General features: G+C 36.0%; 2 protein-coding genes across 5 annotated transcripts; both read right to left on the bottom strand.

The window, feature by feature from the left end:
• Positions 1 to 70,497: 70,497 nt before the first annotated feature.
• On the bottom strand, positions 70,498 to 124,770 carry LOC121416135 (methyl-CpG-binding domain protein 2-like). 2 transcript variants are annotated; one of them, XM_041609608.1, is made up of 7 exons: positions 124,589 to 124,769; positions 113,807 to 114,107; positions 113,000 to 113,090; positions 111,984 to 112,081; positions 85,843 to 86,005; positions 82,896 to 82,948; positions 70,498 to 73,341 (listed from the first exon to the last, which is right to left on the bottom strand). In XM_041609608.1, the coding sequence occupies exons 1-6, from the start codon at positions 124,738 to 124,740 to the stop codon at positions 82,935 to 82,937; spliced, it is 819 nt and encodes a 272-aa protein (XP_041465542.1). In that variant the 5' UTR covers positions 124,741 to 124,769; the 3' UTR covers positions 70,498 to 73,341; positions 82,896 to 82,934. The 2 variants fall into 2 exon arrangements, with proteins under 2 accessions (XP_041465542.1, XP_041465541.1); XM_041609607.1 differs by lacking the exon at positions 82,896 to 82,948 and having other exon boundaries at positions 124,589 to 124,770.
• A 4,306-nt stretch (positions 124,771 to 129,076) lies between these two features.
• LOC121416134 (KH domain-containing protein akap-1-like) lies at positions 129,077 to 141,461 on the bottom strand. Of its 3 annotated transcripts, none has more exons than XM_041609605.1 (2): positions 141,007 to 141,461; positions 129,077 to 131,667 (listed from the first exon to the last, which is right to left on the bottom strand). In XM_041609605.1, exon 2 carries the CDS (start codon positions 130,714 to 130,716, stop codon positions 129,292 to 129,294), a length of 1,425 nt encoding a protein of 474 aa, XP_041465539.1. In that variant the 5' UTR covers positions 130,717 to 131,667; positions 141,007 to 141,461; the 3' UTR covers positions 129,077 to 129,291. The 3 variants fall into 3 exon arrangements, with proteins under 3 accessions (XP_041465539.1, XP_041465537.1, XP_041465540.1); XM_041609603.1 differs by lacking the exon at positions 141,007 to 141,461 and adding an exon at positions 135,708 to 137,235; XM_041609606.1 differs by lacking the exon at positions 141,007 to 141,461 and adding an exon at positions 135,012 to 135,130.
• Between the last annotated feature and the right edge of the window lie 2,718 nt (positions 141,462 to 144,179).

Below are 144,179 nucleotides of genomic sequence, written 5' to 3'. Positions count from 1 at the left end.
TGTGTCAAAGGCTGAAACAATGTGCAATAACACCCATTCCCCCCCCCCCCTTCCCTTCCCTTCTCTGAAATCCAAGTGTTTGAATTGAGAATAACATCGAAATGATGTCATACATAAATATAATTAGGTGGTTTCAGACCGCCTCGAAGTTCGCCAGTTCCAGGTATTCTCTGATCGGGAAATTTACCCCGATCAGAAAATACCAGGTATTTTGGTAATGTGAAAGCAAACTACACGTAATTTCCCCGAAAGAAAATACCTGCTAAATAGTAGGTACTTGGCGAAATTACGAGAACTTTCGTGGGGATTTTTCCAAGGTCGCAGGTATTTTGGCGATGTGAAAGCAAATTACGGGAACTTTTAGCCAAGCGTGTTGTTGGGCGCGGCGGCGTGGGTGGCTGCTGGGCTAGTGATTTTGAATCTCGCGCCTTACCTGCTTATCAGACCATACTGCGCATGCTCGTAACTTCGGGAACTTATCCCGAAGGATGTGTTTCGGGGCGGTGTGAATGCAGGAATAATTAACGGGTATTTTGTAGCCTTAAAAAGTTCTCGTAATTTAACGGGGATTCTTGTGATCGAGGCGGTTTGAAACCGCCTACTGATACCACAAGAAGACAAAGTAGCACATTGACCTCCAAACTTGCCTCATGTAAAGTCTTCTTAATCTAATAAAAAAGAGGTCATCATCATTGTTATTGTTGTTGTATAGTATTTTAATGGGTTTTGCCCTGTTTTTAATAAAAATTACAGATGAACACAAAAAAAATAGTACAAATCTTATTCCAAACTAACCAATTTACAATTTGACATTATGAAATTACAGTTTAGCCTTCTAATTGGAAATCAATGCCCATATCCCATCCCCATTTTTGCTCCTATTTCATCAACATCTGGATTTCTTTCTTTCATTTTTATCAACAAACATGTTACCATTAATGGTGGGATCCCTGGATTCAGGATTAGTGGTATGGAATGGGAGGGTAGGACATTTCTTTCATGGCTACAATAAATTGGCTGACACTTTCACAGGTTCAGAAGTGCAGTGGTACATAATGAAAGTCACTGCCTCAGATGCATCCACTACAAATCAGATGTGCATTTTGTATGTAGTTGTTATTGTCAGACACCTCTATTCCAGTGCTAAATTGTACGTTGCTATGTCAGGAAAACAATACAAGTAGTTGTGTTTAGATGAACAATTCCCCCATCTCTTCTTTTCAGTCTTTTTTAGTCTGAGGGTATTTTACAAAAAAATGTATTGCACACCCCCCAAAAAAAACATTGCAAATAATGACATCCAAATGAGAGATGTTGTTTAAAAAGCAACAACAAAAAGATCATATTTAGGCTAAGAATTTCAAAAATGATATAAGTGAAATTGGTTCAATCCAAAAGTAAAAATGAATATTATTTTTGGGGCTTAAAAATATCTGTTTGCTGGCAGGGAAGGGTTTATTGATGTAGGCTCTACTCTTACCCATTTATCAGCCATATATCACAAATTATGACTTTGATCAACCTTCTGTCCACAAATTCTGTCGTCAAGAACTCTGAAATTAATGCACCTCAGATGAGAAAGACATGGTCACTTTCATACATAGCAAACTGAATAAATATAAAAAATGAATGAAATAAAGTAGCAAAAACAGCAACCAAACTTATTGTAAAGAAAAATACAATGCTGATAAATATGGAGTTCAATGAAAACATTACGACAACAATTTAACTCAACATTAAGGCATGGTCACACCGCCTGAGCGTTGTTGGAGCGGTTGTGGAGCGGAGAGAAAAAAAATCATTCACCATTTTCGATTTCGATTGTTTTGTTTTTTTTTCAATTTTTCCCCCCAATTTTGAGAGCGAAATTCGACCCTCTTTCCCTACCGCTCCATGACCGCTCCAACAACGCTCGGGCGGTGTGACCAGGCCTTAAAGACCCAGACCGGACCCAAAAATGAAATTGACAAATTATATACCAATCAAAAGCTTATAAGCTACTAAATACAGCATTGTGAGCTTTATTCATTTTCACCCTTCCCAGCTGAGTATTTTGCTTAAGAATATTCCAATTATCGGGCTTCGAACCCGGCTTAGAAAATAGGCTTTATTGTGCTTTTCAAATGCCTCGAGACCATGACGTCACGTTGTGTAAGAAGCTTCGCGATTCCATAGGTTTGTACACAGAAAAACTGGGTTATTTTTTTGCTTTCCAGATTACGCATTTCATTTTCTTCACTTCCATCACAGAGTGATATCACATATATTTTTTCCTACATGCTTAAATTATGAAATCTACAGTTTTGAACTAGTTTTTGCCATATTTTATTTCCTGCTTATTTGGCGTAGATTTCAAATCTATCTGCATTCAGATTATGTATCACAACTTTTCCTGACATAGCAATTTAGGCCCAATAAGAGCCAAACAAAGAAGTCACAAAAAAGGCAGTGAATAGTTGTAGGTTTCCATCAATTTCAACAGTGAATAATTGTGAGTGCCATTTTCATCTGAAAACGGAAAAAAAATTGGATTCATAATATAGAAATGGAAGAAAATACCCAATGCTTTTGTACACAAACCTATGGAATCGCAACCCTCCAGACACAACATGACGTCATCCTTTCCAGGCGACGTGGGTGCTCAATCGAAGCGTACTTTGGAGGAGCAGTTTCTTTGATTTTTATCTAATATTTCTTAAAAATGGAAGGAGATGTATAGAATATTTTTGGTATATTTGTATTGTATGAATCATTGCCTTTCTTTTAATATATGATTGTTTTTACACCGGTCAGGGTCTTTAAATGTGACAATAGTAATGCAATGTATTATACAATACCTCTTTAATCCTGTCAAACTCTAACTCCACCCATCTGCCTTACCATTAAACTTAAATTAGTCCACCAGCGAAATGGCAATTAGCTATCATTAGTCAACCATGTCTGAAGTAACTGGAGCCTGGAATAAATATTTATGAGATTTATGGAGAGTGATCTATTGCATAATCACATAGGCCTATAAGTGGCGTAGTGGATTAGATTTTCACTCTTCGGATCAAATAGTCGTCTTCAATCAAAGGTGATCAGAGAGGCTGATTAATCAACTAAACAGGGAGCGTTAACTGCAGGGAAGGGATTAAAGTAAATAAACATATACATGTTTGTGTTAATGAGATGAGGTGGTGATGGAGGTGAAAAGGTGATGTTTTAACTGGAGTTAGGAGAAGTATAAGTGAGGTTTGGGGGAGTGGTGGGGGGGGGAGGAGTCAGGGTGGATAGAGATGAGGACACAGATATAAAATGATACATAAATAGAATGATGATGAAAAGTGGGAGGCAGACAAGTACACCCCAACAAAAAGTTGATTTGAGTAAAAAAAGAAAAATCCAACAAGCATAATGCTGTAATGCTGTAAAATAAGAGGTTTCGCTTAATTTCTCAAAACAGTAACATGCACATACCGGCTCGTATGCAAATGAGGGAACTGATGACATCACTCGCTCACTATTTCTTTTGTATTCTATTATATGAAATATTCCAATTTTCTCCCCATTATCCTGTGAAACAAAGTTCTATTTCTCCCTGAACATGTGGAATTACCATTGTTTAATATTTCATGGTTCGGTCAAGTTGGTCCTTATTATTAAATTTGTAAAAATTGACATAATTTATTGTATAATTCAAACGATAGAAAACAAAAGAAAAAGTGAGTGAGGGACATCATCGACTCTCTCATCTGCACGTGACTAAATTGTGCATATAACTATTTTTTGAAAAATAAGTGAAATTTCAAAATGTCTTAACTTTCTTACCTTACATCTGATTTTGATTAAATTTCCAGCATTATGCTTGTCTGATTTTTCTATTTTGATTCAAATCAATATCTTTCTGAGGTGAACCCGACCTTTAAATAAAGGACAGCGGAAGAGTATTTTCCACCCAACATTATTTTGTCCCTTAATTGTGAGACCTACCCCCTTTCCACCTTTTCATTTTCAGATTGCAAAACAGTACAGTGGGGAGGGGTGCACAGATTACTCCCCAATAAACGTTCAAACCCTATAGATTTTCAAAAGCTCTACCGTAGTGTGCACCAGCTCCTTCAAAATCAAGTTATTCATGCAATAACATAATCTGACAAATAACTTCTTTCATTTGCTTGGATAATAATACCTCCCCTCTTCCCCCTAAGGAAAAATCATATGTAAATGGTCATAGAAGAAGATGATGATGATGTAGTAGAAGAAAAAGAAGAACATATGGAAAAGTAGTAGGAGGGTGAGTAAGAGGAGAAAAGGGGAAACCAACACCATATTATATTACATGGAAACAAAAGATCCAATTATTTGAAAATAAAAGTCAATAAAAACTTACCATAACTGTCAGGAAAAAAGAAATCACAAGACAAAAGTGAATTATGTTTCCATAACTCCATTTTAATCTCCTGTAATGTGAAAATGTTCTTATAATTATTTTTTTAAGACATCAACCAACCTTCATTTTGAAGTCCAATTATGATAACTTTTGGTATTGATATTCTAGTGAATTTTACATTTTCAGATGATTACATTGATTGTACCCACCTAAGAATAAACTCTTTCAAAAAGATGGAGGGGGGGGGGGTCAATGATGCCTGTTGAGAGTCAGTGCAATGCAATTATTTCTCAGATCATAATATTTTTATTTCAATTTCACACCAGACGAGTTAATTGTAGCCATGGTGCTGCGGCTAAACTCAAATTGATCATGAACTGATTTGCACTTTTGCTGCGATGAACGGTGAACGGTACATGAAATTCAGCACAAGTGCTCTGTACTAATCGAAAGGGGTTGGGCCGAATTGCAGCATTGGGAATCCTACGCGGAGATTATCTTTAGAATTTCCCGCTGGAATTAGGGGCAAATGCAGTGCAAAGCAAGGGGGTGGTTAAAGAGACGTAAGGTTTTGTTCAGAAGGTTGGTGAAATTCATGGAATTTCCTATTGGCAGAGGTTCAACTTGTAAATCCAAGAGTCATAAACTGCAGTACAATATACAGGCCTATCCTACGACATTAATCCATATATGCCACTCTCAACCCAGGTGTAAAGGGTCTTGGCAATATTTTGCTCAGTTAGCCTTGAGGAAGAAGGACTCTGATATGACGAGGCTTACTTAGATGATCTGAATTATTGTTATAGAAGCGAATATGGGAGATGGATGAGTTAAACCCTTCCAAAGCTATGATGTCATTGTAGCCATAGGTGGTGATTTCATAAAATTGTTTGTCCAGGGGGGGGGAGGAGACAGCCCACTCCCATAGGCTCCTGTATAGAATGTGAAAATCAAGGAATTGAAGGTTTTGACATTTTAATTTCTTTCATATAACATGTGTTTTATTACATAAATGTATTCTTACTATCTTATCTGATATTGAATCTGAAAATGAATGAATTAAAACTTTCAAAATGAATATCTTTGTCCAGTGATGTGTCTAGGTAATAGGAGCCTGATACCCTTTTTACACAGGCTAAAATTTCCTTAACCCCGTACTATAGGTGGGGCTAAATTGCCATTTAGCCCCACCTATAGTACGGGGTTAAGCTTAGCCCACTTTCTTTTTACACAGCATTTTTGCAAAGTGGGCTAACCCCACCTATAGTATGGGATTATTTGGCCCTGCAAAAAAGCAGGGTTATCCCAGCAATTGCGGTGCTAAGAGCAATAGTACGGGGTTAAGATCGCTAGTGTAAAACGAAAGTGGGCTAAGCTTAACCCCGTACTATAGGTGGGGCTAAATAGCAATTTAGCCCCACCTATAGTACTGGGTTAAGGAAATTTTAGCGTGTGTAAAAAGTGTACGAGTGAAGTTCTTGTACTACGAATGATCGACAAAAACCACTATAGTCCGGGGTTAGCGAGTTTCTTGTGTAAAAAGCAAGCATTCCTTATCCGGGGTTAGCTATAACAATTTGGCATGTGTGAAAAGGAAAAAAAATAGTACAGGGTTAAGGATAGTACGGGGTTAGCGATAGTCCGGGGTTAAGAAAATCCTGTGTAAAAAGGGTATGAGGCAGGCGCTTAGATCTGCCCTTCCAGCTAATGTGTTTGCTTACCAGATGCAAATTTATTTTATTATTTCACTATTTCTTTGTTTCTTATATCCATTATTCTCTCTTCCCCCCCCCCCCATTAGATACACCATGGATTTAGATCCGAAACTACATATATGCTTTAAAAATTATTTGAACCCATGAATTGTTACATATTGATAATGAGGACTGGTATAGTATTTCTACTTCCATTACCTATATACATGTACTTCTAATCCATCAACTACAAATTGCATACAAATTACTATACTGCTACTATTTCTATTTGGCATTTGAAAAAAAAATATTGTGCAATTTGGAAGTCAAGGAACAACACTTCAGGAAAGGAGTATGCAAAAAAAAACCTCCAACTTCAAAAAGAAGGTAGTATGAAATGAAATTAAACACACTGGCCTGTATTCTGAAGTCGGGTTTAACTTAAACTCAGGTTTAAAGTTGTGGTTTAAGTATGGATAGCCAATTGTTACATAAATCACTAACGGTAGAGATATCATATTTCAGCTCATTTGGCTCTCAAATCATGCATAATTGTCTAGGAAGTAGAAATAGATGATTGTCTTCACCATCAATGAATCAGGAAAGAGCACAGTAAACATAAGAAACATACAACTTAATAAAAATTTTGACACTTTTGGCTTCCCATAATTTTAGCACAGTGTTAGACCATGGTCTAAGTTAAACCTGACTTCAGAATAAGGGCCTTCGGGTGGGTGGTATTCTGATAATTACACATTTTCAAACTACAACTTTAGACCACACTTATATGGAATTATGGGATTCATAAATCTTCTTCCACACCCATTGCAATTAAGATAATATACCAATTGCTCCTTTAAAATACATTATATTTATTTGCATTTTTAATAATTCCTATTTCACCACACAATTAAAGTTTTTGATAATGTAATAAAAATAATTTGTACTTGATAAATGATTTGCTACTGGCACTTCATAAAACTTAATTCAAGGTAAACTAAAACATGGCTATCATTATACAACCCACTAAAAACTTAAAATGTGATAAATGAACCTTTAAACACCAAGAAATGTATATATACACAGGTATATCTATACTTTCAATTTGTATTCTCGTAGCAATCTGTCAAATGCTGGAAAATATTCTGGAAAAATCTGTCAATCATACAGAATATCAACCTTTAACCTACATCACCATTATTCTACCATACAGGGAGATATAACGAGACGCCTGATTGGTCATCTCTCACAGCATATACCCTTTCACAACCCGAAACTTCTGATGTCGACTCAACTTTCAATGTTATATTGAGTATGCAGTCTACATAGTTCCAGTGTATCCAACGACATCCTACTGTCCCAGAACACGGTATAATGTTCCCAATACAAACACCGAGCTAATTTCCAGGGCAGCTTGCTATCACATTCAAGTGTTGTACATTATTATGCTCTACCGGCCAGTACATACATGCAGAGATGTTTTATGCATGGGCATGTCCTTCTAAGCATGAACTACAAGCAAGCTAGCGATATTTACAAGGAAATGCTTTACAGAGGATGAAAATATAACTATTATGTTTAGTCCATAGGCATGAACTCTCCTTATCGACCTATATTTAACCATTTTCTTTTACAGGATTGATATCTTCTCTCTCTCCCGCATATTTTGCCTATTTTTGCATGGTTTCTTTTATTACTTTATGCCTTTCTCCCCACCGGGGGGGCACTCGACCCAAAAAATGGAGGGGGTGTGCCGCGGGCGAGACAATAAACGGGGGCCTTGGAGCGGAGCGGGCTTAATGTAAAAAGGAGGGTCCTCGGAACGGGCTTCGGAACTACAAATGTTTGTGAAAACGGGGGTCCTTGGAACGGATCGCCAGCGTGTGAGTGCGTATGCATCCCTATGGAACGATCATGTGTGCATGATGCAGCTAGCGCGGCCCCGCCGGGTGCGCTCGCGGAGAGCTGAGGCGATGGTAGGATGGAGCTCTGCGGCCGCTTTTCACCAAAATTGCAGCTCGGAACGGCGTAACAAGAAATATGCGAAGCTTTGGAGCGCATTTCTTCCTTCTTTTTTTCGATAAGAAGAAAATGCTATGCCTTTGAGCGGCTTTCTTTGTTCTTCTTTCTCAATAAGACAAAAATGCTATGCCTTGGAACGGAAATTTGAGTGTAAAAAAAATGGGGGTCCCCTCCTCGGCACATACCCGCTATGCATTATACACTGAGTGCCCCCCCCCCCCCCCCGGGCTCCCCACTTGCTTTCTTTCATTCCGAGCTTCCATTTACCCTTTTCATTTTTAGATTGAGTCTCCATATCATTTTCCTTTGAACCTTTCATGTTTCTCATTTAATTGTGCCACATTATCTTTACTCTCCTCTGTCTTCTCCCCCCCCCCTCTCGGCTCCTCTTACTGTTTTCTTTTCCTTTAGGCAAAAATCAATGTATGGGGGTCAATCCTACCTGTAGCAAGGAGAAACAGAAATAACTTCACACCACTTTCCAAATATTGAAAAACATTGAAACAAGTCCTCTTTAAAGGTCAAGTCCACCTCAGAAAAATGTAGATTTGAAAAGCAGACAAGCAGAATGCTGAAAATTTCATCAAAATCGGATGTAAAATAAGAAAGTTATGACACTTTAAAGTTTCGCTTATTTTCACAAAATAGTAATTTTTAGTCACATGCAAATGAGAGAATTGATGATGTCCCTCACTCACTATTTTGCTTTTTATTGTTTAAATGATACAATATTTCATTTTTTACTGATTTGACATTATAGAAAAAGTTGAATGAACCATAAAATGTTAAACAATGGTAATTCCATAATGTTCAGGGAGAAATAAAACTTTATTTCACAGAAAAATGGGGAGATAATTAAAATATTTCATATGATAAAATACAAAAGAAATAGTAAGTGATGTCATCAGTTCCCTCATTTGCATACTGACCAGGATGTGAATATAACTGTTTTGAGAAATTAAACAAAAAAATTAAAAAAAATTCTTATTTTATATCCGATTTTGATGAAATTTTCAGTGTTATGTTTGTTGGATTTTTCTCTTTTTATTCAAATCAACTTTTTGTTGGGGTGGACTTGTCCTTTAAAGATGTTACAATTTTGTCTAACACTCACCGCAGAGAGGGACTAGTTTAATTCTGATTTTATTAACAAACAGGAAAGTGTGAGTCAATTATTTCTATGAATTTATCTGATATCGAAGAATCAGCATATAGGCCTAGATATATGCTGTAGGAAGAAAAAGGACTCGTAAAATATGAGGTCATCATATTGACAGGTTGAGATCAACAGCAAGAGAGAGAAGGAGAGAGATCAATCGATCTAGATTGCACATAATCAAGGATATGACCTACTGTCTGTAGATCTCTCACTGCTAAAAATAGCTTTCCATGTAAAGCGAGAAGAGAACGAAAAACAGCAGAGACATGCACAAGACATCCCATCAAAAGCAAAACATTTTAAAACTAGGGTTGAATAACATCCAGTGTCCAACATGTAATGAAATACTTGGAGCAATTCATTTTGTAATGTTCCATTTTGAGCTAGGATGTGGGTCTCCTCCTCCTGTCCTGTATTGATTTGAAGAGAGAAGAGAGGAAGGGAAATCGCTATCTCACTGGCGAGACATATCTTCCCTTTCCATCTTCGTCCTTTTCCTCTTATGTCGCTTTCATATGGATGAACAATGTGCTAAATAACTGTGACATCTCATTAATGAGTATTTATAAGAGAGGAGTAAGCAAAAATGGAAAAAGCAGGTTGCTCGATTTCACCACTGAATGAACAAATCAACCTGGAGAAAAAGCGTTTAGGACATTAAGCACCAAATCAAACTAGACTACAATTTCAAAATGATTGCTACTGACATGAAGGTTTTTTTATTGAAGATGAACTGAAGTACAAGAGAGGTGGGTGGGGAATGGAGAAAATGAACATTTATTATATGTTACATCTATCTAAATAGCATACCCCCCACTCAATCCATATTTCCAATTCTTCCAATCTCCCCCCTTGCCCCCCCCCCTCCCACTCAATCACTATTTTTTATTTTCCTCACATTTCCCCTCCCATCTCTGCCTTTCCCCTACTAAATACATTGTCCCAATTTCTCCATCTCTTCCCTCCTCCTCCCTATACTCTTCCTCTTTCCTTCAACCATCCTCCTAAACTGTTATAAAATGGATCACATTACCCAGATTTTACACGAAAACCAAAAAAAAACCACTTGTCTGAAAGGGTTCTCCATCCACTCCATCCCACAGTAGCAGTGGACCACTGTCTCTGTTTTCACACATCCTGGCGTCTATTTTTAAACAAAAAGATCGGTAGGATGAACCGCCTTGGGAAGAATAAAAGAGAGTTGAGTCGTTCAGAGGGTGAGGAGAGGCCAATGAGATGGATAGATCCGTGGCGGAAGAGAAAGATAGTCTGCGGACCACTGTATGTATGTCTGTGTTGTCTGTCTGGGTACATAATATCATTTGCTTCTGGCATGGGCACAGCTATGTGATGTTGTGCTATTATAATGGGGGGGGGGGGTGACGGAGGTGACACAATATGTCAACCCTCCCCCCTAAAATTACATTCAGTGCTAGAAGGGCTGCGGTGAGGAAAAACTCAGACAGGGTTGAATAAAACAGCTTTGTGCTAGAAAAAAATCAAAGAAAAAATATGACTACAATAAAAGAAAATCATTTTAGTTACCAGGGAAAAATTGTACTTTTGCTTTCAAAGTGTAAAATTTGAGGGTAAATTTCAATCTCCATATTAGTAAATCCATCAATCAGAGAAACAATTCAATATATAGAGAAATAATTGCTACTCTTATTTTGCACTTTGTTTTTTTAGCACTTGTAAGACTTTCAGAATTCTGAGCATCATATTTCGGTTCCCAAATCCCAGATAGAATGATTAATATTTCTTGAAGCCAATATATTAACCTCCCCATCATTTAGATTGATGACCATAGAATTACATCTTCTTTTCTAACTACCAATCACTCTCTTGTGAATAACATCTCCTCTAAAAGACTTCATCTTCTCTGCTACTCTTCAGTCATAATCCAGTGATCAAACTCAGGATTTTGATTAATTGTGCCATAAATCAAACGTTGCAATCTCATTTTCAACAAATCTATTTTTGTAACCATCATTTAGCACTGTCCATTCATAGTCTAATTAATCTTTCCCATTCAAACGTTAAGACTAATAAGTCATGGAATTAAGATACCAATAAAAATTCAATACATGTTTTGCAAAAGACCCCTATCATCATCATCATCATCATCAATGTCATCATTATCATCATCATCATTGTCATCATCATCACCATCATCACGATCACCATCATCACCATCATCATCATCATCATCCTTATCGATGTCATCAACATAATTATCATCATAATTATCATCGTTATCATCATCATCATCATCTACATCATCACCGTCATCATCAGGGGATATAGGAATATGCAGTGTTTTAAAAGCCTGATTCACAGGGGGGGGGGGAGGGGAATGCTTGCTTGAACTCAACCTACAAACTGATGAAAAAGTATGTATCTATGTACAAACCATTTCCTGCGTTCCGAATACTCTCATTCTTGAAGATATCACATCTGTATCAAGGGATGAAATAGCATTACTATGGCTTAGAGAGCTCTCTCATTAACCAGTGATCTATTACATAAAGTTAAGATCACTGATCTAATTGGGTATATAAACGATGATCTCTGTCTAGACATTACAGGTTATATTGCGGTCAAAAGTAAACTAGCAATGAAAAGCTGATGATAATTTCTGGAGAAAATAGAAAAAAGGTACGGAATATAAGTTGGGACACGCATGATGATGCATTTACAGCCGATCATGTACTGGTAAGTCGTTAAGTCAGAGCGGTGGGAGCAGAGAGAGGCAAATGTTTTGTGGTTCAGTATGTACATTGGTACATGTGTGTAACCCGGTTATGTTCTTTGGAATAGATCGAAGCAGCAAAAGCTGCCGAGTACCCCCCTTCCTTCATGGCCCTACAAACAATCGTTTACTGATAAAGCAATAACTTTTTCTTTCGCTTGTCAGATTCTTGGGGAGGGATTTTTCACCGTTTTGGGATAGATAACCTATTTCGGGGGCTTCTCAGATTTTATTTGGTGGAAAATAAATACTACTTTCATTCTTCTTATGATATATAATTGAATTGATTTAACTATATTCAATGATATTGATTATATTGATTTAAACTTGACATGTATGTTAATTTATATTTAAATCACTTTCGAATATGTATATCATTTTTTGTTTCAATATTGAATTTTGTTCATGCTATTATTTAAATTGAATCAATCTATCTTGTACTTATCTGTATTATTTTGAAGAATGAAAAATAAATTGAATTGAATTTAAAAAAAAGATGTGGATGAAGAGAACTACCCTGCTTAGAACCTGTACCTGTGTGTACAGGCTTATACCATGGACCTATTAGGTCCATGCTTATACTAATAGGTTGACAAGACTGCTCCTGCGACAATTCCTCCTGCGACAATTGCTCCAGGCTTCATTTCGTCTAAGATGTGGTTAGGGTTGCAATAGGGTTTTGTGTTAGGTTAAGTGTTAGGTTTAGGATAGGGCACTGTGTTAAACCCAGGGATGATTTTGGTCATTTGATTAGTGTGTGGAATTTGCAGTGGAGCAATTGTCGCTGGAGAAAATGTCATGGTACCACTAGAGTAATACTACTGAACCTGCTACAACAGAATGTGCATTCATCAAATTACTTAGGATAGAATCACAAACAAGAATATGCAAACACAAAATATGGTTAAGAGAATGTTTAATGCGCACTGTCATCCCCCCTTTTAAAGCCCATCCACTCCACAACAAAGTGATTTTTACCCAGGAGGTAATTTGTAAATCTTGGACGGTAGAATGTACAAGGCCCATTGCTGTTCTGCAGAATCGCCTAGTATTAGAATGTTCTGTCTTCATTTTTTTTTTTTTAATTTTGAGTTATAATCATATTTACGACTAGAAAAAAATTGCTTGAATGCAACCATGGTGTGAAATGAACATCTTTGAAAAACAGGTTTTTAGGGTGAAATAAAAATACTGGTGGAACACAGTCTATAGGACTGAAAGGGTTACATCAAGGAAAAGGGAGTGAGAGAGGGAGAGTGTGAGGAAGGGGGGGGGGGAGTGGGAGCAATAGGAATAGCCTGGAAAAGTGAGAGGTAACAAAAATAGCAATGTTCTAAGATTACCTGCAAGTTGAATGACCTGAACAAAACAACGCTGTTACACAACCCTCTTCTATCATCACTCTACTTCTTTTTTTTTCACTATTACTCTTGCATTCTGAAAAAAAAATCCTTGACCTGACATGCTAATTCACTCTGAAATTCAGATACAATCCCAGCGATATCCCTCCTACATGTGTAATTACACATTGTCAGACAATATGAAATATAATCTATATGCCATAAATGGCCCTAAGCCAAAGGCCCCAAATGAGATTTGTGAATTACAGGCGCTGGATATGATTTTAACAGTTTTCGGTGAAAAGCTCTTCCGGAATATAATTTAAATGACCATCAAAGGATTCTCTGATCATGATGTGTGCATGTAGAATGACATTCATTATTTAATTCACGATTCATAATTCAGAATTTTGCATAAATCTGAACAAAACTGAGTACAGTTATAGGCCTACTTGTATATGATCACGATTGCTTGTAGGCTTACATTACATGCACCTACAAGAGAAATAAAATCTTAAAGCAAAATCATAGTAGAGAAAAGGTAGAGCATTTAAAAAATGCCAGACATGGAAAGTGAAACTGAATAGGGAAAATGGAGGAAAAACGAATAAAAAATGGATCAAGAGAGTGATGGTTAGAAATATGAGAAAGGACTATGAATAGATCCAAAGGAACAACCAAAGAAAGAAGGATGGAAAGAATGAGATGGACAGAAAAGCATGAGGGTGAGAGAGTATAATGAAAAGGACAGGAGAGTGAAAGACAGAGAGAGAGACACACACACACACACACAAACAGAGAAAGGAAGCAGCATCCAGAGGGGGGGGGGGTGCAGAGAGAAAGAGCGAATAGGCAAAAGAGAGAGAGACCGAGACACACAGAAAGGAAGGAGAGAAACCGATTGAAACAGAAAGAAAAGAGGGGGAGAAACCGAGAAAGGGAAGGCTGTAATAGATAAAGCTGTTTAAAGCTACAATGAGGGAAAAATTAAGAGATCAATTTATACAAAAAATGAAAAGGCATGCAATGTCAAAGAATGACCGATGACACAAGCCTATGACCAATATGACCAATGCTATATGAATATTTAAACCAATATCTAGGGTCCTATAGACAGTGGCATGAGAGAAAGAGAGTGACCTCCGCAGGGTAATGAACTTGAAATACACACCTGATGGTCAGCGTCTGTGGTCAGCAGGACCCAACAAAAAAAAGGTTTACTGTAAACAAATTGAATGACCACTAGAGAATCCCCAGGCACCTGTAAAATGAAAGATCTATTGCAGGCAGTTGGCGGCTTTTCTCTCTTTTATTTGAAGCAGTGTGTTAATTGATGTGAAGAACTAAGGGCAGTCTGCAACTGACCCTTTATTGGGATTTTTACATAAATGACACAAAGCCCACCCCACCCCCATGATTAAATGTTAATTATTGTTGCATGAACAGTACTTCATGCTTAAATGAAGACTTCTTTAGAAAAAAAAAATGATGATTAATATACTGATTACACTCCTTTTGTGATTCATCGGATCAATGCACATCAAAAATATAATTATTATTGTTTGAAATATACATCAAAATTTTAAAAAGCTGCATCAAGATGAATAGTGACAATAGTGACAATTCTTTAAAAAAAATACCACATGGTGATGTGCAAGCTGGCAAAGTCATCATTGAATTAATTGCTTCAATGATTTAGTTTCAAGCTTATTCTCATTATCATAGTTGATAACTATTTGTGTTACTTTATTTCTAAAAAAATATTAAAAATCATTGGGGTATCCTTTGATGGAATAATTTATTAACTGTGTCAATGTTTGAATTGTGAAGTCTGTTGTGAAGTGATTGAGGAAGGTTATCTCCACAGCACCAAACTGGTAACAATGGTAAATATAGAAATTGCCAAAATGTGCAGAAACGAATGTATGGGGCTCCAAACATAGGGGCCCATGGGATGGTTTTGAAAGTGGGGAGGGGGATGACCATGTAATATATATCACAGTCAGATGGTAACTTTTACATTTTTGTACATTGTTTTGTAAAAAGAAAAAAAGTGGGGGCTGAAGCCCCGCACTCCCCCTTCCCACCCATGCACCAGTTTGGCTGCCTCTGAAGCATTTTGTATGTGGACTGTTAATTTTGGAAGGTTTAATGATCATTTCCCGAAATGATATCAAAGTGGATTAAATACTTATCAGCGGAGGTATTATGGAAAGGGGAAGTTTATTTCATACTTCAAATAAAACTTAATTTCTTCCTTTCAAGTGTCAATGTTGATTCTGAGAGGAGATGAAATGCATACATAGCCACTCACTTGCAATCTACACAACATGGATTTACTTTGTGGAATTGACTGTGTCCCATGGTGCATTCCTGGGGTGCCAAGTTTGTACATTTCATTAGCTTCCCCAGCAGGAATGAAACATACACATGGGACTATAATATGATGGATATTAAAGGACCAAATCAAATTAATGGTACTTGATAAATATCACAATATACTGTAAACAAAGCAAAATATACTTTCTTATACCTTACATAAGTCACAAACTTAAAGAACAGTCAATTTAGTACCTTTGAATTATTGGTTGGAACAGTCACAAGATATATATGACCTCACCATTTCAAAATATGAAATATATTGAGTACTAATAAAAATGACAGAACTGTCATAATCTAATGATATTGTCGCTTTCATTAATTTCAATTCATCTATTGGAATTGTATGACCTATGACCTCTATAAATTCATAAATTTATATTACAGAAAATCATGAGCATAGTGTGAGAAGGGGAAAATACACATGAGCGTTATTTCCATTGAGATCATGTTTTTCATACTTCCTGAAGTTGAAATATAAGAGAATGAAATGAATTTTCAGGATACCGCATGAAATAATAAAATAAGAAACAGCAAAATATGATCCCTAATTCAACTAGCAATCGCATCACTTCATGCTGAAATGCAAGTGATCAGAACAACCAAAAAATAATAAAAATGCATGACAAAACATAGTGGGCTGGGAGCCAAAAATAAGTCAAGAGTTTTCCTGGCTATGCAGTTGCAATTATATCTCTCAAGTGTCATTGAAAAAATAATGAGAGATCACAAGCCAATCATTTACTCACACTTCTCCTGTTTTTGTTATTATAAGACATGACATTTGTTATTTTAATTATTAATGCGGGAAATGACAATAAGCCAAGTCTATGATGTAGGTACATTGGAAGAATATAGTAGGAAGAAGTTAAACATCTGGATTTGGAGCTTGTGAAATAATTATATAAATGTGTAGTATTTCCTCATGCTCATCAACAACAGAGAAAAATCTGACATCAACATATCAGAATAGTTGCAAAATGTGTCAACTAGCACATCAATGATGTGGAGCTCATCCGGTATCTCGCAACAAAATTTAACACAATTTTAATTTCAGCCCAGTTGACACTAGTGAATTATTTCGGTGACATAAATTGAGATATAGAATTGAAATTGATGAAGAAATGACATAGAAGCATTTTTGTGATCTATGAATAAATTTCATATAAATTTAGCATAAATAATTTTCTAGTCAAAATTTCTTAACTCTGTGTAGAACCTTGGTGAACCTCAGGTAGCTGTCAGATGGAACAGCCACCATGCCCTTAGAAAAAATCTTAATGGAGACTACATCATAAATCTTGAATTATCATATATATTAATGTATGTTGGCATGAATAAAGATGGAGTGTATCAGTTCATTATGAAATAAAAAATATCAAGAAACATGCATTTGAATAACTAATATATCTCTTTGTGTATAGTCACAAGGGTTTATGTTTATAAAAAAAACAAGGTCAAATCCCTTTTAACGTCATATTTTCATTTAGACTTATTTGATAAGCACCTGCTGTATGGCTTCTCGTCTCTGATAGGTCACATGACATCAAACAGGTCAGGTGATAGCAGACATATCTTGTGACACCTTGCACAATGTGTATCAATGAATTCTTGAACTTATCTTTGGAGATGAATGGTGAAAATGAATATCAGGGGCAAAGAGGGATCACTGATAGACTACAATTTGGTGACAAAGTGACATACGAAATTAGAATTATGGATTGACATTTTTCTTACATATCAGATGGAGGAAAGATGCGCTGATAATAGTTGCCAATTTGTTTGCGATCTATTTCAAGATTTAAGGATTACTTTCCACTTTTATTGAGTGTTTAATTAAGTCATAACAATCTCATTCTTCTTCCTTTTTCGTACTTTTATTCAAGACTGTTTATTTTCCATTTAATATTTTAAATTTAAGAATAATTATCTTTTTATTTGATTTCTCTTATATATCTGTATCAACCACTCATAAACAAGTCGAACTAACCGATTCTAATACTAGTAGCTTATACATAGTCTTTCATCATAATTGGAACATTTCTTTAACAAAATTTCAACAATGCCAGTAATTCAACTGTGCTCTTTATGAAAATGTTTTTACCATCAGGTAAAGAACAATGAATGTAAATGCCTCTCTTCAGAGTACTCAAATACTTAATCATTTATGCATATTTTCACATTTGCTAACATAAATACATATTCTGTAAAATATGATATGTATATAGATGAAACATCTGTTAAAACTTTGGATAAAGTTATTTGATTTTCAGAAAATAAGGAATATGTTTGCTTGTGCCTGTGTTGAGCAACAAGATTTGACACCAGTCTTCATGGCTAAGAGGATATAGCAGAAATGTGGCTCAGTCTGGTGATTGCAAAAAAGAAAAGGATAGAAAATGGCTTATTAAGAGTGAGACAATGTACTATGAAAAAGATAATAATATGAAATAAATAGATATGTCTTGAGATAAATAAATTAAGATCAATTGTAAAGATTAAAAACAATGGTCAGTCAGTAACCAATGATATAGAAAAAAGAGACAGACAGAAGAGTCAGAGGGTGATATGCCTCTACCAGTGAGAGGGGGGGGGGGGCAGGGTGAAGAGACAAGATGAGAGGTGAAAGCAAGAGGGGAGGGGTGGGTATCAATAACAGGGGGAGGGGGGATTAATAGAGAAGAGGATAGAAATGTTTGCTGACGAGAAACAGAGAGTGTAAGTAGGCCTGTATCAATATGGGAAAAACTAGGGAAACGGATGAAGAGGGAAAACAGATGATATAAAATCATGGAAGAAATGCAAGAAAAAGGGTGGGGGAGAAAAAATAGAGAAGGGGTTTGAGAGAAAGAAGGGGAACATTGGCAGGAAGATCCATCAAAGGCTAACTATATTATGAAAACAAAAGAAAAAAGTTTTAGGCCCTTTCTGCCTCATCTCTTGAATGTACATCCGAACAAGAGACACAAGAAAGGGGAGGGAAATAGAGAGAGAGGGGGGGGGGGGGGGTGAGAGGGAAGGGAGATTATTGGGGAGTAAGAAAGCTATCAGTCTGAGGCTAAATATATGAAAACAAAAGAAAAAAGTTTTAGACCCTTTTTGCCTCACCTCTTGAATGTACATCCGAACAAGAGACACAAGAAAGGGGAGGGAAATAGAGAGGGGGGGGGGGGGGGAGAGGGAAGGGGATTATTGGGGAGTAAGAAAGATATCCGTCAAAGGCTAAAGAGACAAAAATGAAAGAGCCCCCCAAAAAGAGTTTTAGGCCCTTTCACCTCTCGAAATGGTACATCCAACCAATCAGAGTGAGTGTGATATGAAACAAGACCCCTTTCACATTGACTGTGGCAGTCCTGGTTTGACCCCGTAATGTCTGAGGTCAATCGGAACATGATACCAGTCAAGGAAGAACTGCCAGATTGAGGGGAGCCCAGATCCAACAGCTGGGCTGGTGTAAAATAATACACCAATGGATATAACATTTACTATTGGAGCTTTGAACTTGGGTGTGGGGGGATGAGTGGGCAAACTTTTTTCTTCACAGAGTCTGTGGGACTGGCAGAGAGAAGGATGTTTTAAAGTATAAAATGGTTATTTTGGAGTTTAATACAGGCTACAAAGTTATAATCTATTCTAGATATATCAAAATAAAAGTACATCCTATTCTGTATTGTTCGTCGACCAACCACTTGCACTGATCACAAAAAACCCCCACTAAAGTCACATGTTGGTGTGGGAGAGCAGCAAGTACATATTTTTTTACTGAGCTTGAAGAACCACTTTACATAATACCCCTTCCTAATTTATATCTTCTATAAGATTGGCATTTCCCCATTTATAATCCAATCCCTATTTATTCTGAATCAAATTTTTGCATTGAATTAGAAAGATCTTACAGGGGCTGGAGATCTTTCCAACTACAGGAAAGACTGGTTTGAGAGAGAGGGGGAAGGGGGGGGGGTTGACAGCAGTCAATTATATCACTTTTACACACAAGTTATACCACAGATTTTTGTTTTCATGCCAAATGGAAATTAGCAAGATTGCAATCAAATCTTGACCAAGAATACATGGGCATAAACATGAGTAAATCAACAAAACTCTATCAACATACACCTTTTATGCCCATTTTCTTGGAAATTCACCCCCCCCCCCACCCTCATTTTTTGTATTTTACACCATACACACACCACACCCATATTGCATTTTTACCTGAAAAGACTAATCTTTTTACAGGTTTTCTATAGCTTCGCATAATAGATGAGTTTGCACTCTCCCCCCTTCCCTTTTACTCTTTTGGTGGCATATCATCTTTATATATATATACATATATACATATATATATATATATATATAAAGGTTTAGATCCTGATGAAGGGCATGTGCCCGAAAGCTTGATGAGGACGGGTATTGACCTTGCTACGGCCCTCTCCATACTACTGATCTCAAATATACATATATATATATATATATATATATATATACTTCCCTTCCCCCTTGTTATCCTGCCAACTGAAGTTCTACATGCCTCTTTAGTCAGGTTGGGTAATCCCAGACTCAAAGATTTACACCAGGATATAAAATAGTGTTATGGCTACAACCAGGACATATTACAAGCTGTACTCATTAATCTTGAAATAAGATAGTTACTTTAGAAGACAATACGGACCTGTGTGATCTTCATGCAGCCAATACCTGTTACCTGGGGGCTATAAAATGTTATGGTTCATTAGCAGGATTCGAAACATTCAGGTTAGGTTCACACAACTATAACAGAATATCTTTTCTTTGAATTTCTTGCTTTTAAATGTTAAATCTTATGAGAGTGTGTAGGGGATGGCGGGATGCACACACGGATGATTTTACTTATTTCTCAACCACTAGTAAAACTTATGATTAAAAGAAAAGGCAACCTATTTTTTATTTTAAGCATGAGGTGACTAGGATGTGTAATCAATTGATGACATCCATGAAAAGGCCATCTCATTGCATCTTCATGAGGCCTTCTTATCAGCTTTACTTTGTTCTAATCATGGACCTGCTCTGAAACAGAAATAGCCTCCTATTTAGAGAGCGGATAAAAAAACTGATAAAAAAATGGTGATGGGCTGATTAAAAAAAAAAATTGGAGTTCACAGTCCTCAAATTTATGCACTCCTATTCTGCTCAGAATTTTCAAGATACTGTTTCGATCATTTGCAAAATTTGTTAAAACAATGAGGTTGTTATGATTATCATTTTAGGAATGAGAACCTTCCCATGTGAACGATATATCTATCAAGGTATTAAAATGTTATTGCTGTTTCTCTTTCCAGGCAATGATGTCTACCTAAAACGGGAAGTACGGCCAAGTGTCGCTTTCCTGGAATTCACAAAGATAGTGATCTTCCTGTGAGGAAATCAGACTTTGAGTAACCTGTCATTAGAAGGATAAATGCAGAAAACTGTTAAACAAAAAGTTAAAAATAATGTATATAATTTTACTGTTTTGAGATAAAACATGTGGGGTAGTAAAAAGTAGTTATCAACACAGAGACCATTTTTTCTTATAAAAGTGTAAACTACAGGGGTGTGTATAGGGGGGGGGGGAGTAACTCTCACACGGCCCCCCTGTCCCATGGATCAGATCCTGGGCTTCTTTACAGATTGGTGTTCACACAGGACAACAAGTTTACGCAATCACCTTCAACATAATTCCTAATTCACAAATTGGTTGCTAGGCTGACAGTAAACTTGCTTAGAAAATAACAAATCTTTGTGATAATTTGTTTGGATAATTGATTGGAAATCAGATAACTGTGATTTCTTATTCAAAGGAAACCCTGATGGCCAGGTACTGTTTTTTGTATTTTTTTATATGAAATATTCTAATTTTCCCCTCATTGTCAAGTGAAACAAGGATTAATTCCTCCCTAAGCATGTGGAATTAGCATTGTTTAATACTATATAGTTCAGTCAAGTTGGTCCTTATTGTCAAATCTATAAAAATGAAATATTGTATAATTCAAACAATAAAAAACAAAAGAAATAGTGAGTGATGGACACCATCGACTGACTCACCTAGTTGCGCATATCACTGTTTTGTGAAAAATAAGTGAAAATTTAAAATGTCATAACTTTCTTATTTTACATCCGATTTTGATGAAATTTTCAGCACTATGCTAGTTTGATTTGTCTCTATTTATTCAAGTCAGAATTTTCCTTGGGTGGACTTGACCTTTAACTTTCAAGGTACAGATGTACATGTATACCAGTGCTATTTAAAAAAATTTCTACTATCATTAACATATTTTCATTCTTTTATAACTCAGTCACTTTATAAAGAGAAAAATACAAATGCTTATTGAAAATGTTCAATCTTCAAAAAGACAAGTCATCTATATAAATACTTTTGCAATTTGCATGCATATCAAGTAACATTTTGGACTTTTAAAATAGGAGAGTAAAAAAGATCCTATTCTCTACAATGACACAATGATAGAAATGAAAATAAAAGAGAAAAAAATGTAAAATTTTGAAAACAGTTTTGTCTGTCATAATAGGAAAGTAAATAAAACACTTTGGCTCACATATCAATAATCCTATTGTACACAATAGGAATATCATTTTCATGCAGGTGGGTTTATGATTGAATTGAATTGCCCAAGGACTTCACTATACCACAAACAAATAGAGGTGATAGCATCTAAACAATACAAGTATTACAACATCTCTGAAAAGTAAATTAAATATTTTCATCATAGAGAAACGGATCATTAGTGAGTGTATACTGTCAACTGAAATAATTGATGATTCAAATAAGAATTTTGGTCCTGTTATCATAAAAAACAAATTATTTGATTGGCTGACCCCCTCCCCCAAAAACAAAACAAAAAAATCAATCAATATTTTAATTAGCTGCTAAGCCCCATTACCATGGCAATAAAAGCAAAGTTATAATAACATTAAGTTTTTATACAACAGCTAGGACCCATGGTTTGAAAATGATTATTGTTAATACTGTCAAAGCAGGAATCCAGATCAGTGGCAGATTAGCTGCACTGTAAAAACTGTGGTGTTAAAACTGACACCAGTTGGTGTTAATAGAAGACCACACCCTGTGGTGTTAAGCCAACACCCAATATATTGAACATAACACCAAAGAGTGTAAATGTAACAACCAAAGGTGTTGAAATAACACCTATAGGTGTTAAACTAACACTGTCAATTTAACACCAGTGTAAAATAGCTGGTGTGGTCCTCTATGTACACCCATTAACACCACACATTTTGCTGTGTGTGTATGTCAGTCAATTGATCATAATCACAATCATTTTTGGTCCACTGGAACCTATTATAGGAAGGAAAGGATGATAGTGATAAAACCTTGAGGGAACGACTACTCAAGTATATCTCACATACTCCCACATATGTTTTTTTAGTCATTCTTTTACAAATGTACATATACCAACTGAATATTATTTTTTCTATATATAAGAATACATTCCAGTTTAGTTTCATCATAATTTCTGGTAGAAAAATTAATATGAGTTTGCAAAATATGAATAAACCAACAAATTAATGAATGATTACAAAATGCCGATATAACTTGAAGAACTATTGATGTAGTAATATTGACTCAAGTACTCCCACAAAAATACATAGACACCTCCATGTTTAATCTTGAATTACCACTGAATGGTAGAATAATTGAAATGAACAATGTCGCTTTTGTCAAAGGGACAATCATTCACACAGAATCTAGGTTATATTATCAAGCTTTTGTCTGGCTTTTTTGGTAAGAATGGTGATGATTAATTCCATTTGTGTGATCTCGCCCACATTTTAATGTCAATACTATCGTAATGTTCCCACTCGTGTCTTTGTAAAGCGCGCCAAATAACGGTGAATTCATCAACTGGGGGAAAAAACGAGACAGGTTATATCTCAAAGAGGATTATGAATTTCATGACCTACTTATTTCAAAGACCATTTATGAAATTAGCTGTTAAATATTATTATTATTTCTCTAATTTTTTTAATGAAAATACTCAACCTCTATCATTCTGGATGCATCTTTAAAAATTAGTTGCTTAACTCCAAATCCAAGCCAGGAAATCCCTTCCTCATCCCCCCCCCCCCCCCCCGGGATTGAAATAAACATTATCTGGTATGAAGGTGCAGTATCATAAATGTTAATAAGATGCCTGCATGAATATTACAAAAATATTTCTTGGAAAATACTCTTGAAATGAAATACATTGGAGAAATCCCTTTTCAAGCCAACTCCCATTAAAAAGAAACATAGGAGAGTTCTTTATTAATAAGATTACAATAGAATTATATTCTGATTTCTGAAACTTTGAATAGCTGCATTATTCCCAAATATAGATAATGTATTCTAAGCTTTTTTAAAGACTTTTCAGTTTATGAAAATTAGTACTGTAAATGGATTTACTTCCCACTGTAAAGAAATTGAATATAGTTGAAAATGCCAAGTGACTGAATTGTCTCTGAAGTCATATAATCTCCTTCAAAATAATAGAAAGGCGTGGTATTATCAAAGTCCCTGGATAGCTGCTTGAATCCGCCAAACTTCTCTTACTTATTGGTTGAAAACACATGGAGGAGCACAAATACACTACAGATATTTCCCCTTTTTTACATTTTTATTTCAAGGAACTGTCAATCTTTGATATTCATATGACATCTCCAGCTGGACCTATTTACACAAACACCAGCTCTTTTGAACTGTGTCATTGACGTGTGCAAACAGGGATCATACACAAAGCTATATAGGGTTTTAAAAGGCTACAGTCTTTATAGCTTCACTATCTCAATATTAGCAAAAAGAGTTTATATTATTTTATATCCTACCACCTGTGAAGTAAAAAGAGTAATATACAAATTGTGCTATATCCTGCAGCGAAGCACAGCCATCACCTGGTGGAGAAAAGTTACCCTTCAATGGGCTAGGTGTGCAAACCGCCCACTCCTACAGCCACAAAGACACCATCACCAACAAAAACTTTGCCGCGCTTTCACGAGATCCGTTTATCTGCATCGCACAACTCAATGCCGATCGACCCCTCTCTTTTTTCCCTGGCTCCAATCCACCAATTTTCTATACATAATCGGTATTCAATCATTAAATATGTCTTCCATTGAATGCGCTTTTACAAAGCACACAAAGACAGCCAAGTGTTTATGACGACCGTTATGCCGTAACAGTGTACAAGCATTTTACTTTTATCCTCTGATGACAATGGTTTATGATTCTCAAAGTATTATTCGTATTGTGTGAGTCTATATTTGTAAGCTGAATGCCTCCGGATGTGGAATATTGTCAGTACGGAGTCATACAAAGCGGGGAAAAAAAGAAATCCATGGATTCTTTGTTGATGGAGTGGATTCCCTGATGATACAAAGATTTATGATACAGCTGCAAGAAGAGGAAAGAAGCAAAATTGTGTTCTGTTGATCGATAGCTGAAATGAAGCAATCGTCATGTTGGAACAAGAGATCGCCCATTACGAGGTCAAACTTATATCCTAGCTTTATTTTCCCAAAAGTAATACAGAAATTCTTAAAAACATCAACAGTAGCAAAGAGAAATGGTGTACAGCTTTGATTTTGATTTCCAGTTCCAGCTTAGGTCCTACAAGGTGAAATTAAAATTTGAGCAAGTACATAACTTGAAGGCGAGGGCGAGATTGAAATGAGGAACTGAATTGACAAAAAATGGGAAAAAAATAAAAATCATTACAAACACTGATTAATAATTTGATACTCAAAAGGTGGTTTCAAACCGCCTTGATCACAAGAATCCCTGTTAAAGTATGAGAACCTTTTCAGGCTAAAATATAGGCCTACCTGTTAATTATTTGTTCGCATTCACACCACCCTGAAACATACCCTTTAGAATAAGTTCCTGAAGTTATGAGCATGCGCAGTACAAGCAAGCAACTGAGGCGCGAGATTCAAAATTGCAAGCTTAGCAGCCACCCACTGCGCTCGCACCAAACTACATGGAAAAATCCCCACAAAATTTCTCATAATTTTGACAAGTACTACCATTTAGCGGGTATTTTCTTTTGGGGAGATTACGAGTAAGTTTCTTTCACACTGCCATAATTATCTGGTACTTTCTGATCGGGGTAAATTTTGCGATCAGAAAATACTTGGAACTGACAAACTTCGAGGTAGTCTGAAACCACCTATTTGGCAACAATAAATGATGCAGTGCTGTATGATCAGTGACCTTGAAATTATCTTACAACACATTCATACTACATGACTACTTCAGTATCAGGAACAGATGGTATTGGTCTGTAAGCGCTGGGGTTTTTTCCTTTGTCTTCAGGCAAGTTGAGGACATAAAACATGTAAAGAGTAAACCTTTAGGCTGAAAGGAGCCATAAGAGGAAATCAATTTCAAAACTGCAGTTTATACAATGGTAATTTATCATACTTTAGTCCATAAATTACGGAGACACATGAGAATGAACTTAAATGGTGATAACATGTAATCTTGTAGGAAAGTGCAGGTATCTCTTGATTATTAGTATGTGAGGAATAAATATGGGGACAATGCACTAGATTATTGAATGAAAGATGACTGAGCTAGAGATTCGTATTGAAAAATTGAACAAAAAACTTAGACTTCACTCAATGTGATGAAATTTTATTGAAGAATGCATAAGAGGAAAGGATCGATTTCAATCTTAAAAAATAAAGAGGAATATAATTTCCTCATGATTACTCTGACAATTCCATGAAGATGATACCGCTTTAGAGACCATAAAACCAAAAGTAATTGAAAAGAAAAAATGGAGAACACATTTTAAGCTGGGAAAGAAAAATTGAAATAATAAATATAATTCATATCATAGTTAAGAGAAGTTACTATAGCTGACAACTCATACTGCTCTATCAGTAAACCAAAGCTTGAGATGAAACTACCGCTTTCATGCTAGAATTTAATCTTCAAAGGAAAAATGTAATATATTATGCATGTTAAAATTTGAATTAAATGTGGTAATGAAAACAAAAAAATTAGAGAATGGATTCTACTAATACATCAATGTAGTAGAACTCCATGATACCACATGAAACCAATGCTCTTCTCCCCATCCCCTTCCTCTGTTCCACATACATCCCATTCGCCCATTCCTAACATGCATCCCATTAAAACATGGCCATGTGGCCCGTTAAAGCATCACAGACCCAGAAACGTGGAGTACCTACCGATACGTCTTTGTCCAAAACCCAGTCACTGACCCTATTCCAATCCCGCCATTTCTTTGTTTATTTCATCTCTGTTGCTCCAGGTTCCACATTTTTTCCCTCCTCCGCTCAAATGCCTTTGTTCCTCGATAAACACAACTGCGTGACCGCTATTACTAAGGTCACACATTTTCTTTATTCCATATCTTTCGCTGAACTTTGGTAGAGGGAGAGAGGGGCCTAGCTAGACTTGAGTGTCAACACACGGCTTGAATAGGCAGGAAACTGGTTTGTTATAATGGGTTGATCAACAATAAAAGAAGAATGAAAACATAAGAAATACAGGCATTGGGGTAAAAATAAGTAACAAAGCATAAAACTTCTTCTTGTGTGTGTGTTGCTTGAATAGTATAATTTCAAGGGGGTTGGAGATTTAATTGGAATTAAATGGGTTGAAGGCGTCGAAAATGAAGTGCATTTGGTTTAATATTTTTTTCCTTCATTCAAACTTGTTTCAATAGAAATAGAATCATTTTAGGGTATAGAGTTTTGAAGCTTTTTTATTAAGAAAGTAAAATAACAGGAGACAGAGGCTTTATAAGCAGGAAAAGAACTTCAATGATTCTGTGGTAGTGTTTGGCAGATGACATTGATTCTTAGATTGTGGTTTTTAACAAACAGTTTTCTTCCTGCTTTTTTAAGTCAAATATTTATCTGATAGATGTATGCATGCTTTAATATTGTTTGGGTAAGGTCAATGATATTGGAAAGTATGGCAAATGAACTCCTGAAAATTGAAGAGAAAAAAATGTTGGTTTAATATTTCGAGAGAAGCATTTTACTTAAAGGTTTTTCCAAAATACACTCAACTTTACATTAACTGAAACATTCATGATGAAGAAAAGGGAAAAAAATATATATATTTTTAAACTGGGTAAATTTGAGATTGTTTAATTTTCACATTTTGCATTGAATGAAGAAATGAAAGGTTAAGCCTAAATCATAAATTCCAACATATATGCAAATTTGAGATGCTCATTTTGTAAAAGAAAGAAGGTTGTCCAATGAAGATTCTTTTGGTGGAGGCATGGATCCAGTTCTCACATATGGATCATGAACATTTTATAAGGATATAATCTTTGTATAATTCTTTCTGATAAAGTGTCTTTTATAATAAGAAAAAAAGTTAACTTTACACAGGGAAGGGACATTAGATCTAATCACAAAATTTTCACCAAAAATGTGTTAACAAAAAGATGTGATGGTCACATTTTCAGTAGCCTTGAATGTAAAAATAACATCCCAATTATTGAATATTAAAAAAAGTCTTTTCAATATACCAATAATTACTCATAAATCTAGCACCACTTGCAACTGGTAATTATGCAATGTTGTGGTTAAATGAGGACCAAAATTTGAACAGCCACACAAAGAAATTAATGACTCACTATGTTTTCTCATAGCATACAGTTATTGACTCATTATTATGTCATAATGATAAATGGTTAATAAACCCGTGAAATAATACTCTCATAGTTTCATTGAATTTTAATTAAACCTGTTTAGCATACATAGCATGCATACATAGTTTCATACTGAACCAGATGTTTTGTCAAAACTGCCATCACAGTGCAGCAACCATATCCCTAATGACTGATCATTAGGTGGTTTCAAACCGCCTCGATCACAAGAATCCCCGTTAAATTACGGGAACTGTTTTCGGCTAAAAAAAATTAATTATTCCTGCATTCACACCGCCCCGAAACATACCCTTCGGGATAAGTTCCTGAAGTTACGAGCATGCGCATAGTATGGTCTGATGAGCAGGCAAGGCGCGAGATTCAAAATCACTAGCCAAGCAGCCACCCACAGCTCCCGCGCCCAACGACACGCTGGGCTAAAAGTTCCCGTAATTTGCTTTCACATCGCCAAAATACCTGCGACCTTGAAAGAATCCCCGCGAAAGTTCTCGTAATTTCGCCAAGTACCTACTATTTAGCGGGTATTTTCTTTCGGGGAGATTACGCGTAGTTTGCTTTCACATTACCAAAATACCTGGTATTTTCTGATCGGGGTAAATTTCCCGATCAGAGAATACCTGGAACTGACGAACTTCGAGGCGGTCTGAAACCACCTATTAAAGAAGTATGATCAAAGAAAATTAGAGAAATTCTTTAAAATTTTCTGCCAGGCAGGGTAAAGTGAGTGCAGTCTAATCACTTTTTATGACCCATCATTTCCAATTTGTTTCTCATCCAACACAGTATAATTCTTTCATCTTAAATAAGATTAGTCTCATCATGGCTAATTGTCACCTGTAGACCTCATTTACCATTTCATCTTATATCCACTAAGGCTTGGCCCATTTTATATGATATCAAAACAAGTACAGAAGGTCCCAAAATAATAATCCCCAAGTAAAGACATTGATATAATGATGATAGACAGAAGTTAAGAACAACAATAAAAACAGTACACCAAGTAGGCCTAAAGTACGATCTGATTATGCAATTCTTAACAAATCTAATTTTAGTCATTACCAAAACTTGGAAATCCCACAAAGTACAATTCTTCAGGACAGATATGCAATAGAATTGCGGAGCAGAACTCACAAGGGACCTGTTATTGCTATCATGAATCATATATCATGTGGTTACAGTGGTGTATAGCTTGGGTGTGGTCAATTTTAAACTCTAACCAGTCGTCCTTGCGATTGTAACATCACATTCTCCAGGTCTTAATAATACGTATACATGATTTTTTTTAAATGGACTTAATGATGAGAGGATCCAAGTGATGAGGAGGGTGGGGTATATACCTAAATAAATCAATTTTTCAATAGTAAAGTGGTATAAATGTTCATCTTACTTTATGTTATTTGATAACAAAATACTTAAATTCATAGATTATACCAGGAGAAATTGCATGCTTTAACCAAACTAGAAATCTATGAGCAAACTGATGAATCGGCAAAGTCTTGTCCATAAATTTATGTTAATGTTAATGATATACAAATCGTTTTATTCAAGTAAAAACAGGTTATTGATTCATGACAATTTGTTACAAAATACTAATTAGCCTACTATGAAATTAAATGTACTTTGAATAAAGTGACTTTAAGAATGACTGGTGTACCTTTACATCACCACTAATCTCCAATGAACATTTAATGATAAATATTGTTTTTCCATAGAAAGTATCACCAGGCGTTCTTAAAGTCACTCTTAACTTACAAACATCTTTATGAAATAGCATCAGGACTCACTTAGAAGTTATGAAATTCAGAGTGCATACCGATACACACTTCTTGTACATCCATTTATGAATCAGAAATACAAATACAATTTATATAATATTCAAGTGAGTTTCAAAACATATCCAGCTCAGCATACACTTTGCACTTGTTCTGTCAAAGCAAACAACTCTCTCTAAAGCAAATGGTTGTGTTCAAGCAATAATTTAAACCCTTGATTCACAGTTTTCAAAGATGTTACGTCTAAAATATGCATAGCATAATTGCTTTCAACATATTTTGAGTGAAAAAGAAAGGGTCTTTCACAACCATATTCTGAAGAAAAAAGGGAATATTTTGAAATGTGAAAATGCAAATTCATGGTCGCTAAAATTTGCTTGAATGCAATAGAGATCTTAATATTCTACAATTTTGATGATAGGCCTATCACCATGTTGTGGCCTGGTCCGTTCAGACATTCTCTGCATAAACTCAAAGTTGAACTGGCTAAAAAAAGTATGGTGGTGTGCAGTTGCTTGTTTTGAGATGAGGGAGAATCGGGCCACTTGGCGATGAAAAAATTTGCATAATGCTTTCCCCTAGAAACAATTTTTGTGTTGGTGTCTTTGTGAAATCATGAAATCCAAGGTGAAATTTTACCACACCGGAGAGAAGCTTTTTTTTCAGATAAGTATAATTATGTGGGACAGTGTATTATCATTGCTTTGAAAAAGACCCAGCATAAGGCTAGAATGTCATGCCCATTTTGTCAATTTCACATGAATTGCACATTTCTGCCACAATCATTTGGCACAGATTTTTAATTCATACATACACGCACTTTAGTAGCAATTTTTCAGATTTGGTTAGAAAATCATTTTCAGATGGAACTGGAATTTATGTTTTATTTGTGATTCTGGTGTAAGAAAATTGTTTGAATGCCTCTTTGGATGGCTCTCACTTCTTGTGACAGCCAACCTTTCATCCCTAATCAATAGCAGGAAAAGACCACTCCGAACAAACTCATCTTTCCACTCCTTTTTCAAGTACAAATGAAACACATTTGTTATGATGAATCAAAGATGTATATGGATCCAAACTTAATTTTGAAATTGAGTTGCTTTTGCTTCCTCAAGTAATAACAGTAAACTTATTACTTTGCAGCAAAATTATTTAGTTTGAGAAGTTTTTTTTAATGAATCATTTTCACTCATGAAAAAAATGAAGAAAAAAAATATAGTAACATGTGTTACTGTTAGATAAATCATTAGCCATGTTAACAGGTCCATGAACAAAACTTTTTGGTAGGCCTATCAGGTATTTTTTTTTTCTTTATGCTTGTACTGTTCAGATTACCATTCTAAATAATTTAAAACAAGATTACTGTTTAAAAAACAACTACAGGTTTAAATCATTTTACTTTTTAATAAACAGGTTCAATACAAGGCTAGCAATCATTTTAAGGATGGGTATATATCACCACTACATATCAAACAATACAGTGATAAACCCCTTTATAAAAGTCAACAAAGAAAACTCCCACTTGGGAGTAAAGCCCCTTTTATGGTTTTAAGAGATAATCCTATGTGTATTTTTATCTTCAACAAGTCATACAATTGTTTACAATTCTAAGAATTGATTCCCACAGAGTGCATATGGGGTCATCTTACTGGAGTGATGCTCCATTCTTATCCCCCCCCCCCCCTCTCTCTCTCTCTCTTGACCTATCTTATCATTTTGAGATAATTACTTTCATTTGCCTATTCACCTAACAATTAAAAAAATTTCTTCATTTTAAGTTTTGATCTTGCATTTACATTACCAACCCCCTCTTCATTTGAAGTTTTGATCTTGCCTTTACATCCCTGCTCTCCTCCCCCCCCCCCCTCTCTCTCTCTCCCTGATGGCTCTTCTCCCACTAATGTCATATTCATTCTTAAAACCCTTCTATTGAACCCCCTCTAATACTGCACCACTCCCCTCCACCCACATTCCAAAGGCAACCACACTAAAATATAATATTCACATGACTACCCCCAACCCCCCCCCCTTAAACTGCACCACTCTCCCTTCACCTCTCCTCCAAAGGCATCCATATTGCAATGAGATATTCCCAGCATGAAGTACTCAATAAAGTGTGTCTATTCTATCTCCCTTGTTTGATCCCATCAAAAGTAAAATAATAGATTATATTCGACGTTCTGAAAGATGATATTCGTTTCTGTTTCTATTTATGACAGTTCCAACATAATATTCATTTTATTTTAAGCTGCAATACATCAAAACTAGTTGTTGTTTTTTTGTACAATATACTGTAATAATCTCTTTGACATTTTTATTCCCCATAGGACACAAATTAAAAAAAATAGAAAAAACAATTCAAAGTTTTTGTCTGTTTAAAAAAAATGCCACAAACATTGTAATGTCAGCATTTCACAGTAAATTAGTATATATTTGTAGTTTCTCCAGAGATTAAATTATCTAAATATAGAGAAATCAATCATATTTTATTTCAAATCAAAATTATCCTGGTCACAATAGCCCTGTCATTATTGAATAAAATGCTATGAATAGATTTAACTGTTTGCATTTTGAAATTACATTCAACGAATTCAAAATAGCTATGAATCATTAAATGTAAATAGATTGCTATTGTCCAAGATAATATGATGAAAAAATATCTAATCATTTACTGAAAATGAATAATGGAATATTTATTTGAATAAGTAAGCTTCAGCATTAAAGCATCAAATCATGCATGGCAATGTGGCTGAGAGAGAAAACAATAATGTGTTTATTAGGTTTGATATTTTCCAATAACCAAACCAAGATACAAACGGGGGGGAGGGGGAGTCAAATATATTGCTGTACACATGCGTAACCAAATTATTTCCAAACACCCCCTAAACAAGAGTTTTCTCTGTGTGCAAAATAACCCCCAAACAAGTTTTTTGCTGGCTTTATTTAAACATTCTGGCCCCTAAACAATTTGTTGACAGAATATGAGAAAAAGCTTGAGGAAAAAACATACCCTAAATCATGTTTGGCTAGTCTTTAAAAAAAAAAAGCTTTTGAAAAAATACATTCCCTAAATATGTATGACCCCGCAATTGACCAGTCTTTCAAAACCACCCTTTTTCTTGAAAATCAGTAATTTTAATACCCGTAATGAGTGCACGCGTGGCCCGCCTCCAAAATTGAAAAAACAGCACCCCTTTAAACATGTTTTTTGGGTCAAGCATGTGTACAGCAATATATTTGACTGCCCCCCCCCCCAGATACAAAATAAAAAAATTAACATTATATAACATTGTTTTTTATGAACCTTGCAGTGTAGTTGTTTATCAGTTAAAACAACAATGCTTAATTTATTGAGAATTAAACTTCGTTATTTCAGATTTCAAGCACTTGTCCAAACTGATCAAACTATCACTGTAAGGTTCATATAGCAACCAGTGTTTTTACTGCTAAGGATTGTTTTGCTTTTATTGACAAAAATGAAAGTGATAGTCAACAAAAACTCCAAGCTGCTTGGAATTCAAAACCAAGGTTAATAGGTAAGTTTTCTACAAGTCCAAGTCATTATAACGAAAAAAAAACCAATGTATATTTGTGTTTTTTTCAATTATGCTAAAAGCATTTTTATGTATTTTACACAAATTTTCATGTTATACATTTTATTAGGGAACTAATATTTTTGATATGCTCAATTATTATTAATTCTCAAGGGAGGAGAGGATGAAGAAGTCATACTTTCTGACTCAAAAATTACACACTCAATTTTTCCCAGTTCAAAAGTTACAGCATGCAATAATCAACTTAATTGGTACCCATCCCCCCCCCCTTGAATTTCTTAATGTGGGAAATGATAATTTTTTAGAGCAATCTATTGCTCGGATCATAACTATCAAAGGAGAATCCATGTCTGCAATGAGAGAATATTTTCAATCCACTATTCAAGCATGACAATTTTTTAAAGATAATTCTATAGAAATAAAGATATCTTTGTCTATCTAACTATCAAAGTACACTATCTCTATTGTTGCAAGTAGTCATGATTTGCAGAACTTCATTCAAACAGAAGATCCCTGATGAATCATGATCAAATTGGCCATTGTTATTTCAAACCACCAGAGGGAGTTTAGCCACAAAGACAAGCAGCATCAAAAGAGATTACCAAACCTCATCAATCTTTTCAATTTTCCAATAATAAGACTGTCCTTTTTTCCTATTTTGGGAATAAAGAGACGATTCTAAAAATAAAAGATAGACATCTGCCACTTCCAATGAAACAAATATCATTGTGATTTTAGCGCTAAACGGGCATTAACTACATGATGATGTATTGAGTTAAGGTCCTTATGGCTCCAAATAGATGTGTTTTCTTGTAATGTTCACAGTGGGACTGTGCGATTACCAACCGTTTCTTGGCTAATTCAATTCTTTCTGATGTCAAACCTTAGTTCAGGTCTGGATCATGATTTTGGAGAAAAGTTTTAAGGAGCTTTTCAAAGACATAAAATTTTTAAGTTTAAAAAACAAAGTTAAGGATAAAGTGATAGAAAAATATTGACACCTATTTTAAGCTCGAGCCATGGTTTGTTGAATACACAAGAAAAATACTACACCAGCAATATTGATGACCTTAAAATATCAAATTGGGTGATCACCCCCTGTATGTGAAATGAAACAAAATCGACAAATACCTATCCTTTTTATCGAGGGGATCACCTAAATCAAGCAATGGCAATGAGTGAATTTCATTTGCAACAGATATTTACATATCTTTCATGTGTATCAAGAAATAGATATTTAAAAAAAAGATAATCAATGTTTGTTTACTGAATGCAATCCATCTAATGACTGTATAAATTTTTTTGTTGGACATGAATGGGAATATTAATTTGAATTATAGTTTTCATAGGATATAATACTGAGATGTTCTATTAAATCTAAGTCTTGAAGTTTTAGTTGTCTTTTTCGACATGAATTTCAAACTTAAAGTCATGTAAACACTTCCTTGAAAGTGGAAGGGAGTCCACCACATTAGAACATAAAAGTATGACCTTTGACCTACTCACAGGATGTGTTTCAGTCTGTACATGCTGTTTCAGACCATGTTCAGACCATGGCAATAAACCTCCCTCCCTCTTAAGCCATGTTCAAACGACACTATTAGAATTCAAATGTCTGGCTACATTATGACGACGGGAGTGAATTTCACTGACAGGAAAAAATCAGTGGCAAAATGTTTTACGCAACCATCTCCTGCTTATAAAAAATCAGTTTTCTCATAATATAGGGCCTATTTGTAGTAAGGGAAAATTACAGTTGCCATTGAGAAATGGTGGTGCTATGGGGAGGGGGGGGTGCCCCTCTCTTCCTTTTTATAATTGAGACAGATAAGGTGGGAATAGGAAGGTCTAGTATTGTTCTTTATTCGAATACTTAACTACCAAATGGGAAAAAAATGGGGTGCTATACATACCTAAATTCCTAAAACTGTCTCCCTTTTCACCAAACACATCACTAATGGAATATAAAATGCAATAAATATGGAATGAATGCAGGCTTCAGAAATAGGAGTGTCTCCACTCAGCTTTCAAAAAACCCAGAGGGTCTGTAATTATGAGCTAAACTAAAATTAGGGCTGCCAATGACCCCAATAAAGAACCCCCCCCCCTGAAATATCAAAAGCTCCAAGTCTTAATACAGAAGAAATTTACAAAGAAAACTAAAGATCAGAGTAAAAAAAAAGAAACCTGATTTGAGGTTAAACTCTCACAATCCTGTTTAAAATTTGCACATCTTTATGTAAACATAGCACATTATTAAATCAGGATGTTATACAATTCTTTCCGCTTCCAACCGTTTACTTAATAATTTTTACCATAGCATAGATCTTATGAAAGTTATCAGAGAAAGAAGGTTTTAACACATTAATAGTAATTTTCTGGTATCCCATATCATAACGAAACAGTTTTTATATGAATGGTAAAAGTAAATGTAAAACCAATGGAAAATGCATGGTTGAACAGCACCACCATCATGGATATCTATCATGTTATGAAAGATTATGATCAAGCCTCCCATTATTTTGTAAAATACTGTTTGGAATTTTTTTTCTTCATTATTTTGATCATTAACTAAACCAGTCTGGGGTACATTGTAGAAAGCATTGTGATCAATCTCAACTCATAAAATCAAATGCAACTTGATTTTCAATCAACCACAAACATCATTTGGGGTTTTTACATTTGATTTTTTGGATTGTGTATGTTAAAGGACAAGTCCACCCCAACAAAAACTTGACTTGAATAAAAAGAGAAAAATTCAAGTAGCATAACACTGAAAATTTCATCAAAATCGGAAGTAAAATAAGAAAGTTACGGCATTTTAAAGTTTCGCTTATTTTCAACAAAATAGTTATATGAACGAGCCAGTTACATCCAAATCAGAGAGTTGATGACATCACTCACTCACTATTTCTTTTGTATTTTATTATATGAAATATGAAATATTTTCATTTTCTCGCCATTGTCATGTGAAATGAAGTTTCATTCCTCCCTGAACACGTGGAATTCCATTATTTTAACATTTTGTGCTTCAGGCAATGAGGTCCTAATCATTAAATTCGTAAAAATTGAAATATTGTATAATTCAAACAACAAAAAACAAAAGAAATAGTGAGTGAGTGATGTCATCGACTCTCTCATTTGGATGTAACTGGCTCGTTTATATAACTATTTTGTTGATTTTTCTCTATTGATTTAAATCAACATTTTTCTGAGGTGGACTTGACCTTTAACAAGTCTTTCTGTATTAGCCCCTGGAAATCAGTGGTGTAATGAGCCAAAATTTTGAGGGGTCACACTTGGTGTATTGGGCAAAAATTTATTGTTAAAATGTGAGCGAGAGAAGGGAGTGAGCAAAAATTCTGACATAATATTCAGAAGATAATATCTTACTTCACCCTTCTCTCTTTATTTTTGTTTCCATCTCTCTTTTTTTCTTGGTCATGAAAAATTGCAGGGGGGTGGGTAAGTGCCCTAAAGCTCCCCCCCATCTGTATGCCACTGCTGGAAGGAGTGTATAACAACAGCATATTTTTATCTCTTCCTTGAATGATGTACATGAGGAAACTATTTGATAACTTCCATTGAACTATATTGAAGATTGAGATAGATGTAAAAAAAAAGAATATGACTTATCTTTGATCTCATGGTTATATTCCAATTTTTTAAAAATTCAAGTTATTATGGATTTTTAAAATTGTCTATGGGGAGACGCATGGAGGGGGAGGGCGAGGGCTCAATATGCCTTTCCTCCCGAAACCTACCCTAAGCTTAAAGGTGCCCCTACAACAATATTAGTGGGACCAATGCACTCTGGCAGGGATCTGCTGAATAATAGGAGCTTATATTTTTTTTCTCTGGGCGGGCTTCTTTCTCTTGCCAGCTACCATGACCCGAACCAACTCCTGACACAGCAAAGGTAAATAATATGTGACACATAAGGTGATTCTACTCACATCTTAGTCGCCATATATCATCTCAGAAATATTCTCTGCATAAGGGGGTGAGCTGAAATAACATGTTGTGTTGAGCCCGAGGACTGAGTTGTGCATTTCTACAGCATGCTTAAGTGTTATGTTTCCATGCATTATTTAGGGGATAAAGCGATTGTTTTAATTTTGTTTTCAAACTTGAAAAAAAGGGAAAAACTAACTATGATAATTTGGACCATATGCTTACTATTCAATAGCATAACCTTATGATTAACATCCCATTAATGGGAAATAGAAAATTGCAATAATGTACCATCTATCATTTATTTATAGGTCAAGTCCATCCCACCAAAATTTGATTTGAATAAATAAAGAAAAAAACAATGAAAATAAGAAAGTCGTGGTGAATAATTATTTTTTCAAAAGAGATATATACAAATGACAGAGCTGATGACGTCACACTCACTACTTTGTATTTTATTATATGAACCATGAAGTATTTCAATTTTTGAAAATAAGAGAGCTCTTCATTGAATTACGGTAGGTTATGAACAGAGCAGAGATACTATTTATTGTTCAGTGAGCTACCAACACCTTCTTTCACATTATAATACGATAAAATAATTCTGATTTAAAATAATAGAATTCAAAGAGAGTGAGTGGGTGACATCACATATTCCCTTATTTGCATACAAACCAAGATGTGCATAAAATAGTGAAATTGAGTAATTTTGTTAAGGGGAAGTTAAAATTGAGTAATTTTGTTAAGGGAAGTCTACCCCATAAAAGAGTTGATTTGAATAAAAAGAAAATTAAACAAGCTTAACACTTGGAATTTCATCAAAGTTCAATGAAAATTTAAAATCTATGACATACTAAAGATTCAATTAATTGCATTATCATTGAAATGTATAATTCCTAAAATTAAAATACCACTACTATTTAGTGAAAAATGATCATTACAAAAAATGTTTTTGTCTCTTCTTTGTAAAGTTTTATTCTAACATGAATAAGCCATCTTCTCTGATTTTCTGCCATCTTTTTTTTAGAGCAAGTATCTGGTAAAGTTGCAAGGTTTTATTATGAATATTATGTGCATTTTCAGAAGGGCAGATATCTGAAACACCAGATCTGACTATGAAATAGAAGAAAATCAATGAAAATAACTTCCCTCTTCATTATTTTTATTGCTGCATAGTTACAGTGACACAATAACACATCACACATGTATGCATTACCATACAGGTGGCAAATATATTGAGTTTATATATAATTGTGTGTTTAAAAACAATTCAGACAAATTTTACTCTTTCCAAGGTCATAACAGTTGCTAATGAGAGAAATTTGGCTATGTTCCAGAAATCTGGTCACTGTTAGGTTATGCTGAGGGCAAATAATATTTACGGACTCCATATAATGATAGGTTTATACACGCAGGTTAAGAATAAACTTAAAAACATGTATCCAAATATCTCCTTTATCTATCTATCTATCTATCTAACTAGCATCCATCCACCCATCGATATAGGATGGCCTGTCTATCAAATTGTCCATCCATCAGGGTTTGAAAAAAAATACTTTTAGGGGCTATTTTTATTTTCACTTTACTTTAGGGCTATTTCTTTCATTTCAAGGGCTACTTTTTGTGCAACTAGCAATTCAACAAAACAAAGATATCATTATGCTGGTGGAAGGTAGAATATCAATTTCTATATATTCTTACAAATTGTTAGTGGCAGGTCTTCAGGCGACTCTTGAATAAATGGTCGCTCCAAAGCATTCAATTTGAGAAATTTTAGGGGTGATTCAGGCAGTCCGGGGGGAGGGGGAATCGCCAGTCACCCTCCTGTATTTGCTATCCTGCCATCCATTCATACCTATCTATCTTGTCATCAATCTACATCTACCTATCCATCCATCCATCTATCTATTAATCTATCTATCTATTTATCTATCTATCTCTCCATCCATCTGTGACCAAGTCAAAAGCACTTTAATTCTCCACTGACAAGTAAAATCCAAAGTTTTAGTCCAAAATTCTTTCACTTTCGCTCCTTTCTCCTCTTCCAATAATAATGGTGTTTCTCTATCCCTCAGCCAATTTCCCTTCTTCATCTCAACCTCTTCTTCTTTATATCCTTTATCCATCTCCTCTCCTCTCTCTCTCGCTCTCCATTAGCCTTCACGTACTACAAACCACTAGCTCTAACTCATGTTTTCGGTAATTTCATTTGATCCTTTCATCTCATTTGAAAATGATACCAGGTAGATAGATTTCTCTGGGGAAAGATGGAAATGGATTTGTGAGACACACAAAAAAGGAGAGGAAAAAATCCATGATCTTATAACCATCGCAAATCTGGGCCTCCAGTAATCAACGCATACCGGTTGCTCTGAATATTTTCTAGTTGTATCCCTGTTCAATACATGTAGATATCAATAAGGTATAAAATATAAGCTTATTTTGAATATGAAAGAGTGTAGGCCCTATTCATCTTATTCAAAAGTATACAACATAAATCTCATTTTGTTCAGTTGCAACGGTATTCACTAGGAAGATGGTTATCCAAAATATCAGACCACCCCAATGACTTTGATAGGCTTTCACACTCGCGCCTTAATTGATTATAAAAAAATACCTGGCAATAAATTTCATGCATTCACACATGTTGAAACAAGATTTTTTAAAGTTGTGCGAACAACAAAATTTTTGCATTCCTAAAAATAGGCATTTTCTCCTTGCCTCAAAAAAAAAGGTTGGAGTATTTTGAACAAAAGAATATAGACTTTCATTTTAATTTTTCATTAAACTCATAACCTGCTTTGGAAATGCAAATAGGAATTTAAGAAAATCCCTTCAGAAGAGGGCTACTTATTTGTTATTTTCTTTCAGGAATATTATGATAACTTACTCTCATACTGGCAAAATACAAGATATCTTTTATGATTGGTTGGGTGTAAACATGCCCAAGCACTCATTAACTGAAATGATCATTTTATAAATAATAATCATATACAGTTGTGCTCAAAAGTTAGTGAAACCCAACACAAAATGCACTCCATGTTGAGTGTTGAATGTAGGCAACAACACCAATAATGTTCCACGAGCCCATATAAACAATCTTTATTGAATGTAATATTTTATCACCCAAGTTCACAATTGAATATCTACTTTCTGATGGGTTCACTAACTATTTGCACCACTGTAATTGAGAAGAAGAGCTCTGGTTAACACTTTACAGTGAAACTCGATATTGTCAATATGTCTTGCATTGCCTGGAATCCAACAATACTACTTCCTGTAGAGAATTTCTTCCGTAAAATTTCTAATCATAAATTAGAATGAATAAGTAATATCCATATAAGATTATTTGCTATCATGCATTCAAAGGACACAATTATATTGAAATACATCATTCCAGTCTACATTAATTTTCCATGCATCCTTCACTAAAAATGACTAAAGCCCTCAAATGTTTTCTAAAAGCAAAAAAGCACAAAAGTGGTTTCATGCTAAACTATTGATGTACCAAAGAAAGGTAATTACGATATCCCATCTTCAATTTAAAACTTGAACATTATCAATAGAAAATTGGCCTGTAGGGCATTTTCTTTAACAGTCGTTGCATTGTATCACATTACTCCCTTGCCTGGATCTGATTGAATTCACTAAAACCAGTGTTCACACAAACAGAATCTAGTGTTCAGTTTTACGTTTTTTAATGAAGCTACAGGAGTCCTTATACTGGTCCATTTGCTCTTATCTGAATGCATCAGAAAGAAGGTTAATATCATCATTGGAGAAAATAAATGTTACCAAATAATAGTGTTGGATATTTGTATCTGGAAAAAAAAGCAATAATTAAAATGTGTGATTTTCTGAACATGGAGAGGGAGGGGGGGGGGGGGTAATTAAGCTACAGGGTTGATAACAGACAAAATTGAAAAGAAAGAAAGAAGTTAATCAGGCAATGTGTGTAAATGTGTTTGTTTGCGAGAGTGATTTTTTTTTTTTGGGGGGGGCTGTAACATGACAGTCTATACCCCTTCAATAATGGGGGGGGGTCCATTGGGCTGCCTATCATTTGTGTGAGCAAGAATTAAAAGGATCCACCAGCTCCTATGCATGTATCTATCGTTTCATAGCAATCATATTCCTTTAGCTTATGGTATACCCTGGTATAATAAATATATCTTACAGTTCAAGTGGATTAATATTTTATACCAAGTGAGATTATGGAGATTGAGCAGTGATTCTTACTAATTCTTCATATTGTTTTCAATTATCATTTTGCAATGAGTGTGAACACATGGTCCATAAATCACTTGCAAGGTTTTGTAAACTCATTGCCATTCACTCTCAGGTCATAACAAACCACCCAATCAATGCAAGCTTTTGTAGTCAGGGGCTAGCTGGAGAGTTCGCTGAACTCTTTGAGGTCTGCTATTTATCTAAAAGGACAACAAAAAGAACATTTTCACTGGTACTTTTGAGAAAAAAACATATCAAAGTGAATAAACAACTATACAGGAGCATCAACTTATCAAATATGAAGGAAGGTGACATAAAATAATTCATTTTACTTGACATAACAGTAAAAAAATTATCAAAAAATTAATAGGCCTACAAGCTATAAGACGATTTCCCACTTCAAAAAAATAAATAAATAAATATTTGAGAATCACAAAAAAAGACTCACTTGTCTACCAGAAGTGCCTGGAGTCTCGCTATTCCTACATTATATTCATGTTTATGCATATGCCTTAAAAGTTGCGTGATGGATATACAATCAAAATATGTTTCTATTGAATGAATTTTTTACTTAAACATCAAAATTAAATATCTGTGCATTATCCATTTTTTGACAGGCCTAAAACCACTTTTTAAGCATAGAACGAGCTGATAATATCTGAATATAATCTGTATCTGTCGCTTTTGATATCCAGTTAGAGCCTATAAAATTTGTGAGGTAGGAGCTCAAAAGGTAATTTTGAAGGAAAATAATAACATTACCAAGGGAGTACCAAACAATTTTAAATGTATCTCAGATCACTTACAAAGGCATTTTAAGGTCATTCTTTTCTATACTTAATGTACAAACTAATTCTCTATATCTTATTGGGGGAGGGGTAGGTTTGCCATCTGAGGTAAACCTCAAATTTGAACGCAGTAAACAATGAAAGTGAAACTACATGATCACAAGGAGTCTCTTCAGACCATAAAGATGAGATAGCTCCATTCACCTTGCACTTTATAAAAATATTGGTTAGACAAAGAAAATACACAAAGTTTATCTAGCATGAGAATATATAAACCGTTTCCCTTCCAAATTCTGCAATTCCCATAGATTAATTTAAGAATTTCAACAAACTTTGATCCATTTTCCTAACCCATATAATATCGGCAAAGTGGAACGATTCAACTTCAAAAAGCGACATCCATGGCTGCATTCCCCCCCCCCCCCACCAAAAAATGAAAACTTAATTTTTTAAATTAAAAAATATTGTCCAGATTGGGTTGTCATATTTTCTCTTGGCCAATGTGTTGATTTCTTTCAGATCTGGAGTAGGACAACGAAAAGGAATAAATAGATCCAACAAGCCATCAGATACATACTTTTTTGTGCAGTTTTGCCTGTCAAATTCAGTTATATTTTCTCATTCTATTTTTACTTCGTAGTGAGTCACTCACTATCCAAAAGTAGGTAGCTTTACTGAGATGACTCTTTGAAATGCACAAAGATAACAAATAGGCCTACACTCTTCCGTGAAATTGTTAGTTTATAGGCTATAGGCCAATATTCTACCAACTTGCCGCAGGTCACAAAAACCGACCATATAAGTGGCATATTGAACACATGCTGAATAAAAAATGAAACCTCCCATTTTCTACCAAAATACATGAATATTTCACAAATAGCGGCTATCCCTTCAATCGGTGACTCTTTCCTTTTTCCAACTGCAACTGGATATGAATTAGACATTGGTTAGACAGAAAAGTGGAGAGTGAGGGGCAAGGACTCTCTCTCCCTCTCTTGGGCTAGATCTGAGCGATGTTTTTTTGAGCGGGATTGCACGCTCTCTCCACCAGCACGTTTCAGAAGAACATACGAGATGGAAATCAACTCAAGGGTCGAAGCATGCTTTCTGGTATGAGTCACAGCGTGGCTTTTTTGATTGGCAGGTGGGGTGGACCAATCAGGGGGCGGCAATGGCATCTGCAGTTTTGCTTCTTGGCACACCCTGTTCTGTCATTGAAATTAACCCTTTAGAAACCAATCATAGAACACAGACCTATAACTTTAATTGTATGCCAATGTGTTAGTGGGTGGGTGAAGGAAGTGGGTATATTTCTGTTATTGTATGGCTTGAAACTACCATACACATCAGTCCTTACTGTCTTCATCATTGTGTGATAGGGGAATTCCCTATAATTAAAGGCTGCAAGCTAGCTTTGTTAAATTGAACAAAGATTTAGCAGGAACAAACATCATCCGTTATCATCACCATCATAACCATCACCATCATCACCACCATCATCATCATTACATTCAAGTAATTTTTTAAAAGAGCAGTTATGAGTAATAAAGTAAAAGAGCATGCTCATGATACACCCTAATTGACAAGGCATTTATTGTAAGGATCATATGTAGATAACCCTGAATTGAAAAAGACATATTTCCATTGCCTGACATAGAACACTTTCAACATATCTGCCCACCCCCCCTTTTTTTCAACAGGAATCAATACAGTACACCAGAATACTACTTAGTGTAAATACTTAGTTCTGGACTTCATGGAGCATCATTGAGACAAGAAACCAAATTTCAAACTCCAAGGGGGCTTCCCAGGTGACATGGAAGTGCTTTATAACAATCCACATTTTCATACATATCAAAAGAAGTACTGATGACCTGCATGAAATGACCTCTGTGACAATTACATCTTTACCAGCAAAGACCTTCCTCTTTCTGTGGTTTTACAATATTTTTCCTTGTTTTCTTAGATTCCTAACTTCAAACCACAATCAGGCATTTACTGAAGTTTTTTTGTTATTGCTGTAGTTATATCTTATGTGTAGGCCTGTAATATAAGTTCTGGTTACATGATTAACGAATTACCAGTTTTGAAATGTAACATATGTAGATGATGCCCTATACAGGCCTATATTGACTTCCATTGTTTTATCACCATCATATCAAAGAACATTTAAACATGAATTCTCCATATGTTTCTGAAGTTTGAGAAGCAGAAATCCCAAGTTTTTTAAATTTGCAAGTGACATCAGATTGGGTGCGCATCCCACACATCTCGAGAGCAAAGCGCTCCATCCTTGATATGGGGACAAGATTCTGGGTTGCTGGATGCCCTTGGGATCAATCTGAGCCTTGTTTTGCAAAAGTTGACATTTTTAAGAAACAAAACCACTATTCTCATGTTTTAACATAAATAGTACTAAAATATGTTCAATATGAATTTTAATGATTTTTTTCTGAGCGGATGGGGAGAGATTGAGGTGCAACAGTAAAAGCAGCAGTTGAAACCATTTTTTTCTTGGGGGTGGGGGTCTTACTATGGAATCAGGAGGATTGGCATCTCTGGGTCACTACTGTTCGTCCATATTAAAGAGAAATGCAAGTAGTTGCAGTAAACACTGATTTCATGAGAAAGTCTGTAAAACCAGGCTTGTCAGTATATCTTCGAGGATCTAGATATGGTACAGTTACATAAACTGATGTTTGTGAAATCTTGAAATCTACGCTGAAAAATGTTCACACTGAAGATAACCGACACAGATAGGCACACGTTGGACAGTGTATTATCATTATTGCTGGAATAAAGACCTGACGGAAATGACTGAATCCGCGCTTATTTTGCTTATTTCTCAGCAATTACACAATATCTTCCAAAATCCTTTGGCACATATTTTTTATTCATACAAACAGACACTTGGGTGGTCATTATATCAGATTTTGTAAAAAGTCATTTTGAGATCGTTACCAGAACTGGAATTTATCTTTAACATTAATGCTTCAAATACACATGTATTCTGTCTCTGGTGTCATCCGATATATTCTAGGCTGGAGCACTCCATAAAGACGGAATAAGAAAGTATTAAACTAAAATATGACATGACAGAATATCAACCACTTTGAAATAAATTTCCTTGCAATACGAGACATCCGACAAGTGCTTCATACTACGTGTACATGTATCTGTATATTTAGATCAGTGCTTCTCAACCTTTTTTACTCAAGGACTACTTAGACTTTCAGATTTTTTTGAAAAAAACCCACCACTGGTGGGTCGCGGCCCAACGATTGAGAAGCACAGTATTAGATGGTGCACATGTGTCAAGGACCAAAGTTACAGCTTCTAAGTCTGAAGGCACACCTTCAACAGGGCCAGATTGTGGCACTTTGCTATGTCTTACACCAAATACAATAATACAATGAAAGAGGTGACGTATCTATGTTCGTCAAGAAGTGATATTGGAAGAAACCCTTCAATCTCAATGAACACATTCAATATCCGCACAACTCTCTAACAAGTTAACATTGACTTCGTGTGAAAAATGCTTTCTGTAAACTTCTTTGTACGAATTACTCTCAAGAGCTGAAAAATTTCTAAGCATGTTCTGAAAAAGATCTGATATGTTGATAAATCATAAACATCACGGTGAATGTATTCAGGAATATTGATGAAAATCTTTTTTAATCAAAATCAGTTCAAAGAAAGATTGGAGTCAGCCCGGGTACTGTGCATGCAAATACCTGATTGAAATTTGATTCAACAAGTCGGTACAGAGACCAACCAATCTGAGACTCACACTGTGAGAATGAGCTTTGGGAGTTTAGGGTGTAAAATTTATTCAGAACACTATCCTAAAGTTTAAAAAAACAATATCTGGGAAGCAAAAAGGGCATAGGAAAGGGGTGGGGTTCAAAATAAATTCTTGCTTCCATTTGCATTGTCATCTCCATTTGAATACAAAATTATATAAAGGGTTATATGACCTTTTTCTATCAATACCACCCCTTAAGTTGCATGTTGGAATGTATGACCCAGTTAGTTTGACATTGGGAGTGTTCACATGATATCTACTATCCTACTCCTAAAATGCTAAAATTTGAATATAGGCATGTTACAGAGGGCAGGTTCTACACCTTTTACAACCTAATAAACCCTCATGGCATCTTTTCCTTCAGTAAGAAATGTATCCACATTGTTCTGCACTCAACCCAGGTGAAGATAAAGGTTCCTACCTTTATCCTTGAATGCACAATGGATGTAGTCTGCAGGCACAGACCCTGATTAAAACTTAAATCAACAAGTGGGTCCTCACACAAGACTAGCACATATAAAACTTGCTGTTTCAATATGAGGGAGAGGGCCTTGATAAGTACACAAGATGTAGGCTGCATATTCAGACCACTTGACTCGATTGAAGGGTTTGGACAACAGACTACAATGGATCCATGAATACACTGCATGATGCTGAAGAAGAAACAGCTCGAGCTAAAGCAGGAGTAATGATAGCTATGTTATTGTATCCTGTGGAATAAAAGACTATAATCAACTATCATCATGATCACTTTTTATTACCATGTTCACATTATAATCATACACATAAAAATGCAGGGGGGGGGGTGATACAGAAAAAACATTTGATGGGTAAGTTCTTAATTTCCTTATAGTCATCTATGTTGCTTCAACTGATCAAAAATTTATCGCAAAAATTCCTTTCCAATCAACTGGTCCCTACAACTGCCTTGAAAGTTTGCAATGCCATTCATGCAAAAAATTAGTTTTCTACTGAGCTTCACTAATCTAGAGTTTTAATTGCTTATAGAGGCAACATGAAAGGGATTCACTGCATCACATAACCGAGTCATTGGTTCACATTATTGCCTTGTAAATGGGATGGCTTCAGAAACACCATGTTAAAATAACAAGTGGAGTGCTTCTGGCAGTCTCACCTTCATCAAAAGATTCAATAAATGGCAAAAGCGCTGACTTGAAACAGTTAAAATAAATAATTATTAACACAAAAAACATTCATTCCAAGTCCATTGACTATAAATGACCTTCGACCTTTACAATGTGATCTGACACTCATGTAAGATGATCAGTAATACTTGATTACCATTATGTTCAAGTTTTATGCAATAGATTCATTTACTTTCAAAGTTATACTATTTCAAAATTTAACCATGGTTAAGATTTCAATGTTGATACCACGACATAGTCAAAATTCATTGCCCCTGAATGACCTTTTACCTTGGTCATATGACCTGAAACTCAAGCAAGATGATCAGTGATATTTGATTACCCGATTGTTCAGGTTTCATAAACTAGGTCCATATACTCTTGAAGTTATGAAGAAATAACCTTGGTTAAGAATCAATTTTGACTACAACGCCACCTTCGTCACCACCGCCACTACTGTTGCCACCGTTGCCGTTGGAAAAGCGGTGCCTATAGCCTCGTTCTGCTATGCAGGCGAGACATAAATTTCTATTTTGGAAAGGTGTAAAACATGATAGAATGAGGATTTTGAAAGCTTACGAGTTTTAAGACAAAGGCAACACTAAAATGCTTTTTTTTCTTTTTGAACATTATTAAGAATGATAAACGAGATGAAAATATGCAGTCTATTTCTTACCAGTATTCAAAAGGTAGGAGGTGAAGGCATCTTATGTATTCAAGATTGCTTTACTAGCATTCATATTTGATCACCCAAAAGAAGTTTTCAAAACCACTTCATGTAAAGTGGTCTTGTTAATATGGGAACGCTCGCGCGAGATTTGAAACTGCAGCGTAGGCATTCTACACACAGTGTGTGGAGTAGCACGCTCAAACTGTGCGAAGATCGCTTCCCGAAGAACGGTTGTGTCCTCACTAACACTACAACCAATTTTACAAGGCAAACGATCTTTAAAACTACATCATAAGGTAGTTTTCTGAACTAGTTTGAAAGATCGCTTCCAAGACCGCTTTGACCATTCTCATTACAAGTTAAACTAGTTTCCAGTAAACTAGTTTTAGGACAGTAGTGAGAACAGTGTCCAATTGTCCCCATTCCCCTGAATCCCATACAAGTGAACCTGCTCACCCACACCCCTTCCTACAACACCCTTTCCTTACACCCCCACCCACCCACCCTCCTCTACAACTCATCCACTCCTTCGATCATTTCCATTTCCAAATACTGTCCCTATCTTTGGGGCTTTATCCTCCAGCATTCCTCCTCCTACCACACCTATTTCTTCTACACCCTGTTACCAACACTCCTTCTCTCCATTCCAGCCCTCCCCTGGGGGCCACCTCTATTGACGAGTGGATGTGCGACCATGGGGTCTCGAAAAGCACCCTAAACGCGTAAAAATGCACCCCTTAACAAGTATTGGCATGTGAAACCCTACCCTTAACAAGTATTGGAAACAAAACGATACTCTTGCCAAGTATTCCCTGAATTAACTACCTAAACAAGTACAGCGATATTTTTATTGTTATGTCACGGACGTCAGTCGTCGGTTTTACCTGTACCTACATAATTGGGTTTAGTACAGCCCCACCTCCCACATCTCGTGCAAATCATACTCTAAACACGTAGTGTTGATTATTGGGGCAAAAAGTACATTCTTATAAAACATTTTAGTCTTAATTTTTTACACCATCGCAAATTTGACCCTAAACACGTAGCTTTCCTTGCGAAAATAGACACCCTTTTTTCATTATTATAGTGTTTTTGACACCCTTATTACATTACTCACATAACGTGCCCTATCTTAAAAAAAAGACATCCTTTTTACGTGTTTTTGGGGTCGTGCATGGTATCCACTTGCCAATGTAAGAGGCCCCTCTGGGACCCCTTCCTAAAATCCCTGCCATCCCTCCCTCTCCTTTCACCTTTTCCCTTCCAAATACAATCTCCATTTGCATACTTTTCTCCTTTCAACTGCCATCCTCCTCTATCCCTCTTCAATAAAGCCCCTCTACCACACCCCTCCCCAATCACTCCTCCCTCCCAACCCCCCCCCCCCCCCCTCTTCCACTCTGCCAACCCCCTTCAGTATAACATTTCTCTGCAGAAATCCTGACCTCATCTTATGGGAAACAATTACAGCCAGTCATGGGACATGTCACAAATTGAGATAGACAGCGGTGATTAGTCTGTAAATTTACAGAATAATTGCCTCTTCTCCTGATAAATGCTGCCACTTCAATGGCACAGTGGCTTTGTATACATTCATACAATAGCGGGGGAGGACAGTTTCATCTAGGAAATTCCCCTGTCTCTGGATTTTCAAGCCTGGGAATTACTTGTTCAACTTGCATCATGTTTCAACTTACAGACTAAGTCAGAATAGACGAGTTTAGCTATTGAGTTCCATTTTCAAGTACATTAAAACATTGTGAAGCAATTCTGAAAAGCAGATGATACCAAGGTGATCAAAATGTAGGTGGAGCAATATTGTATCGAGATACTGAAATGTGGAATACATAAGGCAATTAACTGCAACCACCACCAATAAATCTACTATTACCATCCCTGCTTAGCTTTCAGAATGAGCTGCAAATTTGATTAATTCTTTAAGGTTACTACTGCTGCTGCTACTACTACTGCTACTACTACTACTACTACTACTACAACTACTACTACTACTATTACTACTACTACTACTACTATGCTACTACAACTACTAACTACTACTACTACTACTACTACTACTACTACTAATAATAATAATAATAATACCATCATCACCACCACTTCCTATTACTACAATTACATACTACCACCACTACATACTACTACTACTTCTCTTAACCCCAATTCCTCTACTAAACTACAAATATAAAAAGCCCCACTCTTTCACAATCACAAATACATCTAATGCAATTATCAGTCAGCACCCCCTCCCCATCCCTAAATAGTGATAGTACATACATGTACAACAAAGGAGGTTTCATAGTGAAACAAGATGGTCTCATTTGCTGCATCTTTAATTTTGAATGTTCCTGGTAGTGAAAATAAAAAAATACTAAGACAGTGTGTCAACATCTACCATAGATAAACAATTGGATTTCATGAGCTATGTGGTGTTTATTACAATTACATCAGAGTGAAACCTGCTTATAAAGACCGTTTTGGATACAAGGGATATTGTTATATGCAGTTGGTCTTATTGCACCCGTTCCTTCGGTCCAATATCCATTCATGGATAGCTTAGTTTAATACCTTGTCTGCACACTGGGAAGTAAATATTAACTTATCTTCGAATCAGATTATCCTTGCAGAACAGCTAACAACTTCAGAGTTAATATTGAAGTAATTTCTTTAAGTTTTCCTCATTTATGTCTTTTGTTTCTTCAAACAAAGGAGATAGATATGAAATGCTCTTTCACATATAGTAAGACGCATTTCATGCCTGCAATATACATTGCATCAAATAGCACACATTTTTTAGCAAACTCTTTGTTTACAAACAATGGACATGTTCTGTCAGCAAAAGCTACATTTCTATTTGATTAAAGCCCAGAGCAAAATGCAAGATATCACCATTATGCAGATGGCAATGCTTATTGGAGCATGTATCACAGAATGAAGTCACTTTGCATAGAATGGTAATGACGGCCTAAGAACAGAAAGATGTTGGTCGGTTTAATGGTGGAACAAGCCAGTAGAGTGAAGCGACAATGCATGAATATTCAAATAGCTAAGGACATATACCAGATAAGACTTTTCTGTATTAAGTGACAAAAGAGGAGACAGGACGAAAATGCCTTTTGGGCTTTTAACACAAGATGTCGCCAGACGCACATTTACAAGCGAAGCAACAAAAGTGATCTGAAGGGCGCATAGTTAAAGTAATGGCAATCATCAACATGGCAATTAACAACATTGCTATTATGACTAAGTAACAACAGAGGACGAGGGGTTTTACTTTCTAGGCGACGATGCACGTGGGGTGAAACTTACTTACGCCGCAGGATCGTGTCTCTTTGTTTGGCTGCGAGTGTGACTAACCGGGGGAGTCACGTGGCAGATGGATGAGCGGCATGCATCCAGCACAATGGTGTTACAAGGGATGACATGGCAGCAGGCATCATACTCTATCGTCCTACAATGACTTCAATAGAAGGAAAGGGTGAAAGACAAGAGATGGAAATATGGAAAGAGAGGGGTAGGAAGAGGCGGAGGGACAAAACGATGAAAGTGGAGAGAGAGAGGGGGGGGGGGAGGGCAGCTTTTGATAGCTTTAATACCATCCAGAGTAGGCTTTGTTGTCCGGGCAGGCGCACCAAGGAGCAACGATGCATGGCAGGCCAGCACACGCACGGCACTCAACACCAAGCCGCACACAAAGACACTCGATACTGCTCACACTATTAACAAGTATCTCCCGGCTGCCACCGCTACCAACCCTGTCTCTTGCTGTATTTGCAAAGTGCAAACGAAGCATGGACTCCCGTTTCCCCCCTCAAGAGTCGGTCCGCTGAATATGCAAATGGGTTTCTAGTTAGTGAGCGCTGCCGGGGTTTTTTCCTGGCAGAGCCAGCCAAGGACTAAGGTGAAAAGCGGTGGATTTCTACTAGGAAAGGAGGAATAAACACCATGTGGTGTATCCCTAGGTTCGCTTTATATGGATGTAACCCAAGGAGAAAGAGGAAATCTACTAGGATGGTGTGAAGAACAGGGAAAATTCATGGAGAAAGGGAAATAACACATCAATTATTGTGGAGTGTGTTCATATCTTCAGAAGACAGACATCCACCAAAAAAAAAACTAATTCCAAATGAAGTGTTTCTTGCTCTGTCTAATGTTACATTGTCCTATCTCTCTCTTTCTCCGATGCATATTTCCCTGCTTTTTCTTTGTCTTTTCTTGTCTGCTTCTCTGCTACACTTTTTTCAATATTGAACTTTCTGCTCCTCTCCCCCCCCCCCATCTGTCATTCCCTCCCCATCCTCTCTCTCTCTCTCTCTTTGTTTTTTGTGTTACTTTTCTGACACTTTTCCACTCTCTCTCATTCACACAGACTGTTTACATTCTAATGTTTACCTTTCCTTGTTATTCTTTTCATTTTACTCTCTCCGTCTTCCCATTCTTTTCGCTTTTATTCCCTTTTCCTACGCTCCATCTAATTCAAATTATTACCATTTAATTACCTTTGGAAAAAAAATTGCCTCTCTCTGAATTATGCCTTTAGTATTGCTCTTTCTCTCTCTCCCTCTCTCTATCCCCTGTATTTTATTTCCTCCTTCAATTCCAACATCTCATTCTCACTCACTGTTTGCATTTTTAATAAGTCTCTGTCTACAGCCATCTTTCAATATACTATCACAGACATAACATTTGCAAAGTATTAAAGTCATTTAAGTAATTACTTTTGGTCACGCAAGGGCATCTATCCTGTTCTCCCCCCTCTCTCTTAATCTATTCTATCACCTTTTCTTCAAGCCCGTTATCTCTCAGTTTCAATCTCCATTTCATGCTATCATTCTGTCAGGCTTATTACTCTCTTAATCTCAAGCTGTCTGCAAGTGTTGAAACCACCTCAGAAATGTTCTATAAAGTGATATTTGAATGATTGTGGTCAATTCAAGGGATTTCTCTCTGTCTGTTTCTCTCTCTGTCTCATTCAGAGCCCTTTTAACATTTCATTTATCTTAACAGTGTAATGACACTTATAGAATACCAAATGCTAATTTCAAGATCGAGTTATCGTTTACAAATATTTATAGACATGTTGGTTTCAAAGTGTGGTTTCTAAATATAAATCCTTAAGAATAAACATTTAGTGGATAGTTTGAAATAAAACAAAGTTGACAGAAAAGGCATTTAGTAACAATTAATGGGTTTCATATAATCAAATCCATCCATAATTGTAAACTGCAGTATAAAGTTTCACTCTTTTTTTTACGCTATGACCTGACTCTAAAAAATATAGTGCATTGTATGTAAATCGAAATTTGTGTCAAAATGAAATTCAAAATAGACCAGTAATCCCATGTTCTTGAAAAGAAGTCCTGATGTATTCTCACAAGGTAGCAATTTGATGATTCGGGGGGGGGGCATGGGGCTTAAGAGAGGTGTGTGCATATGTGTACAAAAAACGAGGGAAGAAACAAGTTTGCAGAGAGGGGATAAAAGAGATAAAACCAGAGAGAACAGCAAAGGAAATACAAATGCAAACAGAGAGAAAGAACAATGAACATGATGTTATTGATGAAACAGGAAGTAGAAAAACAATGGATTTGACAACTTGCATTGTCAAATTAAGATTGATATATTTCCCCCAAGGGTTTCTGCATTCACTTACAGTGTTGAAGAACTGGGGAGTTAAAACTTATGACTTACATTGATTGTTAGATCAGGGCTCTGTAACGCAAGGTTTGCGATGAATTGCAAATATGAAAGAACTGCACCGATTGGCTCCCGGTCAGTATCTTACACAGAGTGAGCATGCAGCGATGATCTTGATTGGTCTTTGGTATTTAGCAATTGATTGCAAACATTTGTGTTGCAGAGCCCAGGACCGCATAACAGAAAGCTTTGCGATAGATTATGGGGGCCGATTTCTACAATTGATTGCATTACCAGGGGCCCGTAACACAATGCTTAGCAATGATCGTAGAACATTTATCTACGATCGACTGCATTGACTACAATGTACAATCAATCGTGAAAATCAACCTTACAATTAATCACTAATCTTTGTGTTATGGGAGCCTATTATGATCAATCATAGAAATCAACGGTCAATCGCTGAGCTTAATGATACAGGACCAGAGTAACCCATTGGAGATTTCACCATAAAGCCCCTGTCACAATTGGTGGTGTGACTGCTTACAACCATTGCGATTCTGTGCAACATGTATTGTGACCAAGTGATCGCAAACGTTCGCACAAACAATTGTGAAAGCCCCTAAACACATGCTTTCCATAGACTCTGACCGGCATAAATGCGTGCTCAGTCTCCAAAGAAGAGGGGGAAAGGGAAGTTCACCCTGCTGTAATTTTTTTTTTAAATAATCAAAAATATTGGTGAAGGTTTGTGGAAAATCTGTTGAATATTAAGTTATTTGAATTTCAATTTTTTGATTTGTGATGTCACATACGAGCAGCTACTTCTTTTGTTCTGTAATATAAAATGCATTAATTTCAAATTGTTAATGCTTCATGATAAAAATGTTCCTGTTTCAGGAGCAGGTGTGAAATATTTGTCTATTAATATATTGAAGGAACAATAAAATCTATATCAATTTTTTTGAGAACATGACATTTCATTGATTTTTGAAATTCATGACACATGGGAAGCTGCTTGCATATGATATCATAAATAAAAAAATTCCAATAACTTTTTAACTTATAAGTCTTTGATGAATAGTCCTCAAAATGTCACAATTTTACTATTTTTTCTGCTATTCTTACAATAAACTTTTTGTCAGGGTGAACTTTCCCTTTAAATGAAACAGTTTACATCACATCCAGATCTCACATTCTGCTCCGTAGTAAACAGAGCCATCAACCTCTAAACATCTCAAACAAACAGTTCTTGTCACCCCCAAATTATATTCATATTTAACATCCGCATTTACATCTCGCCCTGCATGTGGCCATCTTATGTTCAGTTTTATTATTCATGTTTCTAGATCATGAAGACCTGCAAACATAGGCCTATATATGATTATGATCCATATTATGCTAACATATAATAGGCAGGTGCTAGGCAGGTGCGTTCATATCCTTTATTGTCAACTCTATGTTTGGAGCTGTTGTATCAGTCATGCTCTTCAAACTGATTCAAACCCCCAGGCAGAATGACCCTGTTCACACTAATTCACTAAGTATACTTAGATCCTTTCAATTCCTGATTCAGATGGATATTTCCATTTGAAAAGTACTTAATGTACTAGTCTATACGACTCGATAAAATTCATGAACCAAAATTTCAATATAGGAAATGGCAAAATATTAAAAGCAACCCCCCCCCACAAAAAAATGTTTTTTTGCAGTAACTCGACTGACCCTTACCAAATCTGACTTTTATATAAGTTTGACCCCCTCTCCCACCAAAAAGAGAAAAAAACGCCTGACTGTCCCTTATTTTCATTGTTTTGCCTCCTTTTTTTTTCTAAATGGTGAATGGCATAGAAGAACATCAACAAAAACATGGGAGGGGGTTACAACCGTCAGGCCGCCCCCCCCCCCCCCCTCCTTTACCTCTGTCACAGCAAACAATTTTTTTTTTATTTAGACCTTATCCTTGGAAGGTGGATCCAAGTAATTCCCAATCTAGTACTAGACTACTCAATGTAAAAGGGACTATTCTATTTCACAGATGAGCCTTGTTTTGTTCTTTATGAACACATCACCTATGTCAAAATCTCTTTTTATCTGTATTTGACTATCTGTCCAAGTATTTGTCTAGATGAATCGTAAATATTGATTATTTGATTCAAGAATCAATTCAGAGTAGTATTGGACAAGAGGAGAAAAAACACATTTGCTCAGGATGGTTTAGGATCAAATCCAGTTTTGGTAAGCTAACTTGAAGAGAGAAGAAAATAGCCTTAAAAAATATTCCTACAATACTTTGAGATGAAGAAAACCAAGACAAAGCAAAACTGACTAGCTATGATTTTTCCTCTTCAAGTGGATAGGATATCCAACAGTTTAAAAACATTTTATTCATTCTTTCTTTTTATTTTTTATTGATTAATTAATTAATTCATTTATTAACATTCATTTATTCACCTATTCATTCATTCATGTTATTTATCTATTTTTATTTATTTTTTTGGAGGGGGGGGGGGGTGGGCAAGGGGGGGGGGTTGCAGCCTTCTAAACTCAATACAGGTCCTCCATACATAACCACAAAAAAAGTGTTACATTTATGTGACAACTGTTCACAGCTATGAGCAATATGCAGGGAATAACGAACATGCACAGAGCCTAGGAAAGAGCAATGTTACCTTTTCATTTGGACTATTTAAAATATTTACACAAACATTCCAGAGAAATCATCCATTATATCACAAAGTCTCATGTATGTATGTTTATCTGTATGTCCTACAAATAAAATGATAGCCTTTTATAAACAATCAGTTTCATTCCAATTATCATTTTGCTACCAAACCTGTACTTGACCTTTAAAGTGTGACCACTGGTGTACACAGGAAAATAAATCAATATTTCAGGTGTGTTGAAGTTAAAATCAATTGACATCCATAACAATCTGATTTGGGGTCTCACAAAATGATTCCTTTGATCAATATTCCTTTGACTTTTTGCCATTGTATAGTTGTACAGAACCGAGGTGGCAATAGGAGTTAGAATTTTCTGCAATATACTATCATACCATCAGCAAAGACAAGTACCCCTAATCACAATTAATTAATGATTGTTCATTTCCAATTCTGGATATGTGACCAAATCAGAACCGGTGTGTTGGCTCAGTTGGTAGAGCGTCCATCTCACAACCAGGAGGTCAGGAGTTAAAATCCCGGCTGCGGCTACCCTTTTTGGCGTTCAACGATTGAAGGGATAGAGCAACATCAATCTGGTGCTGCACAGTGGCTGCCGGGACCATGATCAATTGGGCAAAGCAAATTTTTGGAGCATATTTCTGTTTTAGATTTCTATTTTGAATAATAAAATATGGATTTTTATTTTCATTTTCATCTTCAAAAAGTTCTTGTGTAGATTTATTTAATAAAAAAAAGGCAACAGAAAACAAAACAAGTGGAATGCCTCTGGCCGTCTCACCTGCATCACGCAGTTCGATATAGCAGCAGTGCTGACTTTGAAAACTACTCTAACTCGCACAAGATGTTCAGTAATACATGGTTACTCTTATGTCCACTTTTTATCAACTAGACCAATAAACTTACAGAGATATGATGGTTATTCAACAAAAAAACCCAACATGGCCAAAGTTCATTGACCTTACATGACCTTTGACCTTGATCATGTGACCTGAAACTCGCACAGGATGTTCAGTGATACTTGATTACTCTTATGTCCAAGTTTCATGAATCAGATCCATAAACTTTCAAAGTGATGATGGTAATTCAACAGAAAAACCCAATTCGGCCAAAGTTCATTGACCTTTGACCTTGGTCATGTGACCTGAAATGTGCACAGGATGTTCAGTGATACTTGATTACTCTAATGTCCAAGTTTAACGAACTAGACCAATAAAATTTCAAAGTTATGATGGTAATTCAACAGATACCCCCAATTCGGCCAAAGTTCATTGACCCTAAATGACCTTTGACCTTAATCATGAGACCTGAAACTTGCACAAAATGTTCAGTGATGCTTGATTACTATTATGTCCAAGTTTCATGAATCAGATCCATAAACTTTCAAAGTTATGATGGGAATTCAACAGATACCCCCAATTCGGCCAAAGTTCATTGACCCTAAATGACCTTTGACCTTGGTCATGTGACATAAAACTCATGCATGATGTTCAGTGATACTTGATTAACCTTATGTCCAAGTTTCATGAACTAGGTCCATATATTTTCTAAGTTATGATGACATTTCAAAAACTTAACCTCAGGTTAAGATTTTGATGTTGATTCCTCCAACATGGTCTAAGTTCATTGACCCTAAATGACCTTTGACCTTGGTCATGTGACATGAAACTCTAATAGGATGTTCAGTAATACTTGATTAACCTTATGGCCAAGTTTCATGAACTAGGTCCATATATTTTCTAAGTTATGATGTCATTTCAAAAACTTAACCTCAGGTTAAGATTTGATGTTGACGCCGCCGCCGTCGGAAAAGCGGTGCCTATAGTCTCACTCTGCTATGCAGGTGAGACAAAAAAATCATAATCACTTTCATGGACCACTCCACATTGGACTAACTAAATGAACAATTGAAAAACCGGTTTAGAACAGGTTTTATGGTATAACTTTGCCATCTAATGGTAACTTACCATGAAATCCTTGGATTTGATTGGCATCGAAATATTGCTACCATGGTAGTTACTTATTGGTGGTAAAGTTTACATTTTTCTTGCAATTATACAATTGAGCCCCAGAAGTATTCTCCTTTTCTGAATCACTTTTTGACTGCTTGACCCATTCACACTTAATTGGTCAAGTGCGAATCGCTTTAGAAAAAGTGACTGTGAATTGGGCCCATCTCCTCACTATATAACTCATCTTGAAAGGATGGAGTATCATGTTCATAACACCTATATTTAGCTCACACATGCAAGCAATCAAACACAGAGATCTTCTCCTGGCTAGTCTAATAGTAGACTATTTTACCAATTCAAACACAAAAATCAGCCATACTTGTGTTATATCTCGAGCAGTGGCATATCTAGGCCAGGGATATGCAACAACCTAGGTTTGGTGCTTGGGCATAATGGGCAAACACTATGACTGGTGCCCCTTCCAACATCTGACACAAAATGGCAAGTGCTTGAATTGCCTACCCCTTCCAGCATTTGGCACTTGAAGCTGCTTTTGTGGCTCATCAGCTCTGTTCTTTTTCATATTTATTTTGTGTCCCCCTTTTCCATTTTTTTGTAGCCCCGAAATTGGCACCCGGGGCACATGCCCCCTTGCCCCCAAGACATGGCTCTGTTTTGAGCATAAAGTCAGCTGATGGTGCAAACCAATTACATTTTTCAAGCGCCGACGGGTCATGCTGACTTGAGGCAATCAGAACATTGTTTCACTAGTACAACAGATCGGGGAATGAGAAATAATCAAGAGAGTCTACAACTAGACTACCGTCCGGCTGGCTGGGGGAACCAAAACCAGACATGGCTCAGAGTCAATAATACAACATAAATGAGCTTCATCAAATCTTACATTTCTCACCTCCAACCAATGTAACTTTTGGCATTTATAGCAACAGTGGTATGAAGCGGGGATGTGCGAACCGAGATACAAATTTGATTACTTTCCTCCTTTTATAGTCAGGGACTGCAAAGAGGAGACAGAAACGATTCCCTGGAGTATTTTCGAAATGGGATGTCAGAGCAAATGTCTAATAAGGATCATTTTGTTGAGAATGACATTTATGTTTTTCTCCCTACCTCTCTTGTTTACCCATGTTTAACAGAGTTCCACAGTAAGTGGGGGAGGGGTCTATTATCTATATACCGGTATATATAGAGCTATGGAGACTTTAAAGATCCTGACCAGTGTAAAAACAATCATTTATCAAAAATAAAGGTAATGATTCATACAATACAAATATACCAAAAATATTACATATATCTCCTTCCAATAGTTAAAAATATTAAATGAAAATCAAAGAAACTGCTCCTCCAAAGTACGCTTCGATTGAGCACCCCCACGTCCCCTGGAAATGATGACGTCACGTTGTGTCTGGAGGGTTGTGATTCCATAGGTTTGTGTACAAAAGCATTGGGTATTTTCTTCCATTTCCATGTTACGAATCCATTTTTTTTCGTTTTCAGATGAAAATGGCACTCAAAATTATTCACTGTTCAAATTGTTGTAAACCTACAACTATTCACTACCTTTTTTGTGATTTCTTTGTTTGGCTCTTATTGGGCCTAAATTGCTATGTCAGGAAAAGTTGTTATACATAATCTAAATGCAGATAGAATTGAAATCTGCGCCAAATAAACAGGAAATAAAATATGGCAAAAACTAGTTCAGAACTGTAGATTTCATAAATTCAAGCTTGTGGGAAAAAATATATGTGATATCCCTCTGTGATAGAAGTGAAGAGAATGAAATGCGTTATCATGAAAGCAAAAAAATCACCCATCTTTTCTGTGTACAAACCTATGGAATCACGACGCTTCTTACACAACGTGACGTCACGGTCTCGAGGCAGGTGAAAAGCACAATAAAGTCTATTTTCTAAGCGGGGTTCGAAGCCCGATAATTGTATTCTTAAGCAAAATACTCAGCTGGGAAGCGGTGAAAATGCATAAAGCATACCTTGCTGTATTTAGTAGCTTATAAGCTTTCGATTGGTATATAATTCGTCAATTTCATTTTTGGGTCCGGTCTGGATCTTTAAAATGTTCAGCACATGACATAATTTTTTTTTTCAATGATCACAAAGTATAGACACACTACAATTATAATAAAAGAGGAAATAAAAAAAATCTTTAACACAATGGATAAAACCGATTGGATTAAGTCTAATAGAATGTGAGATGAAAAAGTTTTTGTTCGTATTATTCAAAGCAGAAAAGTGTGAGGTCTTTCAAATCTTCTATTGTTATACTGCATTCTGAAACAAATAAATGTACCAGAACACTGTTATTATCAAGAACATGATCAATAAGCCCCACACATAAACCTTTTCACATGCAACATTTAAAACGTATCAAGGGTTGAAGATTTTTTAAAGCAGATAACAGTTCAGTACTCATTCAAATCTTATATGGTTTTCACACTGCACATAATTTCCTTTACCCCAGGAAATTGGTGAGGCTAAGCTTAGCCCACTACTACGTTTTCGCAAAGTGGGTTAGCACAGTAAATAGTATGATACTGTCTTGCCCTGCAAAAAGCAGGGTTAGCCGGCTTATTGCGGTGCTAGCACCACAATGGCGGTGCTAAGAGATATAGCGTGAAACAAAACTGGGCTAACGAAATGTGGGGCTAATTAAGCATTAGCTAATCACAGAAGTCGAAATTGTATATTAATCCCACTCTGTGTGGCAAAATCATCAATATTCATGAGCTGTGTGATAGTCCAGGGTAAAGTGTTAACCCTAGATTAGCAAATAGTATGGGGTTAAGAAAGACAGTGTTACCCTTTTTACACAGGATATTCTTAGCCCCGGAATATCGCTAACCCCGTACTATCCTTAACCCCATACTATTTTTTTTCCTTTTCACACATGCCAAATTGTTATTGCTAACCCCGGATAAGGAATGCTTGCTTTTCACACACGAAACTCGCTAACCCCGGACTAGTTGTAGCTCATGCTTCAAATACATTTGTCAATCATTCGTAGTACAAGTACTTTACTCGTACAATTTTTACACACGCTAAAATTTCTTTAACCCCGTACTATAGGTGGGGCTAAATTGCCATTAAGCCCCACCTATAGTACGGGGTTAAGGTTAGCCCACTTTCGTTTTACACTAGCGATCTTAATCCCGTACTATCGCTCTTAGCACCACAATTGCTGGGATAACCCTGCTTTTTTGCAGGGCCAAATAATCCCGTACTAAAGGTGGGGTTAGCCCACTTTGCAAAAATGCTGTGTAAAAAGAAAGTGGGCTAAGCTTAACCCTGTACTATAGGTGGGGCTAAATGGCAATTTAGCCCCACCTATAGTACGGGGTTAAGGAAATTTTAGCGTGTGTAAAAAGGGTATGTGAAACCCCAAAAAGATAGTATGGGGTTAAGGATAGTATGGGGTTAAGGAAATGCAGTGTGAAAAGAACAATATTCTACTTTCCATGGAGAACAAAGAGCATCACAAAACACTGCTGTCATCAAGAACATGATCATTGTATCAATCAGTCACACAAAAAGAAGAGAGCTTTTTATCAAGCAACAGTTTATCTATCAAGTCTTTAAAAAAAAATGAAACTGAATTTACAGTACTTCAGTGGGCAGGGGTACCATTCTGCATTTAGGGTTGGTATCATTTTGGCGGAAAACCAAGGAGATAATTATGTCATCTTTATTCACATGGCAACTCACTAAGAACAAGAAACAAATCTGACAATTTCACAAACCCAAAGAAACAATAATTAAAGTTGGCTAACAGCAGGGATACAGTCACCTACCAGGATGGAATTTAGAAATGAGGTCATGCTTTATGATTAAAAATATGTAATGCCCACGGTTTCTCCAATTTCTCCTTCTATTCTCGTCACTTTGGATTATAGAAATACCTGGCCTGGGGAAACAATCTAAACTCTAAAGATTGGCACAAAAGAGCGCGGAAATATGGAGGAAAATTGTGGTAATACTGATTACACGTCTCGGGTTTCTCCCACCTTCAGGGTCAAAGACTACATGACAATGCAACAAAAATGCAGATTTTGACACTGTTTTTCCTGCTTTTCCCTCACCGCATCTTAAAGGAAAAGTCCTCCTGGAAAAGAGGGGTGTTTGAAAGATGAGAGAAAAAAAGTCAGTAAAAGGTTGCAATTAACAAACCCATACAACACTCGATGCTGTAAGCCCACTTTGATTTGTTCTATGACTTACATTTCGTTAACTTTCAGTTACTTATTAACAACTTTAAAAAAGAATTTTCCATAAAAAAGTTAAAAGAACTATTACATTTTAAGTTTTTAATTCATCTTGAAGTTAACATGATGATTGCTTTCAAATCATTACAAGAATCTTTTCTCTATCTTCATTCTCACTTCTATCAAGTTTCAAATACATTTTGATTGTAAATTTCACAATTGCTTTAAATATTAACGAAAGTGTTGCTAGGGCAAGCACATAATACACCTGACTGTAACACGGAAAATGGAGTTATTGGTCAAGCAAGAAAAGTGAAAGGTGGCAACTTGACCTATGACCTTTTGACCTAAAAATCAATAGGCTTCCTGGGATACATGCTAGTATCATACAAACCAAATCCTATGAGCCTAGAATAAGTTCAACTGAATTTATCACATTTACAAGGGCTTCAGAGGGGTAAGATGAAAACATGTCACTGTGACCTTAACCTTTGACCTTTTGACCCAAAAATCAATAGGCTTCCCGGGATCCATGCTAGAATCATACAAACCAAATCATATGAGCCTTGGTTAAGTTAAACTAAAGTTATCGTGTTTACAAGGACTGCTGAGAGGAAAACATGTCACTGTGACTTTGACCTTTTGACCCTAAAATCAATAGGCTTCCTGGGATCCATGACAGTATCATACACACCAAATTATATGAGCCTAAGTTAAGTCAAACTGAAGTTATCACGTTTACAAGGAAGAGTTTAACGGACGGACACCGAGCGTGATACCATAATGCGTCCCGTCTAGGACGGGCGTTTAAAAAGAATCATCTTTATTCTCATTTTTGTTTCATCATACACTTACCAGAAAAGCTTGAGGTTGTGAAACTGCAGCCCAGAGTACCCAATTTGCATTTTATTGATCACAAAATTAATGAAAGCAAACTAAATTTCCTTGAAATTGTACTACCATTTTCACTTGGCTGCTTCTGTTGAGAAAAAAAATGGTTTATCATCATGAACTTCGCCTTTAAGGCAGCTAAAAATATTCAAAGACGTTTAATCCTGCAATGGAATTCTTCTTTAATGTAATGTTCACAGCTTAAATTGCATTAGTCACCCAAAGCAAAGTATAAACAAACCTTTTCAACCCACGGAATATCATAGCAATGGTATAATGGAGTTTTATGAATAAATCCAATTTGAAATCTTAATGATTTAAATTCATTATTTTCTGTGTTTTTTAGGACTTTTAGGAAGAAATCAATCAGGTTGCCAACTACAATGGCTTTCACCTTTTATCTTGTCTAATTATTAATGATTGCATCAAGTAGAGGATTTGCTAAATTGCCAGCACTTATTTTTCATTTCATACTTTTATTCAATCTCATCAATAAATAGGAAATCATGATTTCGATAAAATATTGCCAGTATTTTTCTGCAGGGTATGAATCCTTTGAATGTTCAATGATTGTTTAACAATTATGTGAATGATATAGACCTTTTACAGAGATGACAATAAAGAAATATAGATATCCCGATTCCTGATCTTTAACAATATCTACCTCTTTGTAATCTTAAACTTTTAGTAATATTCAGAAGAAGTTTTACTGGGTAGAAAATTGTGTGTCATATAAGTCTTTTTTTAATTTTGATTATCTTTTAACTTTTTTCATTCATTACATTACATACTGGTGGGAGAGGGGGGATTTGTTGAGAGGAAGAGAGAAGCTACATGTACTTCCATCTTTTCATTTTCTAATACAAATTCTTTGTGGTCTTTAGTTCTATCTCATTCTTGTGTTAGAACTTGCCACATTCTGAAAATCAACAAACACATTTTAAACAAATTGCACTTTGACTTTCATCAGATGTTACTCTTCTCTCCAACATGTGAAGTGCAAAATGTGAAGCCAGACAATGAACGACCTTGACTTGATGATGACACCAGACCCATGGGTCCAATCCTACTCATCTTGATTGACGTCATCTCAACAAGGCACATCTACATCAGCCTTAGATCGTCACAAAATTCTGATCTGGTGAATTTACCTGATCAAAACGAGCATAGAATAATTGTTGCAAGCTTGGAGGCTCTGTTCTCCAGTGTTCGAAACATCAAACTCTGTGTTCTTAGGTGACATGTACAAAACATGATGATGCAAATATTGTAATGTTTAGAGTAAAGTGGAGAATTGTACCTCAGTCTCTGGACTTTGAAACAGGGTCGTGGGTTCCAATCCCTATGCATTTAATAGTGATTTTGTGAATAATAAGACAAGTGTAAATAGTGAAAATCACTAATCATGAAAGGGGTTTGTTTTTATTGAATTTTGCTTTGATTTTCCTGAATGTTACTAGGTTTGTTTGTTTTTTTAATTGAAATTTAATAAAATTTTCCCGTTTTCTGTATCACAGAAAACTGGGCACTTAAATCCAAGGTATTTCGCACTCAAGTTCAGGATAAGTACTGCAAGAAACGACACCAAAACATGGTGTCCATAACACCTAACCCAAAGTGCAGAAGATACTGAGACCAAGGCCACTTTCTATGCTCAAGCTAGAATCCCCTGACTCGGCAGTGATTTTGGCAGGGTTCCTTAAATTTCAAGGTTGCTCTCAAGAGCTTCTTAGGTTTGAATCTATGGAGATTGACAAACTTTGGCTGATGAAGAATGACCTATTGCCTGTACTACAGACAGTGGTGAAATAAAGGAATGTCACTTACATGAGCAATGTTCATCTGGGACAATTCAACACCAAGATTTGTCATAGCTATAAAAAATATTTTGTTTTTGAAACTTAAAATCAAGAGCATCAAAGGGTTCTTTCAGACAAAACATAAGTATCTTTTAATATATAAAAAAATATGGAAAGATGACAATACGTCATTTTAATTTCCATTTTGGAATCATGAAAATGAAAAAACAAAACAAAAAACGTTACATTCAGCGCATAAATGTGAAAGATTCACAGAATTGAAATGAATATTTAATTGAGAGTATGTCAGAAAGTAACTTTTTCTTCATATGCAATTTTGAAAATTCAGCACATTAATTTAATACTTTAATGACTTTGGGTAACTGTGTTGAATTCCCAAGATCAGAAATCCATTTTTGGATACACAAACCAAAAACAAAAGTTTAAGTTTACAAACTGTCATATGAACACAACCTTTCCTCACCCATAGACATCAAGGAATGGCAACTGACAAATGATGTAATTGATCTAATAATAGATAATGACTTCTGCATTTGCTGGACATGCTTGGGATCTCTGTTTTTTGCTTCGTGTAGATGCAAATAGAAAGTGGAATAAAAGTAAAGATGAGAACCAAAATATTCTTACTAATGGTTTGATAGCACTGTCATTACCAAAGAATCTCAAATTAAATGGGACGTTTATGGATTGGAGGTGGTGGAGTGCTTGTCATGTGGCAAGATCACATGGAGGACAATCCTACTATCACTTCTCTTGTGAGATAAACAGCGTAAAATAATGTCACAAGTGATGGTGCAAGTATAACCAGAAGTTTGGATAGAATCAAGACAACTATAATGTCACAAGTGATGGTGCAAGTATAACCAGAAGTTTGGATAGAATCAAGACAACTATAATGTCACAAGTGATGGTGCAAGTATAACCAGAAGTTTGGATAGAATCAAGACAACTAATAACTTATCAGGGACAAGGTACTAGGACACTTAGTAGACATATAAAGAAATAAGAATTCATTTTGTAAAATTGTACTTTTGATATGACCACTCATCTATCACTCCCTGATGAAATTTTCAGTTAAGAATTCTTCTCTATTGTTTAAAAATTTACTTAACCCAATAAAGGGAGTGATCAATAAATGGACAAATCAAAAATAAAATTTTGCAAAATGAATTGTTATTTGTTTAAATGTCTACCACTACCACTATACCACCATTATACTGTGCGTTATCTATGAAGATCAGTGCCCGGGTTAAGCGCTTACAAAGCACCACTTCCAAAACACCTTAATCGGAGGTAAATGCTGATCCCTCACAACTTTTAATTCTCTGACTTCTTTGATTTTCAATCAGATTGGCCTTTCTACTCTTCCCTTTCTTTTTGTTACCATTTTTTTTCTTTGTGCACCCACTAAAAGCGATTCCCGGATCATGTGCCCCTTTGCCCCCCCCAAATATGCCACTGCACCACAGCCTGCCATCATTCTTACCCACCCAAAACTTCCTTGTGGCTCAGGTCAAAAAGAGGCTGGAAAACAAAATGACCCTGGAAAATCCCCATTCACTGCAATTAAGCTTATCCAATATTGCAAATTTAAAGATAAATTCCAGTTTTGGTAACGATCTCAAAATGACTTTTTACAGAATCTAATAAAATGACCACCCAAGTGCCTGTTTGTATGAATAAAAAATATGTGCCAAAGGATTATGGAAGAAATTGTGTAATTGCTGAGATATCAGCAAAATAAGCGCGGATTCGGTCACTTCCGTCGGGTCTTTATTCCAGCAATATTAATACACTGTCCCACGTGTGCCTATCTGTGTTGGTGATCTTCATTGTGAACATTTTCAGCTTAGATTTCAAGATTTCACAAAGTTCAGCTTATGTAATTGTACAAGAGCTAGATCCTCGATGATATTCTGACAATTAAGCCTGGTTTTACAGACTTTCTCATGAAATCAGTGTTTACTGCAACTACTGGCATTTCTCTTTAAGCAGTAGATTGTAGCCCTCAAAAAAAAAATTCTGGCCTGTACTTTTACCATCATTAATGTCATTACCAGTTCAACAAACAACACACTCCCAAAACCACCTCTAACACCACTACAAGATGTCAATAATTTCCTTTTGAATATCAGAATTTCTCTTAACTTTCTATAGTATTACATTCCAACCAAATTTGTCCGCACCTTTTACAACGTATCATTACAAAAAATACTCTTGAGATAAATGCTCAGTAATTGCTATTTTGCAATGAGAAACCTAACTTGGAATCTGAACTTGAAATTTTAACACCGGACATCATTAACCTGAATGAAACTCTCATGAATCCTGTTTAGTTCACAGTAGGTGGTTTCAGACCGCCTCGAAGTTCGCCAGTTCCAGGTATTCTCTGATCGGGAAATTTACCCCGATCAGAAAATACCAGGTATTTTGGTAATGTGAAAGCAAACTACGCGTAATCTCCCCGAAAGAAAATACCCGCTAAATAGTAGGTACTTGGCGAAATTACGAGAACTTTCGTGGGGATTTTTCCAAGGTCGCAGGTATTTTGGCGATGTGAAAGGAAATTACGGGAACTTTTATCCCAGCGTGTCGTTGGGCGCGGCGGCGTGGGTGGCTGCTGGGCTAGAGATTTTGAATCTCCCGCCTTGCCTGTTTATCAGACCACACTGCGCATGCTCGTAACTTCGGGAACTTATCCCGAAGGATGTGTTTCGGGGCGGTGTGAATGCAGGAATAATTAACGGGTATTTTTTAGCCTTAAAAAGTTCTCGTAATTTAACGGGGATTCTTGTGATCGAGGCGGTTTGAAACCGCCTAATTATCAGCCTGCAAACTAGTATCTTTCAGATATCCACCTCTGGGGAATTCTGTACAGCTAAAAATACTGATCTGAGAAACATGGATTTGTGACAGACGCACTGCTTTGCATTCTGACACGTTTTGTGTCAATCTTCGGCTGGCTGGCTTGCTTCACCATCAGCCTGACTATCTTTTAGCATCTGTCCCATCGAGTCACACATGTGCCAGGGATATTGTGGGAAGCCTTGGTTGGATTTCCCATCTGGGAATCTAACGCACTGTTCAAACTTGAGAAAACATACATGAAATTCTTATCAAGAAACGTCATGTAAGAATCGTCACATAGTTAAAGGAGTGAACGGGTTGAAATTGGATATAAGAAAGTAACTTGCTGGTTGGAAATTGGTTAATCAGTTCAAACATGGAGGTATAGACACAGATACCTTCAAAATTTACAAGGAGCCTAATACAGAACTCTTGACCATTCTGAACACTAAAGCAATCAGCAGGCCTATAAATCGCACAATGTGCCACAGCTTCAAGAAGCAACTGTTTCTGTGTCTCCTATTCCTTCATGAGCTCTTAATATGAAAGCTTCATTTACATGATGTAGCATTATTGCTTCTTTAGGCCACTTTTTTCATCCACTGTCCTTAGCTTCAGTGACTCTTACTCGCTCTAGCGACTAGATGCTTGGTTACTAGTTCTCCATTGACTAGTGCTCCTGTGACTAGTTCTCCAGAGACTATCAGTCTAGTGACTAGTTCTACAGTGAGTAACACACCAGTGACAAGTTCTTCAGTGACTAATACTCCAGTGACTAGCTCTCTAGTGACTAGTACTCCAGTGAGTATCACACCAGTGACAAGCTCTCCAGTGAGTATCACACTAGTAACTCGTTGTTAAGTGACTATCAATCTTGTGACTAGCTCTCCAGTGACTACAGCTCCAGTGAATATTCATCCAGCAACTTCTATAAATCAATTTTTCAGTGCATGAAGTATGATTAGTTATTTGATAAGTGCAAGATTATCTCCAAGATAAATTGATGTTATGTAAAGAAAACATAATAGAAGAAGGTATAACCAAGCCAAATATTAGCATCATGTGTACATCAAAAAATAAGCTCATGAAATTATTGCTCTGTGAGATATATGTTTGGTTAGTGAATCAAACACTGTTATGTATTTCATAATATTGCTTATAATGGCAGCAGTTTCTCCAACAACATTTTGCTTGATGACAATTGGTTTCACTTCTGACAATTGGTTTCACTGCTATCGCTTTAGTGACTATTGCTGTAGTGACTAGTTAAACAATGACTATCACTCAATCGAAGAGCACTCCAGTGACTGTTGCTCTAGTAACTTGTTCTTAAGTGATTACCGGTATATAGAGACTAGCTCTCCAGTGACTATTGCTCTTGTTATCTCCAACTGAACACAAATTGCTGTGATAAAATTGAAGTGAAACCAATTGTTATCAAACAAAATGTTGTTGGAGAAACTGCTGACATTATAAGCAATATTATCAATGCGCAAAAGTGTTCAGAGATTCATTAACCAAACAGATATCTCACAGAGCAATAATTGCATGAGCTTATTTTTCGATGTATACATGATGCTAAAATTTAGCTTGATTACACCTTCTTCTATAATGTTTTCTTTACACAACATAAATTTACCTTGAAGATAATCTTGCACTATGAAAGTCTGAACACAGAGTTCATCTAGGCACCTTGGTGCATTTTGCTTAGATGGTGATTACAAGGAAGGGGAATGGATAGAGCATGCGTGTCAATAACTTTCAACTGCTATTGACAAGGAAAATAGAATAAATCTTTGTGACAAATACATGAATGAAATTGAGCAAAAACTTATTTGTCGAAAAGAATAATTGCACTACACTTGCATTGTTACTTACATGTATGACCCCATCCACATAAATATATTCAAGAACATAATCCCAGATTTTCTAGAGAATGAAATGAAAAAATAACAACTGAGCACATGTGCTTGCTAGTTTTCTTATTTAGAAAAAATGTTTTTAATATTTACCTTCAAATCTTATAGTTTTATCTCACAACAGCTAAATAATTGTGGAAAGTAAAGAAAAAAAGACTCAGGTTTAGAAATTTCTGTTTCATGCACTTTTATTTTGCAAACATAGATTTACATATTTTTTAATCATTAAGATAATTTACATCAATTACATTCACATCATTATTCCAGCTATTGTTATGATGTCAAGCAGACAATTTCCTACAGTGAAGTTTCTTAAGCAGAGTAAATGCCATCACATTCAACTCTTTCATAAACTACAGGAATTACTGACTTGATTAATCCTGTGAACAATTTAGAGGAAAAGACCAGTCATCCCACAATCATAATTTAATAAATATTTAAATAAATTGGCTGTGGTGAATAACCAACCGAATATTGGACTAAGACTTAAAACCATAAAGATTTGAATTCAAGGCTTAAAGCTTTCTATTTGAATAATTTGAGGATTCAAAATAATTATTTGTGATTCCAACATTAAACCTAGAGCTTGACAGATCATCTATCACAATTGAACTTTTATCTATTGGAGTTCCCTGTAATTTAGAGTGTATTAAAACTTAAAACAAAATATTTTAAAAATATATAGGAAAGGAATCATAAAATGACTAGGCCCAGTCTAAATTCCAAAAGATTAGAATTCTCAAAATAATACAGTTAAGGAGGAATTTTACAAAATAATTTTAATACACTTTAAATAATAAGACTGATTTTTAAAGCAATATGATAAGACTTTGTATTCCAACTTTTGTTATAGTTCATGGGAGCTACGAAATGTTTTGTAATAAATAAATCTTATTTGAAATGGACTGAATCTATGAGATGCCATCAAATCAGATTGATTTTGATAGCCTTGAATCACTCAAGGGGTGTGCAAAATAAATAGAATTTTATTGATAACAACAAAAAGAATAAAAATATAGATTTGAGATGATGAAAATAAGACATTCCCTTGAGAATAATCATGTAATGAAAGACCCAAGCAAGGAATTGTCTCACTAAACAGTAAATTATTAAATTGGTTTTATTCTTCTGACATCCCAAGAAACATGTATAAAAAATAAAACACACTTCTAATTCTACGGAATATAAAATTCCGAAAAAATCTGGATGAGATACAGTTCCCTAATTCTCGAAAAATGCCTGCTACAGTTCAGTTGGATTTTAATCTTCTGAATTTCAAAATTGAGTGTATCTAGGATTACCAAATGCAGAGTACTATATCATGATCGCAGTGGTTATTACATTAGGATATGTAGACAGTATCAAGTCAACATCATTTAGAAAAAAAATGATTAAAAACTGGCCTTGATACCTTTTGGAATGAGTAGAATGTTACATATCTCTTAATGTCAATTATTGAGTATTTTAGATGAAAATAACAACTACCACATTTATAAGCCCAACCTCAGAATCAGAATACAACTTTGTTTCTGACATAATTGCAGAAAAGGAAACTAACATAATCTATACTTTATGTTGAAAGAAATTATTCAAGTGTAGTCTTCCTATCTTACTGTGCAGCAAAGAGGATTTCTAAAGTTGTTCACATAATGTTGGCTACCATCAATTGTTAATCTTAGAGAACAAATATACATGTATGTATATCTAGACCTAATTATGAGTAGTCATCTTTCATATCATTCTGGAATAAGATATCATATCTTTTTGTATAGAATTAAAGATTAATGTATGTGTACTGTTTGGATTTTGTCAAAGGTAACAGGACATCCTTAGAAGGTTTTATGGTGCTGCACTTGCCCGTGACTGAAAGAAATATCTAATAAGTTCACTGGAGTTTGTATTTCCATAGATATAACGAAGATGAAACAATTTGAAAACTCAAAGCTTAAGCTACACATGAGAACTGAATAAACACAATGAACAATAATTTAATATCATTGAACTTTTGAACTCAAAAGGGTCAACTTGGAAGAATTCATCAACAAAACAAAGTTAACATTTAACTAAAGCCAAAGAACTCAACAGAAAACTTTGTTAGTTTGCATAGGATGAAAAAAACATTGTGGTCAGTTTTAAACACTGAAATATGAAATTGATAACAAAAAAATTGCTTAATCGTGCAGAAAGGGATAATTAACAGATGTAAACCATGGAGACATAAATACAAGAATTTTTTTTATCGCATTGGAGTATTTGAAGAATGAATCAACTTCAATATGAACAAAAAATGATTATCTCTGAGTTTAGACTTTATTATATATTCAATTGTAATTTTTATTTAAAATTTGTATATACTGAATGCTGTTTCCTGACATTTATACCTCGGTTTGCAAATTTCATTCCTTTTTGGAACTACAATCAACAAATGGAGCATCTTTCTACATCATTTTCTTTACACCTTGTCAATAATAGCAGTGGTGCAATATATACAAATAAAGCAAAAGTGCACGTCTAGATGTGACATCCTCTGCCTTACCTATCTGAAACATATGTACAACTCATTACAGTAGTATAAAAATATGTTTGGGATGGGGAGATAGCCATGAAAATATGGCATGATGTAGTGGGTGAAGAGAAAGAGGGATATCAGATGCATGCATCTCTGAAATCAAACAGAGAAGAACTAGAAGATGATGATGATGATGGCATCAAGATGATATCGGTAGGAGCAGAGAGATGCTACATACCCTTCTGGCATCTCTTGTCAACGCCGGAGACGACGGCAGAACCAATTGCATTGTGGGCGGCTTTGGTTTCTCTGCCCTCGCCACTGAGATGCTGAAGGATTGGCCAGGTGATGAGGGGTCGCCATGGTTACCTAGGATGCTGGGCAGTCAGACACACATAGGGAGCACGATTGCGGACTGCATCTTCAGCGGATAGCGGAGGGAGGAGCGAGTGATGCGGAGAAGGGGGCAATCTGATTCAATCATCTTCTGCAAAGTCTAATTCATCTGGAGGTAGATTGAGAGAGAAAGAGAGAGAGATGGAGAACATAAAGAATCTTCGTTGAATGATCAAGGTCGGCTTTAATCACATCACGAGGAGGAAAATATGATTTGTTACTACGCAAGATTGGAAAGAACATTTGATCAGGAAATGATGACAGTACACCAAGCTAAAGTTTGAACATGCTAGTTTTAAGTTTCTCATGGTTAATTATACAAAGACATACAGAGAGACAGGGTGGAAATATAAGATTAGAAAGCAAGGGAATGTTCACATAAGCAGCAGTAATGTTAATATGCTTGCATGGATCTAACTTGAACTTAACTGAATTCCAAATGAAAAGTGAAACTGCAATATTATAACAAACCTAATTAATATGTGCTCAAAAATTGTGAGACAGAAAATGTTACGTGCAGCACATTTCAAAGGGGAAAAAATGATCGACAGTTCAGGCCACTTGGAAATGAATAAAATTCTACTGTAAGCTTATCAAAATATGAATGCTGGAGACAAAAATTCTTGAGTTATCTTCAAACTTTCACTGACACGCTTAATTTCACTTCTATATTCTTCTTCTGTATAAAAATGCACCTTACCATAAGAGTGAACTTCCCCCTTTAATACATTAAAGACAGCACCTATATATTCATTGATTTCAATTACAGCTTTAATGAAATTTACATCATTCATAATGTATCCTATCCAACACATAAACATTAATGGACGGATAAACAAAGGCACATCAACTATGAACCCTGTTTGTTTACATTATGTAGCACACCATAAATTTCTGGAATGTTTGAAGCAAAGCTTGATATGCAACATGGTGCCTGGATAACAAACAAACTGAACAGGAAGATGGCTGAGTTCATTCCTCATCAGCCTAACTTTACCAAATATAAAAATTCTATCATACCAAGCTTCCCAGAGAAGCCTGAAATTAAATGACCCTGTCTCCATCAACCCAAATTGAGAATTTACAGTTGACTATTGAAGGTCAAGTCCACCTCAGAAAAATGTTGATTTGAATCAATAGAAAAAAAATCAGACAAGCACAATGCTGAAAATTTCATCAAAATTGGATGAAAAATAAGAAAGTTATGACATTTCAAAGTTTCGCTTATTTTTAACAAAATAGTTATATGAACGAGCCAGTTACATCCAAATGAGAGAGTCGATGATGTCACTCACTCACTATTTCTTGTTTCTTATTGTTTGAATTATACAATATTTCAATTTTTACAAATTTAACAATTAGGACCTCCTTGCCTGAAGCACAAAATGTTAAAATAATGGAATTCAACGTGTTCAGGGAGGAATGAAACTTCATTTTACATGACAATGACGAGAAAATAAAAATATTTCATATTTCATGTAATAAAATACAAAAGAAATAGTGAGTGATGTCATTAGTTCCTCATTGCATACCAACCGAGATGTGCATATGACTGTTTTTGTGAAATGAAGCAAAACTTTAAAACGCTATAACTTTCTTATTGTACATCCGATTTTGATGAAATTTTCAGTGATATGCTTGTTGTATTTTTCTCTTTTTATTAAAATCAAGTTTTTGTTGGGGTGGACTTGTCCTTTAAAGACTGTGGGGGTGAAGAATAACAATAAAACGATCATATTTTTTCAGGCAGAAATAAAAGACTAGACCTTTAGACCAACAATTGTTTATTTCGAGAGGAGGGAGGGGGAGTTGCTGGCTAGTTTGCACCCAAGTAATTCAACAGTAAATGGGGGATAACATTACAGGAAACAAGCAACCACAAAGAACATTACAACAAACATTTGAAGATAAACACCAGTCATCTCAAAATGAGTTCGAACAGAATCCAATGAAACTACAACCAAGTTGTTTGTATGTATAAATAAAAAATATGTGCCAAATAGCTCTGGAAGATAATGTGTACCCAGATCTAGATGCATGATAATAGTTTGGACTATTAACCTTGATTAAAAAGACTTTCTCACAAAATAAAAGTAAATATAAAACCCATTAATACAGGCCTAAATGATAAGAAAATAACTCTGGTGCTAAATATATTACATGAAAATTTATCCTGGGATACATATTTGGGGGTATAAGGATGGTGGTATAGTAGTATATCAACTACATACAGTAAACCATCCCAGGGGCATTTTTGGTTCCCGTTTGGATTTATTTTTCTTTAATTCAATTATAAGTGTATGTATAACTTGTACAACAAATCCATTAACCTTCCCCTTCTCATTTCTCCAAAAACAGAACTAGACAGCATTGTAAACTGCATATAATAGCTAGAATGAGCACCGTAAGGGTTAAATTTTCCATCCAAAGTGAAAAGAATGGCAGACATCAGATGTTGTGACAGGCGCAGGGACAGTTGAACACCTGACTGGCTGGAGAAGGAAAAAAAATGGAAGCAGGCCAATTCATAACAATACCAAAGTGGATGGCACTTTCCAAAATCAAAAGCGCAAGAATTACAGCACACCAGGACAAATCTTAACTCTAACCTACACATTCATTGGCAATGTAACAAACGACAGGAAAGAAATGAACTTGACAGTTGCCATGGTAACAAATGGAGTATTAGCTGGTGTAGATTTGGTCTGCCATGCTGCACACGCTTCACTTTCTCTTCATCTGAGAAGGCTTTTACATGGTCTTTTAGTGCCATTCTTATGATGTTATAGAGTCTGAATTGGAACGTTCAGACAATACCCATCTCTAATATAACTGTATATAAGAAGATGAAGCAAGAGGAAGCAAGGTGAAGGTCTTGAAACATGTTTATCAAACTTCATATATAACTTGCGAAACCATGTAAGCTGATGAAAAGTAATATACGGGGAATGGTTAGGAGAGTTTAATAGAATGTAGTATAAACTAAACCACGATGATGACGATGATGATGACGATGATGTTAATGATGATGATGATGGTGGTGATGATGTTAATGATGATGATGATGTTAATGATGATGATGGAGGTGATGATGTTAATCATGATGATGATGATGATGATATTAATGATGATGATATGATGATGATGGTGATGGCCATGCAAATGTCTCTCAATAGGGGAGTATATAAAAGGCAGAAAGTTTAGATATTATTTTACCATCACTTGAACTACAATATGAAGATACTTATTTTACATTTGTAAAACACGATCGTTTGAATTGCACCATGAAAGGTTCTTAGGAATACTGAAAATATGTCCTGACTATCACTTGCACTTCACCTCAACACACACAAAAAAAATTATTTCAATTGCACAGAAAAATAATTTTGACCGTATACAATCTAAGGGTGCGTTTATTCGACACTTTTTTACCCTAGAATCATGATTAGAATCATGATTCAAATCACGATTCTGCAGAATCACGATTGCGTTTAGTCGAAAGTGGAAATAAACGTCTTTCAAATCACAAACATGAAACACGGAAAAAGGGGCGTTTGGAAAGACGTTTCTGTAGAATCACGAACGAAAAAGGTCGTATAAACGATATCGTGATTTGAATCATGATTCTATGACGTCATTGTGTCGTGCTTCTTCCGGGTTCGACTCAAAGGCGCGCGCTGTGTTTCGTGCAGGTTAATTTTCGTGTAGCAGTATTGCCAGTGTACTAGTACCGGTATATGCCAATTGTCATGTGCATTTAGGAATTATCATTCTGTGTATTGTACCCCCGGGGTTGTACTGTAGCATCATTTGTATATTTCATTGTTTTCATCAATCATATCTTCAAGTTCCAAAGGCACAAATTGGACTGACGACGAACTCAGGGCTCTGCTTGTGCTTTGGCCTGAAGCAAAAGCATCCCTTACCAGGATTCACAGAAATAAGACGATCTACGAATCCCTTTCAGCGGCGCTTGCGAGGGAGGGATTTCTACGGAGATGTGGCACCGCCTGTCGAGACAAAATTAACAGAATTCGTGCCCAGTACTACGGCTACCGAACACCATTTTCGATGAACCGACAAGATTGAATACAAGTAAACAAAAACAATACGAGGTACAATACACGGAATTCTGGAAGTAAAAGATTTATTTTTCGGAAGCCGAGTAAACGTTGCACAAACGATCGCGCGTTAGCTCGGGCGGCAGCAAAAATCTAGCAGCCGACTTGAAGTTAGAAACACGCGCGAAAATGTTGACCTATACTTCCTGGGTCAAACTGCGCACTGTGATGCGCACTGGATCGGCCCGAATTCAGGGAGAAACAGCGTTTAATAGAAAGATGGTCGTATAAACGCTGATTCTGTCGGATCGTGATTCATGTTTCTGTTTTGAATCATAATTCAAATCGTGATTCAAATCATGATTCTGGGTTGAGGTCGCATAAACGCAGCCTAACTCTATTTCACACTTATATAAAAATCTCAATTACTACTTAACCAGCATGATTACAAAAACACTAACAACCCTCGTCTGAAAAGATCCTTTGTTGAAGAGGTATTTTTTCAAGTCCAGGAACGGAGGGCATGAATCAAGTAAACACGGGAGCTATGCGGCCAGGGCTTGATGAAAATAAAAATCATACTCATTTATTGGGGATTTACAAATGGATTTACCCAATGAAGTTGAACTGACAGAAATGGTATGCTTTCCAATTCGTAGCTGGCCAGTCACTTACATCTGAAAGAGGGGAAGTGCTGCTCTTCTTTCTTTTTTTGCATTTTAAAGGAAGCAGCAATCAATTCCAAACTTTCTGAATAACATCCCTGCCCTAAATATATGTTAGCATATCACACTGGTTCTTTATTATAGATTGTACTTTGATAAAACTACATGAATGTCTAATGGTGTATATAACTTATATAAATGCTTCTAAAGCCAGACAATGTGCAAGTAAAGGGGTAAGAGTGTGGGACACTGGTAGACACATAATAAATGAGGAAAAGTGAAATCTATTATGTTTTACCTGATTCAGTAAAAATGAATTAATACATTTATATGGCAATATTTTAATTTTGGACTCTTAATAACTATATTTTTTGTTGTTATTTTGGTGTTTACCCCATATCTACCAAACCAAAGGGAGTAGGGTAAAGGGGAATTTGTCCTGCAAAGAAAAAAATAGTACTTGAAAAATGTCAATAGCCACCCTCTCCACCACAACCACACAGTGACAGTTGTGTTCAAACATTTTGTATGAACAGAAAAAAGCTGAACAGCCCCCCCCCCCCTTGACATGGGGGGGACAGAAAAATTAGAATATGCTAGTAAGGGGTGGGAAATATAGGGCAAGGTCATGAAAATGTTGACTTTATAGGAGCCAAGGATGGTAAACCCTGTATGGGGCTGTCCATCTTGATTTCACACATGAAAGGTTCATCATTAATGTATTGGCAGATCATTAGTCTCACTTTGCAGACCTACAATGTGGCCGCTAACTATCCCACGATTCAAGCCAATAAAATCCCATCACAAGAACCACTGAAAAACAGGGAATTTTGAATTATGATACAAAAAATAGGCCCTCGGTGCAATAGATGGAAGAAAGGTCAAGATTTAAGAAAACAAACATTAAAATATATCTATAAGATATAAATCTCAGGGAGATGCAATACAAGTAGCTCAGTTGTTAGAGAGGTAGTCTTGCAATGCAGTAACTCTTGTTCAAAACAACAGTGAACGGATAGTTTGTGCCTTTTAGTTTTTGTCATTGTCAGACCCTTCAGAATGAAGTTAAAACCCAAAGTCTCTTGTAGCATCAAAAACTTGGTATGTTATAGGCATATGTGTGAACTGTGCCTCACTTATAATCCATCACATCAAATATAATATTTTAGTATAGAATTCACCAGATATAAAGTTCACTTTAGAAATTAAATGACTTTTGCATCTTTTCTCAGAAAGACCATATATCCTGTTTTGATTCCTTTATCAAATACGAATAAATAAAATATTGAAAAAAATAAAATTGAAAGAACTGAAGATAAAAATGAATGCACCTTCATAATGACTTCCTTCTTACTTTACAAAGATGAAATGAACAAGCAAGAATATTCATTCCAGCTAGTGATAAAGATTTTTATAATTTATTCCATTTTCTTTGACCTAAGCTGTGAGTTTTCTCTCGAGACTGAGAAGATTTTATATTCAAATGATTCATCATAAAGTATCACTAGGATTTCCATGCACTTATCACTAATACAGAGAACTCTTCTTCTTCTTCTTCCTCCATTAATAACGTTCTTTACCGGTATCGGAGTCTCTCTTATTTTCGTCAATGATCTCCCTTTTGCCCCTTGTGTATCCCGGTAAATAAGGCAATATATTTTGTGCTTGTTCAATTTTAGTTCAATATAGGCAATATGGAGCCAGGGGTCGAGTGAGGAAAGTCAGGATGATATAACATGTTTGTCCCACTTTCTACTGATATCCAGGGCCGTACCGAGGGTGCATTGCTTAATAACTAGGATTTTGGGTGAGAAATGCAAGTCTCTTCTGAGTATGTGCTTGATTGAAGCATCGAATTGTGTAGTGGTGGTTCCCACTCTAAACTTTCACTTTATATGGGTTCAAATCCCAAGTCATAATATCAATTTTCCCTCAGCAACAATTCATCGGCATTGTGCTACATGACCCAGGTAAGAAAGGCATATTACCATCATTTGCAAAAGTTTAAGACCACCTGAAAGTACACCACTTATATATATTTGTAACATACTGTACTAGGTTCATTAAAAACTGACCTATAATATTTGTTGATGTCCATTCTGCATTTGACTTGAATGGTTTAAGGGAAATTTGTTAAAAGAAATTGTCCATTCTGAAAAATCAGTCAAGAATAGTCAAGCTATTTGACAATTCCTTTATTAAACAAATTTCATCTTAACCATTCAAATCAAACACAGAATCAACACACACAAAAATATTATATAGGCCAAATTCTAATGAAAGTCAGCGCATACATGTACTGTACACATAACATTTCTAAGTGGTCTTAAACTCTTGCGAATAATGGTATTGTTATCATTATCATGATCATTGTATAAATGAAAACTTTTAAATCAATGTATTAAAGAGAAAAATTGCTTTGCTCTGTAACAGTCACGTAGGACCTACTATATGCCCACCATCAAGTTGCTTGATTTCCTAGACTATCCGCAGGCGAAGCAGAAGACTTTACTAATCACCCAACACAGCCAGAGACACATAACATCCTAGCCAATTCATCATGCACTATTACGCTTCTAAAAATACGCTCTCACTTTGATTAAACAAGGTGCAAAATTAGCCTCCAAACCGTCAAAATGCCCTTTTATGGAGGGCAAAAAATGTTCATCCTTCATGCCAAAATTGGGTTAGTATAAATGGAAATTGTAGTGTTTCAGGTTAGGCGTGACTATACCAAACTGTTAGAAATAACAGCTCAACACAATAATGTAGGTCTAGATCATTCCCTCAGTCTCTTATTCTATAACCGTCTCCTCTCCTCAACCACCCCCCCCCCCAAAAAAAAAGGAGGTAAAACATTTTGAAGAATGTTACTAAGCTATTAAAAAAAACCTTAAAAATAATTTGGGTATTACAGCAGTAAGGAAATAATTTTCTCACTGGAACAAACCAATATCTTAGTAGGAGTTGGCCAATACAAATATGTTTGGCTCAATTATTTGTGTTTCAACTATTAAAGTTATATGAATGTGAGGGCAATTTGAGAGTCAATCCCTGAGGATATTGTAGACCCGTAAATAATATTCATCTTCAAAAGTTGTGAAAAATACTTTGAAAGCACATTATGACTGCTTACACCTTTCACACAGGATAGGGGAAGCATCGAATCAGGCAACATTTGGACAGGTGGGCAAGCACATTCGCTGCTGGTGTAAGGAAAATGTGGCCACCATATTGTTCACAACACATTTAATTTCAAAACTTTTGATGATTCCTACTACACAATTGACCACTCCCTTTAAAAAGTCTATGTTCTTCGCAGTATAAATAGCAGGTTTGGATTTCTGAACCTCTTTTGGTGCCCTCTTGGATAGAAACATAGTGGTATCACATGACCTGCATCCTTCAACTTCCCTGACACCATAAATACATTCCACATTACAATACTGCTCTTTGTTTGCTCTGGTCCATTTCATCATAAATCAGGGGGTGAGGTTAAAGCTCCCTGAATCGACCAATCACAGGCCTCTCTGGGTGAGGCATGGCCTTATGGGCCGTGACCCTCCGCGACCTCAAAGAGTTATGGAAGATTAACTTTCTGACTATGAAATATGGAAAGGATTGCCTGGATGCTTGGGTTTGAGGTTAGGCTCATAAATGTCATAATAAAGTGACTGCCCAATAATCAGTCAGGTATCTGGCTTCAACATTTTTGCCTGCATGTGTACCCCACCCAACTGAAAAGCTCATTTCCATTATTTTAAAGGGAACTCTAACCTACCAATTAAAAGGAATTGCAATGAAGCAGGCAATTTTTTTCCGGGGGGAGGGGATTTTTCACAACCTACTGCCTATATCTGCAAAATTGGATATAGCTTCAACAATGCAGTGAATGTGAATTTTCGGGGATCTTTAATTCATTTTCCAGGCCTCTTTTGATCATTTTGGGGCCAAGTCGCCTGAGTCCCAGTAATATTTTCCCAGTAATGAAGCAAACTAAAGAACAAAAATAAAAAAGGTAAAATGAAAGCACATGGTTATAAGTCCTTATATATGACGTGCAATTTTACTGACCCTCAACCCCCCCCCCCCCACACACACACACCCACCCAATCAGCAACCAGGAAAAATCCTGGAATTTTCTTTACCACGTTCTTTTATTGTATATCATACATTTATATATATTCCTGAAGAATGTTCTCAATATAGAAATATATATAAATTAAATGAGTTTTCTTAGAATACCAGGAAATATTAAATATAAGATGGCCACATCATTAGTCACTTGCATGCTACAGGCCTAGGTTTATAGACAATAAAAAAAGATTTACCAAATATACACTCAGAAATAATTAGTAACTCATAATTTATTATAAATGATTAGTAAAACGTACATATAGGTTATAGAGTCAACATTCAAGAAGATGAATATTTTTCACAGCTAAAAAAGATCAAAGCGACAAACAAAATAAATTCTTATTAAATTCACAAATTTAGAGAACAACAGAGAGGTGGCCGAAAGCAGGGCAGAAGAATGCAGAAGGAAAATATAGAAAGAGGAATATATGGTGGGAGATGAAGAAACAAAAAAAGCACTTGGGCAAGACATGAAAATGATGAAAAAACAAACAAACATTAGAATTGCAATGAAATGGTTCCCGATTCCCCAAACGTGTTATTATGTCGCAATTTACTAGCATTATTAAAATTGTTTTTTTTTAATTACTGAATCTCCACAATGATTGATTTTTCCTGGAGAAAAATGCCCTGAAAAACGATCAATAATATTTTGGAATAAATAAATATCCAAAACTATTCTGAAGTATTATGTGACATTGATTGATTGAAGAAAAAACAGAGAATTCTAATGAACGGACATAGGAAAAACACAAGAGATTGAAAAATTGAGTTTTCTTTTTACTAGTGTTATAGGATACCTTTAAGGGGAGGTCATTGGGGCACTGGAGAGGACTGTTCTAAAGCATCAGGCCTGTGGGAGAAGGGAGCAAAAAATATACAAATATATCATATTCAAGGAATGGGTTAAGAATTAGAATAATAATTTCAGCAAAATAAATGAAAACCTACAACTATTTAAAGAATTGAATAAAACAATTGAAAAAAATCATTAAAACCATTAATGAAATAAAATTAAATGGGCTTGTGATTTTATTTTCCCCAACAGAGCAATGATGGGAGAAAAATGTCACAAATATCAATTAAAGTAATGCAAAAAATACATTATTGGATTTCTGATCAAGATTTAATTAAACCAGAGTCAAAATAACCATACAATTTTTTTTAAAACATATAAATATTAATTTGAATTTATCTTCTGACTTGTACCAATGAAATAAGTCACATGGTCTGATAATTTAAATAAAAGAATCCAAAACTTTTGACCAAGAAAGCTCACATATGAGATAAAATTTATTTTTTGAAAAGAGCACATCAGGGGTCTTCCCAGGAGGCCAAGGGTCCACCAGGCCAATTTTTCTCAAATTGTTTTTTCCTTTATCAGGATGTAAATTCGCAGCTAATAACAGAATCGATATGAAGACTTTCAGTTCAAATTTAATTACTTTTAAATGACTTATCTAGATTGAAACATTCGGATTGTATTTTAATCTTTGAAATATTAAATAATCTACATTCAATTCTTGAAATCATAATATCTAAATTTTTATATTAAGCTCTTGATCTTTCTTCAAAATTGGTATATTCAACCCTCTCAACTTATGATTGTCTTTATCTTGCAGTTGTGAAATGGAATAAAATCTACATTCCAAGAAAAAAAAACATAACCAAGAAATGATAACAATAAGAAATATAAAGTGTCATTTTTTTAAATAAAGAATAAGTGGCTTAAAAGGGATTCAAAAGCTTCATCAAATTTATGTCGATTATCATCCACAAGTTATAAGATTATACTTAATTTTAATTGGATAATACGCTAAGCGGAAACTTTTCCAATGATATAGACAAACATCCTAATGAAAGAAAATACGATGAGAAAAATCAGCCTTGTGGACTATCAACTTTCGTGGGGGAAAGTAATCGGCCTTGCGGAGCCTCAGCTTGGTGGGGAAAAATAATCAGCCTTGTGGACCCACCCAGCACATCATGATTGATAATTTTTAGAAATAATTTCAAAATGAAGAACATATATGACAGAAATAGATTATTCTTATTTCCCTTTTCCCCTTTGTCTTGAGTATCTATAGCCAAGGCTTTCAAGATTTAAGAAAGGTAACAGGTATGAGTTGGCTTTTGACTGGCAGCAGCACTTGCATGCATGCATGTTAAAATTCATGCTAAATGCCCGCCTAACTAATGTGCATGACACGAAAGTGATACTGCATACTTGAGTGCTTCACATGAGCAACTAGAAGCAATACACGAAGAGTGATCAGATCTATAATTCCATTCATGATGCTACAATATCCCTCACACATTCAACATGTACACAATACAAATACATGCACTTGTGTAATATATGAATGGAAATATGACAGCTGTAATTATTAACTTTTGTTTATACAATTAAACAACATACATCTAAATCTAAAGATGTGAATTTAAATACTGAGCAAAAAAGCTTTAAATTCTATTCTAATGTACAAAATTCAGCTTCACTAGAGATCGTTTACGAAATACAGCAAAGAACGTGCGGATCCCTCTTTCCACAGAAATCCGTCTATTTGTACACCAATCATGTCTATTCTGCCTAAACTACTACGTCAAATAGAAGGATTTGTTAACTTTAATGTTCTGGCTCATGATTGAAATTGCACATGAGACACTGGAGCTGCACGTACATTATTACACCAGTGACATGAATTCTAAATCTATTACATGATGCACCCTTTTCTTAAAGGACCATTTTTTGTCTTTGCTTATCAAGTTTTTTGTTAATAATTTGCCCCCACCCCTTCTTTGGTAAATCCTGACTCCGACCCTACTATGGATTGATTATCAATTGATTTGTTTTTCAACTTGCACTTCATGAGGAACATTTGCTATCATGGCATGATTGCACAAAACTCATCATTGATGATAACTTCTGTGTTAAGACTTCCCAACAGCCAATCAAATCAAAGAAGTACCTTGTAAACCACATACATGTTCACTCATGCCAAGCCAGTGAACACATTGGGTTTTCTTTCAGGTTTTGGGGGGTATTGGTGATGACATTGGTAAAGGAAGCACATTTCAGATTGCCTTCCTTTGCTCCAACACCTAATCAAGTTTGGTGTTGGTGTTGGTAATGGAATAACAATTTAGCTTGCCTTCCTTTGCTCTAACACCTAATCAAGTTTGGTGTTGGTGCTGGTGTTGGTAATGGAAGCAAATTTAGCTTGCCTTCCCTAGCTATTACACCTAATCAAGTTTTGTGTTGGTGTCAGTGTTGGTAATTCTGTACCATTGTGTTGGCTCAGTTGGTTGAATGTCCGTCTCACAACCGGGAGGTCAGTAATTCAAGCCCCGGCCGCGTAAGACCAAAGAACGTTAAAGATAGGAGTTTCTGCTATCCTGTTTGGTGTTCAACGATCTACATGTAAGGAATAGAGCAATGTCGATCTGGTGCTGCCCGGTGGCTGCCCGGCCCACAATCAATTGGGCAAAATTGATTTTCGGAGTATTTCTATTTCAGTATCGATTTTGAGCAATAAAATACGAATTACTTTACAGAAAAAGGTCTAAATCAAATCACTGATGGCACCAAGTGAGGCTTGTCCAATCACCAGTTTTATTTCACTTTGGTTCTATGTGGAACATTGACATCAATCATCAACACCAACTTGAAATCACCCAATGGTTTTCACCAGGTTGCAATGACACCCTGCCTTAAAATGAAAGAAGTGACCCTATTTGACCCCTCACCTTGTATAGCTTCCGGGTCACCCTTCATGACCCTTTGTAAGCGATCTCTGACCTCCTTGACCCTTTCTTCCTGTCTTCTGATGTCTGCTTCCGTCACCATGAACTTGAGGCAGGGAGGCTGGTCAGCATTGAGATACACTCCTGGGTTTTTATCAAGATGAGGCTATTAAACAAACAAGAAAAAAAAATTGGCTAACAGTAACACAAAAGCGACAATAACAAATCCATACACAAAACAGCTACTACTTGCTGAACTGTCATATAGGTTCTAAAGCATTCAAGGAATAAATCCTACCACTTACAAGAGGGACAAACCAATGTATTTCCCCTAGGATGAATCCAGTTGACACCTGATGAATTTCTCGCTGAAGGAAATGGGGCCTATCATTCTAACTCATGATTTTTTTATCAAAATAATGAGTTAAACCACCATCCCAATACAGAAACAGTTGAAATGAAATCTTCATCACAGCATCAATAATTAGGGGAAGGCGGGGTAAGTTGTGACACTTTTTGCATTTTGCATGTTAGAATTGATATGACTAGTACTATTGTAGAAATAAGTACCTTGCCTTTAAATTTGATTCTTGGGAAATGTTTTTCACCTACATATAACTTTCTAACCCCACACTGAAAGTCATAGTGACCTTTGAAAAAACCAATGTCAAATGGCTCAACTTGCCCCATAAATGGGGTAAGTTGTGCCACCGTCTGGGGTAAGTTGAGCCACAAAAACTACGTACAAAATGTATGGGGGGAGAACCAGCATGTCATTTTTTGTTTAAAGTCTTTTCACTTGCTACTTCTCTATAAATACTAATGTCCTTTAAAAGGAAAAGAGCAGTCATGTAAATTTGCTCCTTTCAGCCTGCATTTCAATCGATTTTTATGGTTTGTTTGTTTTTTAAGATACATTACCATAAGAATTACCATGGCTCAACTTGCCCCATGCTGTTTGGCTCAACTTACCCCAGTCCGAACTTAGTGCGATAATTTTGTATCCACACATTTATTATGCATCCATCATATAAACGACTATGACAAGAATGGAGATCCATACCTGGACTAACAATGTTGTTATCATGTCTTTACTATATTCAAAGACGTGTGTGTGTGTATAAAGCACTTATCTATTTCACACTCTTTTTTACTTTTTTGGCTGAAATTCATACTTTTCCCTCTAAAAAAAACTATTTTTTGTTTCAAAATGGAAAACAATGTGGTGGGGTAAGGGGTTATGCTGTGGGTCATCAATACATGACACCATCACAGTAGGCGGTTTCAAACCGCCTCGATCACAAGAATCCCCGTTAAATTACGAGAACTTTTTAAGGCTAAAAAATACCTGTTAATTATTCCTGCATTCACACCGCCCCGAAACACATCCTTCGGGATAAGTTCCCGAAGTTACGAGCATGCGCAGTATGGTCTGATAAGCAGGAAAGGCGCGAGATTCAAAATCACTAGCCCAGCAGCCACCCACGCCGCCGCGCCCAACGACACGCTGGGCTAAAAGTTCCCGTAATTTGCTTTCACATCGCCAAAATACCTGCGACCTTGGAAAAATCCCCACGAAAGTTCTCGTAATTTCGCCAAGTACCCACTATTTAGCGGGTATTTTCTTTCGGGGAAATTACGCGTAGTTTGCTTTCACATTACCAAAATACCTGGTATTTTCTGATCGGGGTAAATTTCCCGATCAGAGAATACCTGGAATTGGCGAACTTCGAGGCGGTCTGAAACCACCTAATGTCTAACTCATTCATTATTGGCCTGGGGCTGATGGCTCAACTTACCCCTATGCTCAACTTACCCCGCCTTCCCCTACTTAGGAGAGAACTCGACCAATCAGGTGAGCTAAGATACCTCACCTGATCATGTACTGTCATTGGTGTAAATGGTACATTATACAAGCCTTGTGATAAAACTTAGATGGACAGGCTGGCAATAATGTTGTTTTTTTAAGAAAAAAATTGAAAGACCCAAGAATTCTTACTAATTGTGTAACATCTCAAGGTTCTTTTGCATTCTAAGCTAGTTGAGATGCTAAATTATGAATAATTCTTGATCGAGTTTAGACCATTCTGCTTGCAGGCAGGTCGATTATATAATTACACACAGGGCTTGTCTGTATTTTTGGCTATGTATCTAAATGACAGATTATTATTTATTGCACATTTTCATGCTTTTATATAGGCATTTGTCACTTGCTTCCATTTACAACTGCAGAGGAGTAATAATTGAACAGTATTGAAACAATTTTACACCCTAACAATATATTTGTATGCAACAAAAATTGCTGTCACTGAGCCAAATCAGGTCAGGTGCTGAAGTTCAACTGCTTGGCCTTGTTCCACGAGCCTACTGTATACAAATTTTACACCATCAGTGAAGGTGTTGAATTAAAAAAAAATTACTAACGGATCTATACATATGGTAGTATGATTCATTTAACCACACTTTTTACGAAGCAATTCATACTTATGCATCCAGTCAAGTGAAAGTCTTTAAATTCAAGTCAGAAATTCATGAACTAAAAACATTTTTTCCAAACTGGAATAAGGACATTTTTGTATTTCTCTAATTGTAGAAAAGAGAGAAATTCAATTTTCATAAGAGAGAGTGCTCACAAGAGAGGCATATTCCTGTTCCAGAATAGGGACTTTCCCTGATACACTTCATACTTTGCTCATTATTAAAACAGGTAGGCATGATTATCAGCTTGTTTTCACCAAACTTCTAAGAAAGCAGTGATGTTTGAAGCCCACTAGTATACTTCTATCAGAGCTGCATTTACAAAGTGTTTCTTACAAATATTGATATTTTTATGAAAAGGCAGTTATAACATAATCTTTGTCTCTTTTAGATTCCCTCTCTCCCTCTTTCTCTCTCTCTTTCATCACTTTATGAATAGCTATCGCCATTTTCATAATACAGGCCGAAACACCCACATCTCCCTGGAGAATTACTATCTTAAATGTCAAGAAAAATAAGGTTTTAAGATGCTGCATATTAGATCAAAAGAATTTTTTTTTACCATCTCAGCTACCCCACTCCACTCACCACCTTTGTCATGCTTACGCATCATACACAAAAAGCTATTGGAAAGAAAATGAGCTCAATATTTCAATACTCAGAAACCTGATCTCAAAGAGTTTAATTTTTTTGTTAGAATTTAAAAAGGATTGCATGGAGACAAATGTCAACAGATTATGAAACTCATTGAAGTTTTGTTATCCTGTCAATCATGAACAAAAAGAAGCAGATACTATTGTCAATAATTTTTATATTCTATATGCTCAACTCCTACACACAGAAAAGTAGACACTCTAAAGACAAACAAAACAACAACAGTGGTTTAAATGTCAAAAAAGCATCTTGATTTACACATTGAAACATTTGTGTAAAGCACTATAAAATATCAATTATTATTATTATCAATAGTAGTAGTAGTATCATTTCAACTGCTGATCTGGAGCACTTTCATTAGCACTTTCATTTAGCACTTTCATTCAAACTGCCTCGATCATAAGAATTCCTGTTAAATTACAAGAACATTTTCAGGCTAAAAATACGCATTCACAACGCCCCCCAAAATACCCTGCAGGATAAGTTCCCGAAGTTACGAGCATGCGCAGTACGGTCTGATATGCAAGCAAGGCGCGAGATTTCAAATCACTAGCTCAGCAGCCACCCACAGTGCCCATGCCCAATTATACGCTGGGCTAAAAGTTCCCATAATTTTCTTTCACACTGCCAAGATACCTGCGACCTTGAAAAAATCCCTGTGAAAGTTCTTGTAATTTTGACAAGTAGGCCTACCTACTGTGATAGCAGGCATTTCCTTTCGGGCAGATTACAGGTAATTTGCTTTCACCATGGACCTATAGGTCCATGCTTTCACACAGCCAAAATACCCGGAACTGACAAACTTCAAGGCCGTTTGAAACCTCCTATAATCACAATTTTATTGAAGAATCAACTTGCATGGAACAAATCAATATCTATCCATCTCAGATCATTCTCAATAACACGCCACTTTCTCTTTCTTTCTAAAACACACTTCTCCACATACATGTATGACTATGCAGACCATGTAGGTTATCACAGAAAAAGGCTAGTAGTTGTCAACTGACTGTAAATCCCAGAGTTCATATGACTAAACATGGAATATGCCTGTGATGACCTGAAGAAACTGCTTTGGACTTCTAGAGGCGTTTTTCAGACCGCCTAAAAGTTTGTCTGTTCCAGGCATTCTCTGATCAGGAAATCTACCATGATCCACCTCAATCAGAAAATACCAGGTATATTTGCCAATGTGAAAGCAAAATAGCAGTAGTATCCCCTAAAAATACCCATTCATAGTAGAAATTAAAAGAACTTTTGAAGTGATTTTTCCATGGGTGCAGGTATTTTGGCAGAGTGAACACACACATTTTCATCCATGATCAGGTCATCAAAAAAAGCAGGCTGATGGAGTGAATATCACTTGATTATGAATTTTTGAGTACTTTTTTTAAACAAAGGTCTCAAAGATACCTATATTGTTAGAATTGTATGCCCTATATGATTCTATCCACCATACCACTTCTCTAGAGCTCTCTCTCTCTCTCTTCCCCTATCCACAACCCAATAAAAAAGCAGGTCAATGATTTAAATGTCAACTGATAATGCCTCTCTGAAGAATTAATTCCATTTGCTTGGAAATTTCATAATGGTGCATCTTCATAAATTCCAGGCCTGTCATTGCCAGTAAAATTACCGGTAGTGAAAATTGAATACATTGGTAAGGAATTAATTATGCCTGTTTTGAAATGGAAGGAGGACAGAATTTGCATTTTGGGTGGGCTGTTTTGACAGATTCATTTATTATTATTTTTTTTTAGGATGCCCCTTCATTGAATGCTTAAAGTCTTCAAGGATATTTTCCAAAGGGGGAGGGGGGGGGCAAAGAACGTGACTAGGTAGACTTTGAAACAATTCTCCATAAAATTGTTGATAGAGGGGTTTCTAGGAGGGGCAATTGCCCCATCCACCCCTGCTATCACTTGACCTCTAAAACATTTTTTTTTCTTTTGTTAGATACACCAAGTAACCATCCCTGTTGCTCTCATCTTGTGATGAATGCCTGGAACATCTTCCTTCCAGCCATCATCCTTAATACTTCTATCATCACCATCCTCCCTCCATCCAACCAGACATTTTACATCATCAATGGTCCAGACCAGAAAGAACTTAAGGCAGCTAAACCAGGGCCACATAACTGTCACTGAATTTAAGCGCTTCCATCTTGTGATGCATGTCTGGAACATCTTCCTTCCACTTTTCCATCACTTTAGTCTTTTTTTTCATCACTATTCTCCCTAAATTCATCTCAGACATTCTTGCTCTCATGAACGATGGGGGAGGGGGCTAAATGGCAGTACAATTCCCAGGTCAGCTTCACAATAACCTGCACCCTGTTTCCATCTTAAAACGGATACCTTGTACATGTACAACATCCTTCTTCTAGTCTTCATCTCCTGTTATCCTTCTTTCACCACACCCTCACTGAATTCATCTCTAGACCTTTTGTCTTAAATGACATAAAAAGTCCACATTATACGCATCCTCCTCTCAGTCAACATCCTCATCTAAACCTTCTCACATCATCATCCTTCCTCCATCCCTCCACCTTAGCCTTTCTGTCTCTCACAAATAGTCTTGACTGACTACAATAAAGGTAACTTCTGTCTGTTACTACTCCATCTTGCCATCTCCTCGTGCATCTCTCAACTCCTCTCTCATTCCCACCCTACACCTCCATCATCTAACACCTTCTGTCTCTCACGATGGCTGGCTGCCCCTGCTCCCATCTAAAAGATATAGGCCTACACTCCTACTCCATCAAGTCCTCGTTCTTCTCTTAAACCCACCCTCCCCCATTCACTCAAGACTTTCTGTCTCTCATCATAGGTGACTGCCTCAGCTGTACACCTTCTCCAACCAGTCATCATCCTTCTCTTAAACCTTCTTTCATCACTATCCTCTCTCCATCCATCAAAGACCTTCTGTTTCTCAAGATGGTGAGTGCCCCTGCTTCTATTATGAAGAGATTGAGGTCTGCACTCTTCCAACCAGTCATCATCCTTCTCTTAAACCTTCTTTCATCACTATCCTCTCTCCATCCATCAAAGACCTTCTGTTTCTCAAGATAGTGAGTGACCCTGCTTCCATCATGAAGAGATTGAGGTCTGCACTCTTCCAACCAGTCATCATCCTTCTCTTAAACCTTCTTTCATCACTACCCTCCCTCCATCCATCACAAACTGACCTCTGACCCCAAACCTAGGCTTGATTACCATCCAGGTAACCTATACTTAGTCTACTACTGCAGACTCCTCTATGTCATTCACAAAATCAATACATTGAGCTTTTAAAGCCTTGGGGGGGGGGGTTGCTTCAATGGTAAATTCCCCAAAATGCATCCATCAACATTCCATATCATGACTAGATTATATGAAGATGTACATGTATGTCTTAAAACACTTATGGTTTGAAGGGTGTAGAGTGCAAATGTGTTTTAACATGGACCTAATAGGCCCATGGTTTTACAGAATAAATTTTTCACTTTTCAAATGAAAAATTCTTCTGAACAAGAATGATTTTGAAGACAGCTAAGAAAAAGTTTTATTTTAATCATAGTTGCAGCCTCTTTTACTTAGATTTTTTTTCTACATGAATTAGGAAACCACTTTCAGACAATATGAGCTTGCCATCAATTGTTTTAACAAGTACAGATTCTTCTCTGTTAGGTTTTTTTTCTCAAGAGTTTTAATAACACAGTAGAAAAAAAGTTATTTGTACCTAAATTCTAGAGAAAATAAAGAGTATGAAATACATGTATCTAATTAAATATCAGTTGGAACATTCCAAAAACTTTTAAGTCAAAATTCAGACTGTTGGCAAATAACACTAACAAGTGCATGCATGATGAAAGGAGAAGAAAATATAGTCAATAAACTGCCACACGAGCACACTTTTTGCAACAGCATGTACTAGCAAGGCTGGATATTGTTTCAATGTTGCACTCCGCATTTGCACTCTTGGAGCCAATTAAAGGCAATGTATCGACAAGATCAAATGATACGCGAGGCTGCATGTTGCTGCAATAATACGATTAGTTATCTAACAAGTTCATTTTAGCAGGAGAGCTCAAAATATGATAACCGCAGTAATGAACATCAATGAAATTCAAGGACAAAGTAAAACATCAGAGAACAGCAAAGTGCTATTTCGCTATTCAAATTTCAAGAGAAATTTTCATGTATACTATTATAGGCCTACTCATATTGCCATTTATAGTCTGCTCATCGGGTGGTCTGGCAAAGGATGTGAAATAGTTATTTTCAAGCGAGTTTGGTAGCAAAATAGCGATCTGATTTTTCAAATAGAAGAATGTTTTCTGGGCCATTGTCACCCAGAGAAATACAAAGGCAGCAATCAATATAAAGGGGTACAATACTTCACCACACGTATCTAGTGCCTTTGACTAAATTGCTCAATATTGTATGTTAATGTGCTGGTATCGGGTTGAGAGAGAGGCTATCACGAACAACGTAACCGTTACGACCACCAAACTCTTTGTGCGATGGAACATGACTGCCTCTGGCATCACCATCGGAGCCAACCGGAAATTGAAAAATGCTCGTCCCAGTCCTCAAGAGATGGTGTACACACCAGGCTCAGGCAAATGATGGATGATAATTATTCAAATTCTTTCTTGTGGTTGATACAAAATACTGCCAGTGACTGTACAATGACTTAGGGACAGATGGTGTATGAGGGCCCATCATAAGAATAAAAACACCATCCGGATAGAGGCACCCACAGAATAGAATTCATGTTTTTATTTTTTTTAATGCAGTCTAGACCGCCTTCCAAGGTTTGTCGTTATAAAATATGAAAACTGTGGGAGTTTTAATCATTAATCATTTGTAATCTATTCTGGTATTAAATATAAACATACAATTTTGTGGGCTCTTTTATACGAGTACATTGTGTTTGCATACAACAAACTTAAAATGATTATTTTTAAATCATTGCAAAGAAGATGAATCATAAATGATTGCTTTTTTCCCCCATTGTGCACAGCAAAACAGATCTCCAGGACAGAGGTACAGAAATTGTCATTCAGGCCTACACATTGCTTTCACTAAATTATAAATACAAAATGTATTTTCAGCATATAAACTTGGAGCCATGTAGTTCAGCATAATCACATTATCTTGATTCATCATTTGGCGATTGTATATGCGAGACTGACTTTTTTTATTTAACGAACGTTTGCTTACATGTATAGCTCCTACTGAACTAGTACAGGATAGAGCTTCAAATAAATATTGATTTTCATTTTCACATTCAGTGTCAGATAACATTATAGTCCAATGTAATTCACATTGATAAATATTCACCCCCTCCCCTAAAAAATAGAGTAAATTATTAAAAATGCAATAAAATCTAGATCATCCAGGTCAAGAGGAGTTAATAAATTTGATGATACCTGACTAATGTGCAGGCATTAGTTCTTCGTGGGGTAAAAATCGACTACAGATATGTGTATGTGGGTGAGTGTGTGTGTGTGTGTGTGCACTTCACAATCTAACGAAAGAAGATGGGATGTAGATGGCAATCATACCCTTTCAAATAATGATTGCTTTGTAGAATGCATATATCAGAATTACATAAAACATTCAAAATTGTTGGTCTATACATCTTCTCCATCTGCTTTAATTCTTCTGGACAATCCATCTTTCACTCCTTAGGACAGATTTTTGACACACATGTAAGCACAAGGTTTTATTCTCCCTTTGAATGCGTGGATTGACTTTATCATATCGCAAAGACATGCCTAGAACTTTTTCACCAGAATAATGCAAATCTTCAAAATTCAATAACTTTATTTGTTTGATTTTGATCAAATTTTCAGCATTTTGCTATGTGAACTTTACTCTATTCATTTAGATATAGATATCTTCAGCCCGGAGAATCCCTTTAAGTACAATTTTTTCTTCAAAATACATGTATAGAGGGCTTAACATTAGCAGTTGCTCAAGTTCCGCCTTGATTGCCCAGCTGGCAACCAGGGTTGGCGGATTTAAATCACGTTGATTTAAATCGTGATTTAAATCGCGATTTAAATCACCATGATTTTTTTTAAAAAAATCATTGATTTAAATCACTTCCATTGAAACATGTACAAATCATGGACAAAGTATTTGTTCAATGCAGTTTTAATTCTTCAAGTCAACTGAAAAACTTTATCAACAAAGTCTTCATATCTACTTAAAACAAATTAAAATCAAATTAATAAAATCAGGTAATTCCTTAAAAACTACAGATGTATGTTGTCAATAGGTACTCATTTTTTGTAAATTATGTCGAGTTTTTCTTCTGAAATTTTACATTCTTTGTCAGTTATTATTAGTCAATTTCTTTCTTAACGTAAAGTTTTCACATAATCCAAAGACTTTTCAGAGAGCAGTTTGTAAAAAAGAAAAATATAATATATAAAAGTCGATGAGAAAAGGTTTGTTGGCAGTTTTCCAGTTTTGATCCTTTGCCTACACATAACTACTTCTGTCATGTAAAATAAAAAATGATACCTGCATGTAATCAACATATTTAACATGCCTCTTATTTCGTATTGTTACATTTATCATACATTTGATGTTTTGAATAACATAATTATAAAAATCACATTAACATAATGTAGTACAGTCATAATTTGACTGTTGAGAAAAGCTTTCTCTTATAAACCTTTTAAGTCACTGCAGCCCATTTTATGTTCAGTGCTACAAATAATGGAAGTTTTGTATCTGCATGTAATAATGGAAAGAGCTCTATAACAACAATTTGCAAAACTCAGAATAAACATTTAACACTGTATTTTAACGTTAAGATGCAGGTACTTCAGTTACAATCATTGGCAGTTGTAAGCTGTGTCTCATTTAAAATAAAATACTTCTTTTTGTAATACATATGTTGTAATTTAAGCAGTTTTGCAGTTTTTATCCTTTAAGTTAAAAGTAAGTAGATTTTTTTTCATACTTCATGGATCAAACAGATTTTTTTGTAGAGAATATGGGAATAAAAATTGTAGATTAATGTAAAAAAATCACAGTAACAGAATGTAGTATAGTCACCCTTTGACTAAGCTATCTCCTATATTGTTCTCCAAAACTGAGAGTTTTGCATCTATATCTGTAGCAAGAGAAGAGCTTTTTATCAAAAAGATCCTTAACATATACAGTTGTAGTCTCTCTTTGACTATTGTAAAGCTGTGACTAATTGAAAAAAAATCATTGATGAGAAATATTTCTCTTACAATATACATGAATACTAGTAATTGGCAAAGGGTTTGTTGGCAGTTTTGATAAGGGATTTTTTCTCTTGGATTTTTTTAAATATTTGAATGAAAAATCCCAGAGGGGAATTTTCTCTACTCACTGGGAATTCCCTATGGAATATTCCTTCATAGGCCTATGTATGATAGAATTAAGTTCAGATACATGATTCCTCAAATTTATTTTTAATTGTCCTTTTTTACTGGATTTTAATTACAAAATATGTGGTTAAGAACAATATTAGGGGTGAAATGTATAACATCAATATTGATGTCATTGTAAGAGTAAGGGGGGGGGGGATAATTACCCTTTTTTCGAAGGAACTTTAAAAAAATAAAAAAAATCAAAAAAATCTGATTTAAATAAAAAAAATCTGATTTAAATCAAATAAATCCGATTTTTTTGATTTTTTTTAAAAAATCAAAAAAATCGCCAACCCTGCTGGCAACTAAAGAAAACAGTTAAGAGCTCTTTTAGTATCAATAATAACAGCAAAATTTTATTTCTGGGAATAAAAGCAGGTATTTGCTCAAGGTAAAGTACAACATACTTCTAAACATAACCAGCTGGCATCTCCAGATTATAAATTGCACAAAACTACCAGAAATGAGCAGAAATCCCACAAAAAATCATAACTACACCCCCCCCCCCACTCTCCCAATCTCAACATAAATTTGTTCATCCCTAGCTTGATCGAGAATTAAAAACCAGGGAGTTTGCGGCTAGGAGCACACAGCTTCCACAAATACCAATATTCCTTTCTCTCTCCTCCGTTTCTTGATCGACGCGCTACCTCCCCATTTCACCACACTTCAGCAGCCATTGAATTACCTTTCGTCAACGTCTCACAACTTACAAGGCCAACTCACAATACATCATCAGAATTTTTTTAAATACATGTATTTAAGACCCCTCTTTTAACACATACCTCTGAGAAGTGGACCGATGCCATTCCCAGAGATAGCTCTATGCACATGTTCAGACCAGCGGGATGGGAATGAGGGATGGGGCAATTAAATACCATTGTCTTTAATACGAAAAAAAAATTGGAAAATAAAAAGAAAATAGCTCCCATACAAAACATGTAGACACAACATTTCTTTTTCAAACCAGAACCCGGCTACTTCAGATGTGGTTCTATACACAACACTAAGTATTGAGGGATTAGAGATATTAATTTTTTCGTAAAGTCAGATTGAGGCCACTTTCAGATGGAACTCGATGTCTGTAGACGCACTGAAAAAAGACGGACAGCAACAGACTTTATTTCAGTTCAACCCTTTGGAGAGATCCAGAGAGAAACAGAGAGAGAAAGAGAGACATGTAGGAAGAGAGGACAGAGACCTAGACAGTGTCTCTTCAATCAGAACGATGTCTAATTAGGTTTTGATTATCATATATCTGGAAGAGTCATCTTCCTCCGGTTGCTCCTTGGCTGCCATCAACTGAAGTAGACCTCAACTACACAAGACATGGCCAAAAGCCATCATTAATGCTCATGATCATAAATATCATCTGAATACATTATAACTACTTCATAATAATTGTCCTGTCAAATCCTGTTAAATAATTTCAGATGGAGTGGGGGGTTCTGTGAATGGATTCCCTAACATTACATATTTTTCAAATGGGGGAGGGGTAAGAAAAGGAAAAGGAAAAAGAAAATGTAGCTCTTCAATTCGTTCTTGAATGTATGTTTAAATATTCCTCCTTTCCTTCAGAGACATGTACATGCATGCAGGGATGACAAGTAACTGTATATCTGATTTACATTATCTTTTTGATAATGTAGGCTACCTAACAAGGCAGGCAGACAGGAGGATTGACGGAAATTTATTGTCTCTATCTCTCTCCTATCCTTCTCTATCTCCATCCTTATTTTTTTTTTAAAATTCCACATCTCCTTCCTTCTTTCCTCAATATCCTCTCTAGAGATCTTCCTTTGCCATCCCTTCCTTTATACCTCTCCATCTGATAATCCCCCCTTCTTTTTACTTCTCTCCCTCCCCCCTCTCTCCCTCCCCCCTCTCTCCCTCTCCCCTAAATTTTCCCTCTTGTCATTCCATCCTCCCAATCCTCTATAACCCAGCGCACCCATCCTGTTCCATTATTCATGTTCTTTCTTCAGTTTTCACCTGTGTGATCAGGTCTCGCGTTTCCCTGCATGATTCACAGCTTTACGCTACACAAGCTAAATTTCCATCTATCCTCATGAATTATTAATGATCAACGACAGAACAGGTAAGATACCTGAGAAAGCCCCTTTCACACACCACCACTTGAGATGGTGGTTTAGAGAACCACTCTTATCAGACAGGTGAACTACCCTAAAAAGCCCCTTTTATCCACCACCCCTTTATGGTTTAGGGAACCACTCTGATCAGCCAAGTGGACTCCCCTAAAGAATCCCTTTCACACACCACCTCTTTTTGGTTTAGGAAACCACTCTGATCAGACAGGTGAACTACCCTAAAAAGCCCCTTTCACACACCATCCCTTTAGATGGTGGTTTGGGGAAACGCATGGTGGCTCAGTGGTAGAGCGCCCGCCTCATGAATGGAAGGTCCTGGGTTCGATCCCTGGCCGAGTAATAACAAAGACTTATAAAAATGGAACCTTTTGCCTTCTTGCTAGGCGCTCAGTATTTAGATTTGAGAAGGGTAATAGTAACATATTATGTTATGCAGGGCCCGCTGGAAGAGCAGTTTTCTATTAAACTGAAGTGGTTACCCTGGTAAATAAAACATTATATAGGGAACCACTCTGATCAGATAGGTGAACTACCCTAAAAAGCCCCTTTTACACACCACCCCTTTTAGATGGTGGTTAGAAAACCACTACGAAAAGACACCATGTGAGTGGCATTATCAGGCCATAAATGTAACATGTATGTTCTCAACATAATGGTAAGATGTACCAACAAGGGTCTATAGTCCTACATTGGAAGGAAACTATAGAACATCCCCACGACCTAATAAGATAGTACTTTGAAAGTTGAATCAATTTGATGTTGTTCCTGAAATCATGCAAGGGTGCATGTATAAGATAAAAAATGTGAATAAAAGAAAATGTGACAAGATTTCCCAAATCCCTTCCTTTCAAAATTGAAAAAAAATAAAGACATATAAGGTCTTCTCTCCAGGTATGACAGTAATATATTCTAGGTAAAGCTTGAAGTAAATAAATTGTGAATTATAGACAGCCCCCCCCCCCCCCCCCCGTCTATAAAAGCGTCCTAACAAATTTTTCAAGCCAATTAAAGGGGCACTAAAGCTAGTCAACAGGACATAATTGACCTAATAACGTACATTACATGCATGTAGTAGTAGTAGCAGTAGCAGCAGTTGCAGAAATAGTGCTAGCAGTAGTAGTAGTAGTACATGTAGCAATAGCTTCTGCTGATGTACAATGTTGTACAAGAAGCAAGCTTTTTACAGAGTACTTGAATAAATTTCAAATTCATACAACTCTCATAATACAAAGATGCCCCATTTTAATTATAGGATGCACATTCAGTACATGTGAATATGGGGCCAAGTCAAAGAGGATTTCAGTCATTTATTCTCTATTCTATTGGTCTCTTTAGAATGAATACAAATCCATGTTTGATATTTTCTTTCCTAATCCGGCCTCATGCATCTGAGGTACAACATTTGGTGATTGAATAATGATTACAAAAATGGGAAAAAAAATTGAAAAAGAAATATTCTGATGGAAACATTTTCACACCATGTGTACAAGTACATGCCCTGAAAGGATAAAACATTTTTTAAAGAATTCCAGATTTTGTCATCACATACAACAGTATTAAGCCACTTTTCTAGAAAGAAAAAAAGTCATGGAAGTTACAACATGTTCATGTAGCTTGTTCGGAGCAATAAGAATTATCAAATTCATCAAAATATTTTTTGGATTTTGGGGGATTAACTTTTTTTTCCAAGAAGTTTCCCTATTTCCCTCTGATAAATCTGCTTAATCTTCTTTTTTCCCCTTCTAATTTGTATTTCAAATGTACTTCAAGATAGTGAAAGTGATTACAAAGATCACAACAGATGAGTATGAAATACATTTTATGATAAAAACTTAAACCAAGATAAATTTGAATATTCCCAGATCCCAGGCTCACTATTCTATCATTGTCTTTTCATGGAAATTCCTAGTAAAATCAAGAACATCTAAAACAAAAACAGTTTTCCTTCCATTACAAGCACCAGCTCTGAAACCACAATTGACAAATTTTGAAGGCTTTAAAAGGATTTCTAAAAGACTCTTGCGCACCAAAGAATTCAGCAGAAACTAGCGTAGGAGTGAGAATTATTATTAAGTTAAAGTCACTTTCAGAGAGAAAATGATCGATGCTGAATTTATTTCATCAGATACAGTAGTGTAATACCTGGAACTTGTACAGATACTTTATACTGGGAATTAAAAGCAATGAAAGGGAAAATTAAAGTGAATTGAACTTGGTAACAGTCAAGTCTTTTGAAAAGAAATTGCATAGAATTTACTTGGAAGGGAATGACTGAATATACAAAAAAATTGAAAGACAATAATCCATTCTCATAAAAGAACATAACAGGGTTTAAGTTTAGCCTAGTTGCTACCACTAGATCGAGGGATAGAGAGAGAGGGGATGAGGGGAGATATCTAGTAGATACCTATCATTTTACTTTGAATGAATAATAAATAAGGTTTGTATAAAGCACCCTGCAGGAATAGGTAGGGAGTCACAGCTAGGTGGAGTGTCTCACCTCTGTACCCCCCCCAACACACATGCAACACACACACCCAAACCCCCAAAAGTGCAAATCGTGCATATAAACAAACACTTCCAATATATTTTATCAGCAATCTGCACTTCTGAAACTTTTATAATGTTCTGTCCTAAGAGAATTCCAATTTGAAATTCAAATTTAATAAAGCAAAAATATATCATCATTGACAAATAATACTAAAGCAGACCACCATAGAAAACAACACATTGAGAATATCATAAAAAGATGACTCATTCTTCATTTCATACAAAATGTAAATGGGCAGGTGGATCATATTCTTCAAATACTCCCTCTTTTGAAATGTGAATACCAAAGGAGTACTAGTATGTTAACATCTACAGTAGATTGTAGTACATACTAGGATACTACTGAGACATGGAAGGGAAGATGTCTGTTTAAAGAACAAGGTGTGTCCATGGAACTGGAATAGATATCCAGGGGGAAGGGGTGAAGGCTAGATATACATGTATGAGGGAAGGATAGAGAATTGAATGGAGGGGTGTATTAGGGAAGTGGGATAAAGGGGGGGGGTAACGCTAAGATGTCACATTAAAGAGATCAATAGATTGGGGGTGTAGCAGGAAAGTGGGATAAGGGGAAGGGGGTATTGGGGGAGGTGTGGATGGTAAGTAAGGGGAGAAAGGGAGGGGATATCATAGAGAATGAAATGGGAAAGGAGTGGGTAAGAGAGACAAGACAAACTCCACTTGTAAACAAACATCACAGGAAATGTAGTGAAGAGGCAAAAGATGCCTACTTACACTAACATTACTAATTTTCAGAAAAATCAGGTAAATATTTGTTTTATATTTTATTTTGATGTATCAGCTCTTGATTACAAAGTCAAATGACACCTGGCATGTACATGATCATGTAACTCTTTATTTTACATGAAATTTCTATTCAGTATCTTTTTTTTATACATTTTTGGCTCATAATGAATGTCTGAATTCTTATGAAACAGACAACTGCTGTGCACATGTATTTTGTATTCCAAAGTGCTCCTTAGATGTTTCCTATGTCTACTAAAAAGTCTGTCTATTTCCTTCATCGCGACATTCTCCATCTGTCCATTCTCGAAGCTTCATTTCAGTCTTCTCTCTCCCATTCACCTTGCAAGTCATGAATAATTCATAAGATCACACACCACCTGAAGAAAAGTAGGCGGAGCAAACTGATGACTAATGCACGTGTTTGTCAGATGAACTCAAAGCATTCAAGCAAAAGCTAACCCTCCACACTCTTTAATTTTCCCCCTTTTTTGACCACTTTTTTCGTCTCTTGTTCACCTTCAATCATCTCCAGTTATGAGGATTGAAAGTGAATTGGATTGCACAAAGAGTGAGAGAACAAGAGAAAAAGACAGAAATGTAACAAGAGAGAATGGCAAAAAGGGAGAGATGACAGTATCAGGAGGAATAAACGAATAGCATTTGTAAAATAGAGAGAGACAGGGTGAGAGAGAGAAAAAGAGGCAGACAGAGGGAGGGAGTGAGGGAGAAAGAGAAAGGGAGACAGGCAGTGAGGTAGAGAAAGACATACAGACAGAAATGGACAGATTTATCAGGGAGAAAATGAAGAGAACTCAGGAAACAAAGAGAGAGGGAGAGCAAGAGGAGGGTAGGGAAGAGAAGAGAGTGAAGAGAAGAGAAGGAAAGAGAGAGAGAGAAACGAGGGTGGGGAGGTGAAGAGAGAGATGAGTGGAAGATGGCAAAGCACCTCAATGAATGAGGCAAACACTTGAAATGGTGTCATTTTCCTAAGTAACTTGACAAAGCTATTCTAGGGACATGTCAATTTCAAGTACAACGGGATCTAGAGAACTGCATGAAAATGCAATCTGACGACTGACAATTACTAAGGGAAGATTTTTAGTTATGTTTACTGAAATTTAATCATTGCCATGCCCTAAGTCAAGGCATCTACCAATATGATGATAGAAAAAAATACCCTTCCACTAATTTGCAGCATCATCTACAATAGATTTCCCGAGAAATATATATTTAATAATGACAATTGTGGATCTGAATTCTCACAGATAATTTAATGAGATCATAAGAGAAGCCACACATTTTTCTAACCCAACAAAGAAATTGTCCTTTTATCATCAACGATCAGCTTTGAAATTGTCCATGCCATGATTTCATCTCTTAATTGCATGATGCGATTATGCACACTCCACTCCCAAGGACTTTCCTCGCAAACAACAACGGGAGTGAGCAAAAAACTGACATCACCGACAGATGAATTACAACGCAGTGACACAGTCGGAAACAAAGACATCTCGTTGCTGAAGTCTAATAATCATATTAATTTTCCCAGGCACTTGTGTTTACTCGTCTGGCCAGGAAGAGAGAGAGAGAAAGGGAGAGAGAGGGGAAGAGCCACCTCACAGCAGGGATTGCCCCAAGTCTCTCACTCCTTGTCATATGCATGTATGCAAAGTAATTATGCCCACAGCTCACGAGACGTGTCCAAGCGAGATGGGGGGGAGATAAAGCGCTCGTTCATTCAAGCGTACTAGATAAATAATACCGCTAGTATTACTCAGACCCCTATCCAAAAATCCTACAAGATGAAATATATAGCAGGTTTGACTAAAATAGATGCAAGACGGCCGGCCAAGTCGGATAATAAGTGTGCGCCGCGGATGATGGAATAAATAGAGAGAGGAAAAAAGCTATGACATGTGTATGAGTCACCGTAAGATCGCGTGATTCGATACGCCAGAGCCTTATAAGGAATGCTCTTAGGGTGATTGCGCGCCGCTTCCAAATTGGGAGTAACTGGAAGATGAGACATATGGCTGGGAAAGATATTATACAATTGTAAGGAGAAAATGATGAAGATTGGAAGAATGGGAGAAAAAGAAAGAGAATAATGAGAGGAGAAAAGAAAAAGGTGGTGATGATGATGATGAATGCTTGGATCTCAATGCTCCATGAACAGGAGAAAGAGATGTGGCAATTTGACCCAACAATACATATTTTGTAATGTGCATTTTGCTTAATTATTTCCTTTTAGCATTCCTTTGTCAAACAGGAATGAGTAATCCCTAAGATAGATAAATTAGAATAACATCTCATTGTGGTTGGGGAAGTTTCTATCAAGCTAAAAATGATAACAAAAACAAAGTACTGACTGTTTTATATTAAAAAAAAACACATTTAATTCAAATATCATTGTACCAGTACCTTGCCATGATGAAATTGTATCAATTTTTATTTTATAATAAAATATTATGGAATTGATTCAAAGTGAAAAGTATTCAGAGAGGAGCTACAATAAATACACAAACATTTCCATCTAACTGTAAGACTTTTTATGTCTACTTCTGATCAAATAAAAGTCCATTACTGAGGTGAAATTATTATGAAATACATGTATTGAATGGCACAACATGGAGTTCTATTATATTGTAATAGGAACTCAAATGTAAAAGGTAAGAAGGTACTGGTAGTATCAAAGTTATATTCACTATAATTTCAATAACATTTTATTTATCACTCTTCAAGAAGTGTAATGAAATTTTCATTTGTAAATAGCAAATAAAGTGCATTATGTCATGATAATACTGTAATATTATTACCAATTGATAATTCAGTAAAAATTAACATGCAGATGGAGTATACCTTTCCGCAGATATTTTCATTCCCTTTTATTAATCAAGTAATGCACGATGCTACATGCATTTAATGACATTTTTGTACACGCCTGTTAAATATTGCACTATTCTCCCTTGTACAGTATGTCTGAATTTTCCCTTTGAGCAAGGAATTAAAAATGCTATTAATTCAAATTAATGTACAGTACTTTCAAATATTGGAAAATGGAAGGAAACTGAAATGAGTTTGCACTGAAGAATAAAGCGGTACAGATTGAATTATCTTTTTTTCACTTATTTTTGTTTTCCTTTCAAGGAATGAGAGAATAAACTATTCTACCTTATTATGGAAAGGAAAGAGAAATTTATTCAAAATTAAAAGGGCATTGACTGGTAATATTTGTCTGAAAAGGTTCTGTCAGCTTCTTGAACAAAGTCACATTCAGCTCCTGTGCATTATGATGATGCAAAAGGGAGAGGGATGTATGAACAAAAATGGAGTGAGGAAAGAGAAAGAGAGAAAGGCGAAGAGAGGAAAAAAAAACGGAGAGACAGAGAGTGAGGAGAAAGAGGAGCAGGAGAAGTGTTCTCACAAATTGAGGATGTTTCGTCTGTCTCTGTAACAGTAATATCCTAGTAAATTGGAAGTTCAAATGAGAAAATAAAAAAAACACAAAAAACAAATAAAAAGTGTGATAAGGATTGGACAACGGCAAAAATCAATACATCTGGTCCGGGCGTCTCAGTAAACATCCATGATTATTCTGTCTCCCCTTTGAGGAATTGACAAGAAAGAGCAGAAGAGGGGGATTTTCAGCGGAAATCTTTGATGGATAATGTTAGGCGATGGTATTATGTTTCAGACTTGAGCATCCCTTGATTGGGTGAATTTCCTTGATAAGAAAGCATGTTTACCTTCATGTGGAAATGGCACCGCATTGACGATTATTTGACAGACACCCTCTTCAATTTTAGAACTTATTCTATTTTATATCATTTTGGCCCCATCGTTTTCTCTCCATTCACTCTCTCTTTTTTCTCATTCTCTCTACGTATTTCATCATTGCTGTCATTTCTCTGCACTGTAGCTTTACTTTTATTTCAACAACTTCTTCCATAAATAGCTATGAATCACTGAAACCATCCCCTCATAAAAAAATTAATACCATTTAAAGAATATTTCCTTACAATGGTCTGTATAACTATATTTTTAAAGTAATTTCATTCATAATTTCAAGTTCTGCTTTGCCAGGAAGGCCTATTTGATAATAGACCACAAATGGATGGAAGAGTTCCCTTAAATATTACAACATGAATTAAGCAAAATGGTAAAAGATTACAAGCTCTTTGGGGTTAAGATTGGTATCCAATTACATGATTTTTTTTTAGTTTGAAACTAAGATCCTATTTTTCTATGGAATAACAATGATAATAAATGAATTCATATAAAACGAATGTTATGTATAGTATTGATTAAATTTGAAATTGTCTATTATGAAAAATAAATAATGCTGTTGACCAAATGCTACAACTCCAAAGTCAATATTCCAAGAACACAGATACCCTTTTTATCTACCACCCTTTTTATATGGGTAAAATCAATAATTTTTCTGAATGACCAATGCAGTGTCTTTGTCTCTCAGTGCCATTTTTAACTCCATGACCACATGTGTGTTTACAATCAGTAATTCACAAAAATAAAAATATTCTTTATTGATCTAACCCTGTACACGCAACCACACTAATGAAGCTCAGTGGGAAAGTCAAAACGGGGAAAGCATTTAATTAAAAAGATATGATTGTTATGTATTTGAATCCAGTAGTGCTACTGCAGCTGTTGTGTTCACATGCTTTGAGTACATTGAATGTTCTCAACTTTCATTTGTTATTGGATTGTAAAAGATATAGAAGCTACATGTATGTAAACATTAGAACACACTACCTTCCCATTCATTATTTGAACAATTAAAGCATTTTTTTCATTAATTCAGATGGCTGATATTACATACATGTACATTTGTACATAATCTAGAAAATATTTGATTATTTGATTTTTCACACACTGTGTTAACAGGAACAGTTATGGATTGGAAATTGGAGCCAATCACATGACACAGTAAAATAAAATGTGGGAAAATAAAACTGTTTGATAAAAATCAATAAAGTAGTATTCATCAATTATATTCAATGTCAGTCTGATTATAACTACATGTAAAACCCTGTAAAGAATTTAATGGAGATCGTGCTCTTTATAGAAATCTAGAATGTAAGAAGGTAAGGACTTTCCTTAAATTTTTGAAACAATATAAAAAATGTTTAAAAAGGATTCTTATAACCACAAATCTATTGATGGTTCTTTAAAAATACAAAGGGTAGGTAGAAATGTAAGCCTACACATGTACCAGAATTGTGCCTACATGTATGTGTAGGGCTATGTACATGTATCTAGGTCGGGTGCCCATTAACATGCACTCAAACTCTTCCACTAGATGGACATTCACATAAGCTGGAGCAATTAGCATGGAATACTGTCCCAATTTGTCTGAGGGAAAATACAATTTAAATGTCTGCCCTCATTTAGATCGACTGATCACTTTCCTGCGGGGTGAACCTCAGGCTACGTTTTGATACCCAGACAAAGTGTTACAGAATAGGGAGAGAGACGGGAGAAGAGAAGGTTGGTGTGGGCGCAATTCTAGGGAAGAAATGAAGCTAGCAAGACTGGAAGAGAGGAGAGATACTAAGACCCCTGTTACATCTGAGAGATTCCCTACCTCGGGCCAGCCCGGGGCCTACCTCGGGTCGGAAAGAAATCAGATGTAAACATCCCAAACCTACCTCAGGCCACCTTTTAGCGAACCTACCCGAGACCACATCCAGAGGTAGTCTCGGGTAGGTATCGGGCCGGCCCCGGTCCACCGATTCGTAGATGTAAACACACACAAGCTTTCGAACCTATCTCGGTCCGTTCGCAAGCTGTCAAATTACGTCATATAGTGCGTGCTATCCCCTCCCCAGCCCCGTCATTCTTCGAATGTTTTTGCGGCATGCGACATGTGAATCGTTGATAAAGTCTTTGATTTGAGTGAAAAGAAGCATTTTAAACGTATCCTTTTCAAGTCGATCATATCTTCAACGACTGCTGGGATCATCAGCATTCTTTCAGAATCTCGGGTAACTTCAATTAGCGCGCGCGAATTATTCGGAGCCTAGATCGAGAGCGCCTTTTAAAGGTGTCAGCAATCGGATGCCGCTCGAAACAGTACAGATAGGGCGATAGGGGAGGGAATGAACACTGTGATGTAAACAGACCACATTTCGGACTCGGTCCGTTCGCGAAGCTAATCCACCAATAATCCAGTCAAGGTTGCAAGTGGACTCGGTCAGGTCTCGGGTAGGAAACTTTCAGATGTAACAGGGGTCTAATAAGAGACAGGGAAAGATTACACAGGGACTCATATAATTTTGTCCAAAAAATGCTCAGAAGAGACATGAAATATCCCAACTGCTGCAATGTAAATGCTTATCCAATGTTGGACATTTAGGCAGTACATGTACATGTAGATTGTAAAAAGAAGCACCCCAAAAAAATAGATAGACAGACAGACACAGACAAACATACAAATGAATGAATAAATAAATAAATAAATATATAAATAAATAAATAATAATGTTGGTTTAGTGGAAAATATGAGAAGATGGAAGGCAAGAAGAACCAGAGAGGGGAAGGAGATTAGAAAGATAGACATAGGAAGATTGATTCAAAGTTAGCAAGAAAGAGAGAGGGGGCAATATAAATAGGTGAATGTAAGAATGGAGAGAATGGGAATATAGAATGAGGAGAGATCGAGAAGATGGGAGAACAGCAAAGAAAATAAAATTTGGAAAATGAAAAATCCTTTAAGAACTATTTCTGGTTGAAAGCAAGACAGAGTGAGAGAGGGGTTTGAGTCAGGGTAGAAAGTGTTTGTATAAAAAAGAATGTGAAATGATATTGAGATTCACGATGAGGGATTTATGGTCACATGTACACACCAATGATACCTGTAATGTCACATGTTTGAAAGTAAGGTTCAATGACACTACAATCTTGAAGCACGAACATACATGTAGCTCTCATCATGCTTATCATTACCAATCCTTCTACAAAGTGAACACAACTTGATAAGTGAAAAACTTTACTACAAGGCCCAAAATTTTGAGGAAATCTTTTCATTGAGGAAGTGATTATCACATCATAATTCACAACAACCCAAACTTGTTAGTAATGGAAAAAATGCCCCCGCCCCAAAAAAAAGAAGTACATTGCGTTGAAAATCATTGATACTTGTGTAAGGCCCACCGAATGGCCGAATGCTTTGCTTATATTGCTATTACAAATACTGTAAGTAATTACTCATTTTCTGCCAGTCATTTGGCATGTGTAGACCTACATATAAACAAAGTAACAAGCAGATAATAGGAGAAAATTATAATTGGTTTACAAATTTTCTATTAAAGCCTCTTCATTTACTATCTATTGTCCACGGTGGACGGCATTCAGATACTGAGTCAGAAAAAAGAGGATCGAGGGTATTTGAATTCCAGTTCATCGTGGCTTAGCCGTGAACCAGAATAGCCTGGTGGTTAAGTCGCTGCCCGGAAAGCAGTAGATGGCAGGTTCGAATCCCACTGGTTCCAATTTTTCTGACTTATGATTTTCATTACAGATCGAGCATACTGATCTTTAACATATAGGAGTAATGCCGAAAATTTGTAAACAAAAAAAGTTAAAGTATGACCTAATTTTCATGAACCAAAGACAACCCCCCCCCTCCACATTTTTTTAATTCACAATCTACCTTTTTAAATCAGTTTAATACTTCAAATACTCTCTCTTTTTTTTACTACATGAACTTATTCCAGCAATATGTTGTGCATATTTATTAACATGCATCAGGGCACATGAGCAGTGAAACAATGTTCTTGTTTGATTTTGGCACTGCAAACACATGCAAGATTATGCTGATTTGCAACAAGAGTGGGCGCTATTCCACTATCAACATTGGACACACAATTGCAATGGAAGGACTATGCAGCTGAAACAAGCTATGCTATTTTTGTTCTCGGTTGTATTAGTGTGATTATCTCAAGTCATATATTCTGTTTTCTCAAATTTTTATTTTTTTCATGACAGGAAAGAAAGGTCACAAATGAATTGTCAAGATCAAAGATTTGGTAAAGATGTATTTTTCAATCATAAATTTAAGGTCTCAGACAATGAAACTTATTGAAAATTTGAATTAACACTCAAGAAAGGGTCACTAGTCCACTGTGTAACATCACACAAATAAGGGGGACACCAGTGGGACACCATGCTTATACATGGACTTTAAAAAAGGACCAGACACAGTAATCTTGCTTCAATCTTGCAAGTACATGCCCTAAACGAGTAGTGTGTTTCATCCCCCCTCCCACCCTAGATAATGTCTCATATATTCTATTTCAATGACAGAATGGCACTTTCAATTCTTATGTTGAAAAGTATAAAATTACAATTTTCACCTGATTTTGGCAATTCTATTACCCTTCTCACTGTATGCCTGCACATCTTCCATCATGAAATCAACTGTTTATATTCATTTGTAAATAAGCATGGTGCCCATCTTGCCCACGTGTTAGTAATCTGTTAAACGGATTAACCTTATTTGAACCCCTTGGGATAATAAGATGGTGAATATCTATCCAATTTAAATCTCTCGTCTGTGCATTTTTCTCTGCCTCCTTTTTTGAAAGGCATTTCCTTTAAACTCTCCCACACACACTATATTTCTCACCCTCCCTTTCTATCCCTTACATCATACTTCCATATTGTGTCCACATCTCTTTAATAATAGAAATTCAATCTTATGCTTGGACAGTATATCAGCAAAATAAAAGTGCATGTTTTTATCTATTTTTGTTAACCATTTGGTATGCTGTCATCATGATAAAAAACACGTTTTAAAATAATAAATTGTCAGATTTCTCTTTTTACTCCATGATCACAATACACATCGAACGCAATACTTCATCCGTTTAAATATACCTATTAATTGTTTTAGAAAAAGACAGCCTTTATTTCGAAAGTACAATGTATAGAGGGAATTATTCATCCTCATTGTACTAGCAAAATTACTATTCTTCCCTCATGGGGGAAAAATAGTAATGCCAGTCGAAACTCCAAAATAATTCCCCATATACTTACTAAAATCCTGGTATATTTGATCGTGTGTGAAGTCGTGTGTAACTTACAAACAGCACTATAAAGCACCATTTTGTTTACATTTTCTTTCTATGAATATTCATGAGAATTATAAAAAAATAAATTATTGGTCAGTTGTGGTCTTGTGAAAAAAATATATTTTTCCACTTCATTTCCAGAGGAAATTTATTTGGAGCTCAATGAATTATTGAGCATGCACAGAAGCAAATCTTTCACCAGGGAGGATTATTAAAAACTTTTCAGACCTAACGCTGAATCCCGGGGGGGGGGGGCACTTACATTGAGGAGTGGATACCATGCGTGACCAAAAAACCATGTAAAAAGGATGTCTTTTTCAAGATAGGGCACGTTACGTACGTAACATAATAAGGGTGTCAAAAACACTAAAATAATGAAAAAAGGGTATCTATTTTCGATCGGAAAGCTATGTGTTTAAAGGTCAAATTTGCGAGGGAATAACAAATCAAGACTAAAATGTTTCGTAAAGGATGTACTTTTTGCCCCAAGAGTCAACACTGTACGTAATTAGAGTACGATTTGCGCGAGTGGGGCTGTACTAAACCCATAGGTAAAGGTGAAATCAACGACCAACGTCTGTGACATGCAATCAAAATCTCGCTGTAGCTGTTTAGAGGGTCAATTCAGGGAATACTTGCCAATAGTATTATTTCGTTTCCAATACTTGTTAAGGGTAGGGTTTCACACGGCAATACTTGTTAAGGGGTGCATTTTCAGAACATGGAAAATACGTGTTTGGGGTGCTTTTTGAGACCCCATGGTCGCGCATGGTATCCACTCGTCAATGGAAGTGGCCCCCCGGGCGCGGTATCTCTGGCACAACGACCAGAAAGTTGTCTTTAGTAGGAAACCATTCCAATGTAGCGATGCAAATAATGATCAGATTCCACTGAGCATCATTCAAACTTAATGAAAAGATATAAAAACAATATACCAGGCATTTGTTTTGGGAGTGTTAGTTGGACTGACAATATGAGTACATCAGAAAAAAAAAAACCGTCCAGTCCAACTTTGTACGATTGATGAATAATTCCCTACTTTACTTTCTCAGAGCCTGGTATATTTGTATTATTCAGGTTCTTTTTAATTCAATCTATATATCTCATGGTGCTTACCTGTGAGCCGACCTGACCAAGGATGGGTTGTGAACTGAGATGTAGGCTTGATGCAAGACTTTGAAGTAAATTATCATTGGTAAGACCTGGACCTACACCTGTGAAAATGATCAATTAAAATAGATATAATAAATATCATTTAGAACAATTAATCACATAATAATGCCTCAATGATTTGGAAAGAATTGTAGATAAACCAGAGCTTATAATTATCAAAATCGAAATTGTGTACAGACTGGAAATTCAATAATTTCAAAAACATTGTCAGAATAAAATTAGGTACCTAAACAAATATTTTCATGAAAGATTTTATTCCAGCTTTCGAGATATTTGTCGCTTTTTTGTCTTTGCTGAAAAGGATAAAGAGAAAGAGTGATAAAAGTCAGAGCCAAAGGTGGTCAGTTTTTTCTGAGTAAAAAAAATATTTGAAATTTTAGTTGTTTTCTCTACACCTCCAATGATAAATGAAGAAAATATCATTAGATATTCTGTATACAGCTATCCATCAGTGAGATTCATGCTAAGACAATGTGTCCAAGAAAATGGAAACATGTTTTCAGAGATCATAGATATCACATGTTCTGTTATACATCTGAAATTCATAGCAAGACTGGGTGATGTCTCTTTGTTGACATGAGACAAAATTCTTAGTGAATTGTTAATGCATGGCAGATTTAAGAAATAAATACTGAGAATGTTTCAGGTGATTTACACATAAGAGTCTGAGTCCACTCTCATTTAGAGATTGATTAAAGAAGCTACACAAAACATTCAGAGCAAATGCTAACGAGTGATCACTTCTTAGGTAGTGCCGTTAGTATCCCTAACAAATCCTTACAAATTTTACTTCAAAACTTTTTTTTTAATGTATGTAATTCCAAACTATTCTTGCTCATCTACTTGTAGGCATTAAAAATATGAATATCCTGATGATGTATCATTTGCCTATTAAAGTTGAAAAGGCAAATGTGAATTTCTTTTTTATTTCTGAGAAACAACATATACTCCAATCTTACTTATTAATCCATCTGGGAGCTCCATCGATTTCAGTATTTCTTCTGTCATATCGCACGCATTCAGACCTTGTAGTCGCTTCTCCCAGAAGAGCTACAGTATAAACAGACAAAAAATAAATGAAAGACACAAATGCAAGATCAATTGTATTTACAGAAATGTGCAAATTCACTCTTAATTGCATTTCATGAATCATATTTTAATGAAAATCACCAATCAGGTTGGGTAGTATTTCATGGGAGTGTTCTTGTCATTAGTCTGTCACTTGACTGGATTATGGTAATGTCTGGTATCTCCTTGAGATCAAGGAGACATTTGCACACTTCATGTGTCTTGTCATGACCTCCAAGCCTCAGGACCCTGTTTCATAAAACTAACAGTGTACAAATTGGATCCGAATTGGATAAGACAAATTCATCAGAGTCAAATAATTTGAAAGTCTTTAAAAATGTCCAATGTCCATCTAGCATGACATGATATAATAATACAAAAAGAGTGAAGTTAAATATATCAGGATTCTTTCTTTACAATCAATGTTTAACTCAATATTCAAGTTGAAATGCAAGTTATAATTTATATTAATGTTACTGTTGCTGTTGTTGTCAACGTTAATTATTATTATCTTCATCACCAACATGGCAACATCATCATCTTCTTTTGTTCTATTCACTGTTATCAATCGCAGGATAACAAATTTGCAAAAATTTTAACTGAATCATGAGAATCACAATCACACTTGTGTTGTAAAATCAGGAATAATTTGAAGAAACTCGGTAATTCATGGCTTTTCAGAAGACAAACAATCTAACCTGCTTAGGAGTTTCCTTTGTGTCTTGCTTTGGGTCTGCTTTCGTCCTGTTTTTAATGTGGTTAGTCTTGAGTGTAACTGGTTGCTTGAAGATAGAAGCCGTCTGTCTAATTGGCAGGACTAGACTAGCATCATGCTTGGTTCCTCTGCTATAATCAAAGTGAATGTTCTTTAGTCTTTTACTCTTTCTCACACCCGACGAAAGGAGCTTCCCCGTCCGGAAGTCAAATGCACTCAGGTCGATTGCATCACCAATGAATCGGGCAAGTTGAGGCTTGCTGCGCATTTTCTTTCCACATGGGCTGAAGAAAAGAATAGAAAACACAATTTATCTTTAAGGTGAGTATAATAACACGACTAGATATTCAACCAAATCACCACAGTCATGCAACTTCATTAAAGGTAAATTCCAGTTCTGGTAATGATCTCAAAATGACTTTTTACAGAATCTAATGACCACCTAAGTGTCTGTTTGTATAAATAAAAAATATGTGCCAAAGGATTCTGGAAGAAATTGTGTAAATGCTGAGAAATAAGCAAAATAAGCGCAGATTCGGTCACTTCTGTCGGGAAATGATTCTGGAAGAAATTGTGTAAATGCTGAGAAATAAGCAAAATAAGCACAGATTGGGTCACTTCGGGTCTTTATTCCAGCAATAGTATACTGTCCCACACATGCCTATCTGTGTTGGTGATCTTCAGTGTGATCGTATTTCAGCTTAGATATTATGGTTTCACAAAGTTCAGTTTATGTAACTGTACCAGATCTACATGTAGATCCACGATGATATATTCATACTTAACCTTGGTTTTACAGACTTTCTCACGAAATTAGTGTTTTACTGCAACTACTATCATTTAGCTTTAAAGTGCAAATGATGCCCGTAGTCTTGCTGCATAATTGGTTGATAAAAATTCCACTGTAGATGTCACTTTACATTACAGAAATGGAATCATGGTAGTACATGCTGTACAAATTTTGTTATCCTAAGCTGGTTTATTCTTTCCTGGAATCAAGCATTTTAATATCTTCATAACACTATGACTGTGTCATGGTCAGTATAATTTTGGGTAAGAAGTACATGTAGCCTCAAAATGTGTACTGGAGTAATCATGCCCTCGGGCTGATGAAACAAATGGAAGTTTTCATGTGTATTGATTTTTTTTTAGGTGTTCCATGAAATCATTATTCCAAGTTCTGTTTCTTTAAAAATAAAGAAGGGAAAAGACTGTAACCAGTCTCTAAGCTCCAAAAAAAAATCAAAATGGCAAGGACAGGTAAATGATAACATCATGAATGACAATTGAAAAAAATATAATTTCACATATGGACTCATCACGTAGGCCAACCCGATTTCGCTATTTTGAATCTACTTTTAATAGTAATGAGTCTAAAGGCAAATCTATTTTTTTATGGAAATGAACATGGAATCTCAGGAGAATAAAATGGAAAGTGTGGGATTTTTTTCATGTCATAAAATCACATAACTGTTTGATTACAGTTTGTCATGTCAGGTGCCTGAGCTCTGACACCTTTATCGGCAGTGGAGCTCACCGAGTAAATCAAACTCTAACAACTTACATGTACATGTAGCTTTAAAAATGTGAAAATGTGTGGTACAAGATGTCTGTACAGTACTCCTTGTCTGCGCATACATGTACGCATATTTGCATGATTCTGATAAAAGGGTTCGCACACCTTCAAATAAATAATTATAGGCCTAATGTAATAATAATAATTGGTATTTATATAGCGCTTTATCAATGTACGACTGTTCAAAGTGCTTCACAATTATTATTACACCGGTCACTGGATTGAAATTCTACATGTACAGTGTAGGTTGATTTTGGTACAAGGTGATAGAGAATGCAATTGTTTTGATGGAATACTGTGTGGGGCACTGGGAGGCTTGCAGTGCGCATGCATACTATATTTTCATTCATAAATTGGCTTGCAATCGTAGCTGGCTGACGTCATGTAAAATGCCAACCGCTGGAACCAGTGGGATTCATACCTGTCATCTAGCAGTAGATGACAGGTTAGAATCCCACTGGTTCAAATTTTTTCTGACTTGTGATTTTCATTACAGATCTAGCATGCGATCTTTAATAAACACATAGGAGTAATGCCGAAAATTTGTTAACAACCCCTTACGTTGAGATCCACTCACACGTATTGCGAGGTTAGTATATGCTATACCATACGAACCTCGCACCACGTACGTGTTTACGCTATAGATTTTAGAGTTGTCGGTTAACATCGCTTCATAACACAAATAATGTTAGCCAAAACTCGTTCTGCTACTCACTTGGGCTTTTTCTGGTAAAAAACATTTCATTTTCAAATTTAACATATATTTTTAAATATAAAAAGGACATAAAAAAGAGCAAAATCGCTTACCTCGGCCTGGAAAGTGGCTTCGCATGCCTCTTCCAAAGAAACAAAAGGTCGCTGGTGGCGCTAATACAATTCACAACCTTAATTCAGCTTGTCGGTATTTTTTAAACTACATTCTTGATTCATTGTACATGTATGCACAATTCCAATGATTGTTTGAGATAATAGAGACACCAATAAATGCAATAAAAAAGTAATTTTATATTATTTTTGCTGACAATAATACTTAATAGAAAATATTCAAAGCGATGACAAATTAAACAAAACATAGAGAAAATTCTACGTACATATGAACGAAGCCCCCTAAGTGCTACTGTTCGATTGTCAATAAACGTTCCACCAAAGTCTTTACAGTAAAAAGATTGTACACTTCGCCGACTTCGCGTAACGCATTGCATTGATTTATGTGTAAGATATTTTTTTTGTGCCTCGTCTTTCCCTTGAAGTGTCTTTGATATGAAGATAAATCGCGTGCCCTCTTTGGCTCATTAGACAAAAAATTTGATAAAACGCAAGCTCACTCCGCATTTTGTCAACAAAAAGAAATATCAACACTTGAATAACGCTATTTGAGGAATATTCATCATATTAGGAGGCATTGACTTCACATCGTTCGGTAAGTTTTGTAGGAGGACTTGATCCTGTAAATCAGTGCTTTTCAACCTTTTTTAACTCAAGGACCACTTTGACTCTCAGATTTTTTTCGAGGCCCACCTACTAAAATAAAAACAAGTGGAATGCCTCTGGCCGTCTCACCTGCATCACGCGGTTCAATATAGCAGCAGTGCTGACTTTGCATACTACTCTAACTCGCACAAGATGTTCAGTGATACATGGTTACTCTTATGTCCTCTTTTTATGAACTATTAGTAGTAATTCATCACTTTATTAACATTCAAATCGTTCAAAGGAATAAAAATATACAAACATAAAGGGAGCGCCCAGGACATATCTGAGTAACAGAACAAGCAGGGCATACATAAATAACATAGATTATATTAACATAATAGCATACACAATACATTACTATAATTACCCCGAATCAAAATATTAAAACAAGCATAGAAATTATTATAGAGAAGTAGAGTGTATAAAAGGAAAAAAAACAGTAAAAGCAGTTGAGAAAAGAGAGGTGGAAATTATAAAAGAAGGGAGAGACAGTACATACAAACGTGAAATAATGAAAATTGAAGTAAGAGGAGGAATGAAAAGGGGAGAGTAAAAGAGAGAGGAGAGAGAGAGAAGGAGAGGGGTGGGGGCTGGTGGGAGAGAGGGGGGAGTGAGAGAGAAAGAGAGACGAAAGAACATGTGACTTCCAGGGCATTACATAAATTCAAATGATTGCACATATACCCCGACACAGACCAGATAACAACGTTTCTTCTTTCCTTGGATACATAGTTATAACAGGCTATGTTTTCCCCCTTCCACACCACACACCCTCAGACAAAAAAGAAAAACAATATTGGGCCGGTGAACGCATGAACCCACCAACCGTTAGACAAAGAAAATGAATGAACTTTATCAGCCAACAGTCGGAAGGCCCATACGCTCACCAACGTCAATATGCTGAACAAATTATCTCCGAGGGTGTAAGTTATGGGGGGGGGTCACATTTTGGAGATCCTCATAAGTCGTAGTATATTTTTGTTATGATTATTATTTATTTTTTTTGTCTTACGGTATTTGGTTATTATTACATTATTACATTAGAGGGTTATGACATTCCCATACGGGTTCCTCCTTGGCCGAATATATTACAAATGAAGAAGTGATTGCAAGTGAGGCAAGTTTATCCCGAAAGGTCTTGAAAGGCACCGGTTTCCCACATAGCGAGAGAAATTTCTTCAGCTTTTGTGAATTGTCGTTACTGATATAGCCCTAGAACCTATTTCTATAGGAAGGAAAGCCACATCGAAACCATTGGCTTCTATGTCCGAAATCATAGGTGCATATTTATTTGATTTTCGTTCATTTGCCCTGATCAGATTTGTTTCGAAAGGAACCGTGAGTTCAATAATTGCAAGTTTCTTATCCCGTTTCCAAAATATGCACATATCTGGGATTAAGTCTGTTTGGGTGCATTCAACAGGTACAGTAGACCGGACAGACCGTGCGTCACCTGCGAGATCACTTTGGATGACAGGACTTGATACAGATTCACTGTGCGCATCAATACCCGACTTGGCGACCTCAACGATATGATGTAATATATTGTTGTGGCGCCAAGTGAAACGTCCCTGTTCTAAGGCAACTGGACAGTGATTTAGCACATGGTGCAGTGTTTCACGATTACAACATTTTGTGCATCTATCACTTGACCTTTTACCCCATGTAAGCAAATTTGCCCGTGTATTCAATGAGTCCGTTAGAGCATTAAGCATAAATTTGGTTACTCTTTCGGGTAGATTGTATGCCACACTCTTCCACTGGGAGTTATTGGTTTCTATACTAATTAATTCAAGGGTTTTGCCTTGCACCGCCAGGTTTCTCACATGACTTCGCCAGTATTCTGACACCCGTTGTTTACATGAGTTTCTTACTGCAATTTTTTGTTTATTAGCTGTTAGATTTTGCACATGTATATCATTCCAAATCTTTTCAGATTGCACAGTAACAGACACTTTTCTTGTCCACTTTTTCTCTCTTTCAAGTTTGGAATCCAAACATTCATTGACTTTAGAATCACTCCTTTCACGAATGTGGACATGAGCAAGAGTGTGGCATTCAATGTACAAGTCAGAGATGGATGGAATATCCAGGCCTTCTGGCATGTGAATCATTGCCAGGGTGGCTGGGTGAGCAAGGCCAGACCATTTCTTTGCATATCTATTTGTGAGAGCATCAAGCTGCTTTAAATGTGTTTGACAAAGATCATTCACTGTGACATGGAATCTAATTGATGGTAGAAAATATCTTGAATAGATTTCCAATTTATACACTGGACGTACTAAGGAAGCATCTATATTACGTAATCCTGACGTTATGATTTCATTGAGGTATTCATAGACTGACCTGGAATTATCATTATCAGTGACAAGTGATCCAAGGAACTTGAAGCGGTTGTCAGTAACACTCAGTGACAAAACATTCTGGCCCTCTATTTGAAATGAGGTAGTTTTGTTTATTACTCCACTAGAGATTGACAATGACCTACATTTCGATGGCTTTAGTTTGAGACCCAGACTAGAGACATGAGAAGTTAGAGTATTCATGATTCGCTGATGAGACCTACTGTTAGAAGTCAATAGGCAGAAATCATCAGCGAAAAAAGTAGTCACATATTTACTTTCAGACAACGTATAACCGAATTTGTCATTTGATTTCAAGTATTCGAGAAGGGGGTTAATACACATGGTAAAAATGAGCGGTGATAGGGGATCCCCCTGAAAAATACCTTTCCGAAATGGAAATGACTCAGTACTCCACAGTTGTGTTACTACGGTACCGGTAATGACGGAGTATAAGTTGTTAATATATGCTCTTAGTTCATAGGGAAGCAATTATTTTCTAAGGGCATATTCAATCAATGTATGAGGCACTGAGCCAAATGCATCCTGTAAATCAAACCACGTAAAGTGGGCAGTTTTCTTGTTAGATTTAGCATGTTTGATTACTTCATGTACAATCATATTATGATCAACACAACCTGAAACCCCTTTCATGAAACCTTTCTGAGTTGTAGTATCAATAAGCCCGTTTGAAGTTAAATAACTATCCAAGCGATTTACAATGATTTGGTGGAATATCTTACCAAAAACACTCGAGAGTGCTATCATTCTAAAGTTCTCGGGATTATCCACAGAATCTTTCTTATGCAAGAGAATAACTTTTGCTTTAGTCCAAAGGGAGGGTGGGGTGGGATCAGAACTCGACAACAGCTTGCTGAATAGAGTTGCGAGAAAGTGATGTACGCTTGGCAATTTTTTCAATATTCCGTAGGCTATCCCATCTGGCCCCGGAGCGGAGTTTGAACTTTTGTGACTTAAAACCTGTTTTATGTCCTTTGGACGAACTGGCCCCATATCAAATTGGTGCTGAATCATATCGGCCGTCGGTCCCTTCCACCAGTCGAGCTTATCCGTATCTATGGGTGGGGGCTCAGCAGCATATTTAGCAGAAAAGTATTCGTTGGCTGATTGGCGCGAAAAGGAAGGCTCAGACGCTGAAGAGTACAGGGTGTCATTGACGACGTTTTTACTGAAAGACCAAAAGTTTTTCCGAAATTTACTTTCCTCATATTTTGTCGATCGACGCTGCTCATTAACTTTTTGTTCTTTCCTCAAAAAGTTATATGTATGTAGTGCCTCATAGAATTTTGCACGATCTTCGCGACTTGCGTTTGAAGAAAATGCTGTTTTTCGCAAAGAATTCTTAATTTTTTTCATTTCCAACATGGTCTTAGCTTTTCTTCTGTAAAATGGTTTACGTTTACTTGATGAATCATTAGTAGCTGAAAACTGGGGGGAGTTGTCAAAATACTGCTGTAGAGTCTCGGAAAAGCGATCGCCGGCATGTGAGACGGGTATTGAACCATTGGCCAGTTCATGGTGTATTGTCTGTGTCACGGCTTTTATGTCATCATTGACACGATTCCATTCCTCGTGCGAGAGTTGTGGGCACGTGTATCTCCGAAAGTCAGATGCCTGCTGGTGAGCCATAGAACCGAGCACATAGATTGCAAGCAATACGAAAATGGCGTCGTTGAAGAAAAGTGGAACAATCTTTACAAATAGATATCACACGAAAACTCACCACGAAACAACTTTAAAAACTGTACAAACGTTGACAGTAACATCAAATAAGAATCCCAAGTGGGTGAAGCAGTAATATCCGTACTAGGCGGAAAACAGTAAAATTATTGCACTTTTGGCAGAGGGTTTTGAATCCTTCCTTCTCCGTCTACGGACACTAAATAAATAAAAAAAATAAACTTACAGAGATATGATGGTTATTCAAAAAAAAACCCCAACATGGCCAAAGTTCATTGACCTTACATGACCTTTGACCTTGATCATGTGACCTGAAACTGGAACAGGATGTTCAGTGATACTTGATTACTCTTATGTACAAGTTTCATGAATCAGATCCATAAACTTTCAAAGTTATGATGGTAATTCAACAGATACACCCAATTCGGCTAAAGTTCATTGACCTTTGACCTTGGACATGTGACCTGAAACACGCACAGGATGTTCAGTGATACTTGATTACTCTAATGTCCAAGTTTAACGAACTAGACCAATAAACTTTCAAAGTTATGATGGTAATTCAACAGATACCCCCGATTCGGCCAAAGTTCATTGACCCTAAATGACCTTTGACCTTAATCATGAGACCTGAAACTTGCACAAAATGTTCAGTGATGCTTGATTACTATTATGTCCAAGTTTCATGAATCAGATCCATAAACTTTCAAAGTTATGATGGGAATTCAACAGATATCCCCAATTCGGCCAAAGTTCATTGACCCTAAATGACCTTTGACCTTGATCATGTGACCTGAAACTTGCACAAAATGTTCAGTGATGCTTGATTACTATTATGTCCAAGTTTCATGAATCAGATCCATAAACTTTCAAAGTTATGATGGGAATTCAACAGATATCCCCAATTCGGCCAAAGTTCATTGACCCTAAATGACCTTTGACCTTGGTCATGTGACGTGAAACTCATGCAGGATGTTCAGTGATACTTGATTAACCTTATGTCCAAGTTTCATGAACTAGGTCCATATATTTTCTAAGTTATGATGACATTTCTAAAACTTAACCTCAGGTTAAGATTTCGATGTTGATTCCTCCAACATGGTCTAAGTTCATTGACCCTAAATGAGCTTTGACCTTGGTCATGTGACATGAAACTCTAATAGGATGTTCAGTAATACTTGATTAACCTTATGGCCAAGTTTTATTAACTAGGTCCATATACTTTCTAAGTTATGATGTCATTTCAAAAACTTAACCTCAGGTTAAGATTTGATGTTGACGCCGCCGCCGCCGTTGCCGTCGGAAAAGCGGCGCCTATAGTCTCACTTTGCTTCGCAGGTGAGACAAAAAGGATATAACTACTTGTCTCGACTCAAAGACTGTCTCGACAATTATAACAAGCATATTAGTGTGTAACTTTATGATCTTCTGCTGCAGTAGCTGAGCCAAAAAATAGAGGGGGCTTGATATGGCATATCGCATACAATTGATAAAATGTTTCGACCGAGCATGGTGAGCAAGCAAAGATTTCGACATTCTTATTACAAAATTCAAGTTTGTGATAGATTTTGAGACAATATTCAAGAATAATATATTTCATCCTTATCCATTTTCTTTCCTTTTCTCTTTTTTTTGTGGTCATGAAATATTTGGGGCCAAGAGCCCCTCCCCCTATCTGTACCAAGTGTTCTGCTGTGAATTAAATCAAGCCTTTTTCCTACCAAAACACTCTTTTGGCTTTCCTGAACTCATTCAATGAACAAGGTTATGATATACTGTAACCTTGTTCTCAGTTACATCTCCATGTGTGGCAAAATAAGGGTGGCAATGTTTGGCTTATTTTCTCTTTTTTTATGGGACAAATGCTTGATTTTCTTACACTGTCAGTTTTCATTACAGTTATTCATCATATAACTTGACTCTAATGTAAATTTAATTTTCTAAATTATTTTTTTCTTAATAAAAAATAGAGATTGAAAAATGAAAATTTTCTTGCCATATTACTCTCTACCAATAGAGGGTGTACACAAAAATATGCCAAAATTCAAGTTTTTGAGCGCTTTGGTGAATATGAAAATTATTCCCAAGTTACTAATGAAAAATGGATTGCAACTGTATGGAAATTAGTAATTTTTGTCACAAAAGTGAAATTTTAATGATTTTTAAAGTATGTGCTCAATACAGCATTGGCATACCGTAGTCCTACCTGTAGATTCTCCACAGGCAGGATGGTAGCAGTGAACAAGTGCTTTCCTGCACTCTTCGGATGTTTTGTGTTTAAGTGTCTCTGAAGCTCTGACGGTTTAAGCGCCTTATTTGACAATAACTTTGATCAGCACATTCAACACACATTGCTTTTGGTTTTGCACCACTGCACAGTTATGATAAATCCAAATTTAATCTATTCAGGGTCATATTTTCTTAGTTACCTTCTGAGACTTTTCAACAGTAGATTTGTTTCCTCCCCACCCTTTCGCTTTAAAACACAGTCCATTTTGATGAAAGTATGTTTCATTAAAAGTTGAACATAAAGCTCTTAAGCAAATGCATTTGCAAAACTCTGTTGAATGGGCGATAATTAAGTACATACAAAATATGCGGCCTGAGGTAATTCACATCAAAGTTAGATCGAAACCATCATACAATGTGTATGTATACAGTACATGTATATCACAACATGCTACCTATAGGTGTGCATTTAGCTTTGTTTGATCCATGGAGACCAATCAAACAACCGATCAAACATATAATTTTCTGACATTAAATAGAACTTGTTATACCATAATTTTCCCCCTTATTTTTTTTTTCTTCTCTGTGGCTTCTCGCGGCCCACCCGAGAGAGCTTCGTGGCCCATCGGTTGAGAAGCGCTGCTGTAAATCACCTTATTAAATTTGTGAGATTTTGATGCAATTTTGCATGTGCCGTGCCTTCAATTTTCCTGTACACGGTGGCAAAAATGGACCCATGGTTGAGATCTACAATCTTATCCAAAACAAGCGCGCTCTAAATCTAACCGACTGAGATTTGCTACCTCCCTGGTCGCGGCGTACGAGAGCTACTAATAATAATTTTCATATTCTTTACACCCATGACCCATGTAGATGATTTTTGGCCAGAATATACAAGTCCTGTGCCCAGGGAGGGGAAAATCGGAATAGAAACAAGGTGTGGGAAGGGAAAAGCATTTTCAATACTTTTCTAGCGCGAAAGCAAAAATCTGTAATAGGCTTTTATTCGTTTGACAAAAGAAAGAAAAACAATAAAGCTATCTAACGTTAAGTACATAAGTCGTTACCCTTCTCCCCTTTTTTTCACATTCTCTCACTCTCAGAGTCTCAGTTTGGTTTTTCTTTTTCTCCTTTTTGAGTGTTTCCCCCTTCTTTTTTTCCTCCTTTTGCAGTTTTGGGAGCATTTTTTTTGAGGGGGTGACAGCCCCAACGCCCCCCCCTGGCTACACGCCTGGCATAAGGTAGCAAAAAACACTGACAAAACAGTGTTGCTGTGTTTGTGGGGGGGTCGTGCTGTGCCCACGCGAAGCGTGATAGCGCCGACACAATCTCACTGCACACATCAGACTCTATGCGTGGGACTACACCAATTGCGATTCATACACAAAGAGGCACCAGCCGCGTATTGAAAATGATATTGATAATTATAGATTGCCGATATGCTTACCTATAATAATACACATCAGTCTTTCCAGCAGAAAGTCCAGATTTCCGTATTACTTCTTCTCTTTTCCATCCGGTTGGTAACCCGGGGCAATCTTGTAATCCTTTGGTGTCTATTCTTTCCTCGCTGTCCATATTTTTTTCCACCGGTATCATAATTATTCGCTCAAGCTCTCGCGCTCGTGTAACGTTAGATGGCGCTATATTTTAAAGGGAAAATCTACCCCAAAATAATGAGCGGACCCGTGTCGAGAAGCCAATTGAGAATGACGGTTTAGCTCGTTAGTGAAAATACATGAATGAGTAACAGAATTGTATATTTTAACGTTACATTTTGACCTGTGCTTTAAGTGTGTAACATAATATACATGTATGTCATTTGTTTTATATGGCTTTCATTCTTTGAAAATAACTTGTATATAGTTACCCACCCCTGATTTTGTTTCACTATTTTCTATTTGTATGAAATGTATAGGGCCTACTTTTGATATTACAGAGGCTGAATCGTTACATCTTGAAAAGTTTTGTATTAACTCAGAATGCAGCACAAAAATTAAAGGTCAAGTTCACCCAAGAAAAATGTTGATTTGAATAAATATAGAAAAATCAAACTGAAAATTTCATCGAAATCGGATGTAAAATGGAAAGTTATGACATTTTCGCTTATTTACACAAAACAATTATGATGCACAACTCTGTGAAATGCAAATGAAACAGATGATGATGTCCCTCACTCACTATTTCTTTTGTTTTTTATTTTTTTAATTATACAATTTTTTTTCACACTTAAGAACCAACTTGACGAACCATATAGTATTTAAACAACGGTAATTTCACATGTTCGGGCTGTGATTAAAGTATTTGTTTCACTTTACATTGAGAAGAAAATTAGATTATTTCATATAATAAAATACAAAAGAAATAACGAGTAGATGACGTCATCAGTTTCCTCATTTGCATAGCAATCAGGATGTGCATATAACTGTTTTGTGAAATTAAACGAAACTTTAAAATGTCGTAAATTTCTTATTTAAGGCATCCGATTTTGATGAAGTTTTCAGTGTTTTGCTTAATGGATTTTCTCTTTTCATTCGAATCAACTTTTTTGTTGAGGTGGACTTGTCCTTTAAACAATCAAACAAACGTGGTGGGTCTCTCCCGATGTCATGCCAGTAAATTGCCAATGTTATTAGTGAATGTCATTCATTCAATCAACATTTCGTCTAACAACCATTTGGTCCAATAACAAATTGGTTCAATCATCATTATGTCTAAGCACCAGTTCGCCTATGACCATTTTGTCTCACAACCAGTTGGTGTATCATATTTTATATTCATTCATTTCGCCAAATTAACACTTTGTCCATAGACCAAATGGTAGGACCAACTGGTTATTAGACGAAATGGCGAATGAATGAAACATCAAATAGACCATGTGGATAGTTGAGGAAATTATTGAGGGTAGACCAAAATAACGATAGCAGACGAAATGATAATTTCGAATTGGCATATCAGATCAATTGATACTAAACCCCGACACCACTACTTAAAGGGGAATGAAACCTTTGGAACAAAATAGGCTTGTGTAGAAAAAGAAAAATCAAAGAATAAGAATAAAGAAAGTTTGAGAAAAATCGGACAAATAATGAGAAAGTTATGAGCATTTGAATATTGCAATTACTAATGCAATGGAGATCCTCACATTGGCAATGCGACAAGGATGTGTGATGTCACTGATGAACAACTTTCCCTTTGGTGGACTATAAAATACCCTCAAAATGTCTCTTTTTGCTTTTTCTTGTGATGATACAAACTCTTCATCCTTGATGTATTCTTACAAAATATGTATTACATGCCCTCATGTAGAAAGAACACATGATCTATGGTTAGATGTGATAAAAGAGGCAATTCAAGTGAAATATATACTAAAGTAATGGGGAGAGTTGTTCACAAGTGACATCACACATCTTTGTCGCATTGCCAATTTGCTATCTCTATAGTAATAGTGATCGCAATATTCAAATGCTCATAACTTTCTCATTATTTGTCCGATTTTTCTCATTTTTTGTTGTTGATCTGTTTCTTTGATTTTTCTGTTTTCACACAAACTATCTTGTTCCAATGGTTTCATTCTCACTTAACAGTTAACACTACACCATTACCACCGCCACCAACACTACATGCTTACCATCTCCATCATCATCATTAGGCATACTCTTTTCGTGATTACACCCGACCACCACCTACGTCATTATGATTGGAAGTCGACAGGTGATCACAGCCACTACCACTATACACTCTAAAAACAAATCAGTCAAAAATGACTGATAAATAGGGTCAGCTGGGAGCAACTGTTATTCTAGTCATATTTGACTATTTTCTAGTTATATTTAACTAGAAAAGAGTTATTTCTGACTAGAATATATGTCAGAAATGTGAATATCAGTCATTGCCATATCAGTTGCTCCCAGCTGACTACTGGTCTAGTCAATTTGACTGATTTGTTTTAAGAGTGTACTGCAGCAGTAACCCGCCACCATCATCATGATCGTAATCATCTCCGGCAATAATAGTGACCAGGGCAAACGGTTTTACAACCACCACAACTCGCATCATCATCACCATCATCAGCATCACCATCATCATCATCATCATCAATATAACCAACACTACCACCATCATCATCATCATCACATCGTCATCATCATCGTTATCATCACTATCATCATCATCATCATCACCATCACCATCATCATCATCATCATCATCATCATGAATATAATATAACCAACACCACCACCACCATCATCACCATCGTCATCATCATCGTTATCATCACCATCGTTATCATCATCAATATCACAATCATCAATTTTTATTATCACCACCATCACATCATCAAATACATGAAATATCATCATCACCACCACCACCAATACACCATCTCCATCCTCATCATCGTCAACATTACATATATCACCAGGAACCTTATCGGAAGAAGAAAAAGAAGAATTAGAAGAAGAAGAAGAAAAAGAAGAAGTGAAAGAAGAAGAAGAAAAGGTGAAAGAAGAAGGATAAAAAGAAGAAAGAAAGAAGAGGGTACATGATAAATAAATTCCCTGACTTTAAAGCAAATTTTCACACACACACAAAGAGTAATCAGACAGTATCCTTTGATGATAATTTATTAGGAGACAAATCATTAAATTGGAAATAAATTAAGATATTACAAGATATCTAATTGCATAGACTGTACTGATGCATTATAATTTATTTCGAAAGCCAATATACTTGATGGAAAAAGTTATAGACTAAAATTTTAGCTCTCTTTTATATAATAACAATGTAGACACTGAATTATATCATCATTAAACTGATGTCACTATTTGTATTTATCATCAAATAAGAAATGACAATCGTCATGATCGTAAATAAAATGATATAAACACGTCTTGGAACAGACGAATATAATTATGATGACTAATGCATTCTTAACAATATACGCCCACTCGAATTTGAATAGATACTTTGTATGAACGACACTTATCAGAAATTCAAATAAAAAAATATTTTCTTGTCAAAATAAAAAGAAATGTCATTGAAAATTTGATTCAATTGATAGGCCTATTGGCAATAAGATAGTCATTTCTTAATAGAATTTTGATAGATTTGATAGGGAGTAAGACTCCATAGTCGGTGTAGAATATAAAGATACATAAAAATGAATCAATGAACGTGAAAATATTATAAATTTCTCTAAATAATTGATTTCCGACGGATAGGCCTACTGCTATCCTAGTAGTCGCAGTGCCTGACATGCATCTTCTTCCCTATCTCTCTCTCCCCCCCCCTATTTCTATCTACCCCTCTCCATCGTCCATCCACCCCCCCCCCCCTCTCCCTCATCTTTTCAGAATCACCATTACATGATATGCTTATCATTATTAAGTTCAATCCATAACGGAGGACTCGTCCTTGGTAACGTTATTGTATTACGATCCATAATGCTCTTGAAATTCATTAGCTTTACCAGGGAGATGGAAGAGATTACAAAAATGAGCCTTGCTTTTACTACATCTATATTTAGACCATAGTACAGACAAAGCCAGTAAAAAAAGCTAATTTGTCATCACAGTTATCGCCCAACAGTTTTGTCCTCCGACGGATCGACCTTAAAAAAAAATCATAACCGCATGCATGAAAATTCATACCAGACAATTAAGTTTGTAGCTAATGAAGGAAGATGCAACCGTCTATGTTTTATTTTTTGTCCAGTTTGCATATTTTGTAAGGAAGTTTGACAAAATATTATGAATTAGAATCTGAGTATAGAACAATATTTAAAAGATTTTTTTTTACATCAGAAATATAATTCAACTATTATGTTTCACAGAAATATCAAGTTTTCAAATTTCAAAATGGAAAGTTTTGTTAAAGCAATGATTCACGTATGATAAATACATTTAGAAGTGACTGTCAATAAAATGTATTTGATATCATTATAATTATGCGCTTATGACTACACGGCAACATAAAAAAATACACCGTAGGCCTATATATTATCATAACCAAAAGGGTGGATGGCATTGCTATGATAGTAAATTTTATGAAACGGGTCCCAATACTAGACCAACTGGTGCCAGAGCAAGCGGTCATAAATATTCATTATCACATAACCAATTAACACTGACCATTAAGTGATATTTACTAAAACAAATTATCTCTCAGGCTCTGTCTCCAGATATTGTCATTATTTTTCTGAGCCATGGCCAGTGTGACGACATCGCTGAAGTCTTGTTTCGTCGAAGCCCGTCTCAGATATCTGACTTTCCTCATATCTCGCCACCATTTCTCGATTCTCTTGGCGTATTCATCTTCGGTTTCGTGATCTTTCCTCTTCAGCTGATCAGCAGGTATGTCCATCTTCATTCGCTCCCTCATACGCTCGTTCTTTCGACGTCGTATCTCCTTGCGGAGGTCGTTGATGTCGGCACCCTGGGATGCGGCGTTTATGAGTTCCGCCTGCGTAAGCGACGTCAGCGTGACTTTCTTCTTCGGGCTGGGCGGGCGAAAGACTTGCTGTCTCTGAGCAAAGTCCCGATCGCGTTTGACCATTTCTCCTATTTCAGCTATAAGTTCATCTTTGCGGCGCTGAAGGTGCATCAATTGCAGCCCGTTTTCAATAACCATGAGGTTTCTCATATCCGTCCTCGTTCGTTCTTTTTTGATGGCATCCATGGCATCACGGAACACACTAGAGCTAGCCTGGTGTCCAGGGGATAAAGGTGTCCTACTGCGATCGGAGCTGCCGACACTTCGGGAACGTCTTCTCTCCATTTCTCGTTTGCTTTCTTCATGACAAGAGAACGTGGATGGCGACGACGACGAGGACGATGCTCGCATCCGAGATGGAACCGTCGACATGTTCAAAGTAGGTTTTATACCAACCTGGTCTAAATTGGGTGTACTCCTTGTCAATGCAGATTTATTGGGTTTCAACAAAGACCTTGTTGGTGGGTGTGTTCTTAAGGGTGTATCTGTGAAAGACTTTTCTCTGATCTTCGGTGCACTTTGAGAAGTCCTTTCTTTCAAGAAAGTTACACTTTTCTCTTTCGGGTTATTCACAACCTCCAACGGCGTATCGCATTTACTGTCAGATGCCACTCGACTGTCTGTACTCCGCTCGTGTCCATAAAAGGATCTCGATCTTCCACCTAGCGTATCATTAGTTAAAGATTGGATTGTTCTACAAGACGGAGCATCCTTCCCGCCACTTACCCCGTCTGGCGAGTCGATTCCCCTCGGACTTTCAACATCAGCTTCCTCGAGACTGCTCCTTTCCGCTGCAGCCAACCTCTTTGGTTCTTTCTTCTTTTTCCTGATGGTTTCTATCTCGGCAATCTGCGGTGCGGTAAGATGTGACTGCAGATGGGCTATTCGGTTGTCTCTCTTCTCCTGTCTGTTCCGGAGGAGTTTTTCGTTCAGCGCCATCAGCTTCAAGAAGTGCTGACGCTCCTGATCGAGGCTCTTCCAGGTGATCTCCAAGGAGAGTTTCTGTTGGTTTTTCTTCGACATCGACGTCCCAATCGATCTCCCACTCGAAGTGGAAGTATTCGATCGCATTTCATCCATTTTCACGTAAAAATGTCACGTTCGACGAATGAAACAAATTTGTATTCTTTCAAAATATTCAAAAATTATGATCTTACGAGTCCATTATCCAGGATTCTTCTCCGATGGATACTCATCTTCCGCGCGTAAAAGTATGAACAGCTTTTCCCGTATATTTTCTCATTTCCTTTTATATATATATAGAGCTCAAATAATAATGTCATTTTTATATTCACTCCCGTGGTGGCTAAATTCTAAATAACTCTCCGATTCATCAGCATATAGGTTTTGTTCAATATATCATGACTTTCCCGGCCTGTACTTCACGGTTGTGCCAAAATGTAATTTGCTTAATTAGCTTGGACTTCGGAATACAGAGTGCTCATCCGAAACAAGAAACCAACGAGGCTCAGGCGAGAGAGACTATCCTGCACCCTGGCTAATCAATTTCAGTCCAGTCTTTTTTATTCCATGGATATACACTGGCATTGATGAAGTTGTAATTGGATGATCTACCATGAATGTGATACATTATATCCCGTTGCTATGGTAATGGTATCACGCTTGAACTTTACGGGGATGGAATTAATGAGAAGGAATTCATATCAAATTCAATTCCATTTTTCATAATTGGATAAAGATCGATGTGATCATGTGAAGCTTCCATTCCCTATGCCAGCCATTTCGAGAGATTCGTTGCAAAATAATTCTTGTTTATTTATAAGCATCAGGTTTAATTGCTTGGCAATGGGCAGAAATTGAGAAGCACCAGGGGAATTGAACTTCATCTAAGCATAGATTTATATTTAACGATGAACAGACAGCGAGCTTGCAGAACTGTTTGATGAATAAAATTGATTATTCCTCCATTCTTCTTATGAAATTCGACGTCGTGTCAGTACTGTTCAGCTCCTGATGTTTGTTCTTTAAAGATGCCGGATTTTAACTCGCCTTAATCTCACCCGGATCGATCTGAAATAAAATCAAATATATAGATATAGAGTCTTGTCAATAGATGAGATGGGCAAACAGTACTTTATTTCTTTCAAGTAATCTAAAATATGCCTTGACTGAAGAATGATTTCTACCTATCTTCATCAATTTGGTAGGAAAGTCATCTTTTAAGAAGAAATGGCACAAGCACAAGTTCTGAAACGTGAAAAGAAATAGTAGAACAAATTTAGAAGACAATCCGTCCCTTACGTAATCAAGGTAAATTTGAGCAAGCTATTATCGATTATCATTCGATATTGACTGTTGTCTGCTGATCGACAGCCTGATGAGGAAACAATGTGAATTGACTACCTGAATACACATTATTTGTTCGTCTGGTAAAAGAGAACATTCAGATTTTGACATACTGATGTAAAAATTGCATCAAGATTCGTTTTATAAACCAGTAAATCCCGATGTTGTCAAAATAAACTTTGTAAAAAGGAAGATATTAAGAAATGATATGATGATAATATCGATATGGTGATGGAGACGATGCTGATGAAAGCAACGATAACGATGATGATGATGTTTATAAAGATAATAGGAGCTAATAATAATGATAATTGTGATAATGATGATGTTAATAATAATGATACTATACTGGGGTGTCAAGTATGACACCATCATGCAGTAGGACCACACCACACCTGATGTGTTAAAATTATTCCTTAGGGTTTGAACATAGCACCAAATGTTGTAAAAGTAATAACAACAACAGATGTTGTAATAACACACATTGGTGTTAAGCTAACTCCACAAATTTAACACCGGAGTAGTCAGTGTATTCCTTTGTGTACATCGGCCATCACCACTGTTTTTGCTGTGATACTTTGATTACTACTTTGTCTATTTTAAGTACTCTACTACTGATACTATACTACTACTACTACTACTACTTCTACTACTACTACTACTACTACTACTACTACTACTACTACTACTACTACTACTACTACTACTACTACTACTACTACCACTACTACTACTACTACTATACTACTACTTCTACTACTACTACTACTATACTACTACTACTCTAATTATCGACAACATCATCATCATTTATCGTCAACATCATGATAGTAATGATAACCTGAATCATACACGTCTACTCTACTCTTTGTCATTAACATTGTAAAAAATATTTTGGTAACATTTTACCCAGTATTTACCCAATGCGGGAAGCATATTGTCCAGTAAGATAAAAAAAAAATATGCACAATTACTTTAGAATGGGCAAAATTTCATCACACTGAATAAATAAAAATAAATAAATAAAATATATAAATAAATAAATTTCATCACTCTGAATAAATAAAAATGCCCCAAAAGAAATACCTAATGTTGGTTGGACACAGTACCCTGCATGCAGCACTTTTACCCAATGTTCTTTAGGAGTGCACTGCATTATCAGAGTAATGATGGACTTTGATTCGCTTTTAGAAGCCAAACTTGCTAGGATTTTCATTCCCAGATTAATCAAAGTCGATATAGGAGCACTATATAGGTTATCTTGTCACATAGAATCATGCTAGCTTTGGAATCATGTCATTTCTTCAAGTAACCGCATTAAATGTCCCTCGATATAGAATTTATTTAAACGAGTTATCAGATAGCAGTGCAACAGGGGATACCATGAATATTTGAAAAGTGAACATTATGATACTCGAAATGCAAATTAATTCCCTTATTAACGAACATTACCAACTTTAATTTAGAAATTTAATGATGCTAGGCTGGTTGAAGTCCACCAAGTCAGCAATTGTTCATGTTATAAATGATGACATGATTCAATAAACACATGTGCACACAATGTTGTTATCAACATCAACAAATACAATTGATAAGGATACATGTAGGATGTAGGCCTAGTTTGTGTGCTTAGCAGATCTAAGATTTCACAAAGTAATGCAGGGGTACGGGAGGGACAGAAAACGGTTTCATTTTGTTTGGCAATGGTTAGGGAAAGAAATGACGTCATATTCTGCAAGGGAAAAGGATAGACAGAAAAATGATATAGCAAACATGTTTAGCGACAAGCCTCCCTCCCCCACCCCCCGGAAGAAAGAAAGAAAGAAAGAAAGAAAGTAACAGAACTGGAGAGAAAAGGAAGGAAGAAAGAAAAGAAAGACATTGAGAAAGAAGGAGAGAGAGAGAAAGAAAGGAGGTTGCCATGGATCAAGACGCATGGCTCCAAGTGGCTTCTCTTAGATGCATTGGTATATATTTACCTGTCGGCACCCCCCCCCCCCGCCACTGGTGTGCATACGGGATGATATGGTGAAAGAGGGTGCAGATCTGAGATGTCAGCTAGAAGCCATCTGTCTTTAGATAGTTGTCGGGAATATGGAATAACTTGAATACCACATTTACATTCGGACCCCCCCATCTTGTGGCAGAATATTTTTTAAAGCCATATAACGTAAACATAATTCTGATATTTCGACATTTTTCAAAATCCAATTTTGTGACAATGAAATTTTGACATAATTTTCAGAAAATAATATGCGTCACCCTTTTCTCTTTCCTTTCTCCTTTTTTTTTGGGGGGGGTCCACGACCCACAAGCTCCCCCCCCCCCCATCTGTACTCCAGTGACTGGAACCAATTTGCACAAAAGATTGTTTCCTCAGTAATTGCGATCGCGAGGGAAGTTGGGTGCATGGTGGCAACCATTCATTGTCTTCTTACTTTTTCATAGTTGAATTCTCATGCAAATTGTTAGGGTTGCGTGTGTAATGGGCCAAACAATACATTCCCATAAATCATTTCAAGAAATAATTTTGTGTACAATGTCCCTTCTTTTCACAGATGAATGCGACCACGAATACTCACACACAAAATATGACTCTACAATTACTGCATTATATTGCCTACTGTATTGGTTGCCATAACTAGATGGCCCCTAATCCGAAAAATTTCATTGAAGCAAGTCCTGAAAATAAGGAGTGATTTTAAGATCGATCATCATGACATTAGATAATCCTCATCTTTCAAGATAAATCATCATAGTCGTTTCTAAAAAAAAAATGTATATGTCAATTCATATTAGTACCAACAATAAGAAAAGTTGTGGCAAAGATTTTTGTTAATTGCAGACAATATAAGGACCATTATTACACACTCGTTTAAAATATACACTACCATGAAAAAACATAAAACATCGATTTATGTTCTAACAATCCAAAATCCCTAGAATATACAAAATAAATGATATATATCAATATAGTCTCCAATTATAAGCCATGCTCAGAAGTCCTAAAAATAAGACATTCTTTACCTGGACCATACGATGATGACAAATTTAACTTTTAAACTTACCTCAAAATACCAAAGCAATCTTGTTTTTCAAGTATATATTCCAATATATTGATGTGCAATTGTGCCTTCTCAAAACCAAATTCAGCTCAACAAATGATCTAAACCTGCATGTATAAAGTATATACCGTGCATAATCCAAGCAAGTTTATTCACTTTCATTCGTATGTTTTTTTTCTTTTTCGTCTTGGCGATGCAGGTCACTTATTCACAAAAGCCTTAAATCAGGAGGAAATAATTTGCCCAAGCAGGCTATGACACAGAAAATCTTTGAGAGAATCCTTTCAAAATCTCAAGATGTATTATCATGCGATCATCCACTTCGGTTACACGCTTGCACTTTAGTGGGATCGTGGCGCGACGAATGAACACATAAGAAAAACGATAAGTCACGATGAAGTTCCGCTTTGGACTTTGGTCATAGAAGAGGGGGTTGCAAAAGTTAAAAAAGATTCATACTTACTGTACTCAATACTTAATATGGACTTGTCTTTAAATAAAAACTCATGCACCTAAATGATTGGTGGGCAATGCTAGTACAAGCTGCATTCTTGTGACCCGCCACGCACCACACCCCTCCCTGAATGCATCATACATGACTGCAACAGTACTATGGCAGAGGGGGAGGGGGAACCAGCTCCCAACCCCACCCCATGTATTTTTCAGTAAACGCAGGTAAAATAAATAAATAATCCTTACCATCTTAATATGAGGTTTTGCATGCCGGCCATGCACCAAATTCATCAACTAGGCACTCCATACATGCCCTGTAAGATTAATGATCGATCGTGTCTTCATGCACTTGTGATGGTCACTGCATGGTCTTTCTTTGTTGTTGGTAGATGTGTTGTGAAATAAAAGATGAAAGTTTATTATCGCGTCGGATAAAGTAATCCCTTGTATTTCAAACAAGCATATCAGTAACAGTTTGAATTACAGGTACAATAAAATTAACACCAAATAAAGACCTAAAACTTTCACCTACATTCTGTACTTATGGTGTACCATCGTACATTTGATAATAATGGGGGAAAAGTGAAGAATTATCATAGAAAGATGATTTGTTTGATAAAATAGTTCTAATATCTACTTCGACATACAAGCTCTTATTATTTTATTGAATTCAGAATTACATGTGATATATGGGACCATACAGGATTGCAATGGTGTCAACGACCCAATTTACACCACAAAAAATGTTGATATTTTAAAAAATAAATATCTAATTTTGTAATATACCATGACGTAATGTTACAAAATAATAAGTATGTAATCCTATTCCTTTTCACTTACTTTCTGTTTCGCCTTATATTTCTTTTGTTTGTCTTGGTCATGGAACTTTGGGTGTCCAGTGTCCCTATAAAGCCCACAATGTATATGCCAATGAAGGACTGTCATTGTACGATCAGTCAATTAGTACTGTTTGTTTATTATTCAATTTCAGATGAGAAGTAAAACAGATCGATGATATTGACCTTCCAACCACATTGTCATGATAACTACTCCCTTGGGACAGCAAATGTTAATCCCTTTTGATTATTCAAAGAGGCATTTCTCTTTATCAGGATTCCAAACACGTTTGGTCACATGATTGTATTGTTATGTTCGAATCATATGTTATATATGTTTAATCCGTTATTTTAAGGGGAGGGGGTAACTTTGTAAAAAGAAAGTTCATGTCAACAAAAAAGGGAGACACTAAATTTGTTTCGACATGCATTTGTCTCCTCAAAAATTTGACAAGAAAAAATACTAAATAGAAAAAAATAATGGCTGTAAATTTGACGCTAAAACGGTCGACGTTTACCAGTTTGGGGTATCAAGTTGGCGCGAACCCTTTTATGGCCATGTTTGTAAATTTAGGACTCCACTTATATATAATCGTTTGGTGTCGAACCCAGATAAGTGGGAGAGCGCGATGCATATTATAGTTTTGTAAAACTATATATATTATGAACCAGGTAAATTTCAGAGGAGAAATTACTCACGATGTGATTGGCATTTTAATAAAAATATGAATGAACGATCTACAATAACAGGTAAATTCATTAGGGGCGGATCCAGGATTTTTCAAAGGGGGGGGGAACATTTTCCTGAGAAAAAAAAATTGAAAAGCAAAAACAAACACAAAAAAGGGGGTTTTAACCAAAGATTAAGCGTATTACGTCCACGAAAATATTTGACAAGCAAATACAGAAAAAAGAAGAAAAATGGTTTAAACCAAAATTAAAGGGTATTTCATCCACGAAAAAAATTTGATGAGCAAAAAAAAATAAATAACCGAGGCCTTCACTTTCAAAGTGGGGGGGGGGCACATTTCTGTTTTAATGGCATTTTTACATTACAAATTTTGATTGTGCCTCTCAAAGGGGGGGGGATTGGGTCGGCTGTGCCCCCCCCCCCTTTGATCCGCCATGCTCTATACAGTATATACTATATAGTAACTTTATTATACATGAACACTGTTGATGTATAACACACAGCGACCGTGACTTGAATGTAATAAAACCATGGTCAGTGACTGGTCAAGACAATAGCAATAATCGATAAAAATCAATAACAAAATTGACCGTTTCATGAGTTGCTAGTGTTCACTTGCGAGGAGCCGAATTAGGTCCTAATATCGTCAGTAAAATCCTTTATCTTACCCTTTAAAAGTCAGCAGGGACACAATATCTATTAGCCGTTTGTATTTTGGATGAAAAGCGATCATGCAACCCTTTTTTAAACTTTACAAATCCCAGTTACTTTTCAGAAAAAAAATATAAAAGAAATGCCATGAAGAGCATTACCAAAGTTTAAAGAATAAAGCTCTGACATATTCAATCTGTTTTTCGAGGAATTAAGGCATTAATAAACTTTGATGAAATAAATTAATTCGATAAATAACCAAACGAAAATAAACTTTAAGGTCAGAAGGTTTTGTTTTTGGTGTATAATGAGAGAAAAAAAATAGAATCAAGGTTTTCAAGGTTTTAAAACATTTGCAACGTTTCCCATCAGCTAAAGTTTAGGTGGTACTTAATTTGATTTACCTTTCGGTATTTTTCTGTTGCCATGGAAGTTACCACTGATGACGATATGTGATCGTTTACAAATGAAATCAGTTTCAGACTTTATCCGGATGCCAAACAAATGTTGATTAAAATAAGAGCATTCGCGCTTCGAGTGTAAGGGGGAGTAAAAAATGAATAAAGTTTACGTGCCACGTCGGGTTATTCCCCTGTCCACATGCTTCTTATAGTAATATTTTCATCGATATATTTAGTGATTATTTCTTATATTTATTTCTTAAACAAACACTATAATATGTGTAATAAAAACCTTTAAAATATTTGCTTTTAATGGATTTAGGCCTAAAACAGGATAATGATGATGATGATAATAAATGATGATGACGATGATGATAAATGATGATGACGATGATGATGATGATGATGATGATGATGATGATGATGATGATGATGACGATGATAATGATAATAATAATAATAACTTGGCAGGTAAAGTGTTTACAGGTGTGGACTGTTTTACAATTAATCAATAATCAATCAATTTCAAACTCAAGATATACAAACTTATCAAAAGAAGTACATCCCTTTATCTTAAGACTGATTTGAATAGTCATCTACTTCAGCTACAAGTTACAGGTGATTTCACTATTACCAATAAGTCTACTTTTAAAAGACATTTGTCATTGAATTTTACAAATCAATGATGGTAAGTGTTCTTTTGTCATTTTAGTGATATCTACACCTGTAACTAGTGTGATGCTATTGTCAATGATTGTATACCTTCCCCTCTCCCCATAGATGATGAAGTATGTATCATTCTCCTATATAACATGGAAGCTCCATTATCGGCTGAGTGTAAGACCTTCAAAGGTTGAGAGACAATTGCTTTTGTTGGACCACTGTTTACCCTAATTGTTAGGCCAATTCTAGGTCCACTGTCACATTGATTTTGGTCAGGGGCCATGTTGGTTCTATTGATTGTGATATAGAATAATATTGATAGTCATGGAATACCTTTGTCATCGATGAATGATAAGTTTCGTGTCAGTTCATATCAGGCGGAGATCAGTGTATTTTGATACTTTAAAGTGTGAAAGGAACAGAGTTTGTTCCGGAAAAAACTAAGAAGAGATTTACAAAGGAGTCGATATAATCTAATTTTAGAACATGCAAATTGAAGTCGCGTCGTCAACAGAGCATGCTTGGGCGTCGGTCACAACTTTGAAAGCCGAAAAAATAGTGTTTTGGGCCGGGGAAAGGGGCACGAACACTAGCGTACCTAAGGGGGGGGGGCAGGGGGCAGACTGTCCCCCCCCCTGACGAGTCACAACTCATGCAAGTGATAAAGAATATGCAAAGAAAACCGACGTGTGCCCCCTCTTTTGAAATTGAAGACCTTTTTTTTTGCTTGTCATTTTTTTCTGGTACGAAATGTCATTTATTTGCGGTTGAAGACCTTTTTTTTTGCTTGTCAAATTTTCCGCGGACGAAATATCCTCCAAAAAATTTGCCCCCCTTTTTGAAAATCCTGGGTACGGTGCTGGGCACGTATAATATACCCTAGTACCACAAAATGAACAATAGAGAGGATAAGAAAAATATAATTCGACGTGGTATTATTCAGCGTGTTTAATAATTCCAAAGTGACGTATGGCGTATTTCTGACGTATTTCAACCTAATCAATTTTTTCAAGTTTATAGTTGTTTCACAGAATCTTGATTGGAAATAATATCATTATTTTTTTATTGACTATAGTTGAAAACATCGTTAAGATCCTTTACACAGCTAAAAATACGCATTATTTAAGCTTGTCACTTTAACAAGTTGTTTAAACATTTTTGTAATTGTTTGAACTTTTTAAACAACTTGTTTCGAAAGTGTAAACAGTTGTTTAAAAAAGTTTAAACAATAGTTCTTAAAGTGACGGGCTTAAACAACGTGCTTAAATTTTAAACAGCGTTTTTACAGTGTACTGAATAATGGGCATTCTCATAGACCTACAGTATGTTGATTTTTCCTACATGATATTTTTTTTTGAAGTATAAAGTGAAAAAGTAAAAAAAATAAAATAAACCCCCCCCAAGAATGAAGAGTATAAAAAGAGAGGTATTTGGGAAATATACGTATACAATTCAATTGAGGAAAAATAATGATGTCCGCCCTCCCCAATCACAGCAACGCCTCTGATTTGTCATTAGTGACAATGCCACACTTTGTAGTTTTCACACAATGTTTAGTATTAATAACGTATGCAGTTTAATGTGGATATTATATACTTTAAAGGTTTAGGTTTCAACAAATAATGAGAAAAACGAAATTAACATGGTTGTAACATGATTGAACAGCTTATGCCTGGGGATCGCATGATAAAATAATTTGGTATTCCCCTTTGGTATAATCGGTATAGACCCTTACGAAAAATATTAGACCCACATGAAAAATAAAGTTGTGTAAGAAAAGGGCTCATGTAATAAAATACCGGGAAGGAAACGGTGATGGAGGTTTCAAAAGTATATATAATATGAAGAAAAATATCAATAAAGATATAAACATATTTTTAAATGAAATAGGGCATTAAAGTCGAGTTGTGAGGGAAGAGAGGGAGAGAGAGAAAGAGAGAGAGAGAGAGGGAGAGGAGATCCGTGTATTAGTGTGTTACGATCTGGTTTACCATTATGAATATATTAAATTGCTCTCTTAATCAAAAGAAAGTTCAAACAAATCGGAAAAGGGAGAAAATACAGCAGTGTACGAATCGTTGGCAATAAAAATTAGAATTGAACAAGGTTGTTTAAAATCTAAATAATAATAATAATGATGAAAAAAGTAACACATGACAAAGCGCACTTTCGATGATCATGGCGCTTCAGAGCAATTAAGAGAGAAATCATTTTTATTCAAAATTTAAACAACATCAGTCCATATATTAGACAGGTAGTGTATATTAATCAGGTAGCATAGTGTAATAATTTGCATAGCTTACCAAGACCATGATTCAATCAAAACTGGCAGACAATGTCTATGTAAAGAGATGCATAATTTTCCATGAAGAATCGATGGTTAGTATATGCTTAAAGAATCCACTGAGTTATTTCGGAGGAGTTTGGTCCAAACAAGGAGCTTCCAACTTTCCAAAGACCACTGAACTGCAACTCGTGAGCCACGATAGTGATTGCTAATTATGCAATGTTGAGTTCAATACCATGGCGACGATTGACCATGACTGTCTATCGTCTGCTTGCTCGAAATCAAAGAGGAAATCGTCAGCGCAAGCAAAAACATTCTCACTTTCACCAACTTGTGAACATGTCTGAAGGTCGGAAGAGAAAAACCATACGACAATGAGTGTATTTGCTTCTTAGTGGTTGCTTGGAGTTAAGATCTGAAAATCCTCGCTGTCATTTTGACTTCACTTCTCTCTTGAAGTACTCCTGAGGAGTGAATAAATAGATGACAGGCTGAGAGCGAGAGTGCTGGAAACAATAGAAAGCACTTGTCATTGCGTTTGTATTTAACTCCTTTGTCACGATTGTGGGATTTTGACGTCACTTGTTTAACTTTCACCGCGTTGTATGCTTGTTATAAAATGGCACCCTGTATTAATGTTGCTGCTATATAATGTCTTCACAAGTTATCAGACAAAAATAATAATAGATAAATAAATGGTTGGGGTTTTAATTCAGAGTGAGGGTGAAAGTAAGATGGAACTTCTGGGAAAGGAATGTCTAGATAAGAGGGAGTAAGTAAGCGTGGGGGAGGGGGTGGTGGTGAATGGGGAGATGGGGTACGTGGGTGGGGATCAAGACAGCCGGGGTAATAGAGTGTCGGGCGCTTATCTTAAGTTTTTAAAGACAAAATTTTCCATATTCTGCTTCATAACCCCCCCAAGAAAATCTTATATTTCCATCTTCATCCGATCTTTTAAGCAAAGCGCTGGTTTAGTGTCTGTAAATGAAGTAAACATTAATTTTCAATGTATTTAAGTTGATCTTGTGGTTAATATGAAACACCGTATTAGAGGCTTCTCCACGAAACCTGTAAGGTACATCTTTAAGAGGTAATTCATAATTGTAGTGTTTTATAAAAGGGATTTTAATATGCCCTTTTCAAATTACAATCGTTAAATTAATACATACATCCATGGGTGTCGATCGGAGATTATGATTTGGGGGGTGACTGACACAACTATTGTTCTCTGTGAAGATTTTTTTTTGTGGGGGGGCAGTGGCGTAATGATTCCAAGATATTTAGGGGGCCAGACATAGCATATAGGGAAAATATAATACAAACAATATGTGAGTGAGCGATGTGTGCGAGAAAAAAATAACACTTTCAAAACAAAAATCTAATTTTGTGATAGATTTTGGCATGATATTTCAAAAAAATTCTTATTTCACCTTTTTTTATTATCCCATTTCTTTCGTCATTTCTTGGTCTTGGAACTTTTCCAGCGTGCACGTGTGTGTGTGTGCGTGCGTGGGGGTAATCCTTAAAAGGCTTGTATATAGTTTTACAACAGGACTATAGGCACTTCGTAAAGACTAAATCAATAATGCGAGCGCGAAGCGCGTGAGCTGATTTTTTTGGAAAAATTTTGGCCTACCTGAAAATGAGCCATTTTGAGGACTCTTGTCGGTTTTCATGACTATTTACCTTTTATTCAATCTTAATTATAATTTATCTTTACGCTCCGTTATTTACATCATGAACCTGAATAAAGAAAACTAACAAAATATGAAGTGATATTCAAAAGCCCTGAAACGAATAAAACAAAATTTTCTTATACAATTTAGGCCTCCATCTCCCTATGATAGTACTTTAAATGCCAAGTATGCCTACCCCATGTTAATGGACAACTCGAAGTATAATCACAAGCGTTCCCTGAAATCATCATAATTGAGCCATATTTTTTTTGACCAATCATATTATATTGTTTTCTTAGAATTTAAAAGAAATATTGAGTTAACAAATAATTGCTACGTTAGATCATTTGAAATATTTTTATTCATGACATCTTTCACCTGTGATTAAGTCCAATGTTGAACATAATATCATATCAAATTTTGTTTTGAACTATGCACAGTCATGAGCTGATACACGATTTATTTTTAGGGGTGATATTCTGACAGCTTCCATTGAGTTGATAGGCTGAGAAGCAGTGGTATGTGTAGGCTACTACTGACGGATTTCTTGTTTTGTAATAGTTTTTATTACATTAATTCAGTTCAAATCATACAGTAATGGTACATCGCAAATGTTACGATATAAATCAAACAAAAATCTGTTCATAAAGATTAGTCAGAATACATGAAATTGTAATGCAATCATTATATTTCAGTTGAAATGTAAAACCTGAAATTATAACCACTATTATATATTCGCTATGGTATGTTCTAGTAGATATGAAAAAAAAATCATATTCCATTATTCACTATGAGTAATGAAACTGAATGAAAGTTAAAATATAAAGCAGAAACGATCGAGAGTTATAATCTCCACGCAACCACAAAATACCCTAACGAAAACAACGCACTCATCACCCCCCCCCTACACAGATAAACTCACGCAAATACACGAAACAAACAATTAGAAACAAAACAATACAAAAATGGGAAAGAAAGAAAAGAAAAGAGGACGTCAACAATTATTGCACAGATCAGCCAACTCCGCACGCGTGTAAACCTGGACGAAAACCAGTCCATTCTAACCCTTCTTATGAATTTAAACAGAATTGATTGCTTTTAGGTGTTCCCACTCTTTATAGTGTTGTGTTAATGTTGTTTTTTTTCGCTCGATTACAACATTATTTTCTACTTCTTTATTTTCAATAAGCTTTACTTGTATCTCTTTAGCAGTTCAATTTATTTATAATTCCCTCTTCCGTGCTATATTATGAATTTGATAAGTAAAATGATACGATTCATCATTGTCTATTTTCTGCTGACTCTTCTAATCCAACATGTTTATCCTTCCACTGGACTCTGTAAAAATTGGAAAATCTATAATAAATTGTCCTCAACATTTTAATCATTTTACAGTCATAATATATATGTCCTCACCTTTACCACAAAAAGAACATCCATTGGGTATAAATTGAAACCTATAAAGATGGTGGTTTACAGAGATAATATCGTATAACAATTGTTATTGAAATTC

Source organism: Lytechinus variegatus, chromosome 5 (genome assembly GCF_018143015.1).
Source record: "Lytechinus variegatus isolate NC3 chromosome 5, Lvar_3.0, whole genome shotgun sequence".
Lineage (NCBI taxonomy): Eukaryota > Metazoa > Echinodermata > Echinoidea > Temnopleuroida > Toxopneustidae > Lytechinus > Lytechinus variegatus.
Note: the sequence above shows the minus strand (reverse complement) of the source record. Positions and strands in the feature narration are given on the sequence as shown.

Excerpts from the sequence above, each read along its gene's own strand:
- LOC121416134 (XM_041609605.1), bottom strand. The coding sequence starts at position 130,716 with ATGGATGAAATGCGATCGAATACTTCCACTTCGAGTGGGAGATCGATT.
- LOC121416135 (XM_041609607.1), bottom strand. The coding sequence starts at position 124,740 with ATGATACCGGTGGAAAAAAATATGGACAGCGAGGAAAGAATAGACACC. Across the intron at positions 113,091-113,806 it reads CAAAGGAAACTCCTAAGCAG|CTCTTCTGGGAGAAGCGACT; the intron begins GTTAGATTGTTT and ends TTTATACTGTAG. Across the intron at positions 112,082-112,999 it reads GCTCCCAGATGGATTAATAA|GTGTAGGTCCAGGTCTTACC; the intron begins GTAAGATTGGAG and ends TCATTTTCACAG.